Below are 144,179 nucleotides of genomic sequence, written 5' to 3' on the forward strand. Positions count from 1 at the left end.
CTTCTTGCCACTGTCCCCCTTTTGACCATCAATCATCCCCATCAAATTCCCAAATACAAATGAAAGACGCTTTGATGAAACTTCACTCCCTAAATCATCAGTGTACAGAAAGTGCAAATCGTCCCTATTCCCATCCCTTTCTTAAAATAATGTATATTATTCTCTCATAATTTCTTTTTTTAAACCCCCAAATAATAGTCAGAGGACCACACAACTGTCCGGACATGTCTGTTCTCGCGAAGAGCGCCCCAGTTCTACGGACATCTACGCTCTTGCCCTCGAGTCTTCCGCCCGATGGGTGTCTGCAGATGACCATCAGTGCCATGGATGTCCCTGGAAATCATGATGTGACTGCACCCATGTGCCATAACGGAATGACCGCAGATGGTGTCTATGGCCGCAAAAAGTTTAAAACTACATGTTCAACACATCTAGGGTGTTTCAATTCGAAAGTGTACTCTCTCAGAGCTTCTAGACCCTTTCTTAGTTGATCTGGCAACTTATTACAACTTTTCAAGTCCTATTTTCAACTCTCCCGTCTGCAGACAGTCAGTCGGTGCACGGACAGTCCTGTGAAGGGACCCACTGATTACTTATAGTCATTTTCAATCCGGCAGTCAAGGAGAGAGCACCTGCTTTGCAGATTTATTTTAGAGACTTTATTATCTGCTGTAATGGCATCTGTTATGGCCATTCCTCCTCCCCAGCCAACCCCACCACCACCACATCACCATCTGGAGGAGGGCCTAGAAAGAGGAACAGGCACAAGGAGGCAGAAGAGAATGAGGAGGAAGATGCAGGAGAGGTAGAGTACGTTATGTTATGTTATTTGGCATTTATATAGCACTTTATTTGTCATTGGTATGACCTCAAAGCGCTGTCAGGTTTAACGCCCTTGGGGACCATAGTCCAGGTCAGTAGAGAGAGAATGTGCCATACGGTGCTTGGGTGCACCAAATATGTGGGCAGCCGAAGCAATTGCCTAATGGTAGTTGCAGCCTAGCATTAGGTGTGGTGGTATTTGGAATCATTTGAATGTGTGCAGTCTGGAGGATGGACACCATGACTGGGTTCCGGCTACATTAGCCCTGTTTAGGACGCTTATGTGTGCAGCTAGGCCGGTTTTCGTGGGATGTAGCTGTGTTTTATCAGAATGATGCAGTGTTCATGGAGTAATGTTTGTATGTGAGCAGCTAGGCCGAAATTGATGGAGGGGTGTAGCTGCACTCTAATTGTGTGTTGGTGTAGGGTTACAGTCTAAGGACTTGATATATCCCTATAAATTAAATCTTCCAGATTTCATACACGTGGAAATTTACATGCACTCTCTGCAACCATGTTTTACAACAGCACATCCCTAATGAACAATGTCTATATGTATCCTTACATAATTGTGAATCCATTCCATTTCAGCAGCATCTACAAAATGCAAATCGTGGAATAGTATGCACTTTTTTTGCAATTCAGACAATACTTACATCATACAAATAAACTCACATGGCCAATAGCCAATATGCCATACTAATGCTTCTAAGGTGCAATGCAGATGGTACCAAAAATAACTGCAAACTCACTAGCTTTACACACGGCCAAGAATCTTTTGCAAGAAAACCTTTACCGCTCCAGGTCACTATACTGCATATGTCAAAACATGAGTGGTTGGTTTCAATGTAACAATACCTCTGTTACTCCAAAACATAGGTTACCAGCACATCTAACAAATACCTACTTAATATTCCTACAACCCAAATTTACTCACTGAACTTTAGCACTTTAAAAAGTTAGAATACGCAAACAGGTATCTAACTCCATTCATAATTCTACAATTGTACTTTTAAAAGTCAAGCTAGTTAGAATATGCCAACAGGTATCTAACTACTTCAAAAATACCATTCATTGCAATACATTTCAAATATGCCATCACAGTTCTTATTACTACACAAACTTCTTGTAAAGTCTAAAATTACAACACACTCCAAAAAAAGATACTATCACACTTGCACTCCTCACATAATTATAATAGTTTCTTTTTAATCATCTACAGATTTTATTTTCCCAATATATTATTTCATGTCAATACAACAACAGTGTAGCACACACTAATGTTGTATTAAACATAGTACATAGAATGTACTGTTTATGAGGGTCAACAAAAATAAATGTATCTGTAAAATGATATGCAATTAACAATTGTACACTATCCTACTTAAAAAATTATAGAGTTTTTTTTCTCAAAAAAAACCCCAGAGATTCCAGCTTTATTACTGTATGCAACTTAGTAACCATACCAAGTATGAACAAAGACATATTCCATAAGCACTATCCTCAATTATACTGCAATCATAAATGCCATATACACATAAATGATATCATTCCACCATATTACAAATACTGTATACTCCCCCTACAGTACCTATAATTACTATACACATATTACTATAGTGTGTGAGGTGAGTGCCCAGATTCTTGGGGGCATGGCCGTATAACAAGAACGTACAATACACCTTCAAATAACAAAACTCATTCTGAACCCTCTGTTATTGAAATGATGTCAGCTGACACCAAATCTGACTGCAGACCCTTTTCTCACCTATAAAAACAGATCCATATCATCTTTATTCCACTCCTCCACCCTTTCCATGCCCTCTTTCGGCCATAAAAAAAAAATAACAAATGTGTTTTCCAAATTGTTTGTTCACAGCGCTCTCCGTGGACTGGGCTACAACTACATGCCCTTTGTACACCTCTAAAAATCAGCCCCATATCATCTTTATTATAGCACCCACCCTTTCCAGCCCCTCTTTCGACCAGCAAATTACCCCAAATGTGTTTTCCAGACTTTTTCCCCAGCGCGCTATCCACAGGCACTGGCAGCTGTCGGCAGTTGCCACATGGACTGTTTAAAAAATATGACGCACCTCATGCTTTTGAGCATCCGATCTTATAGCACCTTTTGAATTTCAATATTTTGACTGTCAGTGAACAAAACCACATGCCCTAGATATGTCAGTGAACAAAAACAAGTGGCCCAGATATCTGATGTCATCAGTGATGTCATCAATGAAATTTGTGATGTTATCTTTGATGTCCAGTCTTAGCAGTGAATGGTGGTGCTGTGAGTTATGATTACTTAGTTTACCACAACTGGCAGATTTCTGTGGTGTTTCGGTTTTACTTGTAACCATAACATCCCTTTAATAAAGTGTTTTCTTTGAATATAATAGTTTTTTATTAGTGCAACTTAACCATAACGTCTCTTTAACAAAGTTTTTTCAGTGAATTTCATGGGTTTTTAACAGTGCATGCAAATTTCCTACAACTTACTAATAACATACTTACCCCCAATATAGCAACATATTTGTCCAATTTACAAAATGTAACCTAAAACTCTGCCATTTCCCACCTTCTAGCATAATTTTTAACACTTCTATACACTTTATGCAACTTTTTCCACTGTTTTTGTATCCGTCGACATTCGCAAACATCTGACGTCATCATGGAGCTAAAAAACAGTGTCACATGACCATGCACTCGCGCGCGGCATGATGACATGTTTGCAAACACGTCCGCACTTCGCGATCAAGTCCATGCTTCGTAGACAGTTCAGAACTGCACTTTCTACTGATCTAGGAATGTTCAAGCTCAAAATGTTCCCCTTGCACAGCTCCTACGCCTATACGTACACATTATCCATTAACAATCTAGTGTACACATTATCCATTACAGCACATACTTGGAGGAATATTAGCAAAACTGCTATTTATCTTAAAAATGACATCAGATATTGACATCCCTCCTCCCTAAGAGCCACCACCACCACCAGCTTGAGGACCAACACAACAAAAAAAGCACAGAACTTCCAAAGACAATGAAGATGACCAAGAAGATGAGGTAGATGAAGTGCCTACCTCTAGCACCCATAGAGAATCATGGGTGTGGCAGTTCTTTGCCACTGCTGGGAATGTATCAAAGGCTAAAGCTACCAAAGTGAAATGCACTGAGCCAATGTTGTACTCAGTCACGGACTACCTGGAGAGTACTCCTACGGGCCACCTACATGCACTGCCACACCCAATCCAACCACCGCAATGCTCTCAGAAAGGCTGTTCCTTTCTTAGCAAGTAGTAGTCTGTTTTACTCCACCTCATCTTCCTCAACCAGTACTGTAACCACACAGCCTACTTCTGTGGGACACAAAATCCCACCAGCTAACTTGCAAGAAGCTGCTGATTCATATCTTTCGTATATTGCAACTAGCACTCTGCATGGGGGTGCAATTTTCAATTGCTTTTGAAGCTGTAATCAAGGAGCATGAGAAACACTGCTCCCTACCTTAAATATAGCACACGCACAACATCTTCCCCTGTCCACATGCCCCTCCATATTAGTGCATGATGCCTCTTCCCTCATTTCCGTCCCCAACTTATGTTCTAACCTCTCCAGCAAAACAAAAAAACAACAAAAAACAACAACAAAAAACAACAAAAAAAACAACAAAAAAGGTTCCTTTAGGAACCAGCTTTCACAGTTAAAAAATAGAACAGTAAAGTGCATAGACTCAATAAGATTGCGCAACATTTCCATTAGCATTTTGTGTTATGCTAATGGAAATAATGTGATGTTTTTCCCCTGTTACAGGCACTGGAAGGGGGATAACAGCTCGCCATCCCAAGTTATCAGCCCAAGCGAAGTGAGAGCGGATACCGAAGGCTCCACGCCTTTATACCCCATTCCAGCCCGTGCAATGAGGGATGAAAGTGATTAGCACCCCAGGTTGCCAGGCGTCCCACTGTAGGAAGGAAAATCCTTTTCCAACATGGCCACCATGGAAAGGGAAGCGGGGCTCCGTACAGAGCCACGCAGTCACGCTGCCTACACCAGGTGTTGGCAATCATGTCTGCACGACCCTCAGTCCGCAGGCACATATACATGCCGAAAGCACCTGCAGAAAGGCAGGCCGTGGTCCTGGACTTTTACAGGGTGGCACACTTCCCCAAAGTGCTTGGTGCCATAGATTGCACCCATGTGGCCCTACGTCCACCTAGGGCCACTGAGCACATCTAACGAAACCTCAAGCACTGGCATTCCATCAACGTACAGGTTGTATGCGATGCCAAGGGAATCATCATCTCTGTCTATGCAAACTATCCTGGGTCTACCCATGACAGTTTCATATGCAGAATGTCCGCCCTGAGCCGGGCCCTGGAAGCTGGGAAGCATGGCGACACATGGCTCCTAGGTGAGTACAAATGCCTTTGCAAATGCATGCATATCACTCACAAACAAATACACAAACCCAACTACTCACAACCATTATGACCTCCCCAGGGGACAGTGCCTACCCTCTGAGCAACCACATGATGATGCCAATACGGAACCCCACCACACCACTCCAGGTAACATACAACGCTGCCCATATTGCAACCACGGGCATAGTGGAGCGCACATTCGGAGTGCTCAAGTCACGCTTCCGCTCCCTAGACCGCTCTGGCGGGCAGCTACTATATGCAGCCCCAGTAGTGTGCAGGATCATTGTGGCAGCATGTGTCCTGCATAATGTTGCAACACGGCAGGGCGTACTGGTGGACATGGTGGTACCCCCACATCCGCAACCACAGGCACATGCGCTGCCCATGGGAGGGAAAAGGGCATGCGGCGAGGCAGCCTGGACCCAGCTTGTGGCCACATTTGTCACCTAAACTTCCACCCCTGCGGATTGCACACAGGCCTGGCAAAGACCAGATGACAATCGATGATGACAAAGAGACAGTTAACTGTCACAACCCTACCACCCTGAAAATGTTGCCACGGAAGTACTACATTGTGTGCATCCCTAGCTACTTAAACATAACCAATCCTGTGTGACAAAAAAGGTGTACATCACACCACCCCCTGCAAAACAGGCCATGACAATCACTGGTATGTCACACAAACCCTCCCAACCCACATCACCCTTGTCTGCCACACCATGACATGACATGCAACAGCAAAAGAGCAAACCTAAAGCCCAACACATGACCAATTAGATATGAAGTGACATGTGACAAATGGAAACAGGCCTGAGACAATCGCACCTGACATGGAATCCGATCAAATGACTGAGTGATCATGCGCTGCAGGGACACAGTATGCCAGAGAAGGCAATCTGTGTTCATGTGTGGGCATGGAAGGTGGTTGTATGTGTGGTAGAGCATTGTGTAAGTGTGTGTATCAGTAGGGACATGCACGCAATGCATGCATGTGAAATCAAGTGACCCTCAGTGTCCTGTACACATCACATGTGAACATTGCCCATGTGTACACCCCAGTATGTCAAACCACAACAATCCCCTGACACCTGAAAAGTAAAGCCAACACAAGAACAGCCATTGACCTGCAGAACACATCATGTACATAGTACCCCATCGATGAGTGCACAAACGCCGTAGCCCAAGCATACTGTCCGACAACAAAAGGCCCTCCCTCATTTACTCATCACCATGATCTACAGAAGAACTGTGTCTGGGGTCCATTGCCTCCTTCCTCCTAGTCTACCTGACTTCAGGATCCCCCTACCCCTTGGTTTGCTTGTTTTACCCTGTGTAAAAATAGGGTCCAGCACCCACAGAGGCCTCCTTGACTGGTAAAAATACCAAATCGCAGAGAACTCCAAGGAGCCAAACCCCTAAACCAGGGGAAAAGCCTGTAGCCCACAAAACACCCTGGAAGAGTCTCCAGTAGATGTCTTGAAGTTGCTGAATATGGCCAAGCACATGTCCAAGCAGAATGATAGAAGAACTACCAATGTAGCACAGTTGAACAATAGATCAACGGGATGGGTAGCATTTTCAGTAGACAATAATCAATGAGGATGCAACAACTGATGGGTAGTGTCACAGAACCGGTCTCCAGGCGCAGGAGTGGCACAAACCATCAACCCCCTCTGCGGTCTGGGCGCCTGGAAGGTCAAACTTACACAGGCCTCCGAGACAACCGCGGGGAAAGAGGGTCAGGGATCAGTTGGTTGGATAGGCATCGGTATTCAGGATAACTGGAAAGAGGGTCAGGAGAGGGGAGGTGGATGGGTGAGGGAAAGTAGGCACAATACAACTATTGACAATTACACATACTCAATCAGAGAAACCATGTTCCTCATGCACATTGTACAAAATGGTTCAAAGCGGAGACAAAGAGAGACTTATCTCTGTGGTGAGTGCTGTCCTCCTGCCTGCGCATTCTCAGGTCCGGTAACAGGAGCAGTTCAATGCTGCAAAGAGAGTGTGAGTTACTATTCTGTGTGTATTTTCCCCAAACACATAACACATTCATGGCTCAAACTTAGTGACTCCTCTCCACACAAGCACTCTTGTCTGCTGCTTCGTTTGTATACTTTGGCTTGCCCCCGTGATGGTTCATACACTGTTAATGTGGTAAGGCAGCCACACGTGGCCCCGTGATAAATGGAAGACCATGTGGTAAGAATCACACATGATTGAATGGTCCTTCGGTGAGCTGCTAGACGCGTGTGGCGAGCTGCGACTTCATTACAAGTTGCGTTCTGCCAGCTGTGGATTTCTATAGGTAGCGCACGTGGCAATTTGCATATGCTAATGACATGCACTGCACTCGAGTTTGTGCGGTGCTGGGTGCCCCCCCTTGCACTTTTTTAGTTTGTGTCTAGGAACGCTACTGCGCTAACAACTTAGCTTCTATGGAGCAGGCTGGACTCGAGGATATGGCTGAAGCCCCCTGCGTGTGCCCCTGACAACTAGGAAAGCTTCTTGGCATTTTTTCCTCAGTGTGGCTTAGCTGTACTGTGCTCATCTTACCCAACGCCTGGCCAACCTCCCCAGCACTGGCGCAATTTAGCTTGCATGTGTGAGGGGCCAGGAGGAAGGTCGGCTGGGGCATGGCCCCTCATGCTGCTCACCTCGCTTGGATCTCCTGGAAACATGTCTGCTTTTGTTGGACGTCTGAGCACAAGCCCTGTGCTTCTGCTTGTACGCGCATGCGCATGTGTGCCCCACCCAACGTGGCAAGGGATTAGTACTTCTTGGACTGGTGTCTGCTGGCAAAGGTAGTCTGGATGCTCCTTTTCCTGCAGAAAGGGCATAAAAGGCATCTATAAGTCTTGAAAGGTTACTGTGTGTGTCTTCATGCTGGTTGTCAATGGGCCATGTCTGAGACCTACATCTGACCTCCTCCCACACAACCCCACGTTCTGTACCCTGATAGGTAAAGCTGGAACTTGAGTTGAAAATAACCAAGGAGGCTGGCACAACAGGATGTTTGAGCTGAAACCCAACCAATCATTGATAGTGTGAACTAAGAAAGGCAGAGACAGCAGAAGTCTCGAAAGGCACAGAGAATGTGAGATAGCCAGAAACAGCTGACAGCAAGTCAAGAGCCACAACAGTTGAATAGCATTGGTAAAAGCCAACAGCCAGCATAAAGGCATTGATGTAATAAATGAAAGACAGAAGGAGTGACAGAAAGATGCTGTTGAACAGAATTTTACAGAGGCAAAGCTAGGCAGTGTAAGAGTATGTGGAAATATCAGCCTGACAGACAGGCGGACAGATCTGCACAAAGGGCAGTAGCAGGAAGAAGAACAGGGACTAAAGGCACCTGAGTGTGAAAACAAGTCAAAGAGCAGTAATCCAGAAGGAAAACTGCAACTTCAGCAGCATCAAAGTCCAAGAGGGAAAACAGACACAACGTGCCGTCCAAAGGGAACAGAGTGTAGTAGGAGTATAGGTAGACATCTCAGGTGAGGAATGGACCGTGACTTGTGCCTCTTGGGTCACATTCCTAATGCATCCTCCTTTGCCACAATCCCTAAGTGCTGAACTGAACATGCACCAACTTGACATTGTCAACATCCGGACCCCTCCCACCATCAGTGTGACTCTGACAGTCAAAGGGTGCAGGCTACTGTCTACAGCATGAAGGGCATCAAGCACATATACAGGCAAGAAAAGAATATACATCACAATCAACATCAATAAATGGACATTTCAATAATGTACTCACAAAAATTGATTGCAGTCATGCCGTGGAGAAAACATCCATAATCCCCACTAGGGCTGTTAACAGAAGTGGTACAGCATCAGACAGGCCACAGATATGATGAAAGTCCAATGCCCTTGTGTAAATGGTTGTAACACCGAACCTTCCTTGCGAGACCATGTATAGGGGAAGAAGGCGTGGCATATGTGAGTCAGGACCCCAAGCTGCAAACACATACATGAGACAAGCTTGAAGGGCCCAGTTGGAACAGACAGTGGATGCTTTCGAAAGCCACAACGCACCACACAGTCACATGAATGCACAATAGACAAGCAATTTTAAACTATATTAATTAATTAAACTAACTATAAAAATCCAAAAATGGCCACATAAGACCCGGGGGGAGGCACCGAGGAGGGGGGAGGTACAGGGTGCACCTCAGCACCCACATGCAATGATGTTGAGATAAAAAAAAAACCTCCATGGGCTCAACGCCTGCACAGCCCGATCTGTGTGGGAGATAAGTCGTCATCCTCCTCACCCTCTGATTCAAAAGGTGGACGTGGCACAGTTCCCTGACCATGAATATGTGCAGCTTGCCCCTCATCGGTAGAAAGTCTGCAGGACCGGTGAGCCTGGTTCTGTGTGGTGATGACACGTAGGTCAGCATGCAGAACCTCACGTGATACGCGTGCTTCCTCTTGCAAGGTAACATGTGTAACACAGAGTTCTTCCTGCATGGCTGGCATGACATCTGGAGCACCTCCCGGCAAGCACGTAGCTCAGCTGAGAAGGTATTCTGAAGCTGCTCCAACCTCTCCTCTGTCCACTGTCACTGGGACATCAAGAGCACACCCAGAATAGATCTGAGGGATTTATGGTCATCCCTCAGGGCCTCCCTGTGTGCATCTGCGTGAGCAGCAAGTGCTTGACGCAGAGACACCATTTCAGCCCAGCGTGCCCTGTCTGAGGCCACCATGCCCAGCCTGAGCGAGCGGGCAATGGACTGTGCTGCCCGCTGCTGGAGATCCACCTGCCTAGCAGTTGGAGCACATTTGGGCCACACGTTCCATGCTCTGAGCGATATTATCAATTGCTGTCCCCTGTTGTTCGGAATCGCCACCCATGGCTTGCTCCCACTCAGTATACCCCGGTGGCGCACGGCCACCGCGTTGCTGGGCTTGACACCCACAGGACCCAAGGAGCCACGGTCCTTGTTGGGTTGGCACCGCCCACGGCTGCAGAACTACATTCCTCCATTGATGTGATGCCCCAGGCGCATCAGCAAATGGTGTGGAGTGTGACCATGCGTCCCGATCCACCACAGGCGGAGGTCCCACCACCGTCTGGCCCCTCAGTGCAGGTGTTGCGGACAGAGGATCATCCACATCAGAATCACTCACCGTTGACGAATGGACATGATGCACATCCAACTCAACATTGTAGTCAGAGTGATCATCCAGGCTAGACTCATTGCCAGCCCTAGACACGATGGTCTGGAGCGCAAGTGGGTTCTCGTGGCCTACCACCCCATGACCTCCACTTGTGCTGGGCTGCTGGTGTAATAGCAGCCCTGTGTCTGGAATGACATCACCATCCTCTGCCTCCATTGCGTCATCATCTGAAAAGTGTAAAAAACAAACATCAGTATACATGTCAGAAGCACATAAACCACACACACACATAGACATCACATCGACAGCCAACACATGAAGTAGACATGTCACACACAAATGAGAATCCGGCATGCATCCAGTGGCATTGATATGCAAACACATCCCAAAAGCAGAAATGGATGTGTCTAAATAGCAAAGCCTACACAAGTACAAAATGTAGCATACCACCTCCATCACACACCGCCTCTGTCAGGCACATGTCACAGGCAGAAAAGACAGATGGCAACAAAGAGATCGCACATACCATAAGCATGTCTGAACTGCAAAATGACCACAGCTGCAAGTGAATCCAAACAGACAATGACACACATAATATGCATGTACACATGCATCACTAAATCATCATCATCAATATAGCTTCATCCATCTGCAGCTCGGACTGTACTGGGTGTCATGGGCCATGTAGATATAGTGAATGTCCCGAGCAAAGCGAGGGCCTGCAACCAGGCATGAGGGCCCATAACGCCCAGAACGGTCCGAGCTGCAGGCCATGAAGCCTCCAGAACACCCGTCAGGGCCTGATTGAGCACATTGTGCTATGAATGTGCCCTATTCCATTATTCCGTGTGCAAATTCATCATGGCCAGGCCCCAACATATTAGCTAAGTGGGCCTGGGCGTAAACATACTGCACAACAGTGCACCATCAGTATCATGCCAGTTGAACATAACGGGTGCAATGCTGAAATCTCACCAGCATTAATGTCAATCAACTACATATTAGTCAGTCAACAAAAAAGCTGCGGAAGAAAAATAAATGAACACTTTCACACACACATTAAGTGAGTAGCCGCAATGCTGCACTACACAACGTTTAAGCAGCTTGCATATGTACATGTTAAAGTGTTCAAAAACACCCCTTTCCCTATGCACCTGTATTGTGAACATGAACAGCATCCAATACAGCACAGCAAGCAGCTACAACGTTGTATGTGAAAGTGTACACATACACACGTGAAGGCAGCTCCACAGTCATTACAACCCGATTGGCAGGCTACAATCAATCTGCGGCCCTATACGAGTTGGCATAGGCCACAGATTGACCAATCAACTTTGCTAAACACCCACTTGGGTGTTCCAATACTGAGAATTTATGTCACAGCATGCACCTGTGCCCATGGCATTCATGACAGTGAAGGGATGAAAATCTGAATATACATGCCAGGTCACTTTGACATTGCAGCAGTGAGTAGGCATGTAGAATGGTGTAACACGGCTCAGAAGTGGGTTGATGCAGTGCAGAACATGTGTACGTTACCCACTATCTACATGAACAAGTACATCATGATGTCAATCAATGAACATGAAGGCAGTGTAAGGGAAAGTCCAGGCATCACATGCAATGTGCATGCAATGGGTTGCATGGCTACAGGCAATCCCCCCTCCCCCCCTTAGTGAAAATGCAGGGAAGCATTGCATGGCAGCGAAAGGGTGACCAGAGAACTGTTTTTTGTCAGAAAGTGTTGACTAGCATAAATTGCATCATCTGAGTCAACTGGCAACACAGCAGATGAGAATGGGACAGTAAGCAGGACACATGACGAACCCTTAGTAGCACACCCATGTGTGCAGAAGCCACTACACCACTTGAACAGAGTCAGGGAGCTTGAAACAGGGGGGGCCTGTGCCCCACACAGACTGTGTCATCCTAAACATGTGCTTGATGCAGGACTGAGCCAGAGTGGGCATGGACTGGATGCTCAAATGCCATTAAATGTATGTCATCCTGGACACGCACTACAATGATCATCCGGGCAAGGGCACATAGGGGCATACATGGAATGCACATGGAGCATGAATAGGCACTCATGTCCCTGTGGAGCATCTGCCATCTGCACAGTCTGAGTGAGACACCCTGCATCAAGGACAAAGGATGTACCCCACTGTATGTGTCTGGCAGGTTGGCAGGGGGAAGTGTGCATGTACACAGGAGTATTGAATAGGCCATTGCAGTACACCAACATGATACCCACCAGTGCCATGGTGAAATTGGGGTGCAGGGGGATGGAGGGGCAAGGGAGCATGCCTACGTGGAGTACCCGCATGCAGGCAGAACACACATGCACGTCAGTCATGAAATGACATAGTCCCAGTGCTGAGTGGAAAGACACCCCAGGCTACATGCAGAAGGGCCAGTGAGCTGGAAACTGGACCGCAGGGGCAGCCGGGTGACTAGCATATGAACAGGGTGCAGGTGTGGTGATGAGGTCAGTCCCTGTCTGCTCTACATGTCCAGCATCCTACACAGCAGGCACGCATCAGTGAAGCATTGCATGACTCACACATGAGAACCATGTACACATAGCATGTAGTGGCAGTCAAAAACAACACATCACACAAGCAAACCACATATGGTCTGTACAAACATACAACATCACTCTCTGGATGGGGCATCAAGGTCCAGCATCTCTCCCACTCCTTCGTACAATTCTGCCGGTATGAACTCCACAGCGACTGACTTGTGCAAAGTGAGATCTTCCTCCTCAGGTGGTGGCCAGTCACCAGAGTCATGTTATAATTAGAGGCACACTTTAGCTTAGCAGAGCGTCGGAACTCATCCCAACGCTTTTTGCACTCCTGAGCTGTGCGCACCTCATGTCCGATTGCACTGACACCCTCCGCAACATGCTTCCAGTGGAACAAACGCTGGGCAGCTGTAGTGTGACAATTCGGGCCCACTAGCATATCCCGGTCGTGTCCCGACACGTAGTCCACAAGAAAGTCAAGTTCCTGGATGCAGAAAGGCTTCTTCCTCGATGTGCTGGAGGCTGGAGCCGTGTCTGGGGTCCCAGCCTCTGCTGCTGATGCAACCTTCCTCCTCTTGTGCAGTGGTCCGGACCCTGACTGGCAAATGCCACCCTGATAAGTATGGGCAGTCGTGCTGGTGGATTGAACAAAGGTAGTGGCAGGTGGAACAAGGACGGAAGACCTGACTTGCATGAGTGACTGCTGGGTCCATTGACTTGACCCTGCACAGCAACATCTGCTGTGCCAAGGTCATTGAACGTGACTGTCCTGGATGGTAGACTCACAGCCGGGGTGGTATCGGCTGCATCTGTCCATGCACTTGCCAACACCCAGCTGCTCGGGGCAGAAGATGACAATACTGCCCCAGGGACATGTGCCTCGTTCAGGGCATCCCTACGTGCACTTACCGTGTGCCTCCTGACCTCCTGGAAATCATCCTGTGACTCTTCAGTTGCCAACGCAGCATGCGCTGGCCAACCCTGAGCCTGGGTGGTGGTGTCCACAGCTGCACCTGCAGCTACCACTACCCTTGGGCCTGTGGCAGTGGATGAAACAGACTTCCGGGTCACATGGGCGCCAGTGCCAGATACAAGAGCTGCATCTCCCGGAACCACAGGGGGTGGTGGCATGACTGCACCAACACGTGGCACAACATCGTGCCGAAGTGGTGCACCCCTGCCTCTTCCCCCTCTGCAGCCAGACTGGACACCCTGGAGTCCCCCTACTCCCTGATCACCCTGGCCACGTCCCTGACTATATCCACCACGTGGAGTACGCCGAGCTGAGGCGCCCCTCACCTTTCGTGGCCACCCAACCATGGCACAGATGTAGTAGTGCCGGCACAAATGTAGTAGTGCCAATGGGAGGTATACACGACAATTGTCCTGGGCAATTGGGGTGAAGGGGGTGGGAAACAAGATGTTGACAGCACCCCTCTGCACCTGCAAGGCTGTATGTGACCCCAGTGATAAAGTGACGGGTCACACAACGCTCAGGCACCACAAAACTGCAGTAAAACCAAGCATGCAACCCCCGTTAGCCCATGTGTATGGAATTAACCTCCCGCAGTACGCGGTGGCACCCAGGGACACGAAAAACACGTACGCGTGGGACACGCAGGTTACTCTGACCTCGAAAATGGGTATGCGATACACAGAGGGACCCGCAGTGGGAAAAATAGCATAAGCAACCCACCATCTGACTAGCATGATAATGAAAAACACACGTAGCCAATACCCCCGCCAAAAGAAGAGATACGTCCTTGATCCACTGTGAAGTTGTGATGGCGCGCAAACAACCAGAAGTAGCAACACACGTCGGTCTCCACGAAAGGCACGTACAGCGAACTGCTGGCCCCGCTCAACTATAACCCGTGCTGAGGGAAACACCCACGTGCATCACGTCACTTACGCGCTTAGGCCCTTTCCTCGAATTACACACATTAACACATGGACATGCTGTTTTTTCACGTGCTGAATCACTATGCACCCGTGGCGAGGGAAACGTCTGCGTGTATCACGTCACATACGTGCTTACGTGCTAAGGGCCTTTCCTCGAATTACACGGTGACGTGCAGTTTTTTCATTTGCCAAATCACTCTGTATCAAGCTGGCCACGCGACAACACACAGAAGACCATGCTCCTGCCCAGAAAGCCCTTTTACTGTCCCCCAGAGCCCCAAGCAGACACTCACCTGCCATCTGCTGCTGCCTGCCTGCCTGCTGGCCACGTGCCCTGCCATTAAGTGCCTGTACGTCAGCCATCTTCAGGTGTCCAGTTGCTTTGACCACCCCTGCTGGAACAGAAGACTCCTGACTGCTGTACCATCGCTCCACAGCCCAGCCCCAGGACCCAGTTGCCCACCCACACCTGCCTCAGTTGTTGCCATGTCGGGGAAAACACCATCAGACACCACTGGCAACCCCCAGCCAGAGAGGCAGAGGGCTGCCAGCTTCTCAGCAGGAGAGGTTGGCATCCTGGTGGAGCAAGTCCTGGGGCATTATGATTTCCTCTATGGAAGAAAATGTGCTGACAAGGATGGACGGGAGAGGATCTGGCAGGACATTGTGGTTGCCATCAACGTGGAGGGGATAGCAACCAGCGACATAACACACTTCCGTAAGCGCTGGGAGGACTTCATGTCCAGGACCCTCCGGAAAGCCCAGCGCCTCTTGGAAGCAGCGCATGGAGTGAGGTGCCGGGTCCACCTTACCACCAATGACATGAGGGTCCTGGAACGTATTAACCCAGTGCTTCACCGCCAGGTCCTCAAGAGGGAGACCGGTCCGAAGTCGAGCAGTAAGTGTCCAGGCGTACTTATTGGACGCAGTGCATGTTGAGGTGTGCAAGGAGTGTGCAACTTGGACATCTGTCTGAAAAGTACCATGTATGGATGTGTGGGACCTGACCGTGCTGCATGTGAGTCCTTTCATGAGTGATGCACAGCAATGGTGTATGTGCTCCAAAGCATGATGCACAACTGCATGTGGAGATGCACACATCCTGGTATTTCTGTGTATGTACTATGGCATGGTTGGAGTGTGACACATGGATGCTGTTTACAGCTGCATGTATGTGCACGGCATACATGTGCATGTGTGGGTTGCACGTGTGCAACAGTGATACAACATGGATGTATGTGACACAGACATGTATGAACCCGATTGTCAGATGTGACATAGTTGCCGATGATTGATTGTGACAGGTAGTGGAGATGTATAGATGCATGTCTGTCTGTTGGCATGTGTGCATGTGTTCGGCACTCCCAATGTTGCTTGTGACATCATGCCAACCTTTGGATGTTAATGCGGACGTGTGCTTATGGATGCTGCTGCCTGCTGCACAATTCCTGTCAATTTCTTCATGTGTGTGGGTTCAAATGATGTGAGTGTTGGGGAGTGCGTGGCATCTGTGAAGTTTGACACTGCCACTCATGTGCAACTGTCACATGTGCCCTGATGCCTGTGATCTGTCTCTCCCTGTCTGAAGTGTCGACTGATGAAGAGGGTGGAGACAGTGCTGTGCAGCACAGAGGCAGGGTTCCCACCGCCAGCCGGAGACGCAAGGCCCAGCTCTCCTCACAGGTAGTCATCTCTTCCGGGAGTGAGGAGTCTGGTGCCACGTCCATGGCCGCAGCTGCCGAGGGAAGGTCAAAGAGGCAGAGGTTGGAGGTGGACTCCTCGGCAGCAGTAGGGGCAGCTGAGCCCCCACAGGGGCCTATGGAGGAAGATGGCACTAGTCATCCCGATTGGTTTGGAGTTTGGTTGAGGAGTAGGCCGTGGAAGGCCCACGCACGGGGCCCGGAGGGGGGCATTCCACTGGTGCTAGTGGTGAAGTCCAGGGGCAGGGACAGGAGGCAGCACAGGTCGCCGCGGGGGTGCCTGTGCGTAATCCTGTCCCCGATCCTGCGACTGCATCATCCCGCACCAGCAGGGATGCCTGCGTCCAGACCCGTTGTCAGGGTGGGGACGCGTGAACAACAACTGGCCTTCCTCTCCCGGCAGACATGGCAATCCGTGACCGGATTGAGCCTGTCCTAGCTGGGGTGGCGATGCGTGAACGTGGTATTCGGGATGACGTGCAGGGTTCTCGTGAGGACAATGCACGTCATTTTGAATACCTTACAGACCGCGTCGGCCTACTAGGACAGGTCACCAAGGCTGGGTTCCTCCGTGTGCTGGATCTTCTAGTGATCCCCTCCTCAACTGAACCCCCTATGCGCCAGTTGTCCTCGTGCCATCTTCCTGTCCAAGTATCACCTGGACACCCTGTGGAGCTGCCCCTGACCCAGCGGCCAGGCTGGTGGAGGACACATCCCTGCCACAGTCGGGAGTTGGAGGTCCAGCAGGGTTTGCCACCCCAACAACTGGACCCCAGCAAGAGGAGGACGTGCAGGCATCGACAAGCAGGGCACATGCACGGCAGCAGAAGGCTCAGGGTGTGAGCGATGATGGCTCGGGTCCTTCAACATCATAGGGGTAGGAATCGGCCGGTGGCAGGAGGACCCTGGATTGGGAGTGTCTTCCATGTGGCAGCAGTTGGCCCAGTGGATAGATGCGGAGCGGCGGCGGGCAGAGGAGGCACGGCTCAATATGGTCAGGGTGGCGAACTCCATGCGCAGGGCATTGAGGTAGGCTGAGTGACTCGAGGCAACTCATAGGGAGTTGGAGGAGGCCATGACCGCATCCCTGTAAGACCTCGAGGCCAGGGAAGAGGCCCGCCTCTGAGACATCGACATGGAGTTCAATGATGCCCTGGCCCGGAACATCACCAAGTGAGCCGTTGGACTTGCCCGTCGCCTTTGTACATAGTCATTTAGTGTTAGGTTTCCTTTGTTTTTCTTTTTTTTGGAGTTGATGGACTTTGCTCCACTTCATGTATATAGTTTATATTCATAGGACTTTTTGGTATGTTTCATTTGTTTTGGGGATCATGGACCCTTTGGACTTGGATTGTAAATAGTTGAAGACTTGTACATACTTTCTTTTTGGACATTTCCCATGGATCAATGGTTTCATTTTTTTGGGATTATTTTTTTCATATTGACATTGGCGATGGACCACTTTTCTTTTTTCATGCCGTGGATTTTGGATTTTCATTTCATTTTCTGTTTTTTGGTAATATCTGTAATTGTTTAATGATTTTCAAATTTTATTTTCTTTATGTTATTTCATTATGTTTTTAATACATGTATTCTAACTTCATGATTGCTGTTGTGTACTATCATTGGTTTTGTGCATGTCTCAATGAACATTGCCTCAATCATGTGTTGCCACTGTGTGGCTCTGTTGTGCATTTATGCGAGGGCATGTTGGTTCTTTTAAGACTGTCACGGAATGGGTAATTTGGGAGTGGGTGCTGTGGATGGTTGCATGCTTGTACTGGGGGGCAAGGGGGATTTGGGTTGGCATTAGGGCCATGGGTCTGTTTTGTTAGGACATGTTGGTTGGTGGTTAATGGGGTGGGTGGGGGTATGGGGGGACATGAGTCGGGGCCTGCTGGCAGGTGCCCGTCAATGGGGGTGGGTGGGGGACATGTGTTGGTGCTCCCAAGTGCATGGTGCCATGTGGGCTGCCTGTGGGGCATGGTGTGGGGTGATGGCCTGCCTTTGGGTCATGGTCTGGGGTGATGGCCTACGGGGCATGGGGAGAGGGGCACACCCAGGAGGGCACACACTGCCAAATCGCGTGTGAAAGTCCACGCGCACCCCCGGAATACACGTACCAAACACGCGCCAGTGAAAAACGCGTGTGAAAGTCCACGCGCTCCCCCTCCTGCGCTAGTGAAAATGCATGTGCAAATCCATGCATACCCCCGGAATACGTGCCGGCAGCCCATCCACCCTCCCCATGGCCCGCAGGCAGCCCATCACCCCTGGGCATGCCCTGCAGGCAGGCCACAACACAGGGTGGACTTTTTCCACAAATTTTACCTGATGCAGCAGGGTACGTGTATTCCGGGGGTGCGCGTGGACTTTCACACATGTTTTCGCTAGCGCAGGCGGGATACATGTATTCTGGGGGTGCGCGTGGACTTTCACACGCGTTTTCGCTAGCGCGGGCAGGGTACGTGTATTCCGAGGGGTGCGCAAGGAGTTTTCCATGCGTTTTCATGTTGATGGGCTGTATGCTGGCCCACTGGCCTTTACGCCATGCAGGGGATGTGTGCGATTTTTTTGGCACATAGGGTGGGGTTGGGGGCGTAACTGGCACTGCTGCAGGGTCGCTGCGCCACTCTGCGCCACGGCTGGTTATGGATGTTAGTATACATGAATACGTTGTGTGCTAAAATGGGTTTTGGCGCACGCAGCTTCTGCAGACTGCCACACGTGCACGCTGTGCGCCCGCCGCGTGCACCACTTGTGCGCTAAATTCTATGAATTACCCCCTTAGTGTTAACATGCCTTTGTTGGGTTATGAGTTATACAATATCCTTCCTAGATGGAGATGGGGAACCTTTGATGTTTCTATTTTTACTTCTTTGTTATATCAATGAGATAATATTTCTATATCAATGTATTTTCATCAGCGTTTTTCATTGTGCAATCTGTTCTCTGGCAGTAATATGTTTTCCTTAAAGGAAGTCAATGTTGAGTGTGGTTCTTTTTCATGTTTTCCCTTAGTCAGGGTGTCCGTTTCCCATTTAGATGTAATCTAAGGTGACATAAGGTCATTCAAAGTGTGGCTTTCGTGTGTAATAGTACTATTTGTTGGTAGGTGTTTGAGAAAGGAATAGGAACATTTAATATTTAAATGGTCATGTACATTAAGTGCTGGGGTTTCACTTAACGGGGTTGCTGTAAGAGAAGATTCCACAAGGAATCTTGTGGATATCAACTCTTGATAGCTGCTAAAGTGTAAGTTTAGAATACACATGTCTAATAAGGATTGTGTTTGTGGGATGTCTTGTACTTGCAATTAAAATGTGCAATTACACAATGTTAGGAGCAGGTTATTGTCGACGTGGTCCCACATTGAACGGTTTTAGTCTAAATAAATTGTAGGAGGTTATGTTAGGATATTGTGGATACAATCTATAGAGGTATTTGATGTTGGGCTTACTTTGACAGTTATGTGTAGCCTTTCATGTTATGGTATGTTACTTTTTAATTTCTGAAGTGCAGAAACTGCCCGAAGGCTTTACAGTCCTAAGCTCTTAATAACTCAAAGAACACTTGGAAATCATTCTGTGTATGGCTGTGTGGCAAACAGTTTCTTTTAATGGCACTGACACCACCTGTTCTACTCTGCCGTGTTACGTGATTGGAGACGAGTTGAAGGAGAAACCTCCAACATTTATCTCCATTTAAGGGATGATATTCAGGGGGTGGCATTATTGCTTGACTAAATGTTACGAAGCTCTAAAGGAGTCCTATGGTTTTACACAATGGTGACTGACTTCACCATCCCCTCACTTGTACTTTGGCAGATTGTCCACCAAAACATTTGTTTAACAAGTATGGCGAAATTTCCAAAATCTCTGGAAGTCCTAAAGGATACCTGGAGAAAAAAAAGCAAGCTAGTAAAGGGGAAAACGCTGATGGTTTCAGCAATACCAAGCGTGTACATGTGAAATGTTGGATCCACTTAAAACATGACAGTGAAGCCTCTTAACATCCCTGGACCACTGTTGTTTTGCATCTCCCAAAATGACCACCATGCACCTTGACAATCCAGCTTCTTCATTCCCATGCCATCATGCACGGTCCTCCCCTGCTTCAGGTAGATACAGACAGGTTTGATAAGGATGAGAGCTGAATCCATTGTAGCAGGCACACATGCAGACATCTATAGAACCCCAGAGAGAGAGAGTGATATAAAACATGGCAGCCTTTAAGGCACTCAACTTACTCAGGAAATTAGTTTGTAGAATTTACCTGACATAATAATTCAGCTTGGGGAACATTTGTTAGGTAGACGGTACGACCAAGGTAGAAGAGAGAGGGACTGCCTTTAGTATGCCACAGTTCAGCCTGCTCCCATCAAACCATCACACTTCTTGCAGAATTTGAAATAAAAACCCTTGACCCTATCTCTGTAATGTGGGTATTATTAAGGCCACCTGCGACCATGGCCACAATACTGGAATATTAACATAGCCCTTAAGCATGTGTTTGGGATACCCAAATCTGTTATGCACAGAAATATAAGGCAGGCAGTGGGCTGTCCGTTCTCTTCTCTGGAGCCCAAATTAGCCTTCCTTTCATATTAAAAATTACATCAGCTGAGCATAGTCTCCTGAGTTTTGCTTACATCGCAGGAACACAGTCAAGAGGATATTGTTGGAAAGCGTGTACTGCCAAACATGCTCACTCTCATAATTTCCTTTGAAGTTGACAAGCAGTATCATTGGTTACATTCGTATTTGCTCCTGCTTGATGAGATTAATAACTAAACCACTGACAGCGAAATAGCAGTTACATATAAACCTCTGATGTGCACAGTCCAAACAAACACCAGCTGCTTGAGGGAGAAATGACAACCTACCAGAAACAAACTTGCATAAAGCCAATAATATGTGCATTAGTAAAAGGGTAACAGCTTTTCCTGATTTCATCATTCAAGGGACCATTGGGCATTAGGAATATGATTTAGTTTTGAAAAGATACAATTTGACTACCCTGACCTTTTCATTTTTTAGAAAGTACGATATTAATTAGGAAGAAAGCTTATTTCAAAACTATGTGTGGTGGCAATGACATTGTTTTCAAATAACAGTTTCACGATGAAAAAAAGTCATTGTTATTTTAAATGTTCACGACATATGGTGGCAATACATTATAAACGTACAATTTGGAAGATGGCCATTGATATTTATAAAGCTACATAAATATTGACCCTAAACTTCAAGTTTACTGAGTGATCCCCAGGAGGTACCCAAAGGCTCTCTCACAATTAACACCAGCTGCATTGGGCAAATCCCAGAATGTCCCTTCCTCCTACAGAGTGTGTGGGGTGCCTGAGACTGTGGGACATTTTTTGCTTAGGTGTGAGAGACATGTTGTGGAGAGAGAATTGATGAGGGTTCGGTTGTCTGCGCTGGGTGTGGCTGAGATGAGTGGGAAGGCTTTGCTGGGGGGTGACGGGGTGAGAGGCAGGAGGAGGAGCAGTGTGTTGTTGGATTTTGTGAAACAGACGGGACGTGGGAGGAGTTGTGAGATTATGTGGGCTATGTGTTGATTGGTTGGTTGGTGCACATCATCCTATTGGATGGGGAAGCGCCTGCATGGGTCCGCCCACGCATTTGGTAATTTAGAAGAAGAAGAAGAAGCAGTGACATATTCATACTTCGTCTAGGTTTGAAGGACTGGAAACGTTTGGGCTCAACCTTTGGAGCCTCCACAGCAGGAAGTGAATGTATAAAGGAGTTAGCTAAGTCAGACACAGCCTTTTGTTCTTGAGCAAGCAGGACATGGGGCGAGCTAAATCAGAGTGAGTAATATGGGTCAGTGAGGCTCTTGCCCACAATTGTGGATCGCTCATCATGCTGAGCATCTGTGTTCCATTAACTCGACACAATGCAAAGAAACCTGCAAAGAATGGAAGACACTGAGTGGGGCGATAGTAACAACACTTCCATTGTATGGCATCATATTCAAGGAAATGTAACATTGAACCCCTAATGCATAATTATTTTAAATCGTGTTTGATGACATGGGCAACCCCAGTATAATGATCTCACTGACATCAGTCCCTTTATTAGCCCGAGGGACCAGAAACACAGGGTTTTGAAAATATATCATTTTTGTTGATATGATGTTTACTTGTGGGTATAGATTCGGTAATTCATAGGACTCCCACAAACAATACACACGTGCTGATTGAGGTACAGATACAATGAAATGTGATCATAATAATACAGTCTGTTTAGCTTTATTGTTTTCACATAATAGAATAAAAAACGTAGAATTAAAATGACACCTTTTCAGAATAAATTCCCACCTTTAAGTTAACAAGTGAATATGTATTCGCAAAAATACATTTGTATTACCTTAATTTTAATCTAAATGCAGTTGTTACAATAGGATTGCAACACTTTTTTATTCTAGAATTTTGGAACAGAACATGTTATATTAATTTTGAAATATAAAATCACTTGTTTGGGAAAGCTGAAAATACTAAAATAACGTGCACGTCACTCTCTGTTTGGCTCAGACCGTAATGTATAATCAACATGTTAATCTCTATGTTGCTGATACAGTTAAAATGATTAGCTATGTCTTTTACTTCCCTGGAGCACATGAAAGAGAGAGTCTGATACCCTCAGATGTGTCTATGTATAATAAACCCTCTATCACCACCCCCTTACCTGATCATCTATTGGCTATGTAAAATATACTCATTTATTATATGTATTTAAGCTAAGACTTTGGCAAGACAACAGTATCATTTAAAGACATTTGTCATATGTGAATACCTCTGGTATGTCCCAAAGCATACATTCTACAAGACCCTTTAACTGCTGCAATTTCCAGGAAATGTCTTGTAAATGAATGTCTGGTTAGCAGCAGTAAGTTGCTTCTGAATTATATCATATATTCTACTAGCAGAAATACGTGTTCTCTGTATGGGATCTGTAGACAGACATGATACCACTGATCCTGTAGGTCGCTATTCCGATTCGCTTATTGCTTAATGTGCTTTGCACCCTTAAGTAAACTGCATTGAGTATGGGAGCATGTGGGTGACTGACATACCCCGGAGCAGACGTTAGGGGGAAGGGAGACTTGGTGAGCTGCTGAATACTCGAACCGTCTCTGCTCTCTCCCCTCCTGTCACCTCACCCTGGTGTGGTGCAGTTTGTTGTGGTGCATTGTGATGAAGATATCTTGGAAATCACGCATCCTAGGGCCTCGACCTCGAATTTTGTTCCTCGTGTCAGAACTAGTCCTTCTACGACCACATTGATGTTTTGACGATTTCAGGCAACCGTCTCATGTGTGAAGTTGCTGATATCCACGGAAAGGAGTGGGTTGTCCAAATGTCACGCAGGCAGTAATGTCGGGAGGATCCTAAAAGGCAACTATGCAAAACTTGTGCAGATTGGTGAAACGGTGTGGAATTGTACAGAAACAATGCTTCGCCAAGCCACAAACCCACAAACACATTTTTACTTGTGCTGAATTCCGGGGAATAGGGTAGGATGTCCAAATGTCATGTTGCCAATAATGTTCCGTAAGGTCCTAGCAGGCAACTATGCAAAATGTGGTGCAGATTGTTGAGACTGTGTGGAATTGTATAAGGAACAACTTTTTGCCACAAATCCTGCCACAAACACAATTTCACTTTTATATATATCGATAGGAATATAACTTTTACACATGCTCTAATTCCCACCTAAATTCACTTACTTTGTGCATTTCATAAACTGAAAAGGAAAAACTTGGATCTGCAAAATATGTTCAATATGGGTGAGTTCCTCAAGCAAATCTCTCCCCTCCATTTAACCACCGGCAGAGATGGAGCTTATTTTAATCATCCAAGTTATGTTTTCATGGAATGAGGACAGACCATGCAGTCAACTTGTTCCTAACATGCCAAAATGGGCTTTGAACTGATTAGAACTATCATTTTCTAAAAGTCATACCTCACTGTAGGAATCAAGAGTCACACCCAGTGGTTAGTTGCTGAAATAGTGCTTTATTCTTGAACTTAACCAAATGAAATTATAGTCAATTGTTTTTAGCTGCTGAGAGTTACTTCACTTCTCTGGCCGCTTCCTAGGAAAATAACCTTCTTTCCTAAGCCTCTTGGGTCTCCGGATAGGCCCACCAGTCGTTCCTTCGCTCTTTGCCCTCTCCGTATGACTAGAAAAGGAAACAACAACACATTGATCAGCTTCCGGTCTTTTATATGTTGTGAGTGACTTGTTTCCCCACCAATAGGGTCCTTCCCTGTCTATCTGGCTTTCTATTGGTTGTTCCTGCCACGTCCCGCCTCCTTTAAAGGCTGCCGTCTGGGGTTCTGTTTCCTGATTCTCCCGCCTGCCAGGGGAGTCCCGTCCACTTTCCCATGTGTGCCCCGAGGCCCCTCCTTCCCCCTGCTTGGGTGTCCCTGCTCGCCCGCTCCCGCCGAGCGAACTGCCCCCGCAGAGCGGCCCGCTCCGTCTGGCCCGCCGTCTTTCTCTTCTTGTCTGCTCCGGCGGCGAGAGGAACACGCTGGGGTGCGCGCGTCTCCGAACCGCGGCCGGCCGCGGCTCCCGCGTCCTCGGCGTCTCCAGCCCCGAGCCCCGGACAGCACCCGTGACGGCCGCCCCGGCGAACCAAGGTAAGGGCTGGGCAGCTTCGTGGTCCACTGTCAGTACTCCACGTTCTCCCATTTCCCCTCGCCCGACGGGACCCTCCTCACACTCACCTTTTTATAAATATGCGTTCCGATGATATTTATCTTTTTATGGCCACAACATTATGGGCATTGCCAAATACTTACAGTGCTTTCTATAACTGCCTGCCAAGAGTTGATTATTATTGTTTGTTTTCCAATGAGCTGTGAAAGAAGAGTTTGCAACTAACATCTGCTTTTCTTTAGATATGATTGTCAAATTACATATATCGTAATTCCCTGGGATTTTGGATTGTTGCTCTTGTAACTCTTTCAATAATCAATAACAATAGAAGGTACATGGATGTTCTTACCAAATTTGATGCAACAAAATCCATTGTTTGTATGCGCATCTATTTCCGGGCATCAGAAGCTAGATGTTTGGGTGAGATAACTGCCTCTTTTGAAATGTAACTTGCAAAGTCAAGGAAGTAATTTTCATGATGCAGTCAAATATCAATGCAAATATACAGTTTGTGCTTCTTGGACACACAAGAGAAAATGTTGGCTTAACTTTATAGTGTTCTCATTAATTTTCAAAGCCTCGTGAATTTGATGAAGTAATGATCCAGATGGGCCTGTCTGATTACAAATGTGTTTTATTTTTTATTTGCTATTGGTGAGTTAGTAAAATACAGTTACAAAACACAGATATATAATTGTAAATAAAAACATTCCAAATAACACATTTACAAGATTAATAATACATATACTCCAAAATAAATCATTAGATAGATACATGACGTAATATAAAAAAACAACATTATATATAATGCAAAAATCCCAAATTCACTTAGATTGAAAATAAAATCACTATAAAAAATAACTAATTATTTTTAAAAACATGTCTTATCTACTAATAACCATATAAGGGATACAACAGTATAAACAACTGATACTTCACAAGAATATATCAACTACCAAACTAGATCATGTTTAATAGTGCCTACATTATGTGTCATATGTCCCTAACCCTTCAAATATTCTACTTTCAGGGAGGGGCAAGAGGCGAAAAGTTTCCACTTCAGCTTTACAACTCCTGCATCCCCTTTCATAACAAGGAATATTATTCCAAGCTCCCAATCTGCATTTGTGGGCAACGGATTAAAGCGTAGTTTCATTAGGAAATGCCTTAGCATTTTGTCTGACCATAATATATTTAAATGTTCGGTTTAGCGGAAGTCCTTGATGTGCATAATACTTAAAGGTCGATTTTCACAAACCTTTCTAAAATTGTATAATTTTTATAACACACATAGCACAGCCTATCTTCCACTTCATAAGAAGAGAAACTAATCCTAATTCAAGGTCAATGGTTTATTGAGGAGTAGACTTGGAGATGCCCAATATATTGCACCACAATTGACACTCCAGGATATTTAACCAAAGAACATATTTTGTTTGTAGAGCTTCTAAACCATACAACACACTAAGGACAATAGTAGCTCCACAGATAGTGAATAGACCTTCTCTTAAATGTGTGTTTCTCTTCTATCGGAAATAACCCTGTTTGGGCTTGTCAAATAATGCAGAGAAATACACAAAGAGTCATCATGTTTTACCACATAGAGTTAGCCGCTTCAGAAGAGCTTCTCAATTGGGTGTAAAAATAGTGTGCTCATTTTCATTCATACAACTGTTAATTTTGCTCTACCAACCTCTGTTCACTTCAAAGCACTGGGTGATGGATCATTTGTGTATTTCACATGAAAAAGGTCTAAACGCAAATAATCCCTTTTAGAAGGAATACCATTTTTAACATAGCATTTAATAGTAATACATGCAATGCATGCATTTTATCATTTTTGAATAGGACATTGTCATGGTGCCTAGAGCGTACGGAAGGAATTATTTTGATGTATACAACACCCTACAAGAGGTTCACATTGGGCATAACAAATGACTTACAATATAGCTATCCTTTACCAGAGTTAATGAATAGCACGGGTGGTAAAGAGAACTCTTTTGGTAGTGTGTTGGAATTTAAAGACTCAAAGCCCCTTAAATATGTGTAAAGACAGGAGAATTAAGAAGAAATAGAGACCATCTCACCAGTGTCCCAGAGGTCACTTTCTAGAAGAATCAAGAATATTGCATGCTGCTAAAGACCAGAGAACTGGTGCAACAGATACCCCCAGGAAGACAATGCACCTCGAAGTTCATCTGAAGACTTCAATTCGAGGGGGGAAGACAGGAAGAGAACTCTGGTTTTGGCAGCTCTTGGAAGAAGTAACCTCATTTCCCAAACGCCAAGCAGTGCTGCTAGATGCTGCTGCCCAGCAGAACCTATAAGAAATTTGAGCCAGCTTCAACCTGTCAAACGACTGTCTACATACTAGTCAACTCATTGTCGTCCAACGTAACAGACCACAACGTTAGCCACCAAGCATCACTTTGTACTCTCTACCGATCTAGCAAGTCAAACTAGAACAATCATAAACATTGCCGATAGTAAAAAACCACTGTCCAGCCAACTTTCATAACCTGAGACAATGTGATCCAATCATTGACCCACTGATCAAACTCATGTAAAAGATTGTCTTGAAGAAATCGCCACTGCAATTACCATCAAGCCTATTGACCTGCCACCTCTTAAAGACGGTGCCACAGTAACCAAGTTCTGCCAATTGATATTTGAGACTTTGAGTAATATGTCAAGTACATGTGAACTATAGGAAATACTATATCAATGTTTTGTCCAAGTTTGTCGGTGTGGTAAAAAGGTGGCGGTAATGCTGTTACTGACACTTTTTTTGGCAGTAACAGAATTACCTCACTGACCAATTTTCCACACTGACAAATTCCAAGTTTTGGCAGAATTACCAACAGCGGAATTACTGAGTGGTAATTCTGCCGATTTTGGGATGAAAAGTGAAGGATTTACCAACAGCATGATGCTGCCTGTGGTAATTCTGTCAAAAATCCCCATTGGATTACAACCAAATAACCACCAAACTTGGATGGAGGCCCAATGGGTTTTGGGTGTTGATAAATCCCTGATGTAATCAGAGTGGGTTTCCAGGTATGTTGCAATGATCTATTGTCCAAACAGGAGCAGCAACTAATGGTTTATTTGTTGTGTTCGTCCAGTGAAATAGTGCTCTCTCCGGTGATTTGTCAGGTTGTGTCTGTTTTTTTAGCCAAACAGCGCCCAAACATTTCCTAAGGGAAGCTTGTCCCTAATATAATGCTAAACTCACTTCCAGTTCTTTGCTGGATTTTTTTAGCCTGTATGGTACTGTGTTTTCCACAGTAGGCAAATACTTGGGAGAGAATTGTGTGCACTGTGGAGGTTTTGAAAACTGTTTGAGGAGTTATATGTGTTCGTTTTCAGCCTTTGTAAAGTTTAATTCTCCTTAGTGGGTTTTTGAAGCCATTTTATGTGCTCCTTTTCCTCAGTGCTTGTTCAGTGTGTGACAGTGGGCCTCATTACGAGTTTGCCAGTAGCTGTGTCCTTATTAAGGGCACGGCTACCGCCAAACTCGCTACCGGCTACAGCACCCACGAATGGGCCATTACCGGCCCATTACGAGATGAGTGGGCCGGTAATTGCCCATTCGTGGGTGCCGTTAATAACGGTGCCGGTGCAATCACGAGTTATGCTTGCGGGTGCCGGTCCGCACACCTGGTCAGACCACGCGTTCAGTCCGGCAAGCAGAACTGGCAATGTGGTGGGGAGGTAACAACGGCGCCGGTAGCACTACCGGTGCCGTTGTTGCCTAACCGCCATATTCGTAATGAGGCCCAGTGTCTTGTGTTAGTATTCCCAACTTTGAATCCAATTATCCAAATATGGGCTAAGCAGTCTGTAAACTGTACATGTGGTAATTATGGCATGCACAAACAAAGAGCATGTTTCCACTTTGCCCTCACTGTGTTTGGCAAAAACTGTTAGTATACTATAGTAGCAGTAAAATAGTAGTAGTAGTAGTAGTAGTATTGTACTACTACTCAGTAGTGCTTTGGTTTTAGTGGTCGTTTTAGGAGTAGGATTATGTGTTCCCTTGTTTGTTTGCTTGGGTCACTTTGGGTTTTGTTCTGAATCTTTCTGATCTTAGAAAACACACTTGCGTTCTCAGATTGGGCAGTGAGCAACCAAACACAGTTATAGGGCTCAATGGGAATGGGGAGGGAGCTAATAACAGGCCCGGTATTAGCTCCCTGGTCCCCTTGCGGGACCCGCAAAGGGCGTCTGGTCTCACCAGATGTTCTGAGCGGGTTCCGTGAGGGAACTTAATAATCCGGCGGTAAGGGGTTAACGGCACCGGCATCCTTACTGGTGCCGTTAACCCCTTACCGCCAGACTCGTAATGACCCCCATTGTATCAAATGTGCAGCAAAACCAGCATCTGTGAGTCGGCAGATAACAGGGAAGGGCTAGGCAGTCTGTAAACTGTGCATGCGGTAATTATGGCATGCACAAACAAAGAGCATGTTTCCACTTTGCCCTCACTGTGTTTTGTCAAAAACTTTTTAGTATACTATAGTAGTTGTAATATAGTAGTAGTAGTCGTACTGTACTACTGCTCAGTAGTGATTTGGTTTTAGTGGTCGTTTTAGGAGTAGGATTATGTGTTCCCTTGTTTGTTTGCTTGAGTCACTTTGGGTTTTGTTCTGAATCTTTCTGATCCTAGAAAACACACTTGAGTTCTCAGATTGGGCAGTGAGCAACCAAACACAGTTATAAACATTGCCATTTGTGGCAGCTACTATGGCATGCATTATGTAATGTTTGGGGGTGAAGTGGAAGCCAGCAGGCAAACGGTGGGAGGAGGGTTTGATTGATAGATGTGGAGGGGTGAACCTGATCTCTATGCTGGTACCATTTTGTGTTCCAGGTCACACAACATCACTGACCTTCTGAGTTGGAGGTAGAGACTGAGGCATTGGGGGAGACCTTAGAAGTGGGATGAGAGGCAAACCATCTGATGGGGCCCAAGCAGCAGCAAACACAGAGGCAGGCATGGTGGGGCCTTTTGTTGGTGCCCACACAGAGGCAGGAGAGGCGGGGCTCCTCCAATGCTCCTCACATGGGAGAAAGGGGTGGCAACGGCAAACACAAGGAAGGAGGTGTTTGGGATGGGTTTTGGCTGAGTGGGAGGCATAGCGAATTAAGTGCTCTATACAGGCATGGAAGGGTTGCTGCTGTGGAAAGGGGTGGTGTCTGTCAATAGGATGCTGAAGGGGAGGATCACAGTGCTGGTATGTAACAGTGGCGGTTGGACATATATGAGAGTCAGGAGGAGGGTCAAGTAGAGGAAGAGGTACAGAAGGAGCCTCTCCTTGTTCCTGCCATGGGCGAGTGCCATGCCCAGGAGCAGCCACATGGTCTGGAAACATGGACACACCCTACACAGCCAACAGGGTGTGGGGCTATTTTGCCCTATGAGTAGGGTAGGCCATTCAGTGATCCGGAGGTCTTCCGCGTGGTGGCTGAGTGTGGGAAAAGGATCAAGTGCCACATATGTCAAGAATCCCGACAATAACATTGTGTAGCATGTGGGACATACTGCCTTTGTTGCAGGAAATCCATTGATAGTGGGGAGATGGACCACATAGTGGTGGTCATCCAGTGGAGACAGATATATCTCCACCACCATTCCCTCTCATAGGTCTTTGTGCATAGGGGAAGGAATGAGGCAGTCATGGTTTAGAGACTGGCTTCACACAGGGACTCTCCACCCATGGGACTCTCTGGAGGAGACTGAGACCCGTTTTGGCAAAAGCACCCTGTGAAAACCCCTGATAAACCTAAGGTGTGGCTGTGCCATGTAATATAAAATCAAACAGTAATGGGATGGCTGCACCCTGTGGGATAACCTAAGGACTTTAAGTGGTGACTACCCCTTGTGAAAGAGCACCTAATTACCTTAGTGGGAATATGTATCCTTTGGAAGAATAGGAACATTTTGGCCAAGTGCGTGATAGGGTTTCACAAACATTACATGCACTAGAGTCAATGCAATGCAATGAGTAAGGCAGCAATGGTGATTTAATGCCATTTACAGTCACGAATACAGCTATTAGCTTCCCAAGCACCATAAAAGAACCCTGCTCCAATATGCAATGTCTGATATGTAGGTGCATCAATTATCAGCATCACCTGAGCTGGTGTGTTCGCTATGGATAAATGTCAGTCCATTGGCGACTGCAATGTATTGCATGTTTACTTTTACACATGTAAATTGTTCAATATGCATTTCTGCAATTCCTCTCCTGTGGTTAGAGCCAATAGCACAAACCACATGAAAAGCTGGCCAGCTGGACAATGTATAACAATAGAGTAAAGAGTCATTATACCTTCCCATGGGTAAAGTATCCAATAGATAGGCATCAAGCAACTACAAGGCAGATTGCCGAGTGGTACTTTTGATGAGCCATCTGTATTCAAGATGCCCAAGCAATGAAGGAGGGTCCTCAAACAGTTTCTCCTACCAGTTAGCTAAACCCACATTGTTCATGAAGCTTTCAACAGGTATCAATGATGATCTGCCCATTCTTGATTGCAACACCTGAAGATTGAGTTTTGAAGGTTTTAGATTAATCATAGCACACATCAAGCCTGATCTAACTCCCAAAAGGGGCAGTCCAGCCAAAACTGCAAGGTCATATCTCATGAAACCAGTAACACCACAGATATATTGCAGCATCATTGGGCATCGTCAGTGAGTTGTAGATTGAGGTGGTAATTCATAGAATTCAGCGCACAAGTGGCGCACGCGGCTGGTGCACAGTGTGCACGTGCGACAGTCTGCGCCAGCCGCGTGTGCCAAAATCCATTTCCGCGCACAGCGTATTCATGGATTTTAACATCCATTACCAGCCGTGGTGCAGAGTGGTGCAGTGACCCTGCAGCAGCACCAGTTATGGCCCTAACCCCTCCCCGTGCGCCATGCACAGCGCACATATCCCGTACACGGCGCACAGGCCAGTGGACCAGCATACAGGCTCCCAACCACGAAAACGCCTGTAAAACTCCCCACGCACCCCTCCAAATACACGTACACCCCTGCGCATGGAGTTTCACATGCGATTGGGCCTGTGCGAGCGGGGTACGTGGATTTCGGGTGTGCGCGGGAAGATTCACACGCGATTGGCCCCGTGCGAGCGGGGTATGTTTATTACTGGGGCGCGCAGGAAGTTTTACACGTGAATTGGTAGTGTGGGTCCTCCCAGTTGTGCCCTCTACCCCCTCCACCGCCCCTGCAGGCAGCCCACACCACAGGGGACTAACCTGCACCCCTGGTCATGTCCTGCAGGCAGTTCATCCACCATGGGCATGCCCCCCAGCCAGCCCACATGTCACCTTGCACTAGTGATCACCAGCTCATGTCCCCCAGCACCCACAGCCCCCATCAGTGAGGGTCACTTGCCAGCAGGGTCCGACTCATGTCCCCCAGTACCCCACCTCCCATCAGTGAGGGTCACCTGCCAGCAGGGCCCGACTCATGTCCCCCAGCACCCCCACCCCTCATCAGTGAGGCCCAGGGCCTGACTCATGTCCCCAGCACCTCCACCCCCCATCAGTGAGGGTCAGGGCCCGACTCATGTCCCCCAGCACCCCCACCCCTCATCAGTGAGGCCCAGGGCCTGACTCATGTCCCCCAGTACCTCCACCCCCCATCAGTGAGGGTCAGGGCCCGACTCATGTCCCCCAGCACCGCCACCCCCCATCAGTGAGGGTCACCTGCCAGCAGGGCCCGACTCATGTCCCCCAGCACCCCCAACCCTCATTAGTGAGGCCCAGGGCCTGACTCATGTCCTCCAGCACCTCCACCCCCATCAGTGAGGGTCAGGGCCCGGCTCATGTCCCCCAGCACCCCCCCATCAATGAGGGTCACCTGCCAGCAGGGCCCGACTCGTGTTCCCCAGCACCCGCACCCTCCATCAGTGAGGGTCACCTGCCAGCAGGGCCCGACTCATGTCCCCCAGCACCGCCACCCCTCATCAGTGAGGCCCAGGGCCTGACTCATGTCCCCCAGCACCTCCACCCCCCATCAGTGAGGGTCAGGGCCCGACTTATGTCCCCCAGCACCCCCACACCCCATCAATGAGGGTCAACTGCCAGAAGGACCCGACTCATGTCCCCCAGCACCCCCACCCCCCATCAGTGAGGGTCACCTGCCAGCAGGGCCCGACTCATGTCCCCCAGCACCCCCACCCCCCATCAGTGAAGGTCACCTCCCAGCAGGGCCCGACTCATGTCCCCCAGCACACCCACCCTCCATCAGTGAGGGTCACCTGCCAGCAGGGCCCGAATCATGTCCCCCCGCCCCCACGTCATGACGATCCTCAATCATGGGCCTTATGTCCACCCACATCACACCCCACGCCACCCCAGTCCAAACACACAACCAGGTATCTCATCCACCCTACAATGTAATCCCTATCACATGACACATCACAAATGGCAAGTATGCACATCAACACAGTTCTGTTACACCCACACAATGCGTGCATGAGATTGAGAAAACACACATCCTGACATGCATGTAACCAAAGAGAAAATACCACACATTGAAGTAGGAAATGAAAATGTATTAAAAACAAAAGCAAGGGAATGAAATGAAACACACAAGAATGGAAATGATGAATAAAAAGCTGCATGTCCAAAATATTTTTAAAAAATGAGTGAACGCAGAATCGAAGTCAATCCAAATGCACATGGGTCCAAAGTGACTGTCTGGCAAAACAAATCCAAAGTGATAAACCAAGACAAAACCATTGATCCATGGGAAAAAAAAATCAAAATAAAAAGTGAAATCCAGTGTTGAACTATTTACAAAGTACAAATCCAGGGTCCATGAGCCCAACCTTTCAGCTGAAAACTAGAAAAAACCCTACCTAATGAAGAACTATATACAAAAACGTGGGGCATTGTCCAAGTGCCCCAAAATAAATAATAACAGAAAGGAAACCTAACACTATCTAACTATATACAATGGCGGCGATGTTCTGGGCCAGGGCATCATTGAACTCCATGTCGATGACCCGGAGGCGGGACTCTGCCCTGGCCCCGAGGTCTTGCAGGGATGCAATCATGGCCTGGTCCAACTCCCTGCGAGTTGCCTCGAGGCACTCTGCCCGCCTCAATGCCCGAAGCATGGAGAACTCCGCGCTGACCATGGTGAGCTGCGCCTCTTCCGCCCGCCGCCGCCGCTCCGCTTCTATACGCTGGCCCAACCGCAGCCACACGGAAGACAGACCCATTCCAGGGTCCTCCTGCCCTCTGGTCGATGCCTGCCCCTCTGATGTCGATGGCCCCGAGCCATCATTGCTCTCACCTAGAGCCTGCTGCTGTTGCTGCTGTCCATGTGCCCTGTCCGGTGATGCCTGCACATCCTCCATCTGCTGGTCTCCATTTGTTGGGGTGTCCACCCCTGCTGGACCGGCGATTCCCCACTGTGGCATGGATGGGATCCCCACCAAGCTGGCTGTGTTGGTCAGGCCAGGTGCACAGGGGGCCCTGGTGGAATCTGGGCCGGAAGATGGCAGGGAGAATGACTGGCGCATAGTTTCCACAGAGGAGGAGAGGTCCGTCAGAGTGCATGTAGGAACCCACCGACCAGGGCCCCTCCCAACAGTGCCATGTCACAACGCTGCTGCTCGTGACAGCGTGCGTGCTCCGCCCAGGAAGCACGCATGTCATCACGAATGTCACGCATGCGCAACGCGACACCAACCAGGACGGAGCCCATACGGTCGTTGGACCCCTCGTCCGTAGGTAGTGGAGAGGCAGATGACATGGCACTCCCCCCTACCTGCGGACGGGCCTGGGACGGGGCATCCCTGCTGGTTCATGCTGGTGCAGTCACAGGGTCAAGGACAGCGACATGCACAGGCCTCTCCATGGTGACCTGTGCTGCCTCCTGACCCTGGACTGCACCACTTGCACCAGTGGTACTACCCCCACCAGACCCCATGTGTGGCTCAATAGCGGGCTCCTCCTCCTCTGTGGAGACCACCAACCTGGATGTCTCCACACCGTCTTCTGCCATTGCAAGCCACTGTGGGGGCTCACCCGGCCCTTCCGCTACAGCCGTAGTGGCAGACGCGGCACCAGGCCCCTCGCTCCTGTATGATGGCAATTCCTGGGAGGGTGGCTGGACCTTACGTTGCTGCCCGGTGGAGGCATCCCCGCCGCTTGGCTCCACAGCACCATCTCCACCCTCTTCTTCACTTGACACTGCGTAGAGGGAGACATAGAACACAAGCATCAGGGTACAGTACAATATTCCCCTAGATAGGAAGCAATAACACATGAGTGGCTCTGTCAAATGTCACTTCCATCCTGTCCCTCCACAATACATGGGTGAATACACGCAACACACATGCAGGAACAGGCACAGCGCCTGCAATCAACATCAGCACTCATGTACAATGGCCTCTTTTAACCAAAATGTTGCCTTCAAACTCACATGCATCATGGCTCACACTGATCCCATGCACACACATCACCGGCGGGTCATGTATCCTGGCTTGTACACCACAGACACAGTGGATAGACACAGTGGATACAACGGTGACTGCACTGCATGAGTGAATCTACACATCATCACGGACATGTGTCATGCATCCATGGTGTTTCAAAGTCACACACACACTTCTCAGACACACACACATGTGCACCATACATGTACATGAGAGCAGCACCCATCCCTCACCCCCTCCATGTCCAAGAACAGCGACTGGTATTCATTCATGTGTGCATTCCGCATACAGCTCCCCATGTTGCATTGGAACACATGCACCATCCATGTGGTTCACACATTATTGGTCTCACATGCATGACCATGATGTCCCTGCACACACACATCCATACATGGCCTATGTCACACATACAGGCAAGTATCAGACTACCAGCACACTGCACCATGCCCTGTCTCACACAGCAATGCTTGGCCACTTACCGCTCAACTCCAGACGGGTCTGCCTCCGAAGGATCTGGGTATGGAGTGATGGGCCTACGCGTTCCAGGACCCTCATCTGGATGTTGCTCATGCTGACCCAGCCCCCCTCCGCGAGGCACCAGGCCTTGTAGAGGGTCCTGGACCTGAAGTCCTCCTAGCACTTCCAGACGTGCTTGATGCCGCGGGTTGCCACCCCCTCCGCGTTGATGGCAACCACTGCGTCCTCCCAGATCCTCTCCCGTCCTTCCTTGTTGGCGCTTGATGTTCCGAAGGGGGCATCATAATGCCCCAGGACATGCTCCACCAGGACACCAACTTCCTTCTCACTGAAGCTGGTGGCCCTCTGCCTCTCTGGCTGGGCGTCGCCAGTGGTCTCAGATGGTGTTTGTCCTGACATGGCGACCCCCGAGGCAGGCGTGGGTGGGCAACTAGGTCCTGGGGCTGGGCTGTGGAGCGATGGTATCACTGTCGGGAGTCTTCTGTTCCAGCAGGTGTGGACACAGCAACTGGACCCCTGCAGATGGCTGACGTGCAGGCACCAAATAGCAGGGCACGTGGGCAGCAAGCAGGCAGCAGCAGATGGCTGGTGGGAGCATGCTCGGGGCTCTTGGGGGCAGGAAAATGGCCTTTTGGGCAGGAGTGTGGTCTTCCGTGAGTTTTCGCGTGGCCAGCTTGATACAGAGTCATTTGGCATTTGAAAAAAGTGCACGTCAGTGTGAAATCCGAGGAAAGGCCCTTAGCGCGTAAGCGCGTAAGTGATGTTACGCGCACGGGTGTACCCCACAACACGGGTGCATTGTGATTCAGCACGTGAGAAAACTGCACGTCACCCATGCTATTGGAGGAAAGGGCCTTAGCGCGTAAGCACATAAGTGACGTTGCAGGTGTGGGCTGGCTTAAAAGATATGAGTATCACGCTATTTTCTTGTACGTGCTTTTTGTGCACGTCTTTTTCACGCTTTTTTTTCAAGGCAGACGGTGAGTCACGCATGTATTTTCCAACTATGGTTGCCCCCATGTGTCACGTAGGCCAGGCTGCATGTAACACCATAAGCTTATTTTTGTGTTTCTGGGTGCCACAGCGTAGTGCGGGTTCATTTTTCCACGCACGTGGTCTACTAGGGGTTGCGTGCATGTGTAATTTTGTTTTTGGGGTGCCTGTGCATTGCGTGACCTGTCATCTTCCACCTGGGGTCACATCCAGCCTTGATAGAGTACTAGGGTACGAATTCCATCTAGTACCCTACCCCTTTCACCCCAATTGCCCAGGACAATTGTTTACTGTAACTCCCATATGCACAACAACATCAGTGCAATGGTTGGGAGGCGACCAAGCAGTAAGGGAGGCAAAGGTGGCCGACCTCCAAAAGGTGGGCGTGGTGGGTGTGGTAGGGTACGTGGCACAGGATGACTCCAGGCTGATTTCCAGGTCAGCAAGTCTAATCCACGTGTGCCGGTGAAAGTTGCTGTCACCAGGCCACATGGATCTGGGGCAGCAATGTCGTCTGCTGCACCAAGTAGGCAGGGTGGGGAGGCTGCAGGGGCAGCTGCAGCTCAATCCACCCCAGGTCCAAGTCTCCCAGCCGGGACAGTGTCGGTCCAGGTCCATCACACTGACGTTGGCCCTGCTGACATCACCCTGCAGCCAATGCCTGCACCAAGACCTATGGTCATTGTGCCTTTACAGGGTTCTAGTACCCAGTCCACCTGCGCTTCTGCCCCCTCTAACCAGAGCGGTGTAAGCCACTCAGGATCCGCACCACCTTACAAGAAGAAGAAGAAGGGTGCTCTTGCACTACAGGCTGAGACCCCAGACACGGCTACACACTCCGGCACGTCAAGGAAGCCTAGCTTCAATGACGCCGAACTTGATGCACTTGTGGCCTATGTGTCGGCACATAGCCGCGAAATGTTGGTGACTGCAGGCTGTAAGACTACGCCTGCTCAACGTAGGGCCCACTGGCAGACCATCTCGGACCACATTAGTGGCCTTGGATTTATGAGGCGCACAGCTGATGATTGCTACAAGCGGTGGAATGATCTGAAACGCAGAGCAAAGAAAAAGCTGGCTTCCAATCATGCCTCTACTCTGGTGACTGGTGGTGGGTCTCCACCAGAGGAGGACCAACTCACTGAACATGAGAGTGTGGCACATGCATATTTTGTCACACTATTTTCCATTTTTCATCTCATCAGGTCCATCTCACATGGATGGGTGACAGTACTCATTCACTGACATGTGGCTGTACTTGTCAAATGTACCATGGCTATGCTACGTGCCATCTGTGTGCTGGCATGTGCCATGTATGTGGATTGACCATGACACTCACAGGCTAATATGTGATGACAGTGCTATCCAGCATGCAGCACATGTGTTCATTTTCCATCTTGGAGTCCTCAGAGTCTGCGTTTTGCCTCCCCTTCCAAATCATTGACGGTGCATGCATACCAAGGTTATGGTCATGTGGGACATGTGTTGTTCATGTACTGGATCTCTGGCTTGTCAGGCCTATATGTGTGCTATGGTGCTCATGCCTGTTTCCATTTGTTGTCTTTCATGTTTTTGCGGGTGATGACGCACTTGATGCTGTAGAGGTGGAGGAGATGGTGCAGACCCAGGAGGAATCTCAGGCACGACCGGGTACCAGTGGAGGATGTGGTGTGGTGCTGGGTGAAAACCCAATCCTCCTGCAGACCATACTGTCCAGGGATGTCTCTGGGTGCACCTCTCCAGACCTCTATGATTCAGGTGCTGAATCGAATGATGAGAATTATGTGCTGTCGTAGGTGAGTGTTTCTGGCAGGGATGTTGTTCTGTCCAACCCACCTGCACCAGGGGTAGACCACTCTATGGGGATGTCAGTGTTGGTAACTCCTCCTTTGGCAGTTACGGATGCAGGGTCACACTCCACAACATCTGATCCTGTTCCTGGGCCAGCAGATCAGAGGGTGAATGCAGTCCTGCAGCCTCAGGCAGTGCCAACACAGCAAGGTGCAGATCGCCTTGCCCCAGACAGGTGTGGTGCCCGCTGACGCGGTGGCCGTGCGCCACCAGGCAATACTGTATGGGAAAACTCCATGTACGGTATAGCAGCACAACAGGGAGCATCGGTTGAAATGATGACTCAGGCAATGGAGAGGGTGGCCACTTCCAATCTCCCCCGTGAAATGCAGATGGAGCTCCAACAGCAAGCAACAGAGTCCATTTGCCAATCACACAGGGAGGACATGTTGGCGTCCAACAGGGACCGACGGGCGACACTGGAGACTATGCGCAAAGCCATATCTGTAGAGTCCCAGGGCCACAGGGAAGCCCTGAGGTTAGAACTCCATTTCCTCAGGGACAATCTGGTAGAACTTGAGGCATCCTGAAATTTTAGGGCAGAACAGCAGCTGGAGCAGCTCACATGTTCGCTCTCAGCTGAGCTGCAGGCAACTCGTGAGCAGATTGGGCATCAAGCGAGGCCATGCGTGCAGAAATGCAGGCAACCCGTGAGGTGCTGCATGGAAATCTCCGTACTATCATCCTCCAGAATGAGACCTTCCACACCCGCATGCTTGCTGCCATAGAGGATCATACCAGGGCTTTGTGTGGGCTGCCTCCCATAGCACCGCCACCTCCTTATGTAGCAGCAGAGGGTGAAGAGAGCGAGAGCAGTTCTCCCACATTGGTGTAGCCGTGCAGGCCATGAACCCATGGAGGTATTTTATTTTTTCGCAACATCCACGCATGTGGGTGTTGGTGTGCACCCTGTCCTCGAACCTCCTGGGTGCGCCCCCCCCGGCCCATACATGGCCATTTTTGATTTTTTTTTTGTTACAGTTTGTTGCCTTGTGTGGCTCCTGTGGGCATCCACTGTGTATTCCAGCTGTGCACATGCAGGTATGTCCTGTGTTTGGGTTAGATGCTTGGGTTCCTGACACACACACCTTGCTGCTTCCCCTTTCCATGGGCTTGCAAAGGGTGTGACCAAGTGACAGTGACTTACACAGTGACATTGGGCTCCCATGAGCTGTGTGGGCAGTCTGTGGTCAAAACTGTGTGGACATCCCTAGTGGGGATTGTTGTTGTATTGACCACTGCATGGTGTATTGATATGTGCTTGTGCATCCGTGTCTTCCTCCTTATTCACAGGTACCTTCTTCATGTCTTCACAAGCCGTCTCCTTTGCAGATGCAGTTCATGTTTTATGCAGTACGCTGACATATTTGCCTGACAGCAACCCTCTGCAGTTGGAAGGGGTTGATGTGCTGGCTTATTCAGGTTGTATGACTTGCACTAATTTGATTTTGTACTGTCATATTTTGGACCATCCTGTGTTGCTGTATTGTGTTGCTGGTAAGTATTTGTTTATGTGTGTTGTTTGTTATTGATTACTGGGAGCATATTGTCTGTGGCCTGTTTCCATTTGGGACAGTGCACTTTGTGACACTTGTGTCATGTGTTTTGCATTCATTTGTTTGGTTTCACATTGCATGACATGCCATGGTGTGTTGGGTAGCTGAGATGGGGAGGGGATGGGTGACAAGGCACTATTTTCATGTTGTATTTTGCAAGGGGGTAGTCATTCATGCAGCATATATGTGTGCCTTTTTGTTACACAGCATTGGTTGTCTTTCAGTAGGTAGGGATGCACACAATGTGACACTTCCAGGTGACCAATCGCAGGCTGGTATGGTTGTGACAGTTGACGTCCCTTATGTCATCATCATTGATTGTCAGCTGGTATGTGCCAGGGCTGTGTGCACTCCACAGGGGTGTGATTTTAGGTGAAGTAATTAGCCACCAGCTGCGTACGTGCTGCCTCACAATGTGCCCTTTCCCCTCCCATGCGCAGCGGCCGTGCATGTGGTTGGGGATGTGGGGGCACCACCATGTCCACCCGCAGTCCCCGGCATGTTGCAACGTTGTGCAGGACACATGCTGCCACTATGATCATGCACACTACTGGGGGCTCATATAGCAAGGGAGCGAAAGCGTGACTTGAGCACCCCGAATGTGCGCTCCACTATGCCCTGGGTTGCAATATGGGCTGTGTTGGATTTTACCTCGGGTGGTGTGGTGGGGTTCCGAATTGGCATCATCATGTGGGTGCTCAGAGGGTAGGCACTGTCCCCTGGGGAGGTTATGATGGGTATCATTAGTGGGGTTGTGACATTACTCAGTATCTGACATGAATGCATGTGCAGAGGCATTTATACTCACCAAGAAGCCATGTATCGCCATGCCGCCCAGCTTCTAGGTCCCGGTTTAGGGGTGACATCCTGAAAATGAAACTGTCATGGGTGGACCCTGGATAGTTGGCATATACTGAGGTGATGATTCCCTTACCATCACATGCTACCTGCACGTTGATGGAATGCCAGTGCTTGCGGTTTCTATAGATGTGCTCAGTTGCCCTGGGAGGATGTAGAGCCACATGGGTGCAATCAATGGCACCTAGCAATTTGGGGAAGTGTGCCACCCCGTAAAATTCCTGGACAGCAGCCTGCCTTTCTGCAGGTGTTCTGGGCATGTATATGTGCCTGCGGACTGAATAGTGTGCAGTCATGATGGCCAACACCTGGTGTAGGCAGTGTGACTGCATGGCCTGTGACACCTTCCCACTATGGCACTTGTCCGCTGAAATGAACCAGTGGCCAAGAAGTGCAGTACATTGAGCACCTTTTCCAAGGGGCTCAGTGTTTGGGAGCACAGGGAGGGTGATGTGAGGTCATCCTCCCACTCACTCACCAGGTTGAGCATTATGTATGGTGGGAACCTGTACCTCCCATACACCTGGTCATCAGGGATCCCAAAAAGGCTGGTCATGGGTGTAAAAATTCTGGGCCTGGCTATCCTCCTCCTCCTGCCGTGTCCCACGACCACTGCTGCGCGGAATGGTATATTCATTGTAGCGTCTGAGCTTGTTTGTTGTTTGCGCGCACTTTTATGCTGCGGGGGGCCGCATACGCCTGCTTCCTGCTGGTGTACGTGTTTCCGGATTAGCGCATCTTTTAAGGCGCACATGTTTCCCCTGTTCGATTCCATGAATACGTGTTGTAGGCGAGCGTGTGGGCGTTTCGTGCATTTGCCTCCTGTACTTCCCCCGTAACGCACACCAGTTCACGCGTTGTTCCCCATTCCGCGTGTTATGCCCCGTGTTCCGCCTACTTTTGTTGTGTGCGCCGTGCTATGTACGCTTTCGCTGTGTGCGTAGCGCACGCCGTTTGATGACGTGTGTGCCCTTGTGCGCCATGCAGGATTTTAGCGCACATCCCAGGATTTACACGCGCACAAACTTCCATGAATCGATGTGTGCGGCTTTCGCATGCTTGCACTGCGATTTTCACGCTGGCGCTGCGATTCGGACGCTTTTGCACACTTGCGCGGTGCACAATAATTACATGAATCGGCCTCTGAATCCCTACCACAGAAAGTTCAGCAACCACATCTGGGCATACCTGACCCACTTGGAGTGATATTTACAACTGAGGGCTCATGATTGGAAGGTTATGAAACAATCATGAGTACTCGCTTTGCTCTGGACAACACTCCAGACCGCCAATATTCCGCATGGCAATACAGAAAGGAAGAGATGTATTTATGTATTTATCCAAAGTGCTTTACATACTAAGAGGAGTACAAACATTTGAAAGACACTCAATTAAATAATACAGGTCGAAAGCCAGGAGAACAGTCAAAGGTAGGAAAGGGAAATCTCTAGCAAGTACATATTAAGTCATTTTTAAACAGAGAAATAGTGGAACAGGAGCACATTTCCAAGGGGACAGAGTTCCAGATTTTTGGGACAAGGAGCTGAAATGATCAGATGAGAGAAGACCCACAGGGAAAATAGGGAATAGAAACAAGGAATTGAGAAGAGGACCAAAGATTTTGAGTAGCTTGGAACACAGAAATCAGAGAGCAAAGAGATGCAGGAACAGGTACATGTATACATTTAAAGACGAGTAATAGAAAATTGTATTCACAGCAAAGTTGGACTCAAAGCCATTTAAGAGAGTTGACATCCTTTTTAATGCCCGATCCACAGCAAAGAACAGACACCGCATCTTTGACCTCCTCACCTCTGACAACCCAGACTTGGTCTTCATCACTGAAACCTGGTTCTCTGACGGCTCTGCCCTTATCGTCAGTGAAGCCTTGCCCCTGAGTACTCCCTCATCCAACTGAACCTTCCCTCTAGAGGAGGAAGAATAGCAATCGCCTTCAAGTCTCACTTCCAAGCCTCAATCATCGACAACCAACCATCCATTCCTTCCTGCAAATCACTCCTCGTTAAACTATCCCTCCCCCCTTCGTTCTCCCACAGCTTCCTAATAATCTACGGACCCCCTGGCTATGATAGACAATTCTCAAACAACCTCTGCTACTCTATTGCCACCCTCCAACTAAACCATCCCAACCTCACCCTGCAAGGAGATTTCAACATATGGCTTGACATTCCCACCAACCCTATGACCCACTCTCTGGTTGATAGCCTAGACGCCATTAACCTCCAACCCCACATAAACAGCCCAACTCACTATAAAGGACACAAACTTGATGCCTTCTTCAGCTCCAACAACCTGATACTTCTAAACCTCCCCACCCCTATCATCTGGTCAGATCACTTCATTGTTTCTTTTGCCATTCGCTCACCCAACCCGCTCACCCTACCCAAACCAGAACCTCTGTATCTATGCAAATGCTGGAAGAAACTAATAATACTTCCTGATCTAGCCGACACACTCCCTCTGTCTCCTCCCCCTACTTGCCTACTCAATGAACAACTAACCTCTGACACCTTTGACTCATGGCTCAACACCTCACTAATGCGGCTCACACCCTCTTGCAAACCATCAGCCCGCCATGGCCCTTTCTCTAGATGATTCACACCTGAACTGAAGACCACTAAACAACTATATAAATCCCTAGAACGCAAATGGCGGAAAGACAAAACACCCCTCAACAGATCCACCTTGGCCCGGCACCTTCATCAGTACAAGGCTGAAGACAGAAAAGCAAAAAAAGCCCACTACAACTCCCGAATCCTAAACTGTAAAAACCCCAGCAAAGAACTTCACAAAATCATCATTGAATTCACCAAACCACCATGCACCACCACCCTCCCAACCCCATCACAATCGCTGTGTGACTCACTCTCTCTTCACTTTTACACCACAGCTCTCAAAAGAACAAACGGTCTAACCAACAAACTAGCTCTCTTACACACACCAGGCAATCCACCCTCCATACCGCCCATCCCACCGCCTGCGACCACTACCCAACCAACGTTCGACTCCTTCAGTCCATTATGAACCAACCAATTTCTCAAACTTCTCTCTGCCCGCAAACCATCCAGCTCTCCGCTGGACCCTTGCCCAGCCACAATCCTCAAAGAAATTTTCGCATCTACCTGCGCAGGAGAACACACAAGAACCATCATAAATGACTCCCTTTCCTCCGGAATTTTTCCCGACGCATTCAAAATGGTTCATGTCAAACTTCTTATAAAAAAACCTTCCCTCGATCCTCTCAAATCCAAAAACTACCGCCCCATCTCAAACACCAGGTTCCTTGCCAAACTCATTGACCGAACCGCCTACTCCCAACTAAATGCCTTTGTCAAAGCCAACAATCTCCTAGACCCTGTTCAATCAGTTTTCAGAGCCTGAGACAGAACCAAAACCTCCCTAACCTCAATCTGGGATGACCTTAAAAACACAGCAGATTCTGCGGGATGCACCGCATTAATCCTTCTTGACCTATCCGCCACCTTTGACACAATCAACCACTCAATCCTCCTTGACCGCCTCCACTCCATAGGAATTTGTGGAATCACTCTCAAATGGATAGCATCCTTCCTCAATAATAGGAAACAAATAACCGTACTCTCCTCCTATTCCTCCCAAGCCCAACCAGTCGACACTGGAGTTCCACAAGGAGCATGCCTATCATCCCTCCTGTTTAACCTCTACATGGCCTTGCTAAATCTCTCCAAAACCGAAATCATGGTATGTGGCAACACCAAACTTCTTCCACACCCACTACCCTGGCCATCTGCCATGGGCAACTCACCGACACCCTCTAATTCAGTAAAAAACCTTGGATGCACCCTAGACTCAGACCTAACCCTCTTGCGGCAAGGTCCTGCCACTACCACCTTAAAACTCTTAGACGCATTTTTCCATACCTCTCCTTTCCAACAGACTCTCTGCGGTGCAATCAATTGTTATCACAAGACTGGACTATGCTAACCCCCTCTACCTCGGAGTCCACGCAAACCAACTGACTAAACTACAAAAAGCACAAAACGCTGCAGCCAAACTGCTACTAGCGCTTGGCCCAAGGGACCACATCTCCCCAGCCCTCAAAACTCTGCACTGGCTTCCGTTTGTCTGAAGTGTGACCTTCAAAACCCTATGCATTTCTCACCAAGCAGTGCATAAAACCAGACTTCAATATCTTCAAGACAAACTAAAACACTATCACCCTGCACATACTCTAAGATCAAGCTCAGCCGGCCTCCTAGTCATTCCAAAAACAAACTCAGTCAGGTTAGGTGGATCATTCTCAGCCTTGGCCCCCAAGCTGTGGAACACACTCTCACCCCACATCCGACTCACCGAGGACCTCATGTCTTTCTGCAAATTACTGAAAACATGGCTCTTCCCCTAAAACCGACCCCTAACTCAAACTGGATAACTGCAACTCAATAACATTAACCCAAACTGCTAGATCATAAATAACAATCCAGCATCATGATCCAAGCGAAAAATCGAAAACTAATAACCTCTAAGGTAAGCTTAAAAGACAAAATAGAATGAGTAAAAAGGATCAAAACAGTGAAGTGGATAAAATGAATAAGTTTTAAGAGAGCAGTAAAGTGGCTGAAATTAATGAAATAGATGAAATAAATGTAATGGACAAAGGGAACAAAATGGACGAGAGGAATAAGTGGATAACATCAATTCAAATTAGCCTACACTACTAGACCATAAATAACAATAACATAAATAACAATCCAGCATCAAGATCCAAGCGAGAAATCGAAAGCTAATAACCTCTAATGTAAACTAAAAACGACAAACAGAATAGAATGAGTAAAATGGATCAAAGCAGTGAAGTGGAAAAAAAGAATACATTGTATGAAAGCAGTAAAGTGGTTAAATTAATGAAATGGATTAAATAAATATTAGGACAACAGGAACAAAATGGACGAGAGGAATAAAATGGAGAGGAGGGAAAAGATGAATACATGATACGGATGAGTGCACGGAATAGGTAGAGTCCATGGAACAGATAGAAGGCATGGAATGTCAGAAGTATTAATTCCATGTTATAAATGGAACTAATAGCATAGACGATTCGAGTGCATGAGACGGGTGTAGTGAATGCGACAGATGGGGTACATGGGACAGATCGAGTGCATGCGACAAGTGACATAGGTGGAACCGATAATGCAGGATGAATGGACGAAGTGAGTGAAGCAGATGAAATTGGTGGAGCAGATGAAGTCGGTGGAGCAGATGAATGTCAGTGGAACGGATTAATGTCAGTGGAGCGGATGAAGTGCGTAGGGTGGATGAGAGCGTAGAGCGGATGAGAGCATAGAGCAAATGAGAGCATAGATGGAATGAGAACGTTGAGTGGATGAACATGTGGAGTGGATGACAGCATGGAGCGGATGTAGGGTCTGGTGCGGATGTAAGGTGTGTAGTGGATGATAGCGTGGAGCGGATGTAGGGTGTTGAGCAGATGTAAGATGTGGGGTGTTGAGAAGTTGTAGGGTGTTGAGTAGATGCAGGATGTAGAGTGGATGTAAGGTGTACAATGGATGTAGGGTGTGGAGTGGGTGTAGAGTGTGGAGCAGGTGTGGAGTGGGTGCAGAGTGTGGAGTGGGTGCAGAGTGTGGAGCAGGTGCAGAGTGTGGAGTGGGTGCAGAGTGTGGAGCAGGTGCAGAGTATGGAGCGGGTGCAGAGGGTGGAGCGTGTGCAGAGGGTGGAGCAGGTGTATTCAGTGTGGAGTGGGTGTATAGAGTGTGGAGCGGGTGTAGAGTGTAGAGTGAACGGGTGATGTATGTGGACAGAACGGGTTATATATGTGAACGGAACGGATGATGTATGTGGATGGAACGGGTGATCTATGTGGACAGAACGGGTGAAGTGGGTGGAAGGAACGGGTGAAGTGGTTGGAAGGAATGAGTAAAGTGGGTGGAAGGAATGGGTGAAGTGGGTGGAAGGACCGGGTGAAGTGGATGGAAGGAACATGTGATGTACTGTGGAAGGAACCGGTGATGTAAATGGACGGAACAGGTGGTTTGAGTGGAATGGACAGGTGAAGTATGTGGAAGGAACGGGTGAAGTGGGTGGAAGGAATGGGTGAAGTATGTGGAAGGAACGAGTGATGTATGTGGAAGGAACGGGTGAAGTGGACAGATCACGTGAAGTGTGTGGTTGGAATGGACGATGTATGGGGTTCGAACGGATGAAGTATGTAGGCGGAACCGATGAACTGGGTGGAATGGATGAACTGGGTGGAATGGAAGAACTGGGTGGAATGGAAGAACTGGGTGGAATTTATGAACTGGGTGGAACGGGTGAAGTAGGTGGAACGGATGAAGTAAGTGGATGGAAAGGATGAAATATGTGGATGGATCGTGTGAAGTGGGTGGATGGAATCGGGGGAAGTGGGTGAATGGAACAGAGGAAGTATAAAGAAGGAACGAGAGAAGTAGGTAGATGGAACGGAGAAAGTAGGTGGATGAAAATGGTGAAGTCTGTGTATAGAACGGGTGAAGTATATGGAAGGAACAGGTGAAGCATGTGGATGGAAGGGGTGAAGTATGTAGATGGAAAGGGTGAAGTATGTGGATGGATGGATGGAACGGATGAAGCATGTGGAAGGAACGGGTGAAGTAGGTGGACGGAACGGAGAATGTGGGAGGATGGAACGGGTAAAGCTGGTGGATTGAACGGGTCAAGTATGTGGATGGAATGGATCAAGTATGTGAATGAAATGGGCGGGTCAAGTATGTAGTTGGAACGGGTGAAGTGGATGGTTGGAACGGGTGATGTAAATGGATGGAGCGGGTGAAGTATGTGGATGGACGGCTGAAGTATGTGGAAGGACGGGTGAAATATGTGGATGGAACAGGGGAAATGGATGAATGGTACGAGTAAAGTATGTGTATGGAATGGGTGATGTATTTGGATGAAAGGTGTGAAGTATGTTGATGGAAAGGGTGAAGTAGGTGGATGGATGGAACGGATGAAGTATGTGGAAGGAAAAGGTGAAATATGTGGATGTAACAGGGAAAGTGGGAGGATGGGATGGGTGAAGCTGGTGGATGGACCAGGTCAAGTATGTGGATGGAATGGATCAAGTATGTGAATGGAACGGGTCAAGTATGTAGTTGGAACGGGTGAAGTGGATGGATGCAATGGGTGATGTGGATGGATGGAACAACTGAAGAGTGTGGAAGGATGGCTGAAGTATGTGGAAGGACGGCTGAAGTATGTGGAGGGACGGCTGAAGTATGTGAAAGGAACGGGTGAAGTACAAGGATGGAAAAGGTGAAGTATGTGGATGGAACTGTGAAGTATGTGGACAGAACGGGTGAAGCATGTGGATGGAGCGGGTGAAGTACATGGATGGAACGGCTGAAGTATCTGGATGGAACAATCAAAGTGGGTGGAACAGTGAAGTAGGTGGATGAATGGTTGAAGTAGCTGGGTGAATGGTTGAAGTATGTGGATGGAATGGGTGAAGTATGTGGATGGAACAGGAGAAGCATGTGGATGCAACGGGTAAAGTATGTAGATGGATCGAGTGAAGTATGTGGATGAACAGGACGGGTGAAATATGTGGATGGAACGGGTGAAGTATGTGAATGGAAGGGGTGAAGTATGTCGATGGAACGGGTGAAGTACATGGATGGAATGAGTGAAATACGTGGATGGAATGGGTGAAATATGTGGATATGAAGGGTGAAGTATGTGGATGGAACAGGTGAAGTAGGTGGATGAATGGGTAAAGTATGTGGATGGAACGGGTGAAATATGTGGATGGAATGGGTGAAGTATGTGGATGGAACAGGTGAATTATGTAGATGGAACGGGTGATGAACATGGATGAAACGGCTGAAGTATGTGGATAGAACGGTTGAAGTGGGTGGAAATGATGAAGTAGGTGGATGAACGGTCAAAGTATGTGGATGGAACGGGTGAAGTGGGTGGAAGGGTGAAGTGGATGGAACGGGTAAAGTGGATGGAACGGGTGAAGTGGGTGGAATAGGTGAAGTGGGTGGAACGGAAGAAGTGTGTGGATAAAATCGTTTGAAGTGGGCGGAACGGATGAAGTTGGTGGATGAACAGATGGCATATGTGGATGGAACGGGTGAAACAGGGTGTATGGAACAGGTCAAGTATGTGGATGGATGACACATGGAGAACGGATAACGTGGGTAGACGAATGAAATGGGCAGTCCGGATGAAGGGATAACATGCATAGATTGGACAAAGTGCATTGATCAGAAGAAATTCATAGAACTGATTGAACTGATAGTGTGCATAGAACTGAGTGAGTACATGCAATGGATGGAATGCAAGGAACTGATAGGGGGCACGGAATGGACACTGTACAAAAATGATTAGTGTGCATGAAATGATCTGAAGTGCATAAAATAGTTGGAGTGCATAAAACGATCGAAGTGCATAGAATGGTTGGAGCGCATATAATGGTTTGAATGCATAAAACTGAGTGAATGGAACACTGTAGAGTGAATGGAACAGTCTGGAGTGAATGGAACAGTCTGGAGTGAATGGAACAGTTTGAGTGCATGGAACAGTTTGGAGTGCATGGAACGGTTTGGAGTGCATGGAACGGTTTGGAGTGCTTGGAACAGACAGAGTGCAGGGAACGGTTGGAGTTCATAGAACTATTAGAGTGTGCTTGTTCTCAACCACCATATCACATTGCCACGCTTACTCGCTTCTTTACACCACCACTCAACTAAAACACAGCGATACTATGACACCATTCGGTATTGCTGTTCTCATACCATCACTTGCCTCATACTCCCCCCATCTTCCTAACTAAAACACAACTGGTTACACACCCTCCTGCCTAGGCATTCTGCTCTGGCCTAACGCAGCCAGAATCGGTCCAGATAACAACCTACCAGAACAAACACATACTCTTGATCTCCCAACCAGCACACCTACCGCTAAGAAGCAGCTCAGAATACCACACCTGCTGCACACATATCCTGTGCTCACATGCACCCTACAACTCCCTGTCTCTACTGACTTGAGGGAGTTCAACCTACCAGCGCCTTGAGATCATATCAATGTTACATAAGGTGGATATAAATGCAAAGTAACATAACATAACATAGGATTAAATGTGAGGGCAAGGGGGAGGAAAAACAAAATCCTAACAGCGAGATGCAGAATACAGCAAAAGGGAAGAAAAACATAATTTGGCATAACCATAAAAAAGCACAGACAACCTTCAGCCTCATTGGACATTGTCTGTGAGTTGCAACTTGAGTCGATAGCACAACATCCTCAGGACCCACGTCTAGGCAAACCTATTCCACTTGGAGTGGCATTTGAAATAACTGAAGGTTCATGGTAGGAAGGTTGTCAAAAATTGAGCACCAGTAATATAACTGCGAAACGTGAGCAAGTAGTGGATTCTCCTGATATTAAACAAGTGTAAATGAGAAGAACGAGCCACATATGACATTTTGATTTGAAAAGAGAAGTAGGCATCAAAGCGAGAGGACATCCAGGAAGAGATGGCAGACAAACAGGAGGAATCAAGATGATGATTAGAGTCAGTGAAGTTGGGAAACAAAAGACGAATCTGAGTGCCATTGACATAAAGGCTACCTGAAATCTGAAATTAGAGCAGGAAGGGAAGATGTGTAAAGAGAGAATAGGACTGGACCAAGAACCAAGAACTGAGGAACACCGTAGTCAAGAAGAAAGGAAAAGGAATTGGAACCCTTTCACGAAACAGAGAATGAATGGTAGAAAACCAGTTAAGGACAGTGCTTGAAAGACAGAGAGAATAAAAAGTTGTAAGCAAGGTAGGCTGATCTACAGTGTAAAAAGCGGCACTAAGATCGAGAAGAATCATAAGATCATATGCAACTCAGCCTCAGACCCTCTCAAAAAGGGGCATTCCAGCCCAAGCTGCTAGGACACATCTCTTCTGCATGAGACCATAAAAAAGCACAAATATGCTTCAAACTCATTTGCATTGTCGGTGAGTTGCAGCTTGAGTTTCTAGCTCAGCAGCCTCAGGACCCACGTCTAGGCATGCCTGTTCCACTTGGAGTGGCATTTGAAATAACTGAAGGTTCGTGGTAGGAATGTTGTGAAACATTCATAACTACTCGCGTTGTGCTGGGCAACACTCCTGATCTTTAATGCTCAGTATACTATGACATTTCACAAAGGTAATGAGCACATGCACATCATGCTTGGATCCAGCCAAACAGGGACCGACCCGCGAAAACTGCTAGGTCACATCCCTTATTCACAAGACCACAAGTAACTCCACGCATGTTTAGCCTCATTGGGCATCATCAATGGTGTGTAGCTTGGGATCCATGTATGGGAATACCCGTCCTAGCTAGTGTGACATTTGCAACAACCAAAAATAGGTTGTTGTTTGGAAGGTTGATTTTTATGTGGTCTTTCCCATTCTGTAATGACTTTCCAGTCTGAAAAACAATCATCCTTAGGGTTGCCTAGAGATATGTCCATGGTTATGATTGATTCAAAACCTTCCAGCTATCACCGTTTGTTTTGCTGAAGTCTAGACATGGATTCTGCGATCATCCATGAGGTTGACATGCCTTTTGTAGGTTGCTGTTCTTCCTGTTGCCTGCGTTCTTTCTGCAATTGATATTGAAAACAATGCAGCAACGAATCCTTGCCAATTTACACAGTGTCTCCTCCTTGTGGTTCTTTCTGCAAACTCTCTTTCCATGTGACATCCAGAGGAAAAATGTCCATTTAACTTTGAAACGTGGGTCCAGAAAAAAATCCAGCAGATACTCAGTGTTCCATTTGAATGACTTGAAGATCACCATGCATGTCATTCACCATTTGTGCCACATCACCTCCCACGGCAATGGTCTTGCCTTGTTGGTCGGGGCTATCTCCAGTACACCAGAGGGTGAACCTTGCTCAGGGATGTGATGTGACTGACAACCCAGTAGGCTTTCCTCTCGTACAGTAATTGTGGGCCTCAGACCGCAGACAGCAGTTGTCACTTACACTGTGCTAAAAATGTCCCATCAATTGAATTGCACTACTCACGTTGCTTGTCCAACATGTACAAAGTAGAGTTGCAAAGGGCAGCACAGAGATGTTCAAGTTGTGTAGTGGGCACTTGTTGCACACTGACAGTTGGAGCAGTGTATCATTGGCCCAGTAACTGTGGATGCAATGGGAACTTGTCTTCTGCACAACAAAGTGAAGGACATTCTAAAAACAGGGGGCAGGTATTTCTTTACCAATTTGTATGGTTGCAAGGACATTTAATGCGTTATCTGCTACAACCATGCCCAAGTGCAAACTATGATGCCTTAGCCCCACTGTGCTTTTACCATTCTCCGTTGCACATTTCAGGTCCCTTGCAGCTTCTGCCCTGAAACACATGCATGCACATGATTGCCTAGTTATGAATTACACACACCTGATGCTTGTTTTATTTTGGGACCTCTCTTGACTGTTGGGAAAAGTACAATTCTCTTAGTTTTCATTGACAGCCATGGTATCTGTGCTCTGTCCAGTGATATGCATGTTCATGGTCAAGTCCCACTGGCTAGTGTAGTAGCTGCCCCTCTTCATCCATAATGTTGTTCAACTGCCATACAACGTTGATAGAGAATAACATCAGCTGGGAACTCCCCAGCATTGACAGGTTTTTCACATAATGTGGCAAAATACAAGATTTCCACACATAGTACGCCAAGATATCTGTTGCCAACATTATAGCCAGGTTAGCAAAGAGTGGGAACGGTCTGACATGGGACTTGTGATATTCTTGGCCAATTTCAAACATTTCCATTCAACTATCCTAATGCAATGAGAGATTTGTATTGTATTTATTTTCATTTTTAGGTTAGTTTGTATGTGAAAACAAATGCAAATATGTTTGACTTAAATAGTGGGCTAGCACCTAGGGTGGGTTTAAGTTGGGCATGGCGGTGATGGTGGTGGCGGTCGAGTTACTGATGCCATTGGATGTTGTGATGAACTTTACGATCTGAGAAGGGAAGGTTGCTTCTCAAAGTGACCGTATTCAGGTTTGGTGGGGCGCAGTTCTGGTAATACTGCAGCATCTGCATGCTTCCCCCCTAACACCTATGTCCACACCCCCTTCACTCCCCACTCGAAACTCAGTGATCTGCTCCTCAATGTTTTGTCCACTGGTTGATTGTAGATCCATTGCTGTTAATTGACTGCGTCTGGTGTTAGCTCGTGGCTTAATTTGTCCCTTCTTCCCTCACTGGGTTCCTCCCCTCTAATGTAAAGTCTTCTCTTGCTACCCTAAATTACATCTGTGAGCAATAAATACAATAATGATAATAATAATAATAATAATAATAATAATAATAATAATAATAATAATAATAATAATAATAATAATAATAATAAATCTGCAGCTGCTGTGTCACTCTCCACTTCCTCCTCTGTATCACCGCTTTCCAAAAGAAATGTGTGTTTGCATCTGGAGTCTGATTGAGTATAATCCATCTCATCATTACTGTCTGACACAGTGAATGTAGACAGCAGAGATAGAGATCTATGGTTTTCAATCTCCTCCTGCTGTTCAATTACTCAGATTTGTATAGATAATATTTTCACCCCTACTGCCCCTTAAATAGTGGAAGGAACTGAAAGTGCAAGTCCCTTTGTCGGTCTCTTTGGATGTTCATTGAAGTGGTGCAATATCTGTGCATGTTATTGCACTGGTGCATGCACCCCAGATTGAAATGTGACAGGGGGTGTGGACAGTAAATTGCATGATATTGACCACTTGCAATTCTGGTTGCCCCAGTGCATACAGCATTTACAACTGCAGGACGGAAAAAAGATGACCAAGCAGCGTGACTCATCCTGCCTCTGGCTCATTTGGGTGCTGACAACGTATTTCAAATGTGTCCAAATGCGTATCACTGGCAGCCCCTCTGAAGCTCTGCTGCTTCCATTACTGCTAAATCACATTGATGTGACTCTTCCACAACCTTCCCTCAGGGGTTGCTCGCCCCTCAGAGTCCTGGTCCTGGGTGTCACCCAGTGGCAAGTGCCTCATCTACTTACTTCAAGAACAGACACAGATCGGTGTGTCACCGACCTTGGCCCTGATTTTATTCTACACCCATCAAACAAAATCAGGCAATTGTGTCTATCCCACTAGCTGTCCTCTGGGAATGCCAGCTCCTCCTGCTCCTCCTCCCAAGTGCCCCCCAATGGCACATTCCTAGTTCAATCAACTCAAGAGACATACATTGACTGGAGTGTCATGCATCACCTACCGGAATCTCTGCTACTCCCACCCTGATGAACCAGGTAAGCATTCCTCTGCATATGTTTACTCGAGGAATCTCAGTTCCTACTGCTCATCCTCCAAGTTGCCCACTAATGGCATGTGTCAGATCCACTCACCTAAAGAAATGGACTCTAACTGGTGTGTTAATCGCCACCACCCAAATCTATGCTGTTACCTACCAGCTAAATCAGGCAAGTGTGCATCACCCTCCAGCTGTCCTTTTGTATTCCCAGCTCCTCCTGCCCCTCCTGTGTCGTTCAGTCACTTCAAGAGAAGGGCACTCTCTGGTGGGTCGCACACCCCCTCACTGAATCTCTGCTACTCTCTCTTTGGAAAATTAGCTGAGCATGACTTTCTCACAAGCTGCCCTCAGTGATGTCCTGCTCTTTAAGATGCTCCTCCTAGATGTCACACAAATACACGTTCCTCATCCGCTTGCTTTAAGACACTGAAAGTATCACCCAGTGCTGGGTAAGCAAACCCAACCCAAAATCCCACTTTCTGAATGCAACTCAGTCACTCACTATCTCGCCCTACCTTTCTTTCCATAACTATCTAAATGCAATCCACTTGATCAGGCCTTCCCTAAATATCCTTAGCCTCCAATCAACAATGTCCTCTTGCCGCTCCAGGAATGTGACCTTTGATCCATGTTGTGCAAAATGTGCCAAAAAGATTGCAGAGGTTTGTCCTTAAGGAATCCCCCACAATTCAAATGATTCGGATTAATAGCGGGTGAATCCCTGCCTGCCTAGTTATCACTACTGAGGTGTCACAGTCCATATCATCAGAAACAGATACAAAAAAACCCTGAATTAATGGATTGACTGAATTGACTGTTTAGTTTAGTAATTGTTGCGTATGCAGGTTAGCATAAGATACACCTACTAGAACTTGCATTACGATAATTTACTCCTTTAATATTGACTTGTTTAAAGACATTTCGCCAAACTCCTCACGAATAACTGGGAAATGTGATAGTTAAAACTGTCAAACAATCACAGTACTTCAAACTGTATTATGTTTCCTCGTTGTTCAGAAATCACACTAACAAAATGTGATAACTTGTGTAACGATTAGTACCATTATAAACGTGTTCTACTCTGTAAGCGTCGAGGCATTCAGAATCAAGCTAGGACATGTACCAGTCGGGCATTTAGGCAGAAGAAATCAACAAACTTAAATGGGAGATTCTGCTGCTGCTTCTCTTTGAGATCCTCGCCCTCTCTTCCGCAGAGTAGAGGGCAAACGCACACGTTCTTCAGAGCATAACTCACACCTATTTATTTTTGTAATGTGCATCATATTTCTTATTTATAGAGAAGTAGGATATCCCAATTAGCTAGACAAGAGTCTACTGGGAATGCATACAGCACATTTACAGAAGAACATTCAACTGTGCAATAGCTCTGAATTATTCTCTCTGTTCCTTTTTTGCAAATAATGGTTTCAAACGTTGCTCTACTTTCAGAATTCAGCATAATGCAATGAAATAGAAGGTCGCTTTGTTAACGACAGCCAGAAGCATGCTGCTCTTGTTCGGAACTCTCCCAGTGAAGCCAAAAACTGAATTCCAGCACTGTTATTTGTTGAGCATGTTATTCCGGGATGAAGTTAATACACAAGATAGGACACAAATCTGGAAATACACGGATTTAATCTTAATGACTTTTGTATTGGCAGCGTCGGGTGCTACATTCGATTCCCACGTTCAATGCACAGAGGAGACTGCCTCTGTATGTACTTTTGTGCAACAATTCTGCTCCATGAAGTATTGCTCATTTCAAATACGTGGTGTGGAAGTGAAAAGAAAATATAGCTAAAATTGTTTTTGCGCCTCTCCTTTCCACCACGTGAGTGGGAAAGTATAAATGCTGTCCTCAAAAGTATCTTTTACAGGCAGCACATACAAGTCCCAGAATGCAATGGAAAATGCATGACTAAACTTCGCAATTCCAAACGGTGACATGTATTCCAAATAAACATATGTAATAACGTGCTTTTCTAAATATTTTTGGAAAACTGTTTAAGAAAGTAAATAAAAATGCATATCTGCATTTCCAGCAGCAGTGTGTCACTTTTTCATAAAACAAAGTAATAGCATGAACAACTGATTTGTACACCATTTGTAATTAGCATTAACAGTAGAAGCATATATCCTTATAGAACCCATTCCAATCTTCAGATGCTTTTGCTAGTCCTACTTTTTTCTCTACATTCTGTGACTTGTACTCCAACATTTATAATGTTAAAAGTGGAACTAGAAGACCCATAATGCAAAGAAAAACACCTACAGATTATAATGCATCATGTTGGCAAGTATTCATATACTCCTAACACATTACACTTATACACACCAACTGCCAATTACAGTGCACTAAAAATCATTTCCATCAACTTTTCTTCGCTTTTAAAAATTGTTACAGAGCTTCTACATCATCATACACATTTCTTAAATATGAAAGAAATGCTCCCAAATGCAACCATCTTTAACAGCCCACCAATTTTATTAACTTGTTCTTCACCACTCCTCCTTCCATTACAAATATAACCCTTCCTTCCTGACAGTACTTCAGCATTAAAACATATGCCCACTAACTTTCTTTTACAATTACAGGAAAGAAACACATCACTGCAATCAAGAACCAATAATGAATACCCTTAACTTCCGACAAAGTAAGTACATTAATGGACCAGGTATATTTATGTTATTATAGCAACGCAGTGCCACAATATATATTACCCCAGACTACTTTTTTCAAACCAACATTTCTTTCACTCTAGCCCATTATATACCACCATGCACATTCCTACTATTCCCATCTACACACCACCTTTGCAACACCCTCTCTGTTCTTCAAAACAGCACGATCACCATACAAATGCCATCACAATACCACTGCCTACCTCACTAACTCAACACCATCACACCTCTGTAGACTTGTATTCCCACAACCTTTCCAACCACACGTAATATACCACTTCACAATCAGTTAGCTATTAATCTCTACAGCCACACACATGCATGCATCATACATGCATATGCATTGCAAAACTTCTCAATACAACCTTTCTCTTTTCCCAACAGACACAACGAAATGCCTACTAAAACGCAACTCTGTAAGAAAAGAAAGAAAAACTAGAGCAGATAAAATTAAAAGTATACCAAACAGTCATCCACCTCTAAAACAATTTATAGAAAACCTTAAAACAAAGAGCTAGTAACCTCACTCACCAACACTAAACAAACCACAACTAAAAAAGGCAAGGCCCCTCTTGCAAAATCTAAAACTAAAACATGATCTACAAAGAAAAGCACAAACCCAATCCTATATCTACCAGTGTTAAGTAGTGACGGTAAATCAATCCAAATAATAATGTTTCAAAACATTTTCCACTGTAGAGTTCTTCACAATCTTATGAAAATATCTGAAAAGTCATGATCTTCTCTTAAAAACTATCACAGGAGAGTAATCCTGTAAGCTCTAATCAACAACACTTTTCTACTAAATAGAAAACCGTTTATATTGATTTCAAACTGAATGAAACCACTATTAATCATCACATTACAACAAGTACTTCTAAACATGTGCAGTGTAGACCTTTTTAAACTTCTGTAATGGTGAATGGATGCACACAAGCAGCACAGAACCATACTTCAATGAAGAAGCTTATCAACAAGAACAAGAAAAAACAATTGACATAGACAAGAGTGGTCGAGGATATGAAATGGTGGATCAAACCATTATGGCAAAAGAAACCCTTATAGAAAAAAAATCCCAAACAATCTTTGAACCAAATGCTCCTTTCACTCAAACAAACTATCCAGTGTACAAATGGACATGCAGTTCAATGTGTAATGTACGAAAACAATCCTTTAAATCGTTACAGCAATTCCTCAATCACTATGTAACATTAAAAGACAAAAGTAAAAGTAAAATGATAACTTTACAAACAGTAGACTCCTGTCCAGTGCACAGCCTTAATCCTGTAAGCTCTAATCAACAACACTTTTCTACTAAAGAGAAAACTGTTTATATTGATTTTAAATAGAATGAAACCACTATTAATCATCACATTACAACAAGTACTTCTAAACATGTGCAGTGTAGATCTTTTCAAACTTCTGTAATGGTGAATGGATGCACACAAGCAGCACAGAACCATACTTCAATGAAGAAGCTTATAAACAAGAACAAGAAAAAACAATTGCCATAGACATGAGTGGTCGAGGATATGAAATGGTGGATCAAACCATTATGGCAAAAGAAACCCTTATAGAAAAAAAAATCCCAAACAATCTTTGAACCAAATGCTCCTTTCACTCAAACAAACTATCCAGTGTACAAATGGACATGCAGCTCAATGTATAATGTACGCCAACAATCCTTTAAATCGTTACAGCAATTCCTCAATCACTATGTAACATTAAAAGACAAAAGTAAAAGTAAAATGAGAACTTTACAAACAGTAGACTCCTGTCCAGTGCACAGCCACAATAGGCTGTGGGGACATTCATTAGCCTGCACTGTAGGAACTGCATGCAAAAGCACTTTCCACCACATCAAAATGTTAGTGACACACCATTCCACTATACAGAATTTTGTGCAACGACTATAATATGCAAAAAGTCCTGCTCTAGAACTGCAAAATTTAAATAAGATTCTCCTACATGGAACAACCAAAGAAGTCCTGCAAGAAACAGAGCACATCCAATGTAAATATTTTGGAACTGAAAGTGACTTAGAGAATTCTGCACCTTCAGAAAACATTATCGAAAACCTGATAAACACCAACATCCTAATAAAGACATACAAAAAAAATAGCTACGTTTCAAAACACATCTGCTGAAATATCACACCCCTAAAAAAGGTGTATTTTGGTGCAGAACATGTTAAAGAAAGAGCCAACAAAGAGTAGAACTAGCTAACAAAATAGAAGACAATGAACAATCCCAATGGTTACAATTAGCTCTATATCTAACTGCAGAAGGTAAATACAAAATAACGAACCCCTGTAGAGTGTGCATGCACTGCAACACAAAGCTTGACAATAACCAAATGCCATCACATGCTGTTACTAATAACTTACACATATTCCAACTTTCAAAAGCTCTCCAACAGCTCAACTTGTACGAGAACATATTAATATAAACAGTGCACCCATTTCAAGCTATAATACACCTCCAACCAAAAACAACCAAATTACCTCCATCGGAGCTACAAAAGAGCATCTGTGGCAAAGTAGTATATTTGCCATTGTACCTAAAAGAAAATGTTCAAACTGTAGGGCTACAACAGCCAATAGAGCAATCTTTGATTATACTAGTTAATGGTGTGCCAACAAAAGACACTACAAATTTGGCAACAACTAGTCGACTTAAACAAATGTAGAAAAGCCCTACAATATCTAAAACAAAATAATTAATACTATAAAGATATAAACTTAAAAGAAACCACCCACAATATTCAAGAGTAACCAGAAACTGTCCAATTTGAACGTGTAAATCCTTTTACAGCAGCCAACATTTTAGACCAGTATACCATTCACCCACTGCAGTCCAAAGACATAATTGACAATGCATTGGAAACATACCAAATGCATCAAGCCAAAGGATATCCAATGAGCATATGGGAAAAAAGTGTAGAAGCACGTTATTTTTCATGTACTCTTTCCAGGAGGAAAAGGAGGAAGATATGATGAAAGGTCACACAAATTAGTGCAGCAGAATATCGCTCTTTAGGAATGTATTCTAAAGACCCCAGACTCATGCAAAATGTTGAATACATTGTGCACCTCCTCTTCGAAGGTGAACTAGCAACTCTATGTTATGGAGTTGCACACACATTAAAAACAGGCTCTATATATCCGCTCCCCAACTACTTAAACAAATAAAAGAATAAGCTGAGGTTTTGCAGTCAAGTATCACAATTCTCTTGGCAAATATGCATGGTACAAAAGAAAACTGGTTCCAACGTCACACTGATGTACTTTGTATGCTAAGGAAACTAGGCCCACCCACATGGTTTGTTATTTAAGTTGTGCAGAGTATGCATGGGATGGCTTGCATGACTTCTAACAAACTGCAAAACAAAATAAAGATGGAATAGACCCTGTAAATCTATCAAGGTACTTTCACCATCACTTCTTAGCCATGCTGTATTTTATCTGCAAAAAAACTACCCTCCACTTTGAGAAGTCGAACACTTCTTTTGGAGAAAAGAATATCAATCCAGAGGAGCACCACACATCCACATGCTTTTGTGGATAAAAGATGCTCCAAAATGTGCCCATGATTCTGACACCACTGTTTTTACAATTCATTGAAAAATACATTACCTGCGAACTCCATTCGGAAACTACACAAAATGACCTACATACACAAGGGTTACACTTACAAAAACATAAATGTGGCAAATACTGCCAACGTAAATATGAATCAAAGGGAAATACTATACCAAATGTCACTTTGGCTTCCCTTCACCAGTGGGCAAAAAAGGACATATAAACACCTTACTGTCTTCTGTTAGACACAGCATGATTGAAAAATTCCCTCAAAATACCTCCAACATTAGAAGGAATGAAACATTTAAGTACATCAATGATTACAATGCAATAATTACCCTCTTGAGGAATGCAAACATAGACATACAATACATTGCAGACAATGCCACTGAAGTTGCAAGATATGTCACAACCTATTGCACCAAAGCTGAGAAGAAAGAGCTAACGGACCTCTGGGATGACATATCATCTGACAAAACACTATCACAGAAATTGTACAGCTTCGGTATAAAAATGCTCTCCCATAGAGAATGCAGGTCCTACAAAGCTGCAGACCGTTTAACTGGTACAGCCTTATATGGGAAATCTGAGCATATTGTTTGGCTGAAACTTGGACCAGCCTCATTCCGAAATAGAGTACTAAAATCCGACCAAGAGATAGAAAATATAGCCACAAATTATCCCAACAGCTAGGATATTTGAAAAAATATTTACTTGACACATGATACCGAAACAGAAGCACTACTTTGGAATACATGTTTCTCTACGGCATTGCCTAAAACTGCACCTACAAAAACAATGTCACAACAAATGAGACAACTGGCACATATTCAGTTTCAACTTGTGAAGGAAGCCTAGTGAAACTAACTAAACCCCGTCTGATTAATCATGTGACTTTATCATTTACAACTACACAAAATAGAGAACTGTATTACATGACCCTACTCCAACTTTTTAAATCTTGCAGAAAAGAAAAATAATGATTAGTTGACTATGGACCTCATTACGAGTAGGGTGATAAGGGATACCGCGCACTGGTAAGGAGACCTGTGCCGGTAATCCCTTACCGCCCTACTATGAGTTCCCTTAGCGGGTCCCTCCTTTAATGCCTGGTCTGACCAGGCGTTATGGACGGGAGCCGTTAAGGGAAATCAGAGCCAATAACGGTACCGCAAATTGCGGTACCGTTATTAGCTATTTCCGCATTCCCATTGAGCCCTGTGGGATCTCAAATGGGAAAGGGGAATGTTTTTTTCAATGGGGACTTACCGGTCCCGCAAAGGTCAGACTACACCGGTAAGTCCCCATTGAACGACACCGGTGCCAGTACCGTTATTGGAGGCAGTCATGGCGCAAATAGCATCATGACTACCTCCAATCTCGGAATGAGGCCCGATGACTCATTTGAAACTGCATTTAAAGCAAATGAAAGCAATATAACAAATGACAATTTCAAACAATACATGACAATGAACGCCAATAATAGGAAGAAATTGAAGCTCAACTACACAAAGACACTCCTGAGGGCAGTCAGCCTTCCCTTACAGGAAGCCAAGAGCCACTTGGAGAACCACTCACTCTAAATGAAGCAGAACTATCCATGGCTGAGGTAGAAAACACCATGTATCAATATAAACAATCTGAGTAAAACATGTCAGTTCTGCTATCGCAGCTACATGATGAACAACTCACCACTTATCTGGAAGTTACTCAAGAAAATGAGCATGGTTTTACAAAAGTAAAACCTGTACCTGTAAACAATATACACATCTGCTTTTGTATGTTAGTGGTGAAGCTGGTTCTGGCAAAAACATTCCTAATTAAAATAATCAGCACATTTCTACAAAACTGAACAGACAACAGCCTTTCGGCTGTAGTAAAAGCTCCCACTGGTTTAGGTGCGTACAACATAGGTGGTGTCACTTTCCTTATTTATTTAATTTATTGTGACTTTGTTTTGGCATAAAACCTTACACATAAAAGAAAAAGAAGATGTACAAAGAAAAATGAGTATAGATTTAGCATAAACATAAAGTAGCAGCATTATATTACATTACATTACATTACACTACTCTTTGCTTCATGGTCATATTCATCATCAATTCCTAATACATTCATTATTCTTCTTCCTTACATAAGTACATTAACTAAGATAGTCCAATTTTAAAATTCATAATTTATATCCCTAAACACTTACGAATAAGAAGAATACATGGTTAAAAGAAAAGAATCAGTCAAGTCAGTTAATAGTCATCATCATCATCATCATAACGCTACTCAGGGCTGGGCGTAGTAGAAGGAGACTCTCTTTCTCCTATTATATGTCATTACATACAATTCCACACTCCTATGTCTTAACACTGCCCTGCCACTAAGCCGTTAATCACCCACAAATAACAGCCCATTAAATAGATAAATCATTGGACCTGACATGCATTCAGAGGTGCAATGAGACGCTGTATCATCAATTACTGTTCCACATTAAGAGAGATCAGCATAATCAATGTTAGGGATAGTGCAATTTACAGATGCCTAGGTCACAGAGGTATTTAACATTACAGGCCTAGAACTTGAATGCAACATTATTTGCAAAACCCAGCCAGCATTTATACTTAAATAGAATGAATACTGCCATAAAGGTATTGCGTCTCTAGCCCTAATCAGTATCCACACTGAGGGTATATCAGTTCCTATTCCATAGCTGATATACGCATTTCTGCTCCTTCCAGTTTCTACATAGTGCAATATGGAGACCCTTATTATTAGTATTAATACATTGGGCCTCATCACGAGTTTGGCGGTAATGCTTAAATGCGGCGGTAGCGCAATTACCGCCACATTTAAGGGTCCGCCACATCACGGCTTTGGCTGATTTCCCCTGAGCTCTGAGCTGGGGGAAATCCACCGGCGGTAAGAGTGCGAAATTTCCCCATTGAGCCAAATGGGGAATGGGGACTTCCTAAATGGGCTCAATGGGGAATGGGCAATACCCGTTCTGCCAAACCCATGATCCGGCACTATTAGCACAGAGGGGTTCTGCGGTAGGGCTATTAGCGCTGGTGCTAATAGCGCCGGTGTAACCGCCCAATTCGTGATGAGGCCCATTGTTTCCAAAATAAAGAGTCTTTGATGATATCAAATTGATGGCGAAATCTGCCTAAGTGCAAGATGTGCACCTTCCATAAGCAAGAGCACTCAGTCAAGACATGTCTTGCCGTGTCAGGTAGATCTTTATTACGGCAGATAGAGCGAAAACGATCTTGTACAGGGAGAGAGAGGGCTGTACCCACTACACCTAGTATCGGTAGATGGTGAATACGAAGTAGGAGGATAAACCTTTTAAGATGGTGAGAGGGACATATATTTAGATAAGGCTGGGCTTTTTAAACGTATACAAGATACAATATATCAGGGATAAATTAATAGCTTTTTAATAATGCTAGATGTTGTATATTTTCTTTCCAGTCCCAAAGATCTATATGATTCCCTAAGGAATATCTCATGTTAGTATAATCGTCCCCACAATTGGGTTACCAGCCTATATCATGAAACCAAATATTCATACTCTTGCTAAGAGGTGACTTCAACTGTAGTCAAAGTTCTGCTTTGCCCAAGGTGGTTAACAACGGGTTAGCAGAACCATTCAACATCGTAACATACAGAAATGCTCTCTTTTTTAATACCAGGGATTTCAAAGACAGGATTCCAAATTCCACCCTGATTATAGCCATTGGTAGACAGTTTGGCAGTCCCATTATCTTCCTCCCAAACTTCCCCTCAACCACCTGTAATCATTTCAAATCAATCCCAATGAGAGTCTCAAGCCCATAGATTACAGCGAGTACCTAACATTGTAGATACAGTTGTCTCACTCCCATTGAGGAATAACCAGTTCTTCTTTTGGAGAACTGGGCCACCAAGGCAGTCAATTACACAGCCTTCTTTTTCCCTGTCTCAATACAAGAGCTAAAGCCTGATGCATAATCAAATTTGACCCCTAGATATCTATAAGTTGACACATAAGCAATTTCTATATGCTGAATATGGAGCCGAGGTCGGGCAATGAGTTTTCTGGTGAATAACATCAATAGTGTTTTATACCTGTTAATCTGCATACAATTTATGTGAACATAAGCCCACAATGCTTCAGCCGTATGCTGCATACCAATAAAGGTATGGTTCAATAGTACCAAGTCTTCGGCATAGACCAAAACTGTGCAGTGTGTGTTGTGAATTTTAGCTGGGCCATTCCAAACTTGTCCGGGTTGACTGGCAGATCTGACACAAAAAGGTTATACAACTTGGGCGCTGTAACATATCCCTGCTTTACTCCACAATTTTGACTAACATGTGCAGTCATATTACCATTTGCATCTAGTCTTAAACAAACCGTCTTATTACTGTGTAGTAATTTCAGATAATACACTATTTCAGGTGGGCAGCCCAGCAGATTCAGTTTATTCCACAAATGCTCCCTGCACACCATACTGAATGCTGCTCTGAAATCTACAAACAGGGCATACCAAGGGGGCTTATTAAGGTTGCATGCCCGCGTAACTAGGGAGTCTAATGTAAGTAATTTGTGTGCTTTGGAGTAATCAGTCCTGAATCCACTTTGGTATCTGTCAAGAATACCCACTTGTTCCACCCATGCCTGTAACTCATGTAGCAATAATGATGCAAACAATTTTCCAGAACAGTCCAACATGGATAACAGACGATAGTTGTTCAGGTCAGTCTTGCTACCCTTTTTATGCACAGGAACTAGTATCACTGTTTGCCATGAAGCTGGGATCTTCCCCACCAAGAACACTTTATCAAATAGCTCTTTAAAAAGGAAGGACCAGAATTTGTGGAATGTTCTTAAGGACCACATTTGCCAGCCCGTTAGGGCCGGGGGCCCTCGAAGATTTCAGATTCTTAATTTTATTTACTATAATTGCTGCATCCACCATGAAAGGAGGATGAGCAAGCTTAAGATCTAGTATGGTAGAATGATGTGTAGACTATATAGAATTACAATGGTTAAATGGGTCACCCATGTGTGGGCATTAATTGTATTGAGCCCTGGTTTCTGCTACCTTTTGCCTCTCCAAGGAGGGACAGGTACTATGTTAGCTTCCTCTGCAAAGTGTGCTCACCGTTTGCTGCCATAAGGCATCTTTACTGGACCACCTCCACTGTTTCAACCAATTACGACAGGTATTTTTTTTTAGCTTTCTCACTTCTTTTAAATAATTCCTCTGAGAGCAAATTATCAGCTTGGCTTTCCGGAGATCACCCCGGAGCGTGCGTTTCACATCTCTAATAGCTATATCATACACAGTGTGCAATTCATGGCCTCTAGATGCCATTCTGGCATTCATTGTGGCATGAGTGCCTGAGAAGGATAAAATCCATCTTTCAATATCATCAGGCACACATCTTGAACTATCTGAGAAATTGATCGAATCCTATAGGAAATTGCCCTCTTTGCTTTGTTTATATTATTCTCAGACCATATAATTCTGAGTGATTAACCATGAGATCTCCCATCGGTTTTACTAAGCTTTCCTGTACCGGGCTCCTACAACTAAGAATTAGGGCTTCATGGTTGCTCCAAGAGTTCAGGCTAATAGCCAGATCTTTTATTCTTAGAGCCATTTTCACAGCTTGTGAATATATAGTCAAGATAGCCACTGACTTGTTACCTCTCCATGCGTAGTTGCGCAGGCTGTCACTATTTATGCAACCATTTACAATCTATAATTCCCAGCTAGTAAAGAAGTCCACTAAACTGAATCCCTCCCTGTCTGGGCAATTCTGCCTCATAATACCTTTAGGTAGTAAATGAAGATTCCCAACTGTGCCTTCTCGTACAACAGCATGACAATTGAAATCTCTTCTAATAATGATGTCTTCGTCAGCTAGGCCATCGATATTGCTGACAAACAGTTCATGCAATTCTTCTTGTAACTGTTCTCGCTTAATTGTGCCTGGGGGATTGTAGACATTCACCAAAAGTACTTTATCACTCGGGACTTCACCAGGGATAATAACTCCCACTGCTAATATATATTCTGATTGATTAAGTCTAATTTTACAAGATTTTAGGGAGTGTATGACCCCCGTGACTAAACCACCATCAGGTCTACCCAATACGCCCTTCTTTCCAAATGATTGAGAGAAGTTAGCTAGGTTTCCTGTAGTAGAAAAAAGGTATGATTAGTTACATGGCAGTGATCCAGTGGGTGATAAGTAATGAGTAAATCCCTTTGTATTCCAGGACATTAACATCCAAACTCTGGGCCTCATTACAAACCCGGTGGTAGCCATGCCGGTAAAAACGGCACGGCTGCCGCTGGAGTTGTGTTTTTTTCCAGCACCTGGCTCCTGGGACCGCCGGGGCTGTAATGCCCTGGTAATTACCCAAAGCCAGAAAAAGTAACTCCCCATTCCCATTCGAATCCCATAGGACTCAATGGGAATGGGGAGGATGGTAGCACCGGCACCATTATTAATGGTGCCAGTGCTACTGTCAATGTCTGTGAATGGGTGCCGTACTACCCCCCAGGTCAGAACTGGCAGGCAGGAGGGCATCCAGCCCTCAAACTTGTACTCTACCGGTCTGGTAACAACGGTGATGGTAAGCCTACCAGCACCATTGTTACCGGACCAGCAGGGTTGTAGTGAGGCCCATTGTTTATGCACAGGTGCTGGGAGAGAGTCCGGTAGCCACTTCAACATGGTCTGTATGTCTGACATCTGTACTTTGTCTCTGGGCAGGAGAAGCGGTTTGTTTGCTGTTTTATCACCCGGAGCTCTGCTATTATATGGCAATAATGGATTGCCGCATTATGGTTCAACATCAAGTACGATCCCTGTAGCCCGCATTGCTTCATGATGTTTTCATAGCAACTGTGCTGTGGCCAAATATTTGCTATGAATTGCAGATACATTTGGATTGTTTCCTTTCAGCGGTTCGAAGAATTCAAAGTCCTAAGTAAGCAACACCCGTAGTTGCAGTTTTAAGTGGAGTTGTGCCCAAAAGGTCGACCTTTCCAACCACTTATTCCAGGCTTTTTTAATTGATGTTTTTTTATAATACAGACTTTGCTTTCCTTGTTGCTGTCAGGAGATGGTACATTTGCAAAGAGAGATGCCCTGAAATAACAGGTATAACTAGGGGTACACACAAAAACTAACCAGTTCAATATTTTAGTTAGTCAAAATATGCCATAAACAGTGTTCAAGAGAAAATACTTTTCAGTTATTCAATACTTAATGGATAATCAAGCATTTGTGTCACTAAAGGGTAAGTATCAGTCTGTTTTCCAGACACTTTTAATTTCAACAAAAAAATCACATATATATAGGGTTCCACAACTCTGGGAATGCTTATGTAAACATTTCATGCATTCTTCTTGAAACAATTCAAAACATAAAAGTTTATATTCACAGATAAACAAGTTGCATCATTTCTCAACACTTTTTTGTATATGTGTATGTATATGGATCTCCAGGACAACAGAAAGGTGGTGTTGCTCTATACCTATCTGTCTATCTACTACGCGTTTCGGGCCAGTCTAGCCCTTCTTCAGGTAAAGGAATATCCAAAATTAAATCATTCAATAGGGTATATTGTATTCCAAACTTTGACAACATTTTTTGGCAAAACAATGTTTTACATATTCATTAACAGTCATGAACAAATCAAAGAAATGCTGCTCTGTTCGTCAGCCTTTACTGTGAGCGAGCCTTTGGGCAAAATCTGCCACTGTGAAGGTCTTGTGTGTAGATTCCTTCTTTTCAAAAGGACCCTGTGAGAAGACATCACTATATTACTACCTTTGATAGTATTCCTTAATACAATCATCATTGGAGTTTGTGTGGGAACAGGCGCAACAATATGCGCTGGGTCCCACTCCAAACTCCAAGTAACTTAGATTTGAGTGACTCGTTCTACTGTTACAAGTATACTCACTTAAAGCATTCGTTTATCTGCTCCGAAAAAGTGGTATCTGCAGATTCCCTTGGGCTGCCCTGTCTGTAATGAGATACCCGAATCACCATTAGTGTGCTTAAGATTAGCAGTCTACGTGTCTCTAGTGACTTGAAAAGAGTAAGTAGGCATACCTGTTGGACTGTAGTCCCTTCAAAGACGTGATAATGATCTCCTTTTGAGTTGGTAAAGCAGCTCTCACTGTTGCACTGTGGTTCGTGTAGTCAGGAATACTGTTATAATGGACTCCTTCGTGGTAAGGCAGCTCCTATTTTAGGTAATGAAGACCAAAATTATGATCCCGCTGGGCTACAGCTGTGTGAATTACTTTGGAGCAAATTTATATGTTAAACATACCTCACGTTGGCACACCGCATGCAGCACGGAGCATGAAATGCAACCGGCTGATACGCGGAGACCTCGGTAACGTTCTCCTACTTCTTCCATGGGCGGACAGCCTGTTGGATGGAACCGCTGTACGAAAATCACCTCACTATTGTAACCGAGTGGTGGGAACTGTGTGTAAACATAGTTCCTGCTGTTCACTATCTCTAGTCTGCACTGGCATGTATAGCGCGATACGCTACCATTCCTATTTTGTCACCCTCCATCTTGGATGAGCATCAGAGTACTCACCCAAGATGGTGTTTACTACGCAATGTAGTGAGTGTGTTGTAGTCACGTGATGTATCTTCAAAATAGATGTAAATCTCTTAAACTTCCATTTAAGTACACAAATCATATGCAAATACTTATTGTATTTATTTCAATGCTGATTATATTCAGCTAAACCTTACAATCATAACCTGATCTGTGTATTTAGGTGTTTAGGTGCGATTGTAACGTGACTCAGCCCTCAGTAAATATTTCTAACAATTCGCTCCAGTAGAAGCCTGGTGGATATGTGTGTTATACTAAATCACTTGTTTGTGATCTAGTCTTGGCGTGTTGAATGCAACCAACACAGAATTCATATACGCTTTTTGTTGATTTGCAATTTCATAAAGAACCTGCCTATTACTTACAACTACACAGCATTAACCCTTCTTGCTAGAAAGTCACCTTATCTTTTTAACACATACATTGATATAACTAATTACTGCTTCGGTAGCACCATATCGGTTTTTTGGGGATGGCTCAATAGACAAAGGCAATCCATTTCTACTAGTTGACAGTACATTTGATCTACATGTACATTTTCTTTACCATTAGTCCTTATTAAATAGGGAGCAAATCATTTGATGGTTAAGCAATGAGACACAACTTAATGCATTACAGGTAACAAGACAAATCCCATTCCAAGTTCATCCCCCGGGGGCACATTGTATCGAGCTTGTCTATCCAATACACTTCTCTCCGTTGTAGCAACTTCATTTGATCACCACCCCTTCTGGTTAGACACACATGTTCTAGGATTATGAACTTAACTTGTGCAAGTGTATGTTTGTATTCTTTAAAGTGCATAGCAACTGGGAATTTTGGTGAAGACTGTCTGATGTTTGACTTATGTTCTCCCGATCTGATTTTGGCCTTCCTGCTTGTGAGTCCAACATAGAAAAAGCCACATGGACATTTCAAACCATAAATTACATTCATGGTATCACATGTGGATGTGTGTTTTAATGGTATTGTAAATCCTTTGTGTGGGTGATTTACTTGGTTTCCTTGGATCACATTATGACAACAACTGCAATTGTTGCATGGCAACGTTCCTTTATAGATCTTTGATGTATCTTTCTTGTGACTGAAGTCTGATTTGATTAAGAAATCACAAATACGTCTACTCTTGCTGTAAGCAAAGAGTAGTGTTGTTGAGAAGAGTCTTGCAAGATTCGGGTCAAGGGATAACAGTCCCTAATTCCTCTTTAGTATTTTTTTCACTTGACCACTCTGTTGTGAGTAGGTGGTAACATACACTAATTCTGTACCTGATTTCTTAGTGCTTGCTTTTAGTGCTGTTTCTCTCATCATTCTATTGACAACGTCTGCCTATGATTGTAATTTTTGAGAATCATATCCCCTTGCCAGAAATTTCTTGGTAAGATCCACCGATTTTCTTTCAAATTCTTCCTCTTCCGAAATAATTCGCCTATATCTGAGAAGTTGGCTCAATGGAATGCTCTCAATGGTGTTCTTAGGGTGAAAGCTTGATGCCAGTAGTATAATGTTCCTGTCAGTATTTTTTGTATATACTGTGGTTTCTAGGCGATTCTCTTTGTAATACACAAGAACATCAAGGAATTCAAGTTGTTTCTTACTTGATTTGTGTGTGAATTTAATCCTTGGTGATAACGTATTCATCCAGTCAAAGAAATTGTTTAATTCTTTGCTTGTACCTCTCCATATACCAAAGAGGTCATCGATGTATCTCACAAAGAATTGTAGTTTGCCGTTCCATAGGGTACTGTTTAGGATTTGGGTTTCTTGTGCCATATAGATGTTTGTTTGGTATTCAAAAGCATCCATTCCACTGCTTCTAGACCACTCTGATGTGTAATGTTAGTATATAAACTTGCCACATCCATAGTAAATAAGATATCAGTTTCTTCAATGAAAGTGGAAGCACTGAGTTTCCTCAGAAAGTAATTTGTGTCTTTAATATAGGTGGTGATCGTCGGCACCAATGTTTGTAAGATTTTATCCATGTACTGTGCTAGATGTTCAAGTAAGCTATTGGAGGCAGCTATGATTGGTCTTCCAGGGGGATTATGTAAGTCCTTGTGAATTTTTGGAAGAGTATACATTACTGGCATGATGGGGTGTGTATTAGTAAGGAAAGCTTTTGTCTTATGGGTAATAAGTTCATCCATCTGTGCCTGATCCAATGTGGCTTTAATAAGTTATCTGACTTGTATTGTAGGATCATTGTAGATTTCCAAATAGGTATCTTGATCAGATAGCTGTCTTTCTATTTCAGATTTGTACTTTTCTGTATCCCAGATCACGAGAGCTCCCCCCTTATCAGCGGGTTTTATAATTATTCTGGGTTATTCCATAATTTATTCAAGACTTGTTTTTCTCTATTAGTCAAGTTCCCTCGAGATCGATTTTGGAATTTCAGTTTCTTCATATCATTGAGTACAGATTTCTGAAAGGCATCCATTATGTTGTTCTGAATGGGCGGCATGAATACGCTTTTTGGTTTCATTTCAAGATATTCTGATTCAGATCTGACGTCCGTTAGGTCTATTGAATCAAAGAACAATTTCAACTTCATTTTCCTTGTTAATTTGAAAAAAGAAATGTTTTCCTTCAAAAGAGAACTATTGTAGTGAGGTACAAAGGATATTCCTTTTTGCAAAGTTGCTTTCTCAAATTTACTCAAGTTGTACTTTGAAATGTTGACTACTAAGTCTTCTTTATCGGTTGACTTACTTTCCTTGGTGGATTTTTTCTTTTTCCCTTGTCTGCACGGACCCGGTCTAAAAAATAATAACTAATAGAATCACTTGGAGGTATCTGTCTAGAAGTGCTGGGTCTTTGTTCCGAGCTCTTAAGTTCTTCACTCCTTTCTGGTTGATTCTTAGCAGGTCCTTCTGTAATTTCTGCCTCTGTACTTGATGCGTCTGATGTTGTTGGGGGGGATGAAGGAGTTTTTCTTCCTCTGTTATAAGGTTGTCTGGTGTTCTTCGATTGATCTTTCAAATGGTAATATTCTTTCCAGGTGTAGACGATATCTAATTTGTAATCAAGAGTATCCCATCTAAATTTTCTTATTTTTTTAGATTCAATCTCACTCTTGTAATCCTCCAACTTTGTATTAACCTCTTCAAGTAGTTGTACTAACTCTTCCTTAGTAATGAATGCTGAAAGTGCCTTCTTGGTGTTCTCTATATCTGCTTCCAATGTAGTTAAGGATTTGGATAGCTCCTCTATCGTTAATATAATAAGGTCCAGGGAGCATTTGTTTAATATCAACCTCCACTTTTTCACGAACTCCGGATTCTCTTTACAGAGTGTAGGCTCTAGATCAATCCGTAGCCCCCTTGGGATGCGTTGGGCTTTATGATATTGAGCTAAGGTGGTAGCATGTAGTCGTTTGGTTAATTTCCTTTCTAATGAGTCTCTCTAATTGAAAAACTAGCTCTTCATGTTTAGCTGATGCAGAGACTTCTTTCTCCGTAGTTTTGATTAAATCCAATATACGTTTTGCATCCTCCAGGAAGAATGCTAATGTTTCTGCTCTGTTAATAGCAAGAGATTTGATTTTAGAAAAGGACATATCTGTTTAAGAGTCAATGTTAATTATGGTGCAACCTCTAGAGTTGGTGTAGCAACAAAAATAGATAGACTTAACAAAGCTAAGGGTAGAGGTGCACTCCTTACGATTCAACTGAGAATAAAAAGCAGTTTTTTTTTTTTTTAACTTTGGTTTTATTAGCATTTTCTTATTGTAACAAACCGGGCAATGTAAACAAGAAGTACACATGAGGAAATTAGTTAACCCGATCAACCCTTTATCCCACCCCTTCCCTCTACCCCCTCCCAAACAGTGCCTCCCCGCAAGCCTACTGAAGTTTCGGACATGTGAGACATTAAGCGTTCTTTTCATATCTTGTACTCAGGAAATGATGTGATGTGTCAGGTGACCATATTTTGCCGGCTGAGGTAAAGATTGCCGTTCCCCGGGTTGTGGGCACTCAAGGCAGACCCGGCTTGGCCCCGGATTCCCTCCCCCCTCCCTCCTGGCATGGGCGAGAGTTTCGCATCAGTTGACGTCCCATCCCCAAGACTGTACCAGTTTGCCTGGAATGAACCCATATCATTGTTCACCATTGCTGTGAATTTGTCCATCAAGAACATATTCTTTACCTTTCCCAGCCATTCCTCCTTGGAGGGGGGTTCCGGACTCTTCCACTTCTGTGCCAGCGCCACCCTCCCCGCCCTCAACATTGTTTCCGTCATCCTTGAATATCTGTATATTTCCATGTCCTCCGGGGGAAGGCCCAACAACATCGACAAAGGGTCCTGGGGGAGAGGCTCGTCCGACACCTCCGCTATCCAGGCCCGAACCCTTCCCCAGAAGTCTTGAACTTTTGGACAAAGCCACCACATGTGTTTTCTGGATCCCCTCTGGCCACATCCCCTCTGGCACGTCGGTGATACACCCGGGAACATTTTGGACAGTTTCACTGGGTCCCTATGCCACCCCTGCAATATCTTGAAATTATGCTCCATATCCACGGTGAATAAGTTCCCGTGAAAGGCGATTTTGAAAATCCTTGACCAAGCGTCTTCCGAGATGACCTCCCTCGCCAAGTCGTTCCAGAATGAGCGGAAACCCTGTCTCCCGGGGAGGTTAATGGTGTTCAGAATTTTATACATGTTCGATACCACGCCCTTTCTTGAGGTTGCTGTATCCAGGAACTTTTCAAAGGGAGTCAGCTGCCTCCTCAAATTTTGGCCCCATGATTGGTCACACAATATGCCCTTGAGACGGAGGTACTCAAAAATGGTTAAGGACCCTTGGCCAAGTGCCTCCCTCAGATCCTCGTATGTTAGGAATTCTCCCTCCTTAAACATCTGCCCTGCCCATTCCATCCCCAAGTCAGACCAGATCTGAGAGTTTCGAAACCCCCTCTTGCCTAGGTTGAGGGGGAGACCCCAAAGGGAGGACATCGGAGACGGCCATGAGGTGAGATAGGCCGTCTGTGAGCCCTCCCTCCAAGTTTCCCAGAGGACTCCCAGGGTCGGGTGACTTCTTAACTTTCCTGGGTTGGATTTGGGTGGGGCCCATAGGAGGTCCCTAACCTTCAGAGGGTGGGCGTCCATGTCTTCCAAGTAAGACCAGTACGTCCCCATCCCTTCTTTCATGTGTTCCAGGAGGACTCTCAACTGTGCGGCTCGGAAGTAAAGGCGGAAATCAGGAAGCCCGAACCCCCCCTCCTCCCTCGGCAGTGTCAGGGTCGCTCTCCCGGTCCTCTGGGTTTTCCCTTGCCATATGAATTCTTGGACTGCGTTTTGTAGGACCCTAAAGGTCTGCTCTGGGACGATGATGGGGAGCGCTGTGAACAGGTACAGAAGTCTTGGTAAAATGTTCATCTTAACCGCCATCATCCTGCCATACCAGGACAGGATCATCTTGCCCCATCTCCTCAAATCTGACGTGATCCCTGCCAATATAGGGTCATAGTTGGTGGAGGCTAGTTTGGTCAGGTCCCTAGTAAGCAGGATGCCCAGGTATCGTATGGAGGTCTTTCCCACTGTAATCCCCTCAAACCTGTCCAGCGGGTCTAGCTCGGGGTCTTTAACTTTCATTGGTAGTAGGACTGATTTTGTTGCATTAATTTTCAGTCCGGAGAAGCGGCCAAATGTAGACATCAGGGACAGAAGGGGGGGGTGAGGCAGCCGGGTTCACCACGTAGGCAAGGATGTCATCCGCAAACAGGGATAGTTTAAATTCCACCTCGCCTCTGCTAATCCCCATGATGCCCGCATGTGCTCTGATCACTATGGCTAATGGTTCCATCGTGAGGACATATATCAAAGGTGAGAGGGGACAGCTCTGCCTGGTCCCGCGCGAGAGGGCGAAGGACTCGGACAGCCTCCCGTTCACCTGGACCCTCGCTGTGGGGGCTCTATAGAGTGCAGCTACCCAGCTCCTAATGCATGGCCCGAAGCCCTGTTTTTGGAGAAGGAGTTCCATGTATCTCCACTCCACCCTATCGAAAGCTTTTTCGGAGTCTAGGGAGAGGACACATGCGTCCAGATCCGATTCCTGTGCGAAGTGGAACAGGTCTATTGTTTTGCGGATATTATCCGACCCCTGCCTCCCTCTTATGAACCCCACTTGGTCCCCGTGGACCAGTCTCGGCATTATCCCCTCCATCCGCATCCCCACCACCTTGGCCAGGATCTTGACATCCGTGTTTAATAATGATATTGGGCGGTCAGAGGAACACTCTGCGGGGTCCTTACCCTCCTTGGGGAGTACTGCTATGATGGCACCCATCATGGAATCGGGGAGGATGCCCCCTTCCAGCACAGAATTGAAAACTCTTGCCAAATGCGGGGCCAGGGTGGAGCGGAACCTCTTGTAAAAGTACATCATAAAACCATCCTCCCCGGGGAGGTTCCCACCTTCATCCCGCTAATCACCTTATCTATCTCATCCTCGGTGTTCGGACCCTCCAGCCCCTCCGACATCTCTTTCGTTAAGGCCGGGACTTGAATGGACTCCAGGAAGCCCTCTATCTGAGCGTCACCCTCGGGATATTCTGAAGTGTACAATTTTTCGTAATAATGGCAGAAGGCCTCCCCTATGTGGGGGGAGTCGTACCCTATGGTCCCTTGAGTGTCCTTCACCGCCTTCACCATTTTGCTGCGTTGGACTTCCCTCAGCTTCCAGGCTAGGATACTATCCGCCTTATCCCCCTTACCATAATATTTTTGTTTCACCATCTGGAGGCTTCTCTCTGTTTTGTGCAGGAGGAGGTCCTTCAATTGGAGTCTATAGTCATCTAGTGCAGTGACCTGGTTACGCTCGAGCGGCTGTGCCGCGGAGCCACACGGTTGGAGCCGGGATATCTTTTCCCTTAGGGTCTTTTCCCAGGCCTCCCTTTCCCTTTTCTTCTGGGCTACTATTTTGATAAGTACCCCTCGCAGGGTCGCCTTGAAGGCGTCCCATAGTGTGTGTATGCTGACTTCCCCATTATCGTTCAACTCAAAGAATTCCGTTATGGCATCTAGCACTTCCTGCGCGAGGACCTCGTCTTTCAATAGGGCATCATTACATTTCCAGCGGCCTCTGCGCTCCGTGTGCCAGCCCTCAGCTATGGTGACACGGGCCATATCATGGTCCGTCCAGGAGATCGAGTCTACTCTGTAGCCCGAGATGTATGGGCGAAGGGTCTCGTCCACCAAAATATAATCGATTCTAGAGAATGAGGTGTGTATGGCTGAGTAGAACGTGAACGAGGGGATGTCGGACCTAGGGGACGGGATTGTGTCTACCAGACCCAGCTCGGCGTTGACTCTCTGGAAGCTGCGTGCCATGGCCCCGTCCGCAGGTCTAATGTTTGGAGGGCCCATTCGCTTTCTATCTAAGGACGGGTCCAGGACCATGTGAAAGTCTCCCCCCACCACCATCCTACTGTGCACGAAGAGTTTAAACCTGTCCCTTACTTCCTCCCAGAACTCGGCCTGGCCTTCGTTAGGGCCGTATACAACTGCGAGAGTTAGGAGGGCCCCTTGTAGTGAGCCCCTTACCAGTAGGTAGCGACCTTCGGGGTCCCTCAGGGTTGCTTCCAGCTCAAAGCCTACGCCCCTCGCTAAAAAGATAGCCACTCCCCTCTTCTTGGACCTATGTGACACACAGAACATCTCGCTGATTCCGCCTCCCCTCATCTTGGGTTCCTTACCCCGGGCCCAGTGAGTCTCCTGTAAGAAGAGCAGGTCTAGCTTGGCTCTTCTAAACTCCCTGCAGACTAGAGATCTCTTTGTGGGGGTGTTTAGACCTCGTACGTTCAAGGTGCCCACCCCCAGGGCTGGCAGTCCATCAGCCATGGTCTATACAACTCTCCCGGTTGGCCACCCACATCATGTCGAAACTCCCATCGTGCTTCTTCTGTCTCGCGTCTGGATTGCTTGGATTCCCCATTCCTCCCTCCCGAGGGGCCCTAAAACTGACCCCCAACATCCCCCCTCCCTAAAAGAACAACCCCTGCCAACTTGGAATTACCCCCTCCCCCCCTACCCGGCATCCAGCCAGTCAGTTCCGCCATTGCTGGCATTTGGCCGGACCACCAGCCTGCCCACCTTGGCCAGGCACACGGTACAAAGCTCCTCTCCTTGAGCCCCCCTTTCCCCCCCGGCCCGTCCCGTCACCCGCCCCCTCCATACTTGCTGTTCAGAGGAACACTGTCCTCGCTGGGACCTCACACCCTCTCAAAGCCGTCCCGCAGCTAGTCGGGGCTCTCCCACCGTCAGCCCTCCGAATCCATATGCTCTCCTTCCTGGATGGGTGGTGGAGTATTCAATTTTTTGTATTTTCGCAGGGCGGTCCTTCTTCTCCTGGCTCCCAGCTGATCTGGGCCGCCCCTGGCCAATGCTTCCGGGCCGATCAGGCTTCTTCGGGGGGTCGGGTCCACCACATAATCACGTATGGCCCCTCTAATGTCCTCTTCAGTGACCAACAATGTGCGTTGGCCCATGTATTCGAAGGTCAGGGAGAAAGGGTACCCCAACCTGTAGCGCACCCCCTTCTCCTTGAGTAGCTGCGTCAAGGGGCGGCACATTCTGCGCTTTGCCAAGGTGTAGGCGGAGAGGTCCTGAAAAATGGAGATCTGGGCGTTGTTATAAGTGATCACCCCTGCCTTTCTCGCTTCCTCCAGGACCTTGGCCTTTTCCGTATAGTAGTGGAATCGGGTTAGGACCGAACGGGGGTTCCCTGCCTTGCCTCCTGCTCTATGCACCCGGTCCAACGTAAGTTCCGTGGTCATCTCCTCAGCGAATAGAAGGGTAATAACGTCTCTCACGACTCGGGTTAAGTCTCTCTCTGTTTCTCCCTCCGTTTCCGGAATCCCAAAAAATCTTAGATTATTCCTCCTTTCCCTATTTTCAAAATCGTCCATCTGTCTGGCTCTCTCCTCGTCCCTCTTCTCCAGGGCCGAAAGCCTCATGTCAAATAGGACTTCCAGTGCTGTTGATGAGGACTGGTTGGTTTCTACCTGTAGGAGCCTGTCCTCCACTTTGTCCACCCTCTGGTCCATTTTTCCGAACTTCTGGGCGATGTCTGATCGCATTTCCCTGATTTCCTGGAGGATGGAGGCAAAGCCCCTTCCCATCGCCGACGTGGATTCCGTCATGATTCCCGGGTGGGTCGGGTCACTGGTGCCCGTATAGCTGACACTGGGGTTCCCTGTCTCCCTGTACCGAAATGCCTGCAGGGACTCTAGCCAGTTCATGCAATCCTCTGCTGCGTCCCCCACGGGGTCCGTCATTTGCCAGGAGCTTTGGGGGGGTTTCCCCAGGGAGACCCCCAGGCGGGCACTCGCCCCACCCGTTCAGGGCAGGGGCCTCTCACCTGGGCCTCTCCTCGTCTCGGTGTGGTCTTGTGGGGCAGGGGGGGCTGCCGGCGTCGTATTCCCACCCCTGTTGGCTGACGGAATTCTCCGCCCCGGAGGGGGCAGCAGGCGGGCACACGCCCTGGGGATGGCCCCAGGGGCGACCACCTGTTGGAGCAGAGGGGTTTTTCCCCCTGAGCCTCTGAGCTTGCAGGATTCATCGGTGGGTGGGTGGGCACGTATTGCTGGGGGGTGGGGTGAGCCCCGGCCGCGGCCGGCATGTGGATGCTGCTTGGTAGGCCGCGGCGGCTGTTGTTCCCAGGTACGCTCCCTCTCCCTCCGGCCCGGCTCCAGGGACTGCTCGGCTTCCTCGTTCCATCGGCCGGGACCTGTTGGGGGAGGGCCCGGCCGGCAAGCCGCTCTGCCACCGCGGCCCCCCTCACTCCTTCGTGGAGTGTTGTCGGCCGAGTCCGCTCGCCGGCACCCTCAGCCTCGGCCTGCCGCGTCGCCCACCAAAGCTCCGCAACCCGGCAAGAGGCGAGAGGCCGGGCTCTCCAACTGGGCTCCTCACGTCCCCAGGCCTCTCCTCGTCCCTGAGCGTTCCGACGAGTGTCTCCTCACGGCCGCGGCTCCGTCGCGGCCCAAACTCCGGTCTCCCGGGGGCCAGGAGGTTCGCTCTTTCTTGTGGGAGAATCTCGGGGGGGTCGCCGGTGAATGGCTGCACAGCGATTACACCTGGGGAGTCTGGGGGGGGCTCAATCCTCTAAAAAGACCCAGTCCTGGCGGGAGCTTGGCACTAGGCAGCCATTACCTATGCGCCCCCTGGTGGCCTCCTAAAAAGCAATTTTAACAGATGTACCAATAACTTTAACAAATTCCAGGTGCTCCCTAGTGGGTCTATGCTACCAGGCCATAGAAAATGTGCAAAGAGAGATGCCCTGAAATAACAGGGTATAACTAGGGGCACACACAAAAACTAACCAGTTCAATATTTTAGTTAGTCAAAACATGACATAAACAGTGTTCAAGAGAAAATACTTTTCAGTTATTCAATACTTAATGGATAATCAAGCATTTGTGTTACTTAAGGGTAAGTATCAGTCTGTTTTCCAGACACTTAATTTCAACACAAAAATCACATATATATAGGGTTTCACAACTCTGGGAATGCTTACGTAAACATTTCATGCATTCTTCTTGAAACAATTCAAAACATAAAAGTTTATATTCACAGATAAACAAGTTGCATCATTTCTCAACACTTTTTTGTATATGTGTATGTATATGGATCTCCAGGACAACAGACAGGTGGTGTTGTTCTATAACTATCTGTCTATCTACTACGCGTTTTGGGCCAGTCTAGCCCTTCTTCAGGTAAAGGAATATCCAAAATTAAATCATTCAATAGGGTATATTGTATTCCAAACTTTGACAAAATTTTTTGGCAAAACAATGTTTTACATATTCATTAACAGTCATGAACAAATCAAAGAAATGCTGCTCTGTTCGTCAGCCTTTACTGTGAGCGAGCCTTTGGGCAAAATCTGCCACTGTGAAGGTCTTGTGTGTAGATTCCTTCTTTTCAAAAGGACCCTGTGAGAAGACATCACTATATTACTACCTTTGATAGTATTCCTTAATACAATCATCATTGGAGTTTGGGTGGGAACAGGCGCAACAATATGCGCTGGGTCCCACTCCAAACTCCAAGTAACTTAGATTTGAGTGACTCGTTCTACTGTTACAAGTATACTCACTTAAAGCATTCGTTTATCTTCTCTGAAAAAGTGGTATCTGCAGATTCGCTTGGGCTGCCCTGTTTGTAATGAGATACCCGAATCACCATTAGTGTGCTTAAGATTAGCAGTCTACGTGTCTCTAGTGACTTGAAAAGAGTAAGTAGGCATACCTGTGGGACTGTAGTCCCTTCAAAGACGTGATAATGATCTCCTTTTGAGTTGGTAAAGCAGCTCTCACTGTTGCACTGTGGTTCGTGTAGTCAGGAATACTGTTATAATGGACTCCTTCGTGGTAAGCCAGCTCCTATTTTAGGTAACGAAGACCACAATTATGATCCCGCTGGGCTATAGCTGTGTGAATTACTTTGGAGCAAATTTATATGTTAAACATACCTCAGGCGGGCACACCACATGCAGCACGGAGCATGAAATGCAACCGGCTGATACGCGGGGACCGCAGTAGCGTTCTCCTACTTCTTCCGTGGGCGGACAGCCTGTTGGATGGAACCGCTGTATGAAAATCACCTCACTATTGTAACAGAGTGGTGGGAACTGCGTGTGAACGTAGTTCCTGCTGTTCACTCTATCTAGTCTGCGCTGGCATGTATAGAGCGATACGCTACCATTCCTATTTTGTCACCCTCCATCTTGGATGAGCATCAGAGTACTCACCCAAGATGGCGTTTACTAGGCAATGTAAACACGTAGTGAGTGTGTTGTAGTCACGTGATGTATCTTCAAAATAGATGTAAATCTCTTAAACATCCATTTAAGTACACAAATCATATGCAAATACTTATTGTATTTATTTCAATGCTGATTATATTCAGCTAAACCTTACAATCATAACCTGATCTGTGTATTTAGGTGTTTAGATGCGATTGTAATGTGACTCAGCCCTCAGTAAATATTTCTAACAATTTCTAATTAATAATTTATTGTGACTTAGTTTACAATGAAACTTTACACATAAAATATACCTTAAGTAGGAACAAAATTATAATGAGAAAACCATCAGTAATTAACAAAAACGTTGCATAAGAAATTACCAAGAAAGACAATACATTAAATTCTCTAAATATACATTTCCTAAAAACCATATAAAACAGCTTCATTTTAAATTCACATTTACAATAGTTCTGGAACCAGATCTTACCACATCCTACCGTATATTCTCCAATTAAGAGTTACAGATGGAATATCAATCTAATTTCAGTATTGTTACAATTCCTATATATATAGGGGCCTGTATTAGCCAACAGCCCCTCATGGATTTCAACGATGGCTATACATCAACTCCTCTTTATATCCTCCTATATGGTTATATTAATTCTTGTTTCCACCTTCAGCCAAACATTGTACAGTGCCATCAGGAGCCTTATACTGTTGGAGTTAATACAGTGATGCCAAAATAGCTCCTCTTTAATGTAACCTTGGTTATGCACAAGCTGACCCAAGCCAAGGTTTATGGTACTTGACATTTTGTGACATTCGGTCAATACGTGTCTGAGAGTTTCGAAACCCCCTCTTGCCTAGGTTGAGGGGGAGACCCCAAAGGGAGGACATCGGAGACGGCCATGAGGTGAGATAGGCCGTCTGTGAGCCCTCCCTCCAAGTTTCCCAGAGGACTCCCAGGGTCGGGTGACTTCTTAACTTTCCTGGGTTGGATTTGGGTGGGGCCCATAGGAGGTCCCTAACCTTCAGAGGGTGGGCGTCCATGTCTTCCAAGTAAGACCAGTACGTCCCCATCCCTTCTTTCATGTGTTCCAGGAGGACTCTCAACTGTGCGGCTCGGAAGTAAAGGCGGAAATCAGGAAGCCCGAACCCCCCCTCCTCCCTCTAGCTGATTCACTCCTTTACATAACCGGCAAAGCCGTAATTCTGGGGGGATCATGTCTCATTAATCATGTCTGCCTGTTATCATTAAAGTAGGTAGTTGTTCTAGCCTTAGAAGTAATATGAAACATCTAAGTCTCCTATCCGGGCATAAATTGAGATAGCTCTGCAGATTTTTGTAGTTATACAGTCTATACTGGACAAACTGGTAGCTTTTCAGCTTCTGGAGATGAGCGTAATTCTCAAGCCAATCCAAGAGCTCTATGCGTTTGACCAGAGCCCTTTGCATTTCTACAGTTACACTGCCCTCCCTAATTTGCCACCCAATGGTCATCAGGAATTTAGACATTTGCTCCTTCAATGGGCACGAGGATTTATCCTTCAAAATCTCTAGGTAAACCGTCTTGAGTAGCCCATTCTTAGTCTCATCCCTCATTCTTAGGTAGAGTAGTGTTGTAAAGTAACTTCATACTCTTCTTAAGGTTACTTGAAAGTTCTTTATTATAAGTTACTTAAGCTGTTATAAGAGAAGACCACCGGGTCCCATCACCCAGGCTCAACTGACAGCATTGGAACTCTGGAGCGAAGCTCATAGTCAAACATTCCATGCACTCTCAGTGTTCCAAGCCATCTATTAGTTCTGCATCAAGTAACATCACAACACATCTCCCTTTCTATTGACAATGCAGAAACGAAATGTCCAACGCATTCAACATCATAACATATCTCTTCCCTTTCCGATGACAACCTGTCAGAGAGATGTTTAACTTGCTCACACCCCTCCTAGACACAGACAACCTTAAAAAGGAAAACGCTGTGCTGGAGGACCAACTGAACATTTCACTGTATGCATACCTCTCCTCACATGACACTACCAGGAAGGACCCATCCCAAGGTAAACTTTCATGGACATTTCACTAAGGAGAACTATGCTGATGATTTTTCATCTTTTAGATATGATGCAACTCAAAACATCTGGGCGACACCAATGACCACATGGTATCGGTCACCCACACACATATGGAAGGATCCTCCCTACCAACGTGATACTAACCAAAACACTTGGAGTAACTACTCCATTACACTTTTTCTCTCACCATACCTTCAGAGTTTCTGCTTACCAAATGTTTTGTGGCATTCTCCCCAAAATACTGGGAGTAGCCACCTCCATACACTTTGGCCTACTCAAAACAGGGCGCTAACTCCTCACACTGTGGGACGCTATCCCTATTGACACTAGGACGCTATCCCTATTCACGGTGGGACACTATCTCTTTTCACAGTGGGACGCTATCCCTCCTCAAAGTGGGACGCTATCCCTCCTCCTTGGGGCGCTATCCCCTTCACAGTGGGACGCTATCCCTTCACAATGGGACGCTATCCCTATTTAGCGGTGGGACGCTATCCCTTCCTTCAGTGGGACGCTATCCCTTAACAATGGGACGCTATCCCTATTCAACGGTGGGACGCTATCCCTTCCTTCAGTGGGACGCTATCCCTCATCATTGGGACGCTATCTCCTTCACAGTGGGATGCTATCCCTTCACAATGGGACGCGATCCCCTTCACAGTGGGACGCTATCCCTTCACTCTGGGACTCTATCCCTGCTCATCTTCATCTTCACCCTTTCAAAAAAATTTTAGGAATGAAATAACCACACCTCCTACAGAGTACAATAATATTTCTTCAACTCTAAAACATCTATACTTCAAACACAATGTCTATAACTTCACACGTAAAACACTAACTCTATATTCTTCCATGCATTGCATTTTGTAACTCATTTTCTCTAAGAGATAATGCAACCTTTAAACATTCACATAAAGTAGCATTTCCATTTCTATGTGTCCATGTTGTAATATGCAACCTAACCTGAAATGCCTCAAAGTGTTAAATCTAGCGGCTCGACACCACACCTGTAACTCACATACTTGCATAAATTGTGCATATTTATGAAAGTCCAAATGAGTCCACTTTTATCCTGAAATGCCTCAAAATGTGTTACATCTAATACATTTTAACTTCTCAACCTCACTACCTGCAAACTTCTTCTGATAACACTTTCTCAACTTCACGTGCAGTTCCCACACACACACTGATCCATTGATCCTTAAACTGTTCTATGCACGCATGAGACTGCAAATAAATCAAAAATATTAAAGGATACACGGTGGCCACTCAAACTTCTCCTATGAGTCCAACGTTCGTGGCAGCTGATTTGTAATCACGCTGCCTCGAACTTCTCCTATGAGTCCAACGTTCGTGGCAGCTGATTTGTAATCACGCTGCAGCCATAACCTTCATGCTGTTCTTCCGCTTCCTCTGCTGTTGTGGCACCCCGATGCACCGCTTCCAGCTTGCCGTACACTTTCATTTTGGACGTACTTGGAAATGTCTCATCATGGCGGACATTCTGCCGTTTTCATTAACGTTAACAGGGTGCGCATATGACGGCAACGCACTATCATACATTTCCGAAGAAACCATCGTTACATAAACAGTAACGCAGACCATTTTCTTCTGTGAATATCCCTTCAGTCCGGGAAGTGTAACGCAGACCAGTTTCTTCCGTGAATATCCCTTCAGTCCGGGAACTTCCACTTCTTGTCTGCGACTCAAAACATCCGCACTCCGCCGCTCCAATTGACAGTTCACAGCCTTCACGTCAGCTCTCGCTCTGAACACCTTTCCCTTTACCAGGGGCATTTTTGTCTTTACCCTGGTGAACGTCCTCACGCTAGACGTTTCATTAGGGTCCTTTATTCTATCCTTTATTCCAATGCTCCTTAACGGCGCAGCAAGTGTCATATCTCCAAAGACACGCACAACTAAAGTTCAGACCAAAGGTGCGTAGTTTGCTCTCGCTCTGAACAGTTTACCCTATTACGCCACAGCGTTCTATTTGCTCCGCTAACTCCTGCAGCAGTATTGCTACGTCATCAGTCTCACAGGGGACCTGGGCAGGCATAGAGCTCCCGTACCAACGGACATATCTGAGCCCACAGAGTCCCACTGATGCCGGCACACACGGCATGTGACTCGCTTCACGCTCCATGATAGGGGCTTCTCATCTTGTACTCTCATTAATCCCGTATTGGGACAAACACATGTGCACCAACATGCAATTATTGGATCCTACTTCCTTTTAGGGGTTTTGCTTCAATATTAGAACATGCACTGCTTTCCCCAGTTACAGCTGCTCCAATCGAACTTCTTACTTCAATTCAGGGGTTTCTCTTTCAAATATGGTTATGTTTCCAGGCTTGGGGCTTTCCCAAAGTACTTCCCAAAGTACTACTTCTACTATAGCACCCCTCATATTGGCGCATAGTGCTCTGAACTCCACCACTTGCTTGTAGCGCTTTACTTCTTCTCTGCTTACACTACTTCAAGCCTTATCTTCAACCTTGTGGGGCCAGCGTATCACTGTGGGGTTGTGCTTCCCTTTGGGGCTTCTCAGGTTAACTTCCTCCACACCCCTTTTTACTGTCCTTGACCCCTTGCGCTAATAGCCCCCCTGGGTGATGGGACTTACTTGGATGACTGGGGGCAGTGGTCTCTCTGCTTCTTCTGCTGCTCCCCCACCACAGCCCAGCTTACTTCCTCTCTGGGTTCTTGGAAATCCTTGTCGCCATTGTTGTAAAGTAACTTCATACTCTTCTTAAGGTTACTTGAAAGTTCTTTATTATAAGTTACTTAAGCTGTTATAAGAGAAGACCACCGGGTCCCATCACCCAGGCTCAACTGACAGCATTGGAACTCTGGAGCGAAGCTCATAGTCAAACATTCCATGCACTCTCAGTGTTCCAAGCCATCTATTAGTTCTGCATCAAGTAACATCACAACAAGTAGGGCTCGCTTTTTTAGAACTATCGCTTTCAATGAGGTCAGCCCCATTACCAGTCTTAATATTGCCATAGGGATTCCCGGTGGTAGGCCCAGGATAGCACGCCAAAATTTCCCCTCAATCACCTGCAGCCATTTCAGGTCAGAGTTGAGGAGGGCTTCTAGACCATAGGTGATCATAGGGGATAATACCTGCATGTACAGTTGTCTCGTGCCCCAGATGGTAAATCCCCCCTGATTTAGTGTGAATCTATGGAACAGTGCAGTAAGTTGGGTTGCCTTTACAATGCGTGACTGCTTGCAGAGTCCATAGTCGCCGATACTCTCAAATTCTATACCTAAATAGCGGTAATGAGGAGAATAGGCAATGGTATCTGAACCAACTCTGAGCTGTACACGAGTGGTGTTCTTGCTGGTAAATCTCATTGCCTTAGTTTTTTCCAGAATAATTTTGAGGCCGTTCCTCTCAGCGTATTCCCACAGAGCGATGGCCGACCTTCGAAGCCCACTAACAGTGTGGTCCAGTATCACCAGGTCGTCCGCATAGGCCAGGACAGGGCAGATGGAATCTCCTATTTTCGGTGGGCAATTTGTCGCAGCCCTAGTGGCCTCCGGGATGTCATATACGTACATATTATAGATCAACGGGGCCGTGACACAACCTTGTTTGACCCCCCTATTTTGGAGCACACTTTTAAAACACTAATTTTACTTTAACCGATGTGTTCTGATGGAGTAGTCTGAGATAATAGGTCAGGCCCTCCGGGCAACCCATTGCTTTTAACTTCCTCCAGAGGGCCTCTCTGGGAATAGAGTCAAATGCCGCCGAAAAGTCTATATAGAGGGCATATAGTGGTGGTTGCCCTCTTGATCTAGCTCATGTTCTCAGAAGGTCCAGCACCATGATGTTGTGTGCCGTAGAATACCCTTGCCTAAAGCCACTCTGGAATTTGCAGAGTATATCAGATTGCTCTACCCAGAGCTGTAGCTCCTTTAGAAGGAGAGAGGCAAATATTTTGCCCGTGACATCCAGCATTGACAGCAGTTTGTAATTGCTAGGATCCGCTCGATTACCCTTCTTGAAGACTGGTATGAGCACCGCTGTTTGCCAGGATCGGGATATTCTCCCTTCTTTTAAGATCTTTTTAAACATTATAGCTAACAGGGATGCCCAGAATTCAGGATGCGCCTTCATCACAATATTTGCTAGGCCATTTGGGCCCGGGGCTTGGGAGGATTTTAAATCTGAGATTGTATTCAGCACCATTTGATATGTCACATTAAATGGAGGGTTTGAGGGCCTATTAATCAATGTATGGGGTTCCTCTTTGTCTGCCTTGGAATTCCTATTTTCGAGGAAAGCTGTCCATGTATCAGCATTAATAGGGTTAGCTAATTTGCCTTGTACAGTACCTCGCGCATCACCCAACAGAGCCCAGATATTACGCGTTTTTCCTGTACAGATCGTGTTTACTAATCTTTGCCAGGCCATGATTTTGTCTAATTTCCGTTTGGCCTTGATCATAGCTCTATATTTGTTTTTGACGCTCCTAACCTTAATAAAATATAGGTCTGAAGGGTAAGCTTGTCTCTTGGCCAGCCGGAGTTCCGCTCTACGCTCTCTCTTCAGGTTTCTCATAGCTATGTCAAAGGGTGGCTTTTCCCTACCGCAGCTAATCATAGACCCCATACGACAGACCGCATGTTTCTCAGCAAAGTTGCAGATCCAGTATTCAATGGCGTCGCTCGACATCTCCTGGAAGTTCGATAACAAATTTAGATCAATGTTAGCCAAAGCTACCACAGCAAGAGCAACATTTTTATCTGACCAGCTGATCCTAGTGCCAGCTTTATTTGGCACGATGTTACCCATGTTGATACTAGGAGGGGCTTTTGTCCCGATATTCAATTTGCATATGAGTGTAGCATGATCACTCCACTCATTAGGGGTTATTTGCATATCCTCCACTATCTCATACACACTAGCGGAAACAAAAATGTAGTCTATGGTACTTCTTGAAGTGCCATTGGACCAGGTATAATTACCTGGAGAGTCGCTCACAGTTTTACCATTAAGCATTTCAATGTCAAGCATTTCAATGTCCCATAGGTCAAACAATTGTTTCCATCCTTGGCCTTTGGGATCATTTTTTATGGTGTGTTGCATAGAATTTTTTAGGGTTATAGGACTTCCCTATGTTACCGCTCATGTGGCAGTTGAAGTCTCCAACCACTATTACCCCAGTGTTCCCAAGTGTTAGCAGCCAGGTAGCCAATAGATTTTGTAAGGCCTCCTGGAGTTGTTCTCTTATTAGTGCACCTGGGGGGTTATATAGACTAACTAGTAGCAAGTGATCCATTCCTGTCTGGTTATTATAGTCGACCTCAACTGCCATCAAATTACTGGGACAATCAGTTTTCACTAATTTAGAACCAAACATGTTAGCCACCCCTATGATAAGTCCGCCATAGGGTCTTCTCTTTGTACCTTTATTAGCTGCCCTTTGATAAATGACAAAGCCATCCAAAATCAATGGCTCCATAGCCCAAGTTTCTTGAAGGCAAAAACAACTATGTTTATCTAAAATCTTAATAGAGCCCTCAGTTGACAACAAATGAGCAAAACCCCTACAGTTCCAGGACAGAATAGACATATCTCATTGCTTTAGCAGCACTTCAGGTAGAGAATCCGCAATCCATTTTAATGCTTGTTGTATGTCTAAAATGTCCACATTTTTTCCTTCAGAGAAATTGGGGCGGGGGTTGGTTTCAGCTGTCAGATCTGTCTTGGCGGGCAGTTGTCTTAGGTCTGGTTCATTGAGATCGGCATCAACCTCCACATCAACCGCTTTCAATTCGGTCTTATAGTTCCTTAGTAATGTCGCGGTAGATAGGAACTTACAATGCAATGCTGAGACCTGAGGATTAGGGCCTTTTAGTGGTTCCACGAATTGGAAATCGTGGAACCACTAAAAGGGTTAAAAGCGAGAGAGCCATTTTGAGTTTTCACTTAGATATAAATTCTTTATAAGACATATACGATTTCCTTCCATGGTAGATGTAGATTCGGTGGGACGAGTTATGATAGATGTTGCTGATAACTCTAATGGACTCCCGAGGTTGTCCTTGTCCACAATCTCCGGCCCTTCACTCGGATTCTCCTCCTCACATATATCCTCCACCTCCTCAGGCTCAATCATTTTTTCTCTGTCAGATATTAGCCAACTAGTCAAGCAGCCCTCACCACTGTTCTTCCTTTTCTTTGCTCTGGCTGCCCGTTTTTTGGCTTTCTTTGAGGGGTGTCCAGCGGATTCCTTAACAGACTTGGAGATGGCCATTTCTTTAGTTCTTTTAATCCCCGCTGCCCTCCTGGCCATTCTGCGTTGCTTACGCGAAAAGAATGGTTCTTCGTTTTCTTTGTCTGTCTCCATCCCCGGGCTTTGTAGCTCTTCAGAATGATGTTCTTCACTTACGTCCGCCAGTTTTATGGCTTCCGATAGATTGGACTCTGCTGATTGATCAACTTCAGCAGTACCCTCTACTTTCTCTCTAGCGGCCATCTCTAAGGTTAGGGCATTTGAATTATCCAGAATTTTCCACGTCATTTTCAGTAAGACCTTAAGGGCAAATTGCAGTGATGCAACTGAAGACTGGATCTCAGCAATCTCTATCGCTCCCGGATAGGTATCAGCCAGGCATTCACTTTCAGCTATGGGGCTGTCTTCCATAGAAGCCATCGCCAAATTTGGTGATGCTGATAGTCTGCCCATGCATTCAACTGGAGTAGGGGATACTAATGGAGTATTTCTCTGCTTATTAGCATTGGCGCAGTCCATGTTGGTAGGTATCGATCCTGGGGCAGGAGTCATTTTCCTTTGAATATTAAGACATAGTTCCAATAATGAATTATTGTCAATGTCATCATAATTAGAGGCACATAGGGACCCTGCATTAGAGGGCACGAGAACCAAGGCTTCCTCAATCGTGGTAGAATTAGTTTCAGGAAGTGGGTTTTGTGGAAAAAAACTCAGTGATCATTCCCTGGTCCGCAGGTATTTCGTTCTTAGCTTTCTTTCTGGGTTTTACCCGCACGGTAGGATTGTTCGAGGGACTCTTAGCTGTCTCCATTCCCTTGGTTCCTCTAAGGTTGTACTTTGACTGTGTAGTTCTCTTCTTCGGAGGCATATGGGTTTTCACAAGTTAGCGCCCTCCGCACTTAGATATCACGAGGGACAATATCAAGAAAAAGGTATAGTGACTGCAGGAGAAGGATTATCAACCCCTTTACCCCAGAGGAAATGGGGACGGATTGGCCACCGTTATCCAGGCAGTCCCTCTCACCTGGGGCCAGAGAGATTGCTCAACACTCACAGTAACACAACACGCCCAGGATCAAAGGCCTAAGCCCGCAGTCTCCTGTGCGTATGACCTTGAGGCCCAATTGCGTATGTTGGGCAGCACTGGCCCCACTACTCAAATTTAACAAAAAATGGTCACACGGAATGAGTATGGGATCCAACAAAACTCCCACGAAAGCCCCACTGATCAAGGTAGGTGAAGGTTTGCGCTCAGCTGGAGGTTAATAGGGCGCAGAAACTCTACATCAGATTATTGTATTATCACAGCTGGCACTCTGATTTTACTATGCTGACAAACGCGAGCATAGCGCCCAATGAGCCTCAATGGTGACTATATGAGGATCAGATGCGGAGAGCGTAAGGTGTAGCCCCAGGGATATGCCTCACAGCTCACCACTCACCTCCAATATTCACAGCAAAGCCCTTGTGATGCTGTATCACCAGCTTCCATGTGTATGGGAGTCGGCAGGAGAGAGCACGCCTCCTTATTCGGCTCCGGGACTCCCCTCGCCGGATTCGTGGTCACAGTCCCCGTCCTTTTGCCACTCCGCCTATACAGCAGTTCCCGTGGGCGTAGGGGGACCAAGGACCACGCAGTAACTCGTCATGCAGTCACTCGTCTGCTGCCACAAACTTCGGGAGCATCCGTGTCAAACCAGCCGCACATCCGTCGCTCCACCGCCGCTCCGCGTTCCGTTAGAGGAATGGACCCTGCGGCGTGGTGAGAACGTGCGTACACGAACAAGAAAGTCGTGTCAAGCCGCACCTCGTATCGAACTCAGCGTACCCAGAACTGCGCTGTGAGAGGCCGCTTCCGACACGAATACAGCGTTACTTCATTTCTAACAATTTCGCTCCAGTAGAAGCCTGGTGGATATGCGTATTATACTAAATCACTTGTTTGTGATCTAGTCTTGGCGTGTCAAATGCAACCAACACGGAATTCATATGCACTTTTTGTTGATTTGCAATTTCATAAAGAACCTGCCTATTACTTACAACTACACAGCATTAACCCTTCTTGCTAGAAAGTCTCCTTATCTTTTTAACACATACATTGATATAACTAATTACTGCTTCAGTAGCACCATATCGGTTTTTTGGGGATGGCTCAATAGACAAAGGCAATCCATTTCTACTAGTTGACAGTATATTTGATCTACATGTACATTTTCTTTACCATTAGTCCTTATTAAATAGGGAGCAAATCATTTGATGGTTAAGCAATGAGACACAACTTAATGCATTACAGGTAACAGGACAAATCCCAATCCCAGTTCATCCCCGGGGGCACATTGTATCGAGCTTGTCTATCCAATACACTTCTCTCCGTTGTAGCAACTTCATTTGATCACCACCCCTTCTGAGTAGACACACATGTTCCAGGATTATGAACTTAACTTGCGCAACTGTATGTTTGTATTCTTTAAAGTGCATAGCAACTGGGGATTTTGGTGAAGACTGTCTGATGTTTGACTTATGTTCACCCCATCTGATTTTGGCCTTCCTGCTCGTGAGTCCAACATAGAAAATGCCACATGGACATTTCAAACCGTAAATTACATTCATGGTATCACATGTGGATGTGTGTTTTAATGGTATTGTAAATCCTTTGTGTGGGTGATTTACTTTGTTGCCTTGGATCACATTATGACAACAACTGCAATTGTTCCATGGCAACGTTCCTTTATAGATCTTTGATGTATCTTTCTTGTGACTGAAGTCTGATTTGATTAAGAAATCACGAATACTTCTACTCTTGCTGTAAGCAAAGAGTGGTGTCGTTGGGAAGAGTCTTGCAAGATTCGGGTCAAGGGATAACAGTCCCCAATTCCTCTTTAGTATTTTTTTCACTTGACTACTCTGTTGTGAGTAGGTGGTAACATACACTAATTCTGTACCTGATTTCTTAGTGCTTGGTTTTAGTGCTGTTTCTTTCGTCATTCTCTTGACAACGTCTGCCTTTGATTGTAATTTTTGAGAATCATATCCTCTTGCCAGAAATGTCTTGGTAAGATCCACCGATTTTCTTTCAAATTATTCCTCTTCCGAAATAATTTGCCTATATCTGAGAAGTTGGCTGAATGGAATGCTCTCAATGGTGTTCTTAGGGTGAAAGCTTGATGCCAGTAGTATACTGTTCCTGTCGGTACTTTTTGTATATACTATGGTTTCTAGGCAATTCTCTTTGTAATACACAAGAACATCAAGGAATTCAAATTGTTTCTTACTTTATTTGTGTGTGAATTTAATCCTTGGTGATAACGTATTCATTCAGTCAAAGAAATGATTTAATTCTTCGCTTGTACCTCTCCATATACCAAAGAGGTCATCGATGTATCTCACAAAGAATTGTAGTTTGACGTTCCATATGGTACTGTTTAGGATTTGGGTTTCTTATATGTGTGCCATATAGATGTTTGCGTAACTTGGGGCCATGGCGGCCCCCATTGACATCCTAGAGGTTTGTAGGAAGTAACAATCTTCAAATTTAAAGAAATTGTTGTTCCGGATAATCTTTAGAAGTTTCAAAACAAAAACTTTGTCGGATTGTACTTTTTGTTTGGTATTCAAAAGCATCCATTCCACTGCTTCTAGACCATTCTGATGTGTAATGTTAGTATATAAACTTGCCACATCCATATTAAACAAGATATCAGTTTCTTCACTGAAAGTGGAACACTGAGTTTCCTCAGAAAGTCGTTTGTGTCTTTAATATAGGTGGTGATCGTCGGCACCAATGTTTGTAAGATATTATCCACGTACTGTGCTAGAGGTTCAAGTAAGCTATTGGAGGCAGCTATGATTGGTCTTCCAGGGGGATTATGTAAGTCCTTGTGAATTTTTGGAAGAGTATACATTACTGGCATGATGGGGTGTGTATTAGTAAGGAAAGCTTTTGTCTTATGGGTAATAAGTTCATCCATCTGTGCCTGATCCAATGTGGCTTTAATAAGTTATCTGACTTGTATTGTAGGATCATTGTAGATTTCCAAATAGGTATCTTGATCAGATAGCTGTCTTTCTATTTCAGATTTGTACTTTTCTGTATGGTAGATTACCTATAGACGTCTCCTTTTGGCCAGGAATTTTAAGTGACATTTTGTAGGCAGCCTATTAGGAGTGGAATAATTAGCCGAGGTTTGCTCAGAGCTCTCAGATAAATTGGATTCCTGATGTTGAATGCTGACATTTGTTGCCTCATCAATTTTTTCAGGAATAATTCAACTTGTGAGATTACCCGTCCCCTTGCTTTAAAGGTTTTTTTGCCCGCACAGCCTTTTTACGTGCCCTCTTAGACTTCTGGCTTGGAGGGTTGTTATTATGAGTGAGTAAGCCATCTGATAAGGAATATTACGAGTGGCAGCCCGTCTTGCCATACAATGTTGTTTCCTAGAGAAAAAGATTGCTAAGGTTTCCAGAGTAGCTTCATGCACCACTACGGCGGGAGAAGCCGCTTGTGAGTTCAAGTTGGGGCAAAGTAGGAAATTCCCTGGAAGATCTTGTTCTTCATCCAGTAATGTGTTGATAATATTAGGAGGGTTCAAGGTGTTTTCGTGTATATGGCCACACAGTTTTAATAGTAATTTCATAGCAAGCTGGATAGAAGACATGAAAGATTGTAACTCAGTAGGAATCAACATATTGCTTAGGGAAACTTCCAGGGCCATTGATTCCTCCATTTGGACAGCACCCTCGGAGTCTATCACCAAGTTAGGTGAGGCCGATAAACGCGCTGATGGAATAAAACCTTCCTCGGCATTTACCACTTGTGCATTTGTCGTCACTTTGTTCTCATTGGGTAGGATTGGATTTCCCATTGGGGCTGCCATGGACTTTTGAATTGATAGACAAAGATCAAGTAGGGAGTTATTGCTGATGTCGTCAAAATTGAGGGAACCATGTGAAAGGCCACCTCCTGCTATAAGGAATTCACTGTTTCCTGTTCAAGTGTAGATTTTGCTGCAGCTTTCTGGCTCATAAAGAAAGTCGGTAGGGTGCCCCTTTATATAGGAGAGACCATGTTAGTATTGCTTTTAGATTTGTCCACTCCTTTAGCATTTGCCTTAGTGTGAGGGTCCTGCTTCCCCTCTCGACCCGTCGGTAGGCTATAGGCTAGCTTTTGGGGTTTACTTTGATATGGCATAGTTCTTAACATGCTGCTTAGAATAAGATAAAAATAAACGCCCCTCGTTAGCCTAATGAGTCAAGAGTTAGGGCTATGGCATGGGACAGCCCACGTCACACTGCCTGAAGTAGTCGGTTTGGAGGCGTTAGCAGACTATAAGGTTCTTCACGTAGTATTCAAATATAATGAAAGTGCGTGCCACTGTTAAATGTAATAGATCGAAATAAAAGGCTATGGCGAGGGAAAATCCCATGTCACACTCCTTGCAGGAATCAGTCTGGAAGCATTATCAGGCTATGAGATGTTCCAATCACACTCCCAATGTACACCAACCAGACTGCCGAGATATTTCAGTTCAAAAACAGTCACAGATAGTTTTACATGCACGTATCAGCGTGACTTGAAATTGTAGGTACCTGCGGCATCCAGCGAGCAAGATGCCTAAAATGTTTCAGTTGGGTCCAAAGGCTCCGTCCTGCGCTCTGTCCTGCACTCAGTGATGCTGGAGTTACTGTTGACTTCTGTTGCCTTTCATGCCTTGAAACACTTGTGTGTAGGTGCGTTATAAATGCCATATCATATCATATCATTCCGGCCACCCGGATGCCCAGTAACATGATAACACACAGTGCCGAGCTTTTAAACCCAGCCTGCTGCAAGTTCAATAGAAAATAAAAACAGACTTCCAAGCAGGATCCAACGTTCCAAGAACTGAATGAAGAAGATGTAACTGTTTCTTCACAATAACACACAGCGCACCGATCACTACTCCTTCCCATAGAACACCAAAACAAATTAGAATACCAAATTGTCAACAGAGACTGCAACTAAGGTACGCAGAATTCTAAAAAAAAATGAAAGTGCTCTTGATAGATGAAGTAAGCATGGTGTCCAACCTCATGTTGTCTTTAATTCATCTCAGAATGCAAAAAGTCCTAAAAACCAACCACGAGGAACTGTTTGGAAGAAAACATGTTATTGTATTTGGAGACCTACAGTTGACGCCAGTGAAAGGGCAACCTATATTCAAAACATTAGGACACAAAGAATGCAACATTTCTCTCTGCAGCATTGGACATGTAAATCTCTGGCAACAATTTCACTACAAAGAACTAACTCAAAACATGCACCAGCCTGCATACCATATGCTAACATTTTAAAAAGCATTAGAACTGGACTGCTTACTAAAGATGCAAAAATCCATCTTAAATAGTAGACTAATGCATGAGCTGTATGAGCAAAACACATCTGTTCTTGATGTGGGACAATTAACGCAAATAAATCTGAAATGCATGTCCTTAATTCCAATGCTTGCAAGCTGTAGTCATTTCAACAAAACAATGTTGAAAAAAGAAATGCAACCTATACTGCATATCAGCTCCACAGACAAACTAGAAGTGCATGCATTGACAATTCCTATGTGTCAACCAGCAACAGCATGACGAAATAGCTTAGAAAAATGTATCTCCAACACAGCCGGATTGGATAAAATATCAACTTTGTGTCTGAACTGTAGAGTAATTCTAAAACCTAACCTTGACGTAAAACAAGCCTAAGTCAATGAAGCAATTGGTACAGTTGTTGACTTCCAGGCATCTCCACATGCCAACAACATTCAGTTTGCCAATATCCATTTTGACAAACTTGCAAAGGTTAAACAAATTGGCCAAACAGTAGGACATTTACTTCTTTTCAAAGGCATGTACATACACAGAGAGCAATATTCTCTGTCACTTGCATATGCTGTCACTATTCAAAAATCACAAAGTCTAACCCTGGATCATGCATTGATTGTCATTGGCAGCACAATCTTTAACGAAGGCATGATTTACGTAGCCCTATCACGTCTGCGTAGACTCAATGGTCTATTCCTAGTTAAGTTTGATGCAAACAAAGTCAATGCTGAGATTCCTTGCATCCTGGAATACAACAGGCTATGGGCAATATACACCCCCATCTAAATATGTACACTTTACCGAAAAAATAAAAACCTTTTAAAAGGTATATAATAAAAACAGAAGCTATACCAGATTTCCCAACAACACCACTAAAAAAACAATGACCAACTCATACATCAAACAATACAACCACAAAACTATCTAGTACAAAGCCAAGGTCACATCCATCAGAAAAGAAAGACACAAATGTCTTTTCTCCACAAAGATATACAGGCTCATTTAACGATCCACAAACAGAACTCTCTGGTCCATCTAAATTCACAAACACAACTGGAGTAAATTGTTATGATAATGTGACAATGAATCTTCTATTTCAATTGCCACCAATTGTGCACAACATTTACTTAAACGGCTCGGAGAAGTTGTGTTTGCTAATGTTTGTCCTTCACAGAAATGCCACACATAATCCTGACTATGCTTACAGTGTCTCAGGTATAAGGCAAGAAGTGGACTACTTTGCAGCAATGGTAAAATGTACCATAAACACACAAGAAGATCCACGAGAATTCCTAATGTACTTACTACAATTGGAAACCAAAAATATCCCTATGAATTCAATCTTCCAGATTTCATACACATGGAAACATACATGCACTCTCTACAATCATGTTTCACAAGACCACCTCCTTGATGAACGATTTCTTTATGTATCCATACCATATTGTGAATCCATTCCATTTCACCAGGTTCTTCAGAATGCAAATCATGGCATGTTATGTCCTTTTTGCAATTCAGTCCATAGTTCCACCATGCAAATGAACTCACATAGCAAATATGCCATACTAATGCTTCTAAGGTACCATGCAGATGGTACCAAAATAACTGTAATCTTACAGGCTTCATGCACGGCCAAGTATCTCTTGGAAAGAAAACCTTCTATACAGTAGGTATAATATACAACGTTTGTGCCACAACTACTTTAGGGCACTGCAGTGCATATGTGAAAAAAAATGTTTTTGGTTTGAATGTAACAAAACCTCTGTTACCCCAAAACATAGGTTACCAACACATATAATAAATGCACACTTAATATTTCTTCAACCAAAATTTAGTCACTAAATTGTACAACAATTAACAGTTAGAATGTGCCAGCAGGTATCCAACTACATCCATAATACTGCAAGAAAACTTTTCAAAGTCAATCTAGTTATAATACGCCAAAAGGTATCTAACTACTTCAAAAATACCCTTTGTTGCAAAGTACTTCAAATACAGTATCGGAATTGTTATATATCAAAACATCTTAAAATGTAGTTAGAATACGCCAACAGGTATTAACTATTTCATGCATTCCCTCTATTACAACATACTGCAAACAAACATACTATCACCCTTACGCTCACGTAACTGTAATAATTTTTTTTAATCCAGTACGGAATTATTTTCCCAAAGACCCAATGATTATATCAAGTAAAAACAACAGCAGTGTGGCATACACTAATGTTGTAGGAAACATAGTACTTAAACTGTACTGTTTATGAGGGTCTAAAACAGAAAATGTATATTAAAAACTGTATACCACTGCAGCTTTTGAACTATCATGCTTAACCAACTGTACATTTATTTTTACACAGAAACCAAACCACAGAAGGCAGCTGCATGATGCTACACCACTCAGTAGCCACACCAATCTTAATAATCTGCATATTCTATAACCAATATCCTCAATTGTACTACTGGCCGTACTCCTATTACATTACCTATAATTTCAATACACATATTACTACTGTGGTGATTTTACCCAGTGCACATATTTTGGGGAGCATGGCCTGTGGTCATGCCCACATTATATGGCCAATGGCCACAGCACAATTAACTTTATAACAAGTACTTATCAGACACAGTCAACCAATAAATCTCACCCCCACCTCCCTGCAATTGAAATTATGTCTGCGGACACTGAACTTGACAGCGGGACCAGCAGCATTTCCAAACCCCTTTTTGATCTCTAAAAACAGCTACACATTGCCTACCATTTCTACACCCTCTTCTAACTGTCAAATAATCCTAAATGTCTTTTCCAAGCTGTCCGTTCACATTGCCGCCCGCAAACTACTGTGTTGCCCGCAGACAGCTAAGGCACGTGCCTGGCCTTTATCAACCTACAATAACAGCACCATATCATCTTTTTTCCACTACCCCACCATTCCCAGCCCCATTTTCCACCACCAAATGACCCAAAATATGTTGTCCATAATTTTTCCCCACTGCATTCTCCGCGGTCAGCTGTGACAGCCCACGGATCTAACACGGTGGGTGTTTCCAAAAATCGGACACACTTCACGCTTTTCACCATCCATTCAGCGAGCATCACTTCAGCCCCGGGGCAAATCAGAGGTCTGTCTGCAGACCGAACAGGGAAGTGAGTCTGTGGTATGGACCCATATATCACTCGTTTTTTTGGGCCTACTTTCTGGCCATTTTTTTTTTTTAACTACTGGATGGACTTACACCAAATTTACAAAAGCACACTTTCGGGCTTTGCCTGTAGACGTGAACAAATTTATTTCCATTGTGTCTATGGGAAATACCACCCATTTTGGGCCCCCCCCTTATAACTTTTCCACCCTTGACGAAAACGTACCAAACTTTTCAGGGTTGATCTGACGGGGCCAAGTACTTTTATTGCAAAGTTCCATTCAGATTTGTCTAGGGGGGAGCGTAGTTATAAGCCACCCAAAAAGTGCTCTTCCTGTGGGTTGAGCAACCGCAGGCACTGTAATTCAGTGAAATAAACCTTGATTACTAAGGTGATCATGTTTAACGCAACAAAAGCCCAGACATTCCACAATCAGGTCCACAATAATTATGCACCCCCTACTGCTCTTCGTATGACCTCAATGATGACATCACTGATGGCATCATACATGATATCACCAATGAGATCAATAATTACATCAAATGTGATATTACTGATTAAATAAGTTACAATCTTTTTTTTAACCTTTTTTAAACATATTTTATTGTGCTACACTTAACAATAATAACAAGACATTGCAGAATACACTGATACAGAAGTATGATATGATTACGTGTGGTGCATCCACTTGTAGTATAGGCATCTATAGACTTTAAAATACAAATATTTAATTTTATACAAATGGTTTGAATTTCATACATTAGTATTCAATTGAAATAGTTAATTGCAGGGAAAGTAGCTGATTCTGGTAATTCTATTTCCGGTATATCCAACATAATATAATATGTATATGTAGAAGCATATGTAGAAGCAACATAAAATAACAAGAGTTAGAAGTAGAAACATGTTTAATAGTGCGTGTCAATTTTCACATTAAAATGTACAATTCTCCTTACTTTAACAACATTACACAAACACATTATTTTCTAAATGGGAAGTTCAAATAAAAAACAATCAAATACAAAAGAATGTATGTGCCCTTGTGCATTGTGATAATATATAATCTAAGAATTTGAAGTTTTGTTAATATGCAAACAAATCATTTAATTATACTATTATAGAAAAGAAATTACAATAATGAAGATTAGAAAGTAAATATAATTATAGACTTACCAAAAGTATTACTAATATTTTGAAATGTTACTCCAATTTAACAGGTCACCTTCCAAAGTATATTATTGCTTACATACTGTTCTTCTTTGTAATAATACCTGTATGTAATTACAATTATATACATTGTGTTGCAGTTAAAGAAACATGGGCAGAATACATGGCACTGTGTAAGTACATATATGTTATGTTGAAAAATAGAGTTGTCATATAAAATGTAATTAATCAAACTGGTAACATCAGTGATGCCATGCATGATGCAATTAGTGACACCATCAGTGATGTCATCAGTGATGTAATGTCTAACATAATTAGTGACATCACCAGCAATGCCATCAGTAATGTTATCTGTGATGTCATCATTGTGGTCATATACCGCACAACAGGAGGGTGCATAGTTAAGGAGGACTTGCTCAAAATGCATTTGCTGAATTTCATGTGTTTTGTTGCGATCAATCTGATCACCTTAACTCTCTCATAATCAAGGTTTTGTTCACAGTATTTCCAAGCTTTTGTTGGTATGCATTTTCTATGTTAAATCTGATAACCTTAACTCTCTCCTAACTAAAGTTTTTTTCACTGAATTTCAAGTGTTTTGTTATACTCTAGTTTTTTTGGGCCCACTAGTGATGGACTTCAGCCAAGGCCAGTGACCAGAGCCTTTGACCATGGCCACTGTGCATGTTGCACCAAGAGGTTTCTTTGGGGCCCATTAGTCATGGCCTTTGGCCGTGGCCACTGTACATGGTGCACCAATCAGTTTCATTGGGACGCACAAGCCATAGCCTTCGGCCCTAACTAGTGACCACAACTTCTCTGCAGCAAAGCACCAAAGCCGATATATATAAAGGTTTTAAGGAACAGGGAGCACTCTCATGTCTCTGTCAAATATTTTAACAACTACTAAATGGATTTACCCCAAACCAGTCAGTGCTATTAAGTCAACACTTTGTGCCCAAATTGTTTCTTATTTCATACAAAACTGTCCTGCAGTTTTCACACGATGGCTGTTCAGAAACTGTACTTTTTCTCTATGGGAAAATTAGGGGGAGGAGGATGAAAACTGTGTTTTTATGTTTTCTTTAAAACGTGTTAATTTATTATGAATTTTTTGCAAAATTTCAACTTTGAGGGAGCCTTCAGCAAACTTTTCATTTTTAATATTGTATCCAAATCATCTAGCAAATCAATGTTATTAGCCTTGCTCAGCCTCTATGCTGCAAAGCATTAGGGTCGATACTAATGTTTTAAGGAGCAGGGAGCACACTGTTCTCTGTCCAATATTGTTTAAACTACTTTATGGATTTACCCCAAACAGTCAAGGAAATTACGTTAATGATTTGTGCCCAAGTTGTTTCTTATTCGGTTCGAATCTGCCCAGCAGTTTTCCAGCTACGGCTATTAAAAACTGCACTTTTTCTCTATGGGCTGAAAACCGTGGTGTGCCAACAAGTAGGTACTAAACTGTATACAGGAAGGCTCACTGATACGTTTAATTTGTGCTGTAAAGAATACGTGATTCAACATCCTTGGTGCTACAAGGTCAACTAGTGGCAGCATTAATGCTTGGAATCCTAATCAGCAATACAACTTGTTTATCATTGTACAAATGGAATAAAGTGTGTTAGCCTTGCAAAAAATGTGATTAGTTCGCAACATGTGTTGGCTGTAATGTCAATTTATTCGACACTGCATAAGAAACAACACACATTTTAAAAACGCAATTCCAGTTACTCCGAGTTTGGATCCCTTATAGGGTCTTTTTTATATTTTTTAAATAAAGGCGAACATTGGTCAGAGCATCCACTTACATAAATACATAAGGTAACATCTTATGACAAGTTAATAAGGAATAGCAACTTAGGTGTTAAAACCATAACATTATTCATATACCCATAAAAATGCACCTTGCCCAGCTAAAATAAATATTACAAACAAACATCATTAAGCCTCCCATATAATTCCTGAAAGCTTATGTAGCATATTGCGAGGACACAGCAAAAACTACATCTGAGTAGTACCATAGACATCAACAGTTTTTTATTCAAGCATCAATCGTACAAGACATATTTGATCAATACCGAAAAGAAAACTATCAGATCAATATTTAACCTGGACTCATAATTTTGAGTTGCCCATGATGTCCTGAAAGAGCAGACATACTCAGTTGGTAAAAGGGGCTTGTTTTTCAGGAAGAGTGTGTTCATGACTGATATCCACAATGGCGTAGAAAGAATTGCTTCCAGGCTTTCCAAAAATGCCATCTATGATTCAACACCCTACACCAGGTAATGCCTGATAGTTAAAACCCCTAACTCTGTTAATTCTGCTTTATAGATGGAAAGTGCAGAGCTAAGAGATCTAATGACAGCAGAATTCAAGATAGAGCAAAATCAACATATTCTTAAGTCATGCATAGTGGACAAACAAATATTGAAAATTGTGCAATCAGAACACTTATTATCAGTTTAACTTGGGACCAAGAACTTGTAAAGTTGGTCAAGTTTAAAAAGTTCAAGCAAAAGGTTACACATAAAGACTTCCTGGCAAATGCTTCAACAGAATCCAGATATTGCTTGGTTCCCATTTTCACAGAATAGGTTATCCATAATAATTCAATGGTCCAGTTATCGCAAGCTGTTTCCATCATAGATATTTAAGGCTTTGGGTAAGCAATTGTTTTCTATAGGAGGTAACTAAAATGTATGGTTTTCAATATTAAATGTGCATGTTTTTATCAAAGCCAAAAGAAACTATCAATGGTAGTTATAACATTACACTCAACAGATAAATGAAGTGTGCCATTAGAAGACAAATATACATTTGTTATAATAGCCACGTTCCTTAGGACTAACTGTAAGGTGTACCTAAAGATTTGGGGCACTTGGATGAAGTGTTAAAAGGTTCATAAGGAATGTGTTCTCCACAGATTTGTTTATGTAATATGGGGCTGCGGCAACAAATATCAGCTTCATATTGTACTGCGGGTTACCTCAGAACCCGCCAATAGAAATTACAAAAGTAATCCAAAAAGCAGTATTCACCAAGCAAGAAATAACACAATTTATCCTGGGCACAGGCGCAGCTGGGAAACAAAATTCACACAGAATGTGGAACAGAGCTGCATGAAGGACACTGTCAAAGATACACCCATAAAACAAGAGCTTTTATAATCATACAAACTAAATATCATCAAACTACATTGCAACATTAGCTTAGTCCTCCATGTGAGGCTAATTGGTACAGCTATGTCATTCCCCTATAGTGGGACATACATTATCCTTGCCACACCACCTTTGACCACCTCTGTAACATCATAGTCCAACCCCTAATTCCCACATCATAGTGCCAAAATATTGATACATTTGAAATGCCCAGCAGATCTTTATTCATCTGCTGCCGGTCATCTCCATTGATTTATTATGGGAATACAACCAACCATGACACTGGAGGAGCCTTGAACCATTGACAAGTTAATGGTTTAATATTGCATTTTAGGAAGTCTTCAAACTTCTTCCCAGGCTCACAGGAGCACAGGGGCAATTTGAAACCGCCATGGGACATTTTGAAACCGTCAGTAGACCAGTTTCATAAGCTAATATACCAAATTATAAAATAGTCATGCATTCACTGCCTTTCTCCAGGACCCATGAGCTTTGCTTCCTGACCTCCAAAGTATCAAAGCCTGTTCATTTCTTACTATATGATCCTGGGAACGTATTATTTGCAATATGCTGTAAGCCCCAGTGGCTACTAATCAAGTTAATACAATTTGAATTTGTTTCTAGTGAAGAGCATGCTTTTCAGAGCCTGGGTCGACTGTTAAGCCCCATATACTTACCTGCAAATCATCTTCATCTCCTATATGTTATTTGCTTAGAGCACAATTATTTAGAGCATTCTCCAGCCTAGTATATAGAACTGTGTGGCTTTCAACAATGCCCCCTCCCATCTTAGTGGGCTAATCCCACAGCAGATACGTTTGCGCCTTTGTACTGCACAGAACTCGCCTGCTCATTATACAACTTCACTCCATGTAAAGTTTCTTTCCCTCAAAATAATTTTAAAACATCCAAAATAGATCCAGTTTATACAATGAGGATAAACATGTTTATCAATGTTTGCACACCACCAATCCCTTTGCAAAGAAATTGAATTCCAAGGTAGTACAAATTGTTGACTGGGTTCATGTTACCATTTTCAAGATGAAGGAAGATTCTTAGAATGCTGTCATACCATGGCAACCTTTTTAGCCACACTTAAGCAATAAACTGAATAGTCTTCTAAAAGGAACATTATGCATTTTTCTTATTTCATTTGAGGGACATCATCAATAAGCTTAACTAACCACACTACCAGGAAGTATACATAGCTACCAGGTTTTCCACTCACATGCGTGACCTCTCGAGCCAGTCCTGTTTCTTTCCCATTGCCTGCTAAAACTTGAAGGCACATTTTTACCATTGTAAACATGAACCTACAAGTCAGTTCGTCGTGCCACGCATGAAACCTGGAAGCGTGGCCATTATGTCATTAATATATATGATCTAACAAGCATTGGCAAGGCCATCACTTTTGGTTTTATTTAGGCCTGGGAAATGCATTTATCAGATACTGCCATAATGGCCATACAATTGTAATGGTTGTAGGTGAAAGGATGGAAAAAAAAGGATCGAATGCCCTTTTTTTTTAAACAAAAAGGACCGAAAAAAAGGGTCTAATTATTTTTTTTTTACGCATACCAAACTAAAAAAAAATATAAATACATATATAAAAAAGCATTCGACCCTTTTTCTTCGGTCCTTTTGGTGTCGACCAAAAGGCATTCGATCCTTTTGTTTTAGATCCTTTGACTGGACACCAATTGTAACAACTTGAATATCGTGTTAGCACTTCAGAGTATTATGACAGTGCCTAGCAAATGCCTATCTAATGCCTATAAAAGAGCCACACCTATTAGCTTGGCTAATGCTTGTTATTAACAGGAATTCAGTGGAAGGAGCAGATGCAAGGACAACCACACTGATTATACATAAAGTGCCTTAAGACACACTTGGTTAAAACATTTCTCTTCACCATGAGCTGGTCTATAGTTACAAATATGCCATTACCTTGCAAAAGACAGCATATAAATAATGTAGGGTCTCTCTTAAAAGCATAACACTAGCTCAAAGAGATCACCAGAGAAGGGTATTTTATATGGGGGCAGTTAGCAGTTGACAATGGCCAATGGGTGGATACAAATCCACACAATACCCACAACATGCGTGTGTCCCTTCACATCCCATTTCTCTCCCAGGTTCATTTCCCATGGAGCTAGTTGTGGATTATAGACAACACTGAAAGCTCCACCTAATTGCCAAAACTTGAAAATGCTTGGAGAATCATATTCTAAGTCCTTCATCTCATTATAAGTGTTATTTTTGTTTTACTTGTAATTGCAGCGCTCTCAATTTCCAAGTGGTTGTGCATGAAGAGGCCACCCAGTCCTCGTGATATCCCTTTGGATCCTGGGTCTATTCAGTTTTTCTTTCCTATTTAAAACTTGGGAAAACTACAAGCCCCAGAATTATATGCAAAAACACAAATGGATGGCTTTCTCATACATGGTCAAAGAAAACCTGTTAGCGTTTTGATTTCTGCCTCCCTGCCAGGAGAGTTTAAAGCATTTGAGCTTGGGCTGCAATGTTATCAGTGAGTTTAGGGCTGGAGAGATGTGGTCCTTGCGTTTGGGGCCAAGGATAAGTCTTGCAGTCCTATTCTGCATTAGTTGACGGGGCAACGGTAGGAGTTAGGCAGATTAAGGAAAAGGCTGTTACAATGCTCTGGAGACATTGAGTTTTTGGGGGAAGGTGAGGAAAGTGAGAATTCCTCTTAGAAGATGAAGCTGAAAGGTTCATGGCCAGGTCGGTGATGTGTAAAGAGTAGGAGAGAGAGAGGAGTCGAAGATGACACCAAGGTTTTTTGCCTCGCAGGAGGGTGAGCGGAGGGTGCCCAAGCAGGGCGGCTAGAGTGCAGGAGGCAAGGAGGGAGCTGGGGTCCCAATGAGAAGGTCCTCAGTCTTATTGGCATTAAGGCAGAGATTGTTAGCAGTTCACTATGCCTAAATAGCAGACATACAGTCAGGAATGAGAGAGGAGGCAGTAGAGGGAAGCTTGAAGGAGAGCTATGTGTTGTCTGCATAACACTAGAAGTTGGAAGAGAAGACTGAGATCAAATGGGCTAGAGGGGCAAGGTAGATGTTGAAAAGCCATGGCGAGAGGATAGAGCCCTGAGGGACACCACAGATGGAGAGTGTGATGGAGGAGAGAAAAGGGCCCAGTTGAACCTGGGAAGGTCGGTCAGAGACGAAAGAGGTCAACCATCCCTAGCCAGGTCTGTGATGCCAAGCGTATTGTAAGTGAGAAACCCCCAAAAATACAGTTAATTCTCCCAATGGAGTCAATAAAAATGCATCCCAAGAGGGAATGAAACCAAGACCAAGTGCTGGTGGTATCAAAGGCTTTTTATCTAAAATAGGGCAAGCAGAATCTACTCTGCTCACGCCGAGAGCGCTCTGCAGAAGTCGTGTTACAATTTACTTTTATACATGAATATCGTCATCAGGTTGTGGGAAGGCCTAGGGGGCACATGAATATTTGGGATTGGCTACTAAGCGAGGGCACCTATAGGTGCCATCGGGTCGGAGGCACTTGGTTGGTTGAGGGCACATGGTGAGCTGATGTCGTGTCCTGGGTCAATCGGTCAGCTGGGCTCATCACGTTGTTATGTAGAGTAGTTTTCCCTTGTGGCCACACATTCCCATTCATTCACTATCATAATCTGCTTGTCCGGTGAACTCAAAGACCTGTATCTTAAACACTTGTGAAAACATAATCCAAAGGCAGGTTATTTATTACTGGCCATAGATTAAACGTTGTTCATTGATACTGCGCTTGGGCTGTTTAGATATGCCAGGATATAATGACTGAAGGGTAGAGCTCATGGGTCATTGTATGGTCTGGGGTGTCCATCTGATAACAACAAAGGGAATTTCCAAATATATGGCTAAAATGACTAGGTCACAAGAGGCACATATCATCATGGGCATGCATTTCATTGGGGGGGTTTAGTGGTCGGATGTCAAAACATCATTACATCTCTACTAAGCTACTTTGACACCATGAAAGAGTAAAAAAGACTTGAAACTTCTTTTGCAGTAGGGTTCCTTATTGCATACAGAAACCTGGCCTTTAAAACACAGTTTTACATGCAGGCGATTATGTGTTGCTTACTGTGTTACATTCAGGTTCTACTGCTTTACAGTATATCCCACTGCCTGCCTGGCTGAACACTTTCATCATAACAAAGGAAACAACAAACTCATCAAGTAATAAAGTCGTGCTTGAATCAATGTTCATCTCCATTAAAAAGAAACCATTTACAGCTCGGGGTCGATGCATGAAGCCTTGGCAAGGATTGTGGCCTGTTGAGAGTGATTAGCTATTACATTATGTTTACACGATTTTATACATATGTTAACATTTAAGCTTATGCGACTGACGTAGCTTGGTGCTGGTGTGTACAGTATTAGGCTGGTTGCACCTTACATTGCTGCAATCTATTTCTTTAAATATTCTTGTACCATACGTTAATACATATTACACTTTCATTGTTTAAACTTTGACATGAGAGATTCTAGTTACACATACATGTTATATTGTTCACTCATATACACATTGCCCCATCATTCGGTTTATATGGTCTAGCATTGCAAAAAAGATACATTGGCTCTGTCAACATTAAAGCGCGGACGATCAAACGGACTCAAGGGTCCCATTTAACTGTTGATTCACGGGGTATGGGGATTATGTTATTTATGGCTGGGGTCTGTTGGGTGTGGGGCAGGTATATAGAGACAGATAGCTTTTGCTCTGGCCCCTGTTCAGGGCTGTACCTGGGCCAAGATACAGTGTGGATTTTATTGCATTCTCGCAGCCAGTCTTCTCATGGGAACCGAACAACTGCAGAGACGGCAAGGGGGAGGCGGTGGGGGGAGGAACTTTCTCACTGTGCGCACCTGGCTGAGAGAGCTGCATGCCTGCATTTGTTGCGGTAACTTCACGGCTGTTTTAACATTACAAAATGGAGTCGGTACCTTATAAAAATGGAGTCTCATTCACCTCTGGTTTTACACTGTTATAAGAGGTACTACAAGGGGCGTCACAGTTCCTAGGGGTGTTTCCGCACGAGCGCTCCGGGGCCGGGGCCCTGATCCCAAAGCTGCTGCGACTGAGCCCACCCAAGAAGTGTAGGAATAGGGGATAGGGGGTTCAAAAGGCCCACTCCTTCCACTCATTATCACAGAGCAGACTTATAAGGGTGATATCTTTGACCATATCACAGGCAGAGGAAGAGCAAGAAGGATGAGAACAGAAGGAGAGTTGGAATCGTGATTAGAGAGCAAGTCTTCACGGGTGTTCATAAGTGCAGTTTCCGTGCCTCTGGGTGCTCTGAAGCCAGATTAGTGGTCGTGGAGACAACCAACAGATTCAGTGTGGTGAATAAGCTGTGAGATGGCCACTTTCTCCAAGGGTTATCCCACGAAGGGGGAAATGGGGATAGGGCGGCAGTTAGCCAGACAAGAGGGGTCGGCAGTTGGCGTTTTGAGGAGAGGGTGCACGAGGGAGTGCTTGAGGAGTAGTGGGAAGGATCCAGTGGCAAAGGAGTGATTGCAGAAATCAGCCATGGCTGGGGAAAGGGGAGAAACATGGTCCTTGCTAGTTCTGGAGGAGCAGGAGAGCGCCTGCTTGGATGAGACTTTCAAATAGCGGATTTGTCTAGATATCCCATCAGGTGATATGGGAGAGAAGAAGGAGAAGGAGGAGAGAAGGAGCAAAGAGGGGAAGGGGGCCAAGAGAGGCATGAGAGCAGTCAGGGAGTGGTGTAGAGGAAAGTGAGGACAGGATGTACTGAGTTTTAGTAATGAAGTGAGAGGCCAGTGCAGTGCTGATGGCCAGGTAAGGCAGAGGAGAAATGGAGACTGCAGTAAAATATGTGAGTTCCTTGCAGATTTTGAAAAGTTCAACTGTGTTGTTATTGGCACCAGAGATGCAGGATCTCATATATGCCTTCTTCTACAAGCAAATTGATAGTCTGTATTGCCTTTGGACCAAGGGGTAGGAAGATCTGTCAGAGGATGTGTTTGAAGCCTGCCACTCCGCTCAGCAACTCTGCACTTGCATTTCAGAGAGGCCAGGTCGAAGTCATACCAGGTGTTATGCTTGGAGGCAGGCTTCATGCAGCATGACAGGGGCAAGGACATGCAGAGTGTTGGAGATGGAGCGTTCAAGGTTAGTAAGGGCAGTGTCAGTGTTAGAGTCAGTGGCGGGAGTGGGAAGGGGAATGAAAGTGGCAGCCAAAGCAACAACTGACACTCGCTTCATTGGTTGAATGACGAAGGAGACTGGCAGTGCGGCTCAGGGCTTTTCAGGTGGACCACAGAAGTTCAGGTGTGAGGACAGGAAAGCATGATCAGACCAAGAGAGAGGTGTAGTGAGAGAGTTGGGGATTGGGATGTCTGCTGAGATAAGAGCATCCAAGGTGTGAAGACTGGAGAGAGAAAGAGAGTCACAAAGTTTGCGGAAGAGTACAGAAGCTGCATCAGTGGAGTCAAGGCAAATATTGAAGTCTCTGTGGAGGAGAAGCTTGGAGGTAGAGTACAGGAGAGAAGAGGTGAGATCAGACCACTCTTAGTGGAAGACGGAGGCGGAGACCAGACCAGTGGGCCTGTAGATGGTGACCAGAGTCCACGAGAGGATGGTAAAGACACCAAGCCTGCATATTTAATGCAGTAGTCAAATATGGGGCCTCATTGTGGGGAGTTGCTGATTTAACTCCATTGCAAATAATTGAGAATGACTTCCCCGAAAGACTGAGTCTGCCACAGTCAGCTCCAAAATCTGCGTCCCATGTGGAACTGTGCTTGAAGCTATTGGCCGATGATCTGGCCCTTCAACCAATTCTACTTTGGTCATGCCTTTGATTGAATCCTAAAGCGAGACATGCACTGTCTATTCCATTGACTCACCATGTAAAATCTTGGTTGGACAAGATAAATGCACATAGACATGTTTTCGTCTTTAGTTAGTCTTGATTGAATCACAGTAAATAGTTGAAGGGAACAGCTCCTTATTGTTTCTAAACTGGATCTTGAATCTACCAATCGTAATATGTCTTATTTTGTCTATAGGCAAAATGCAGAATTATCTGTCCTGGTCCAGTTATGCTCATGAGAGAAGTCTTGTGTGCAGGGCAAAGTTACACTCTTTATACTTGAAAGCTGTCATGGCAAAATGGTAAGGGCAGTAAACTGACAAAAGCTGTCCACTATATCAGTGGCATGATCAGGATCTGATGCAGTATGTGTTCTCTTGTACAGCTTTTAATCACTTTAGAGCTAGAACCATAGAACTGATTCTGCGAGAAGCAACTTTTGTACATTTCCATCCAGCTTTAATGTATTTACCGCAAGCAGATACCGAGAATCAGCTGGGCATTACTTCTATATTTTAGGCAGGCACTGAAAAAAAGGATGTGGCTACTTGATCAGGCCCCGTCCTGTTGTTTAAGGCCCTTCAGGTTGTACAAATGTATAATTAGATGATTCTCCTTCTGATTATTTGATGTGTAATACTTTTAGGCCAATGTATGAATAATTGGACCTCACAAATGTTTGTGTATTTGGTTTTATGACATGTTTATATAATGTACGATGTATTCTTTTTTCGATGATTTTATTCCATAATATACTAATCTGTGATTAATCTAACAGTTGTACTACCTTATTTATAGATTTGAGAAAACCTACTAAATTTGATTAGATGTACGCAACCATTGCTGAACCAAGAATTAATATAGCCTGTTTTGTTTTTAGAATTGTTTAAATGGAAGGGTGACAAAAAAGTAATAAACTCCACCAAAGGAGTGTTTTATTTACTGCTAAAGTATAATGTTAGAGTGTACACTTTGTCAGTGGCTGCCTAATATGAATATGAGTATTTTATTAAAATAGAGTATCGTTTTTGGATTAAATTAAATTTTAAAAATTCTTGTAATTTGGAAGAAAACTTTTAGATGTCACAAACCCACATATATGTGTGGATGGCGGGAACCAAGACCGCTAATCCATTTTGGAATTGAAAATAAAAGGTCCCATGCCCAAATGGAACACCAAATCAGGTTAGTCTGTCAGTTGAGTGGCGACTTCAACAATTATAAACCCTTGAGTTTTCAGACCTTCTACAAGAATCTCTATATGTTTTTATTTCACAGAGATTACTTTGGAACAGAAAGACTGTACTACAAAATGTGCATGAATTAATTTAATTATTTAAATTGGTTGACCTCCTGATGAAGGCCCTTTGTAATATTGGAGGAAGCATCACAGATTCATGTATTATAGCCTAACTGGGCCGAAACATGCAGTGTCGACACCTGAATTTCGTTGTTTAATGTGTGTCATCTATCTTTTTTTGTCATCCTGGAGATGCGTTAGACTTCCTGTGGGCTATGTAGCATCCTAACGTTCATAAATTGCATGTATTAGGTCAGAGTGTCCATCTATCATTTAATTGTGGGAATCATACATGTGATCATTTGGGGACCATGTTCTAAAATAAGGTTGATTCAACATTGTTTACCAATAATAGGACACCCTTATACAACACCCACAAACAGTCTATTGAGATACTGTTGCACCTTAAGCAAGCAGGTTCATGCAATGTGCACTTTATTGAATGTCTGTAGCACTTTACTGTACTTTTCCACAGAGATTACTTGTATAAAATAGTAATATTTGTTCATATACTTTAATGTGTATTAATAGTAACACATTGTTTAAAGATACGATCTTGTTTGTGTATGTGTATTGAGAGATGCGGAGAAGTAATATAATCAAAGTACATGTTTTGGTTGAATATTATCCAGTATGAAGTAATTACAGAGACGGAGCTGTCCGTTAGTTGAGGCATATGATGGCAAGGCATCCTACTCTGTGTTCTTGGTACATTATATTATACCCCATTTGTTGATTAGGTAGCTATTCTATGGATAAATGCTAGGGCTGACCCTTTAGAGAATTTGTGTCTTACATTTTCCGCACAAGCAAAGCACTTTGGAAATGGTGATAGAAAGCAACAGTCACTTTTTACCGTAAACAGGTTTTTGACCATTTTAGCAGGCCTGCATTTGTCCAAAACTATTTGGCTTTTTGCCTTTAAAAGGAAGGAGTTTCTCACATCTTCCTTGATTCATTTTGTACCTTATGGTCATTAAGAAGAATTCTTTTGGGCTTTGCTTGGAGAGCAGTTTTTTTCATAATCCTCCAGTTGTTAGGTGAAGGCAAGAGTTATGATATGATGCCGTATTTATAACACGCCTATACACACGTGTTTCAAGGCACGACGAGGTAAGGGAGGGGAAACAAGGGGTTGGACAGGAAGCATCCAGGTGGATGTTGAAGTCTCCTGGGAGGAAGAGTTGAGTCATCGAGGCTAGGAGGGAGGAAGAGAGGTCCGCTAACTCGGAGAGGAAGGAGGAGATCTGACCAGGTGGTCTGTAGATAGTAGCCACTGTGAGAGAGAAGCCAGGAGAGAGAGAAAGCCTACAAACCAGGCATTCAAAGCAGGAGTAGCCCTGTATAGGAATGATAAAGGCAGGAATCCACTCTGGGAAAATCAAGGCTAAACCCCCACTGGAATGGTTGGATCTGGGCGCAGAGAGGATCTTGTAGCCATCTTGGTGAGAGTGTCAAAGCTTGTGACAGAGCTGGCTGTGAACCATGTCTCTGTCAGACCAAGGACATTGAGGTTGAGTTCTGCCAGGAGATGCCAGATGTCAAGGGAATGCTTAACAGCTGAGCAAGAGTTATGAGTGGTGAGGTTGAAAAGGTTGCCATCCTTGAAAGACTTCCAGGGAGGGGTACAAATCAGAGGTACTCCCTGCGGAGGTACAGAAGGATCCCAAGGGTGGACAGAGGAGGTAGGAGGAGAGGGCTAGGTAGACGAGGAGGAGGAAGAGGGTGCCTGAGAGGTGGGAGAGGGTGGAGGCAAGGAAGCCAAAGAAGGGAGAGCGATGGAAATTGATAAGGCACGGGTAGCGTCTATCAAAGAGAAGGAGGTTGGCCTGAGGGCCTTGTACAGATAAACAGACAGTGCCATTCAGATAAACATTAATGATGACCTCAGAAGAGTGGAAGTAAGCCAGGAGGTCCTCCCACTTGGTGCCACCATTAATGGGAGAGGAAGAGAAACGAGAGAGCACAGAGACCATATTGTATTGTATTTATATTGCATTTGGTTATTTATATAGCACTCTTGCCCCATTTGTTTGGCCCCAGTGCACTTTGTAGTAGGAACAACCTTGGTGACCGTAGTAAATGAGGTGGATGTTCTAAAACCTTTAGATTAAGAAATGCTTGTGTGCATTTGTGCCAGTTTAGGGCTTAGGTGGTTGGCTAAGCGCCACTAAGCAACCCAAGGTCAGGCACGTGGGAGGGCACGGTTGGGGGTATACGATAGACTTCTATTGTTGAACACTCGATGTGTGACCAGCTATATTGAATTTTGTTTTCGTGGGTAGACTCTGTATGTTAGTGGCAGAGGTGTTGAGGTACATAAGCTGATTCAGTGTGGACATCTATGTGCTCTGCTAGAACAGATGGGCATAGCCATTGCTGCATTCTATGGTGCATGGAATGGATGTTTGGCCGTGCCTGCAGCCTGTGTCGACAGAAGTGCTCAACAGGTATACGTACCGTATGCTTTGATGCCGTTCGGCTGCAGCGTCCATTGTCCAGTGTGGATGGCACGGTCTCATTATTCGTGGTCTCTCTGGTGCGAAAGTCTGAGCGGCGAGGGTGGCTGAGGTTATGGCAGTGTGCCACAGTGAGTGCTGCTACTTCCCAGGGGTATTTGACCGGTGGGGTTGTTTTTGCGCACAGGGCGAAAGTTTGTCAGGTGAGCCAATGCTAATGCTGTCGTTGTTCGTGTTGTAGTTGAAGGAGGTGTAAGGTTTATTGCGGAGTGCCTCAGCAAATGTTGCTGGCTTTAATGCAGTATTTATTGTGCAACATTTTGTGTAGGTGAGCCGCTGCGAATGCTGCTGGCATCAATTCTGTCACTGGGGTATATGGGTCTTGTGTTCAGCAGTGTAGCTTAGAGAGGGGAGTAGTTCAGGTGGGGGGTGGGAAGAGGCAGGTTTTTAGGACATTTTTGAATTTCACATGATTTTCAGTCTTGCAAATGTGTAGGGGTAGGGAATTCCAGATAATTGGAGTTTGGATGGAGAACGAGGACCCGCCCAACATGGAGTAGTTGTGAGGTAGGCACATTTCTGTGTGAGATCTGAGATTCCTTGAGGGCTGGTAGGGGAGGATTTCATCTTGAAGGAATTCAGGGCCAGTGTTGTGGATGGCGTGGTAGGTGATGCACATGGCCTTAAAGGTAGTGTGTCGGCCAATCGGGAGCCAATGGAGGACTTTTAGTGTGGGGCTAATGTGTTCTCTGGGGGGTAGGTTAATGAGCAGGCGTGCTGCTGCATTTTGGATTCTTTGGAGTTTCCTGAGTTGGAACTCTGGAGCGCCTAGGTAGAGGCAATTTGCGTAGTCCAGGTGGGACAGGATAATGCAGTTGATGGTAGATGAGAATCCGTAGATGGTAGATGCAAGTTTTTTTGTCTACAGAGGTGGTGTGATGGGTGAGGGATAGGTCTGTGTCCAATGTGCATCTACGGTTGTTTACCACTTTTGAGGTTGCCAGTGCTTGTCCTAGGTATTGAGGCCACAGAATCGGTTGGGGAAGGAGTGCTGTTTTCCCCGCATACCAGGATTTCAGTTTTCCCTTGGGTGAGAATGATGTGGTTAGTCGTCATCCAGTGGTGAATATCAGGGAGGCATGACGACAGGTCCGGGGTGCCGGAACTTTCAGATTTGGGGATTTTAAGGATGATCTGGGTGTCATCTGCGGACTTGTAGCAGGTAAGGTTGTATGAGCGGATTATTGTGGGTAGTGGTTTGAGGTAGAAGTTGAATATTAGGGGGGATAGAGATGCTCCTTGTAGTAAACCTTTCCATACTGGTTGTGAGGTGGATGTGAACTGGTGGAGGTGCATGGTTTGTGAGTGATTTGAGATGAAGGAGGTGATCCAAGAGAGGGCTTTGTGTCTGATGCCTAGTGTTCGTAGTCTGTCTAGTAGGATAGTGTGATCAATGGTATCAAAGGTTGCGGAGAGATCCAGTAGGACGAGTACAGTGCACCCTTTTTCATCCGCTGTTCCTTTTAGGTTGTCCCAGACATATGCTAGGGAGAATTCCGTTCCTCGGAGTGGCCTAAAGCCTGATTGTTGTTCAGGGTCTAGGAGGTTTTTGACTTTGGTGAAACGGCAAAGCTGCTTGTATGCTGCGCTGTCCATGAGCGTGGCGATTTATCGTGTGTTGGATATTGGCCTATAGTTCTGCGGGAAGAGAGGGTTGAGTGTTGTTTTTTGAGGATGGGTTTGATCTATGAGGTTTTAAGGGCCTCTGGGAAGGATACTGAAGTGACTGAGTGGTTGAGGATTGAGCGTGCAATATTACCAGCACAGGTAGAGGATAGGATGTTTTTGAGGAGTGTAGGTGAGCAGGGATCTTAGGGGGATCCAGAAGGGCGGCTATCTGCTATGAGCGAGTAGAGCTCCTGGTGTGAGATGGGACAGAAGGAGTCAAACAATTGTATCGAGGTGGGATTTTGAGGCACGCTGGTCTGTTGGCGGCTGGGTGGGTATCAGGGGCATGTGTTCCAATTTAGAGATGATGGTGGAGTGTCTGTCAATAGCGACATTGTGGAAGTGCAGAGATAGAGTGTCACATAGGTCTTGGGAGACTGGAAGGGGGTGGCTCAAGTATGCTGCAGAATTGCTTCTATGCAGTTCCTTGCTTGGGTTTCGAGCATTAAGGATTCTGTTCCCATAGAATGTTTGCTTGGTTTTTCTGATTTCCAATCTGTATGCTATGGTTGTTCTTTCTAGGACGGCTTTGGTCTGTGCTGTAGGGTCGGTTCTCTAGGTCCGTTCCAGATGGTCCTTGAGGGTTTTTAGTGATTTGAGTTTGACAGTGAAACGCCTGGGTGTTGATCCTGATCTCTTAGTAGTCAATTTTGATTGGGTGAGGGGATGAGGGCGTTTGTAAGCCAGAGGTTGAAGGTTTTGATCACTGGGGGTCCTTCCTGGAGGGAGAGTGTGTCGAGAGAGTTGAGGAGTGACTGTGCTAGATCTGGGTTGATTAGTGGAATGATAGGGGAGGTGAAAGGCAGTGGTCGTGTGTGGCCTTGATCACCAGCAGTTATGCTCAGTGGCATGGAGAAGTAAATTGCAGAGTGGTCAGACCTTGATAAGGGGGTGGGAGGGCTGGGTAGATATATTTGTGTTGCTGAAGATTGCATTGAGAGTGTGACCTCCCGTGTGGGTGGGTGTGGATATGTATTGTGTCAGGTTGAGTGATTTTAGATTGTCAGTGAGTGATCGGGATATAGGGTTTGAGGGGGAGTCGAACCATATGTTGAAATCTGCTAAAATGGTAAGTGTTGGATTTTTGATGAGGTTGGTGGCTAGTGCTTCACCAAGTATGTCTGCACATTATTTCTTGTAGCCGGGGGGGTCTATAGATGAGTAGGAAGAGGTGGGAGGTGGAGGGTGAGAGTTGCAGTTTTACCATTAGGGATTCGTAGTATGTGGTGTTGGATAATTATTAATGGGAATTGGTGTTTGTGAAGTATCACTAGCCCTTCCCACCCTTTGCAATCTGTTCTGGACAGTAAGGTTGTAGCCGGGTGGGAAGGCCTTGTGTGCAATGGGTTGGTAATCGTCTGCAAGCCAGGTCTCTATAATGAAAAGGATGTCTGGGTTTTCTTCTATGATGAGGTCAAGGATGTGGAATTTATTTTTGGATACTGACCTGGTGCAGGATGGTTCATGGGATGTCCTTGTGGCTGTTGGGTGGGTAGGGTTGTAAGTGGTAAGGGGGGCTGTGGTGAAGGGGGCAAAGCAGGGGGTAGAGTAGGTTGTGAGAGGCGAGTGAGGTTTGGAGAAAGAGGAACAACAGGAGCAGGACATGAGGGAAATAGGGCTATTACCGGATTAGGTGTGGGAGGGGAGGTTTAGGTTCTATAGTTTGGTGGAAGTGTTTGCGATCTGGGCTGGAGGATGGGTGATGATAGTCGGGCCATAAGTCTTCTGTGGTATCGGCCTTTCCTTGACTTTTGGACAGTCCAGGGGCTATGGGTGAGAGTGGGGGGGGGGGCTGTGGAGCTTGGCGTTTTGGCTGAGCTGCTCTTGCTGGGCTAAGGCTGGGGAAGTATGGGTTGGAGTTGCTATTTTGTTCGGTGAGAGTGTGAGCTTTCTGAACATTGACTATTTAAGAACATTTTTCTAAGAAGAAGAGCATCCAAACTTTGACTTTGCCCATTGACTTTGACTGTCCTGGCTCCCTAACGGCCTCCTTCTGAACCTTTTGACTTTGGCAGTGCATGTTCCCTTCCAGGTTTTAATGCTGGGATAAGACTGTCTGCACCCCTTATGGAGAATCTAACTGTTATAGAATATCAGTCTGTTCTGATCTAACCCTAACCTTTCCCTCCTTAACTCAAAACTGCAAAGGTGATTCAAAATAAGTATTGTACTGGCCTCAAATGACATCACCTTTGGGTATTGCAAGATGTGTAACATGAAATTTAAATTCCAACAATATATATGCTCATACAAAAAGGAAATACAAAAAGCAAAAAGGAAATACTACAACAACAGAATTATCAAAGCACCAAACACCCAAAAAGAACTCTTTAAAATCAGAAACGAAAAGAAAAAAAAACTGGCTGCAACAATATTCCAAAACGATCAAATAAACTATGCAACGACCTCGCAGACCATTTAAAAACAAAATCATCACCATCCAACAGACCATACAAAGCAGACCATGTGACCACAATATGCAACCCACCCACCCGTATCAGGAACGACAGAACACATTCTGAAGCTTCTCCTGTTAGGGAGAATTCTCATTTCTGTGCTAATTCCCTTCAACCCTAGAGACCCCCAGCTCTTTTGCTGGATTTTAGAACTTTTTATTTTTAACCATGGAGAGAGTGAAACCATTGTTTCACTCTCTCGTGTTTTGACCTGATTTGGATTCCATTGTTTTTGGAATCTGGAAAACTCCATAGGCAACTACTTTTTGTATGGTGACACACAGCACCTTTAGTGCAGTGTCACAGTGACATCCTTTTGATTTTTCATAAGGTTTAAATACCATTTCTTGTGTGAACTACTGTTCCCAAGAATAGTAAAGTGAAATTGACTTTACTTATCATTTTCTCGCTGCAGTTCCAGCACACACCATCTTATGTGGAGTGTTGGGGGGTTACCTACTAGCCCCTTATCCCACCTATTCATGTAATATTTTTTATGTTACCCTCACTACGTTAAATGACTGGTGGCAGTGGTTTAATTATCCTGCCATTGTGCTTTTCTACCGCAGGCTGAATCCTCAACGGCAGTATAGCACCCAAGGATGACCCTGGTCTTTTTTTTGCCACTTTCTGTTTGTGAGGTCTTTCTTGGGTTTTACTCTGTGTGCCAAGCCAGGTTTGAACCCTTTGTTCGTTTTGCCCATGAAGAGTCCATAGGTCTGGCAAAGGAACGACAAAGAGGATGTTGGTGAGGGTCGGTATGGCGGAAGCGCTGGTGTAGGTATTAGTGATAGGGAGAGCTGGGTTGGAGACCAGGACATCCTTTTTGAACTTCTTACTACCAGACTGTGAGCGGGAAGGATAGTCAATAGAAAAGCAGTTGGAGAAGGTAGGGGAAACATAGCACACTATCGATGGAGTAGAGGAGGGGGAGGAGGAGAGGGTGGATGTGGGTGCGAGAGAATACAAGGGTGGTGGGGAGAAAGCGGAGTGTGGAGACACTGTCAGACAACCGAGAAGGGGAGAAAAACCAAGGCAGAGCACAGAGAAATGCACAGCAAAACAGCTAAACTAAGGGCACGAAGCTCGTGTGAATGAGGGATTATGTTTGAATGGGTGGGCAAGGATGTGTGGAGCGTGCACATACGATGAGGGGTGCTATTAACCAATGCAATCAAGGATCGCTTGGGAACTGCAGAGTAGGACACACAGGAGCAATGTGGCCGAGGGTGGAGGAGGCGCTGGAGCACGGGAGGATGGCATACGAGGGATGGGCGCTGAGGCACATGTGATCGAGGGATTGTGAGGGAATGCACGGGCAAATCCAAGGAGTGGAATGCGAGGAACCAGCGCAATCACGGATCACTTGGGAGCACGCAAGAGTGGACGCACCAAGGATGGATAGAGGTGGAAAGCACATATGCTTGCGAGATTTCGAGGGGCCACGCAAGTTGATAACATGCAGATCAACGACAGGGAGAAAAGTGGCACGGAGTCAACGCGATCAATGATGTGAGGGGCCATGCATGTCATGGGTACAAGGCACGATTAAGGATGCGAGGAGCCACACATGTCAGGGATGCGTGGTGCATGAAGCAGAGGATGGAAGTGCCACAGACATCCACTCGAAAGAATGCATGGGACCACGGAGGGAGAGGACCGGGAAGGGGACAGACTCGAGGGGCAAGAAGGGAACTATTGTAGGGTGGGAGGGGAAAGTGCAGGTAGGGGGTGACAGGGAAGGGGCTCATGCTCCAATGGCTAGTGCTGGGGCAAAAGAAAGATTGCAGCACACAGAAAGGGAAAGGCTCAGGGGAAGAGCTAAGAAGCACAATGCAAGCTTACTCCCCAACCCCTTACCTGGCAGCCACAGACAGGATGATGAATCATCCACACTCACTGCGCCACAGACCACCTTTGTCGCCAAACACCTGCGTTACACAACATTGCTGCCTTGTCCTGTGAGGGTTTTGCCACAGAGGGTCCAAACAAACGTGTTACGTATCATCGTCAGGCAGCGTCTCCTGCTAACCTGTGTTGCTCAACACCGTGGCCTTGTCCTGAAAAGGCTTTGCTGCAGAGGGTCCAAACAACTGACTTTTTAGGCTCAGTAGCGTGGATGTAACAAACGTGTTACATGTCTTCATCGGCCAACGTCTCCTGCAAACCTGCATTGCTCAACACCACGACCTTGTCCTGCGAGGGATTTTGCGTTCCAAGAAACAAACTCTGATCTCAACCCATTTCCATTGCATATTAGGAGTGAACTGCTATTGGAGAAAGACCTGCCTTTCTCTGTCAGCTGCAGTGGTGCTCAGACTCCTCATTGCCGGTGAAGACTTCCCACAGGTGCTCGCCAGCCTGCCCTGGGATGAGAGTAAATAGAACAAGGACTCATCATGTTCCCGAGCCCCTCGATTGGAACTCACAGCACCAGAAGAAGCAAAGCAGTTGGAGTTGTGTTTATTAAAGTGTCGAAACATCATCAAACTATTATTGACCACGTTTGAATGCCTTCGAAAACCAAACAGATCTGGAATGCTGCTTTTGGCACTTCTTTACATCTCTTTGAATCATTGTTGATGGACTTCCAAACAGTGTGCTGCTTTCTTCGGCACAAACAAGAAGCTTACCTCTGTGTCTTTGAAGCGCCATATCTCAAACCATGCTTTGAACCTCCAGCATCTTCGTCATTGACTCTACCTTGAAAGTCAAACCAACCCCTTAGTAGCCTCATCGACACACATCTTTCGACTGTCACGTTGAACCTCAACAGGCTTCATCTGAAACACAACTCAACACCTTCTGCCTATCTGGATCACAGTGACATGCAGCACCCATAACTGGTTCGACCCACTCGGACATTGTTAAGAAGCCTGGTTCAATGCCTTGAAAACACCTTTGTGGTTTGATGTCAACGACCTTAGAAAGGTAATATTGACCTGCTCAACCCACTCAATCCACATTTGTGACCCAATAAATTGCTACGCCACCCATTTGGAATTTCTCTCAACCAAGAATTATACTTTTGGTAACACTGTTCTGATTTAATTGCATTTCACCTCTGCTATGTTACCCAGAAAGATTGCATATTTTACATTCTGCATATTCTGTACTCTTTTCAGAGGAGGGTTTTTGTTATTATATTTTAGTAGAATTATTGCATATTGTGTGCTTAATTAAAGTATATATATATGTTTAGAACTTTGATTTTTTTGGGCTTTTGTCCTATTGCTTTCGAGTTGCTACTGTCAACACAATTGCAACCCTCTCAAGTGGATAGCCTTCCCTCAGCCCTCGATAATCAGAAAAGGTTGTGTGTATGTTTTAACTTCATGATTGGGCACACTGTTGTTTTGTTGATGTGAGAGGGCTGAGTAGGTTGTTTACCCACCACTGATTCTTTTACCCATATGGATCAGTAATCATTTGTCACTATTGCAAGTAATAACAGTAATGTGAATTGGCTCCATACATGTAGAAGACACTGTAGTAACATCCGCAGTTATCGAGTGGGGTGGGCATGTGTGTCCACTTGAACCAAAGGAGCCTCCTTTGATCCACAAACAAGTTCTTCACTATTGTTTACTGAATGTGGCCCTCTAGGAGTCACATTCAGAACATCAACACTACAGTTACTGAAGGGCATGCCTTCCCTTCTTGCCAATGTGCTCTTTAGTTTGATATTATATTCTGTTAGGGGGGAAACCTAAAATTAACAAGAGAAACAACCCTCTTCTAATTGCTTGCATATCAAAGTAATTGTTCTAGGTTCACTAGATGGTTCATTCCAGTCCAACAATCTATAGACAGCTAAAATGTAAAGGTGTATTATCAAGAGGCAACAATTTATATTGTGAATCTGGTGTGAAATATTTTTTGGTAATGCTCCACTTGTCTTGTATGCCCCCTCAATAATTAAGATACTCCAGACAGAGATACTACTTTGCAATGGCAAGTAATAGGATGAGAAATATGCCCAGCTCTACATCCATTTCCCGAAGGAGTTTGTGGCTAGTTAGGTGGACTCCTTTCTGAAATATGTGATTTTGGCCTTAGTTATGACTGGTGCTTGCGTGCCTGACTTGCATGAGCTTGAATAGCTTGTTTGTCTATATCTGCGAAGGATTGTTAAGAGAAGCGGTGAGTGGCAGTCTTGCAGCAGCCAGTGTTTCTTCCAGCTCTATTCTCAAGAGGTGTGTTTCCCGCTACACCTTTCCCTACAAAACCTCATTGACACCGCGGAGCGGACGCGGAGTGGCGGTGAGTGGCAGTCTTGCAGCAGCCAGTGTTTCTTCCAGCTCTATTCTCAAGAGGTGTGTTTCCCGCTACACCTTTCCCTACAAAACCTCATTGACACCGCGGAGCGGACGCGGAGTGGCGGTGAGTGGCAGTCTTGCAGCAGCCAGTGTTTCTTCCAGCTCTATTCTCAAGAGGTGTGTTTCCCGCTACACCTTTCCCTACAAAACCTCATTGACACCGCGGAGCGGACGCGGAGTGGCGGTGAGTGGCAGTCTTGCAGCAGCCAGTGTTTCTTCCAGCTCTATTCTCAAGAGGTGTGTTTCCCGCTACACCTTTCCCTACAAAACCTCATTGACACCGCGGAGCGGACGCGGAGTGGCGGTGAGTGGCAGTCTTGCAGTCATGCCAGGCAAGACGGGCCTGGCAGCCTCATCACCCTCAAAACCACAATGGTTGGACCCAGAAGACTTTCCAGGCCGCCTTCTAAGAAGTAAAATCAAGTCGCTAACCAAAAACACAACTACATCACCCACACAACATCAACTTCAAACTAGTCCCCCTTTGACTGTAACGGAAACAACAGATGACCGTGATATTCTCACGAGTCCAAGCTTTAATACTAAAACAAAAATGGGAAACAGAATCTGTGTTGCCAACGTTCAATTTCCCCACCATAAAACCATTGAGAAAGGCTCTGCTACCTGTAGCAGCAAACATTTACCATCCTGCTGCGAAGCGGCCTTACCCGAGGAGGAGCTTGTAGTCCGGGGAGTAGACGCCGCGGGTTCCCCCCAGACCGCTGTGTTGAAGCCGGCCGCTGACAGCCCGCGGCCCGGGCCGGCACTCTCGGGGGTTTTGCTTGGCCCCGAGAGAGAGTCGGCGCCGCCCGCATCGGCGCCCTCATCGATCGTTGCCTCGTCGAGGACTCGGGGGCCCCCCGGAGGGGGGACCGCCTTGAGCCCGGAGTCAGAGCCCCTGAGGGCGCTGATAGGGCCGAATGCCCCGATCGTCCCCGCTACTGCAGCCGCGGCTCCGCGGCCCCTCGAAGGGGAGGCGGCGTTGAGCGGGCAGGCAGCGCAGGTCTCGACGGTGATCGAGGTTTACACGGCGGGGTTGGGGGGGGACCCCAATGAAGGTGCCTGGCACGCCAACCAGTCGGGAGAAGGAGAGACACAGCCAGTTGGAGCCTCTGAGATCCGCCGCCCATCGGCAATAGGGCAGGAGTGCCCGAGTGGCTTGAGAGTCAAACACGGCTCATCAATCTTGGTGAAGGAAAGAGAAATGGACGCAGCGCCACCTATAGCTGGTTTTAAGGTATCAGCAATGATAGATAGGGAAACCCATATCAACTTACCAGCAAATATACCAAATCCAGAAAACAACGCGACGGCTTCAACAAGCTCATTTGTATCCCAAGAAACAAAGTCACCATCGCAGGAGTCTAATATCATAACAAAAAAAAAGAGATCACGACCTAGAGACGTCTCTACCAAGAAAAATTCAACCCTAGAATTGTCAAATAACATAGCGGAACCCACAAGATTGGTTAAACCGCTACCTAAACAAACACATCCTACTAAAGCTCCTCGTGCCGGCTCCAAAACAATAAGAAAGGGCAGTAAAAAACCACAACGCCCTTTTAAGTTACTATCAGACTTTTTCAATAGACACTCTAAAGCCATTCAAGAAAAATGTAAAGAGCTGACCGATGCAGAAATCCTTGAGGCAGCTGATGCAATAACACCACCTAGTAAGCATCGTAGATTGTTACAAGCAAAACGAAGATCCCCTATCCCCCAAACAAATGATGACACCTGGCCAGCTCTGGATATTGATCCAACAAAAAGGCACTTCTCAGGCCAAGTGTCCTCAAAAATACCACAAATTATCCAGGAAGAGTTGGGGACTTCGCAGGTTCGAAACTTGGCACAACCATCTACAACTAATCTAACACCAGTCCCAGAAAGCACTACTTCTGCGAAAACCTTCACCAGTGATCAAGAAGTGCAGAGTCGCACCCAGACTTTCACGCGAGAGCAAGTCGAAGGAGAGAGCTCTGTTCCTCTCCTAACCACCTCGGCACCACCAAAGCAAACTGGTTCCATGATAATAAACCCCACTCAATTTCTGATACAAGACCAACAAACGACCAATGACACATCACACCAACCAAACGACAGCACCAAGCACAAAGATCAGGTTCTGTCGACCTCACCTCAACAACTAAGCGAGCCCTCAAGATTAATCCCACAAACTCAAGACAAAGATGGTGGAAGTCAGTATTCTGTCAAATCTAAAAACAAGTTACAGTTTGAGAAAACTTTAGATTCTTTCTACTCAAACCTAGACAATTATAGTAACCAAAGAAGACATTCTTATGACTTCCCCCCTAGAAGATCATCAAACATCATTGCACCCCCCATACGACCATCAACTCCTGGGATAATTAAATCAGCTGTTCATCGTGATACCAATGCAACTGACCCACATCCAAAAAAGCTTGACACTTGTACTTTAATGTCAGCACTATCGATAGCCCTCAACCCTTTCATTAAACTATACGAAACAATAGCGGACTCGTTGAAAGACCACACAGCAATTCAAACTTCAATGCTGAACAAAATAACTTTTTTAGAGGGTTATATCATGGCACAAGAATCAAAGATTTCCGCATCTACGATCAAACTGAACCAAGATCAGATTACCGACCCACCTCAAAAATTGGCTCCAACTACGTGCTATACCTCCCAGGTCATCTCACAAACAATCTCAGAAAATACCCAAATTTCTCCATTCATCGATCTAACTGTCCCACCCACTTTCTTGACAGAAAAAACCAAGTTGACAAAAAGGGTGGAAAAAACAAATTCTCACCAACAAGGATCAACACCAATAACACCCTTAATTCAACAAGTGAATTCAACAAGCTCAAAAGCAATAGATGCTCAAAGAGACCTCTTTACTCCATCAAAAATAAAGGATAAACCAAAGAAAACTGAGGTGGTAAGCAGAGTCGAAAAAGAAATACAAAATGTATCTCCTAGAGGAATAGAAGCATTTCTAAATGACGAAGAAATGATGAACATCTCTCAACATATCAGTGACCAATCAATCACTTCGAACCGAAACTCGGAAGAAATTTTCGATCCATCTACAATCCCTACACTGCAGGTAGGAAATTCCAACAAAGAAACAAAGACTAGAGAATCTCCATTTCTAACTCTAGAGGAACGAAGAATGCGACTGGCCACGACCAACCACAAATTTAAAGATCCTGCACTTGAAAAGTCCTTGATAGCCCCTAAAACGAACGATCCAAAACAAGAAATTGAAAGATGGGAAAAAACTTTTTCGAGTAAACAGCCGGCAAGACGATCCCATAGATCGCATAACAATTCCCAACGTTCGTGGCCAAAAGCACAACCAAAGAAACCTTCAACAAGAGCCCCCAGCAAGGAAGCCCAACGACCAATTTACAAATCAAAAATCACAAAACACCACACAAAACCTCTAATACGATGGATATTGAAACTAGAACAGATCCCGGGAAATCATGATGAGGTAACTTTAAATAGAAGATCGGTTATGGATCTATTCAGCTACATCCCGAAACTACGAGTAGTGAAGTCTGATGATCTCCAAATCGTTGACCCGAGCCACCAAGGATCCAGGGCAATTTCACACTTATACATAGCGTCATACGCAACAAAAAATGCCCTGGAATCTGCCCTTGAGGAACTCTTAATAATGGGCTACGATCTCACCGAATCTTCAAGAGAAATTAAAACTTGCAACTACCAAGTTAATAAAGATTACTTGGCATCTACAAAAGTAATAGAATACTCCCAGTCTTCACGTCAAAAACACCACCAATCATCAAAAAAAACGACCAACGGCCTAACCTTGGATCAAAATCCTAAACAGTCTGAAATCACTAATAAACCAAAATCTAAGGAGCCATCTAAAGACCCGGAAAACCTAAACCCAGAGCATAGAGAGCGGGCGGGTAGACTGACGTTCCCAAAAGAAGGTCAAAAACTCCAAAGGACAGTTCAGAACGAACCCCACCCAGTGACAACAAATCCATCTTCAAACCCATCTCTACTTTCTCTCTGGTCATGGTTACCAAAGGCTCTAAAGTTAAACAAACAAAAGTAGCCATTCGAGAACACGATCAACAACAACACAACAGACCGCCTAAACGCAAACGTTCAAAACCAAATAAAACTGTGCTCGTGGAACACCAGAGGTTTCCTTCATTTAACATCAGGATCTTCAAACCTAATAAACTACGATATTGTCTGCTTACAAGAGACATGGCTTATACACTCTCCAGTACTTGATGGCTATGAAACCCACACAGTGTTAGCTAAGAAAGACTCTTTAGGCCGCCCAACGGCTGGTCTCCTGATAGCAATCCGTAGCGGACGAGGTCTCGTAAATTCGCAAAAGCTAAAAGAAAACCACTTCATGCTGATGGTAAAGCTAAATTGGATTACCAAAAAAAGAGAATCGTCTAAAACCTTGCTAAAGACACTCATAATTGTGACCATCTACTGGAACCCAGCCACTATTGAAAGTTCAAGATTCATCAACACAATAGAACAAGAACTGGACTGGGTGCAAGTTACACATAAGCCTGACCACGTAATTTTATGTGGTGACCTCAACATAAACAGTCAACCCTTGGTAAACTCAAAGGGATATAGATCGAAAAAATCAGCAGCAGACCAGAGGCCGACAAAATGGCAAAACTTAATGAAGTCTAGATCTTTTGACAACTTAGATCTAACATTTCCCGACTCTAATAGACTTCCAACTTGGGAAAGAGCAAACTCAACCTCCACAATTGACTATATCTTTGTATCTCGTTCTCTATTACCTCACATCATCTCCTTTAAAGTGATTAAAACAAAGGAAAGTGACCATAACCTACTAGAAACAATTTGGTCTACCTCCTCTCCGATTAACCACACCATGACTTCAGATATTGAACTCTCCACGCAAGGAACAAGACTCAGATTAACGGAAAAAGCAATAACTACTATTACAGCGCAATACAAAGACCACAGTAATCAACTCCCTAGGACAGACGTGGACTACCTACCCCTACTGACCATCTTTAAAGCTCCTCAAAAAAAAAGAAGACTCCACCACCAGACCGAAAACATACCTATGACACATTAGTCACGGAAAAAAAAAGAGAACTGAGGAGAATAAAAAGACAAGCAAAAGGGTTGGAGCCCTCATCTGCACTTGAGACCATTAAAGTGGCCGTTAAAGACTACAAATCATGGTTAAAATGCTACCGCCATAAGTTGTACCAACAAGACGCGGAAAATATTCTCATGGCCATCACCAGAAACAACGCCAGAGACTTTTGGACCTTACTTCATTCAACTGCACCAGGAGATCGACCATGTCAAATAAATGGAATTGGTCAACTGACCTGGGAACACCATTTCCAAACCCTTTTCAAGAGTCCAACTATCAAAACCCCTTTGATGGAACCAAACGAAACCCCCTGGATCAGTGTGGACAACATTGAGGACATCATTGCCTTAATTAAAAAGTTAAAACCATCACGTGCGCCTGGACCGGATGGCATCACGAACCTCGATTTGAAATCTCATCCAGAGACTTGGGCTCCTCTTTTGAGCCAAATATTTAAACGCTGCACAGCCACAAAATCAATTCCATCTTCATGGACTTGTGCAAACGTCGTCCCTATCTACAAAAAAGGGGATAGATTAGACCCAGCGAATTATCGCCCCATCGCCCTCCTTGACCCAATAGGCAAAATGTTTGGGTCCTTGCTGCTAAAACATTTCATTACTTGGGTCAAAGATTCCCTGTGCCACGACAAGCTTCAAACTGGCTTTAAAAAGAACCTGGGGACTAATGCCAACATTTTGATATTGAGTGCCCTCAAAAGCAAAATCTTGGAGGGTCGCCCACGTCTATATATCATCTTTGTCGATCTCACACAAGCTTTTGACAAAGTCGATCGAGAAAGACTGTGGAGAAAGCTTACCCTATGGAGATGTCCATTAGATGTACTCAACCCAATTAAAGCCCTCTACTCAAATACTACCATGAGGATCCGTCTGAACAAGCAAGGCACTTTAACACAAGCAATAACAACAAACAGAGGCGTCAAACAGGGATGTCCACTAGCACCGGCTCTGTTTTTGTCCTATTTAGGCGACTTCCAGGAAACGGAAACAAAGATTAGAGTTTTCCCACCTAAACTCGGAGGAGAACAAATTAGTCGCCTACTCTACGCCGACGACCTGATTTTGCTGGATAATACCCCCGTTGGCCTTCAACGTCAATTAACAAACCTTCAACTCTACATGACCTCAAACAATTTGGAAATAAATGAATCCAAAACAAAAATAATGACAATAGAGAAATTCTCTAAAAAGAAATCAGCACCGAATTTGAAACTTGGCACTACTACCATTGAAAAAGTCACAAATTTTAAATATTTGGGAGTCACCCTAGATAGCTCATACAAAGAAAAAGCAATGCAAGAGTCCCTACGCGCCAAAACTACCAAGCTAGCCACACAAGGAAAGGCGATTGACATCAAATATGGTAGATTCTCAATTAGACCTGTAAGAGATTTCTACAAAATGAAAGTTATCCCATCCTTGACATATGGCGCCGAAGCAATGCCGAATCTTCCTCACGATTTATGGCCAAAACTAGAAGCAAACTTCTGGCGCCCAATCTTGGGCCTGCCGAAAACAACTCCGATACCAGTAATTAGACGAGAACTAACTCTCTCCTCGCTAAAATCAATTGTGGATTGCAACAGCGTCATGCTTTATCGGAAATGTAGACAGAAAGAAACGCCTTACGCATAACAACTGATAAGTGAAGAAATCCGACTGGGTACTTGCCATATGCTCACTCGATGGGAAACTAAAGTCTTGAACATCTTAGACTCAGTTGCCTGTAACACAGAAGATCTCATCGCCAATCCCGTTCGAGTTGTCAAGAAAATCAAAGAACTCGACTGGATCAACACCAATGACTCTGCCTCAAAATACAAACTTGCCAGTCACCTTCCTCCCTTCTCTAAGAAACTTGACTCTATCCAACCTTTTCTGAAATTATTTCCAAATAGAGCAGCCCGAAATTATTTTTTAAAAATAAGATTGAACCTTCTAGAAACCAACGAAATACTGGCGATTAGACAACAATCCTTATCCAGCTTCTGCCGCCTCTGCAAGTCCACTACGGACAAGGAAACCATACGCCACCTCCTCCTGAACTGTCCGGCGACGATAGAAATTCGTGACAGATACCTGACAGACATTTTTACAAATTTTACTCTTCAAAAGGAAGAAACGTGTTGGAACAAACTGTTGGACGGAGACAAACAGGCATGGCAGTTGGCAACTATAAACATCATGAAACACATCCTTAACGTGCTTCTTCCAACACAGACTGAATGAAAAGTTCCACCGTTTCTTCCGTTTCTCTCGAACAAATCCTTTCCTCTCAACTGTTTTTTTCCTCTTTTTTGGAAACTTTGTTAAAAAATCTAGAAAGATTATATACAAATAAAAAAAAAAATAAAAAAAAAATAACCCAAAACACATGCAGTAAAAATAATCCAAGAGACCAAATGATCACTGCACAAGTTTGCATGGGAAAACAATGTGTATTAAACGCAAAAAGTCTCAGACGATCCCTTAGAAACACAATGACATGGACCGTGTCACGCCCAACAGATTACAGGTTATATAGCGGAAAAAAGCAAATCATGATAAACAGGTTTCAATGTTATCCCACCACCCTCATTGGCCACCACCTTTATAACATGCTAATACCCCCCTATACTTCCTGACCACACTTAATCTAAACACTTTCCCCAGTTCACGTGGCAAACTACATCATCGCTATTAAATCTAGTTATGGGATTGGCTGATAAGAAATTGTTCCAATAATAAATCGTGACTGTCACGTGGTATGCACCAATTTGATCCAGATACAATCAAAGCAAAACTGGTGAGCCAACTCTGCTTCGATAAGACAATAGACCTTCTCATTATACCAGATGCTGTGATGCACACAAGTTGCACACCCTACCTTGCACGTCATTTATTGGCATCACCTCTGCTCCTCCTATCCTAAATCATGGAGCATTCCAAACACGGCACCCCCTTATCACCTTCAGATCTCAGGTGCCCAGTAATGATGTGACTAGGGCACTACTCTTGAGTCTGAATTTCAGGAATTTATTTGCATTTGTTTATGTGTCTAGTTGTAATTCAAATTGGATGGTTGCTCCTTGGGTTAGGGCAGTAGTGCTCTAAGTCTTTGACTGGCCCATTGGCATCATGATCATAGCTAACATTCTGTTCCCACCACTTTCAGGCCCTTCTGATGGATATAATTAGCTTTTATCTGTGCACTGTCGGTGCCTCTCACCTCAGTTTCTCTCTTGGGCATATTCTTCTGGATTGCCCATCATAACGCAACACCCCTAACTTCCAGCTAGGTCAACGCAGGGCTCTATATAGTTCACTGGCTCGGGTGGGGGTTGTTGTCAAGGTATCAGGGGTCAGTGATCCCGATCTACTCACCATCCTTGATCTTACAACTCCATCCCATCTATCAGTCTGGGTGTACTTGTGTTTTGTGAGAGGAGGAGTCCTACCCATTGTTAGTTTTCGGAAGGGTACCTGGTTACTACCTTGCTCTGCCCAGGTCGGTACAATAATATTAACAAACGAATGAGCAAGGTCAGGTCGATCTCTGCTGAAGAGTAACCACTGCTACAACCTGAGTGGGTGACCCCTTGGATGGTGGTCACAGAATTCTCATGAAACTGTTCTTCTGCACAAAAGAGTTTTATTTTGAAGTGCAGTGGTGTAGTAATACACTGGTATTTTTCAAAAAACATAGGGCATTCACATTTGAGGACATACAAAGTGTAGTACCTAAGTACGAATGATCAAGTAGTCAATATTTGAGACATCTACTTGTAGTTTGTTCATTCTCTATAGGTTCCTTGGGAAGGAAGCTTTGAGAATTCAGTGGAATCATAAACAGGTGAGGGGGGCATAGAGTGTGAGCACAATCAAGAGTTTAACAACAACATATAATACATGTCAACACGACAGTGTTTCGGCCATTTTGCATGGAGCTAGGTGAGCTCTAATGGTGTAGGCCTTCATCAGGACAGGAGTGTCTTTATGAGTGGAGGGTCCTATGTGGTCAAATCCGAGGAGCTTAGTGCCTCGGATTAAGAGGTGGGAGGATCCACTTCTTTAGAATGCAGTCGTCATTATGTCAACAGACGCGGTCACGCCTATTGCCAGTGCATTCAGCTGCCAAGATCGTTGAAGCAGCAGGCAGTGTGACGTCTCGGATGGCGAGGATGCAAGTCCTACCTATTGTTATTTACACCATCATAGTCACGCTCTATGCAAGGATATTCATGCAACATTTCAGGATCCTCTGACATGAACAAAGGAGCATAAGCAGAAAAACCATGATAGGAACCAGTAACTTTATGGCTATTTCCAACTTCAGCGCACCCACGAGAACATCAAATCAATCCAGTAATCAGAATTTCCTCCTGCTTCTTTCTCCATGTCAATCCTCAAAATATGAAGGGCCCCTAACGCATGGGTCAATGATCTGTTGTCTGTGTCATTTTGGGGGGTTGTAGGTGCAACAAGAAAGTCCAATTTTCTTGCACCTCCTTCCATGTCTGTGAATAAATCCAGAATGTATCTTTTCTGGAGGGTCATGAGCCTCCTTGCCTGTAATTCAGTCTTTATTGAATTAAGACCCTGCTCTGTTTGGTTCACCAACTGAAGCATCTCCCACCTGGTGATCTGCATCTACTTGGCCCTCTGGTTATCTGACACCAAAAGGGTGGTTAAAAAAGGTTTCTATTTTGGTAAACAATTTGGGCAGGTCTGGGATCACCTTCAATTTATCAGACAAGTATTTGGACAAGTAATTGGATTTTTTCTGATGGTGAAGCCTTGGTGAATTATGAGCATGTTTGTTTGGTGGGGGCATAGTTGTTTCTGGCGGTGGCACATGTATGACCATCATAGGAGCATCAGGAACAACCAGAACCGCTGAGTGCAAGGTGGTCAGTGAACATACACCCCTGCATGACGGTGGAAGTTGTAGGTATGCATATTTTTCAAACACACCCAGTAGACATCAATTTATATCTGCTGTGCCTTTGGTCAGGTCAGGGATGAAGATTGCCTTGTTACAACAAATGTTTGTTCCTACACTTACAGTACAATTTCCTCAGAAGTAAAAGGAACACTCCACTGGCATCTGCACTTTTGCTGGCTTCTAACTTAACTCGATCAATGTCAGTTTTGCCACATCATTTCCCCATGTCCTGCCACAGTTCTGATTACTGCGTTACACTACATCCTTTGAAAACCCCAGCAAACCCCTGCTGCACAGCTCACTACTCCTGCCACCCATCTATCATTGGAAAACAGCACGCCTTCCATTTTGAGCAATGGTCTTATTTTGCAACGGCTTGTTCTTTCTTGTTGGCACACTCTTCTTCATCTCTGTCTTTTATTACTGCTTGGACTGTGAGCCCCTGGAAAAGACTTTGTACTCTGCAGAGGGCCAGGTGTACTAAACATTGGGCTATATGAAGCAGCATTTATTCGGGTATACCCATCACAAGAGGTATGAAATAGCATACATAGCAGCTCTCGTTTGACCTCACCCTCCCCACCTCATGCATGTTATCATACCACATGGTCCATTTTAGGGTGGTACACATCCACCATGGTACACAGTATCACACCTTTCTATGGTTTATATTCTATCTCTGTCTCAGTTTTCCTCCTTATTCGTGTCATCTTCAATTGGTAATCTGTGCCTTTCATTTCCCCCTTTATATTCCCCAACCATATAAAATAACCACCAAGAAACAATATATAAACACCAAAAATAAAACAACATATGCAACATAACATATAAATTTCACAACGCTTGAAGTGTTGTACCTGCAAAAAATCCAATCTTTTCATCACTGTATAGGGATTGATCTGGTGTAACATCATAATAAAACGTTCTACAAAGATTACTTTTATATTATTCAGTTACTGCTTCATTCTTGCGAGAAGGTGGAGCAACTCCTTTACACGAACCATGAATGGGGTGGCAAAGACCACCATATACGTCCCTGGAAACGCTGATCGTTTCAATGCCGGATGAAGTCCTGTATGAAAATGTGGTCCCTGGGATACAGTTGCAGTGCTGGTAAAATCAGTGAATCTGTTGATGATGCCTCAGCTGCGTCTTCGCTTCTAGGAGTAATCTGTTGAGACAAGATCTTTCTACTTTTGGTCAAATACCTGTGAAACTCCTACCCCAACAATACTGCTGTTTTTGAGCATCTGATGCTGTGCGTGAGGTGTGAGAGGTGTATGTATTATTCACCCTGTCACTGTCTTGTGCAGGGACCAGTGGCGATCTTTGCTTGGCTACGTTCTCAGGCTAAACAAAGCCAGAGGGAGACAGTGCAGCCAATTCCTCCCTAATGTAGTATAAATCTTGGACATTTTAGATTTCAATTGTCCATTCATTTTTCCAACAAACCTGTTGGCCTGAGGGTGGTAAATCAAGCAGTGTGTTCTATATCCCTAACAGGGGTGCAATTTCTTTAAACAACTCATAAAAAAGGTGAGTTCCATTATCAGACGTTAGGAACTCACATATAACCCAGCAAGGAAAACACCTTGCATACTAGAAATTTAGCCAATGATTTAGCATTTGGTTGTATGCTAGGGCCAGCCTCAATCCAATGGTACAATGGACAAGCCACAGCAATAAGGTACTGATCATTACTTCACCTGATTAGCATGTCCACATAATCTATGTGGAGTCCCCAGAAAGGCCCATTTTGACTGGGCAATGTGCCACACAATGTCCTGCAAGCTTGTCATGGGCTTTTAAGATCACAATTAGTACAACTCATCACATATTCATTAACACATTCTTGTACGTTGGGGATAAACCAGTTCTCCTGGATGTCAGCTGCAATAGGCTGTTTAGAAATATGTGCTGGTTAATGCCATTGATCAAAAGCAACCATGAGCAACTCTTGAGGCATTACTACTTTAGCTATAATGTTTTGTCTCCATATCAGATCAGTTGGTGACAATGAGCACCGCCTTTTAACCAATAGCTTTTTCTCTTTGTGCGGCATCTGACCTTGTAACTTAATTATTTACATAAGCTGTGCTGCAGTGAATGAGTTTTCTAGCTGCAACTGTTGATTAGCCAACTCAGATTATACGGTTACATCTAAGTCCCGCAGATATGCCGCTTCTTTGGCAGCCTTCTCTGCTGCATCATTGCCAAGTGAGTCGGGGTCTGTATTTTGGGTGCTGGCGGCGCATGTACTCACTGCTGCGGTTGTGCAGGACAAGGCATAAATTAATCTTTCCAACAAGGCCCCATGCTGCACCAGCATGCCATCTGACCTCCTAAATCCCCTCCACGCTCATCTGGACAATCCTGAATTTACACTGGTGGTCATGTACGCCGAGTCGGTGTATATGGTCACTAAGCATACTTGAGATGCCTCTAATGCTTCAATTAATGCAACCATTTCAACTTCCTGGGCTGAATAGTGTGTTGGCAACCTCTTTTGCACTACAACCTCTTATTGCCCATCCACAAGGTGTACCACTGCTGCAATTGTGTGTCTCTGGACAGTCGACTGGTCAATCGTCGATAACGAATCAACAAAGAGGACCTTCCCTTCTTCAATTGCATACTCCCTTGCTTGTATTAAATCATATGCGGGACCTTTGTATTTAACACAATCATGGACTTTCTCACCTTATTGGAAAGGTATTGCAATAAACACAGCAGGGTTCAGTGTGCAACAACACACAATGTAAATGGATGAGATTGACAAAATAACTGCATAGACAGAAGCTCTTTGTGTGGTCAGAGTGGATTTAGATCGCTCAATAATTGCAAACACTGTATGCTGTACATGTATGGTCATGGAGCAACCCATAGTGATTGTTGAGGACTTTTTAATAGACAGGGCCACAGCAGCCAGTGCCTGTTCACAAGGATATTAACCCTGCATCACTGAATCTTATATGCCACTATAATATGCTAGGGGTTTTTTGTCCAATGGATGTTTGCTGAGCCAACACAGCGGTTATGACCTGACCATTGGAATGTGAAAACAAACACAATTATTTTGTGTACTCCAGGGTTAATAGTACTGGTGCATTACTTATGTCATTTTTGAGTTCCAGGAAACAGGTATTACTTTCTCTTGTCCATGTGAGTGTTTCCTTTCTTTACTGTGCTTCCTGAAGTCCCTTCAGAAGAGGCTTTCTGTAACTAGAATAGTTAGTCAAACCCAAAAACTGCTGCATTTCCTTAACTGTAGTTGGCTGCAGTGTGTTCTGTACTCGAGTCTCTCTTTCTGGGGTTACTCATTTCCCTGCAGATTATATTAACTGTCCAAATACACTACCTCCTTCTGACCATATTGCATTTTTGACTTATCCACTTTGTATACTTTGTCTACAAGCAGTGTTAGCCGTGTTACTAAATCTCCTCTACATTGGTCTTCTGTTGTACTGCACACTAGGAGGTCATATACATACTGAATGACAGTACTCTGTACATATATGATACCCAAATCCATGTTGAGTACTCTTTTAGAAATACTGCAGGATTCACAGGACCAATGAGGAAGTCTGGTCTGTTAAAACCTTTGCCCGTGATAGGTAAATGCAGTGAGGCATTGAGAATCTGGGTACAATGGAATGGAAAAGAACACATTTTGCAAATGACATTTTTCAAATCAATGACAGTGACTTGCGTGTCCCCAGTAGGTATATTGCAAAGGATTTTTGCAGGATTTGGTACTATTAGGAACTGAGCTTCTACACTATTATTCAATGGGTGTAAATCCTGTATCATCTTCCAACTTGATCCTTTTGCTTTTTTGACAGGATATATTGCTGTGTCACACAGAGACTCTGAAGTTACTATGATGAACTGCTGCCATAATTCCACAATTGTCTCATGTATTCCATCATCTGCTTCTCTCGACAATGGATACTGTCGAACTTTGGGTACCACTGCTCCCTGCTTCAACTTGATATGTACTGCTACTGTGTTCTTCAAGAGCTTTACATAATGGGGGTTGCCTGTCCATGAAGTGTTGGGTACCATTAGCAGAATAGATTGAGCAATAAGTACAGGAAAAGGTGCAATCCATGCTGGATTATTATTTGACATGGAATACAAATCTCCAGTATCATCTCATCATCAATATCAGCATCTTCAAAAAGCTGTCCATCTGACACCCAACTCAAAACACAGAATTGTGTGCCACTCATCTCCCTCTCTGTCAGTAGCACCACCTTGCAGTCTGCAATCAGCACTCCCTCTAAGTCTAGTGTAATAATGATACCCGGAGCATGGTCTTGGGGAACTGCTGTCCTGAACTAAAATTCGGACTGCATTATGCAATGTTAATTTCTGATATCTGGCCCCCAACTCTACCACACAGTTGCTCCATACATCAACAAATCAGGATGCAAAGATATTCCTCTGGTAGTGCCATCACTGTGCAAAGTCTGTTTTGTTGCCAAAACCCTAGCATAACAAATTCCTGATTTGGAACACAGTACCCCTCGTTCCGAAAATGAGATAATTATAATTAACTCGCTTCGCAGTTCCCTACTTAACAAGTTTCACATGGAAAAAAAGCAAAGCTAACACCTCTTACCTACCTTGATGGGTAAGTCTTCTGTAAATGGAATCAATTGTATTTCCCCAGAGAACCCCTGCATGCCCATTACCTTTCCCGATAAGGGGCCTTGCCCTTCCTTTATGCATGATTTGGTTGCACCTTTGTCAACCATGAAAAACACATGATTTGTTGCACACCTATCAGGGGTTCCTCTTTCAAGTCAGCAGTGTTTGACAGGACTGGAGATGTCATGGCTCTCTGTTATATTATGTTATGTTATAGATACTTATTACGTGCACGTCCGCTCGAAGGCACCATGGTGCGAATTAGTACATAGCAGAACCACAGAGAAGAGTGCAGGAAGATACAATCAGCAGAAGAGTGTAGTCTTAAGAAGATGGCGTAAAGCTAAATGGTTCTCGATGGACTTAAGCTTTAGAGGGAGACTATTACACAGCCTACCCACCACCACAGAGAAGGCTCTGCCACCCACTCTCTGGATGCAGAACCTGTGTCCCACCACCAATCTCTCACCACTAGAACAAATGGCCTGGTTGGGACATAAGTCAGGAACTTATCCTGGAGAAATTTCGACCCCGCTTGATAAGCTGCACGGTTAACAATGCATAACGATTTAAAAATAATCTGTTGCTGCACTGGGAGCCAGTGCAGGTGACACAATACTGGACTGATATGGGCACCTTAAGGAGTACCAGTCGCAACTCGGGCAGCTACAATTTGGAGAAGTTGCAGTCATTGAATCAGACCAGCCAACTAAGACAAATAAAGGGCATTGCAGTAGTCTATCCTACTCGAGACTAATACAGACACCATAGGAGGGCGTAGATGGGCCGGAAGAAAGGGCAAAACTCAGCAAAGAACTTGCAGCAAAAAATGACCAGACTGGCACAGAGCACTAACCTGTGCCACCATAGACAGTGATGAAGACAGATAAACCCCCAGGTTTTTCACCACTGTAACTGAATTAGAAAAAGTGCCCAAAGAAGCAGGCCAAAAGGAAGAGAACCATGATTCGGGGGTGGCAGAGGATCCCATCACCAAGACCTCTGTCTTGTCCCCGTTCAACTTGACTCTGGGTAAGTCTCTCGTAACCAGGACTAATGTCTGGCAGAGGGACTCTCAGGACCCCCCCTTGTTAATTTGCCCGTTCAACTTGAGCCAGCTGGTACTCATCTACTCCCCCATGGCCAAGAGACACACATACAAGCGAGACGACACACCATCTCAATCAAGATCTAAGTGGACCAGGATTTGTGTGTCGTCTGCGTAAGAATAGCACCTAAAGCTGTTGGAGCAGTTGAAGGTGAAGAGATGTAGATATTAAATGACATCGGGACAGGAAGGATCTCTGGGGGACACCGCACAACAAAGCGGGAGCAGAGGACAGAAAAAGAGGAAGAGAAACAGACAGGGCTCGACCGGCCAGGAAGGAGGTGAACCAGGCAAGCAGAGGGCCTGATATCCCTAAAGCTGCCAGCCTAGAGAGGAGGAGGGGGTGATCGCTTGTATCGAAAGCCTCTGACAGATCAAGTAAAATCAGGGCACCCACTCCACCACTGTCAGCCACCCTAATCAGATCGTCCAGGACAGAGACTACAACACTCTCTGTACCCCGTCCTGGCCGAAAGCCAGACTGAAAAGGATCAATAATTGAAGACGATTCCAGAAAAGAAGCGAGATGAGGTGAGATCAAAGCTTTAAGAAGCTTCATAAAGAAAGGCAATAAATAAATAGGTTGACAATTAGACGAGAAGGAAGCATCAAGAGATGGCTTTTTAAGAAAAGGGATTACAGTGGCTTGCTTTTGCTCAGCTGGAATAAGCTCATGGATGCAATAGTGGTTCAGAGCCTGGGGAACTATAGGAATAATCCTGGGCAAGAGATCCTGCAGGACAAATAGGGGAACCGGGTCTGATGGAGCAGCAGATTTAATATGGAAGATGGCGGATAAAACCGCCTCATCGGTGAACACGAGAAAAGTGTCCCAGCTAGCCGTAGTTGGAGGGCTGATGTCAATCACCGGTGTCAGAGGCTGAGAGATCTTAATAATATTCTGAATATCAATGATTTTTGACTGAAAGAAGTCTGCCAATGCATCACAGTGAAACTGGGATGGCTATGCCGTTGGGAGAAAACATGTAGTGGAGGAAAAGACAAATATTTCATGACTGAAAAGAGTTGTTTGGATTGATTTAACACACCTTCTATCCTATGAGTAAAAAACTGCTGTTTAGTAGTCTTAATCAGCAAGTGATAGCATCTGTACAGCAAAGTGAAAATGGCTTTATCAGTAGGATTGTAAACCAGGCACCATTTGCGCTTGGCTTGACGACCCTTAAGCTTTGCTGCTGTCAGGTCTTCCGAAAACCAGGGTTGAGAATGGCAACCATGAACCTTTGCAGGATTCAGAAGAGCAAAAAGATCTCTGTGGGCTGTCCTAATCAGGATATGTGTTTAAACCTTGGGAATAGGAATGGGTTAACACCCACCACACTCACCCCTGTATACACTGTGCTGTGCGGCACAGCTTTTTTGTCCTTTAATTGTGATGCAGGCTGTTTTGTCTGTTGATGTGCATACACTTGTGCGCTATTGGGCACTGGGGTTGCTGCTGTTGCGGTGCGTGTGCTTGATTTGTATGTTGGGGCTGTTGCCCCTGCTGGAGCACCTGCATGGCAAATGTACCATATGGGGAGCTTGGATGCATCATTGCGTACTGCTGTTTATATGAAATCGGGGCTGATGGTCCACTGGGATAAGTGCAAGGATCATACAAATATGCTTCCCGGCTCCTACATTTTTGCACAAGATGGCCCATTCTCCCACGTGACCAACATGGTCTGGGTCCCTGAAATCTTGGCCCATCCCTCCAAATCCTCATCTTCTACCCCTTCTTCCTCCTTGAAATCCCCCAATCCCTTATTGATACTCTCCATGATAACCTTAGTTATCTGGATAGCCTTGGTCTACTCTAGTGCCATTCTCAGTTCTACCTGTGCTATTCACATTTCTACCTGGCCTACAGGCGGGCTGGTAATCAGTGCTGTTTGTATTCTCAATTTAGCTCATTTGCTGTGACTTATCCACCAATTTGTTTTATTTCTCCTATCGTCACCTACATTGTTGTATTACGGTTGCCTGAATCTCTGGCCATCACTTTGCTTTGATCCCCATTACTTTGTCCAAATATTTCTATACCTCCTTTGGAAGTCTGTTCTTTAAGGCATAATACAATATTGCTATATTCTAGTCCAATGGTCCTCTGCCTCTGCACTCCATATCTACCTGAATTTGAATTATATAATGTTCTGGGTCTTTGTCTTCTTTCATCATACGCTCCATAGTCGAATGCATGTCCAGTGTGTCAAAATAGGCTGCCCTTAATGCAGCCCATACTTTTGCCCAACAATCATTAAAATATGCTCTATCATAATTATCATCACCCATTTATACCTCTGGGTAACCTGCTTTTATCCAAACCACTTCAGCTTGGGCGAACAAGCTTTTCATTTCCCCTAATGCTACTGTGGTCTGTTTTTCAAATGCATATATCCATTTGCCTGCTCCTGCTGTGAGCAATGGCAGGGCCTTCAATAAATTGTGTCTAGCCATGTATGGCCAGGGCACGTACTGTGCCCTCTGGGAGCCTTGATGTAGCAATGGAAGCTGTATTCCCACCTGCTTGGCTGGTAACTTTCTCTCCCCAATGCTTCCCCTTCACCACTGCCAAGAGGTCAGGTCCAGCTCCAAGTTTTGGGCCCTACAAACTCTCTAGTCTTGGTGTCACTGTGGGTGGCATCTCCACTCCCTGTTCCTTATCCGTTCGCCATTCCTCCTCTTCGGCTACTCCTGCATCTATATCTGATGTATTCGACTCATTATCCAAATTTTCTGCAAGTTGTAATGCCTCTTGATCCCTCTAATTGTGGCTGTCATCCTTCGTCTCAACATGTACGTCCCTAATCATGGTACTGTCAATTCAAAATAAAATAGCACCTGATTTCCATTCACCATTACCTATTGGCCGCCTTTCTCCCTGTTCCAGCATTACATGTGCAAGCTCTGCCTCTATCCTTCGAACAGCTGTTTCGAAGTCTCTCCGTGCTCTGTTCTCAGTCTCCATTATTAATGGGTATGCGTGGCATTCGCTAACGAGGGCTGCAGGTTCTTTTCATAGGTTCCAGGTGCTCCTGTCATGCGGCTGCATGGGGCACCTACTCAGGTTTAGTGTAACCTGCTGCTGCTTGCACTGGAAAGCACGGCTGTGTGGGTGGTGGGGCCATGGTGGTTCCGGGTATATCAAAAGATGCAGGGGTTATATACAGTGTGGGGGAGACACAGGGCACTGGTTTTACAATGTCTCTCCCTTAAAGGTCTTCAGGACATCTTCCAAATCCTCAACCATTCTCCAAAGCTCAAGAATGCCCTGCCTATTCTTCAACTTCCTCTCCTTATATTTCACAGCTAAATAAATATACAGATGGCCCAGCAGATCATTATTATTGTTTCCTTCTTCAGGCCCAGGTTTATACATTCCTCAACTCATTTCAGTGACCCACTCACAATGGCACTTCATTACCTTTTCTCTGTATCGCAGAAGCTCATTACACATGTATTCAAGTGGGGTAAGGTACTCATAGTTATGTCTGATTTTGTACTCATAATAATATTTTATTTACAAAACACCAATCCAGTGGTGCCTATCTACAGCACCTGCCCAACAATGCCCACAATCCTAGTTCCCTATCCCCATTCTTCTCACTACCCAACACACTTATTACACCGCACCTCTTTTCACACAACTCAACAGCCACATTATACCAATTCCTTAAACACCTTGAATCACAAATCAGTAAAAACAATTATATACACACTGGTTTAGACCCTTCCTCAGCCTCCTCTTCGAGATGAGGGAATGTTCCTCCTTATGCCTCCTTATGTCGGTGCAATGGAATCCCAGATCTGCCATATAATGGAAATACACAACAAAATCACACTTATTTACACAATGGTTTAGACCCTTCCTCTGTCTCCTTGTCTTGGAATGAGGGAATTTCCCCTCCTCACACTCCCTTTTGCTGAGTGGAGGGATCCCACGTTTTTCCTATACTGGACCCCTACTTTACTTGCAGCGTTACCTTCCCTCCACAATGGAGGATATTCTGTTTCTTTTCTTCTCTTTTTCTCACACTATCCTATCATGATGTCACCTTTCCTATCAACAGAAAAGATACTGCGGGCCACCTTAATATTAAAAAATATATAAATAGATATGTGGTCTTTTACAATCCACACACGCCCTTATCTGTTTATTTTCTCCCACAACAGTGCCCTTATATCTATGTGTTCTCCCAATATCCTCTGATATGGGGTCTTGTCAATGGCCAGCACAACTGGGAGCAGCACCCTGCTCCAAAGAGCAGGCAGGCCTTCTGCCAACACAGAGCCTGCAAAGGTCTTCAAGATGTGCATGAATGATTGGTCAAAGGAGACGGGTGCTGCACCCCAGAATGCACAACTGGCACACCCCACAACCATATGGAGAGTCTGGGACCACATGGGGGTCACCAATTCGTAAAGAGAATAGTAACCCGAAACCTCTGTTGTATAAAATAATCCAAGCGACCAAATGATCAAAACACTGGTTTGCAAGGGAAAACCAGGTTTATTACATGCAGAAAGTCTGAGATGGTAGTGTAGAACCTAACTGACACAGAGATTGTTACGCCCCAAGAAGAAACAGGTTATATAGTGAAAAACTGCAAATAAGAATACATAGCTTACAATGTGGTGCCACCACTCTCATTGGCTACCACTTATAGAACATGCTAATACACCACTTTATTACCTGGACCAATTGACCACACCTTATCTAAACCCATTCCCCCGTTCACATGGCACACTACCTCATCGCTATTAAATACAGGTACAGGATTGCCTAATAAGTACATTGTTAGAAAAATAAATCATAACTGTCACGTGATGTGCACATCTCTGATCTGGACACCTGTCAAGCAAAACTGGCAAGGCCAATTCTGTTTTGATAAGACAATGGATTTTATCATTATACCAGATGTAGGGGCACACACAAATTGCACCCTGGAATTTATTGGCATCATCTCTGCTCCTCTTATCCCAAATCACGGAACGTTCCAGGCACGGCTTCCCCCTTATCTCCTTCAGATCCCCTGTGCCCAGTAATGATGTGACCAGGGCCCCACTCTTGAGTCTGAATTTCATGAATGTATTTGCCTTTTGTTATGTGTCTACTTGTATTTCAAATTGGATGATTGATCCTTGGGTGAGAGCAGTAGTGCTCTAAATATTTGTCTGTCCTATTGACATCACAAAACCTCATGCCCTATTCTCATGAATTTGTCTTTCCAGGGGCAAATCCATTCCCATCCTCCCCACAGCTAATATTCCCTTCATAATGCTTTCAGGCCCTCCAGCTGGATAAAATCAGTGTGTATCTGTGCACTGGGGGTGCCGCTGGATTTGGCTTTTCTCTTGGGGGATGTAAAAGTGATTCTTAGGGAGAATTCTTTTAGACTTCCCAACTCAGACTCCATTTTCTGGTACTGACTACTGTCTCCCAGAACATGTAAAGTTGCCATAGACTTTATTAGTCTCTTAAAAATCCACAGACCCAGTCCAAACTATCTTACAACTGGAAAGGGTTAATACTTATCCCTTTTTGTCTGTTTCTCTTGGAGCGTTGTTTTGCTCCCTTTTCATCAAGACTTGGCTGGTGGCAGCGAGCGGTACATACCCTATTTTTCCTCCCGCGGTTATCTTAAATAAACCCGCTAGACCATATATGT

This window comes from Ambystoma mexicanum, chromosome 1q (assembly GCF_040938575.1).
Source record: "Ambystoma mexicanum isolate Mex_15411 chromosome 1q, UKY_AmexF1_1, whole genome shotgun sequence".
In the NCBI taxonomy this organism is placed as follows: Eukaryota; Metazoa; Chordata; class Amphibia; order Caudata; family Ambystomatidae; genus Ambystoma; species Ambystoma mexicanum.